We start from the raw sequence: 142254 nt of genomic DNA, 5'->3' as shown, positions 1-142254 counted from the left end.
GGTTTTTGTTCCACAGGCTGCAGGATTGTAGTTCTTCTTGCGTCTGCTGTCTGCCCTCTGGTGGATGAGGCTATCTAAGAGGCTTGTGTAAGTTTCCTGATGGGAGGGACTGGTGGTGGGTAGAGCTGGCTGTTGCTCTGGTGAGCAGAGCTAAGTAAAACTTTAATTCACTTGACTGTTGATGGGTGGGTCTCGGTTCCCTCCATGTTGGTTGTTTGGCCTGAGGCAGCCCAACACTGGAGCCCACCTGGGCTCTTTGGTAGGGCTAATGACAGACTCTGGGAGGGCTCACGCCAAGGAATACTTCCCAGAACTTCTGCTGCCAGTGTCCTTGTCCCCACAGTGAGACACAGCCACCTCCCGCCTCTGCAGGAGACCCTCCAACACTAGCAGGTAGATCTGGTTCAGTCTCCCCTGGGGTCACTGCTCCTTCCCCTGGGTCCCGATGCACACACTACTTTGTGTGTGCCCTCCAAGAGTGGAGTCTCTCTTTCCCCCAGTCCTGTCGAAGTCCCGCAATCAAATCCCATTAGGCTTCAAAGTCTGATTCTCTAGGAATTCCTCCTCCTGTTGCTGGACTCCCAGGTTGGGAAGCCTGACATGGGGCTCAGAACCAAAGCCACTCATTTTAACATTGCTGGTGACACCATAAAGAAGATGCTAAACGGCCCAAGCTGGTTCACATTTTATGTGGTAACATTTTGGGTACGTGATTGGCACCTGAGCCATCAGGCTGCTTTGGTGAGATGCCTCTGGTTTTCACCAAGAAGCTAGGCAATGCCATCCTGGAGGGCGGTGGGTGAGGGGTGAGGTCAGGGCACCTGGTCCAGGTCTTACCCACCACTGAAGAACCATAGGGTTCAGGACATTCTCTTAACCTCACCCCCAGGCCCCTGAGTCCTCCTTCATAACCAGCCTTGGCTACATGTTAGGGCTGTTAGGAAGAGAAAACAGGATCCTTGGTACAGGGGACTCTTTCTGTCATTTGTTTTTGCATAAACTTGTGTAGCATCTTGAATGGTAAAAGTGGTTTCGTCTCCATCAGGGTGAAGTTTGCATCGACGCTGGAATGCTAATAACTAAGTCTGGGAGGTGGCCTATTCCACACCCCTCTGACCAGTGCCACACCTGCTGTCAGAGCCTCTGTCTTGTGGAAGGTGCTGCACAGCAGGGACAAGAGAACCAGTTTAGGACACAACCAGTGAGATAAGACTTGGCCCAAGAATCATAATCCTTTATACATCGTACTCCAACCAATGGACGTGCAATCAGATTTGCCTGAATTCTAGGGCCCAGTCTTTGGGAACTCTATTTAGAAGAAGTAGAGGGAAGACATGAACAAAACGTATAAAATTGAAATAAAGTTTAGTCAGGCTCTTCTGAGATGATCAAATCCAGGCCCTTTGTCCAGTAAATGAAACGCTCCCTACTGGTCAATCACGACTGATCACTAAACCACAGGATAATCTGGGGCTTATGAAACAGTATTACAGAAACAGCCTCAGAGCAAAGCAGGGGCTAGTAACTGCCATCCTTGGGCAGCCCCACTTAAGGGTAGTTTACATATAATTCTTCTTATTCTTTCCTCTGCTGGAGTGGAGACGGTTCACCACCAGTCCCGGCCAGATGGAAAGTCCTCATGCCTGAAATAACAAATGTACTCACACACTTCTGTCTGGGGTAGACATGGATTGAAATTTGGTCTCATGGTCAGGAGAGGTGTAGCACCAAGGCCCGAGGGGGTAAGACTCCAGCCAGGGACAGCAGGCGGGAGGAAGTAACACAGCCAGTGTCACTGGGAGGGGGCTGGTGCAGTCCTCACCTTGGGGACTGAGGTGCAGATCAATGGGAGAATGTAAAGTGTCCGCACTTACCCCAGGCTCCTGGAACCTAGGCAAGGAATCAGCAGATGAATTCCAGGCTCACTTGCTGGGCAGAACAACCCTGGCTGGTGCCGAGCTGAGTGTAGGATGCTTAGCTGCAGCTTGGCAGAGTCAGGGAGGCTGGCGGGGATGGCTTGGGGCTGAGGAATCCGGTATCAGACTCCTTGTCTCTCACTCCTAGTTTTAAACTCCTTGGAGGCCATGGTTAGGACTTGGTGGGTGTTTGGAGCCTTGGTTAGTGGAAGGGATTGCTGGGCTTTGGCATTCCCTCTCTGAACAGAGAAGGGTGGTGAAGGCTATTGCTGGGCTCAGCGGGGAGGAAAGTGTGGAGAGGCCTGGGCGAGCCTGCACCTCACTGACACGGCCTCTGTGTGGATCGAGGACTCAGTGGACAGGAATGTGTGGCTTTGCTCAGCGGGATTGCTGAAATCTATGGGATTATGGGCAGCTCACACCAACTCCTGACCTGTGTTTAACTTTAGGGAAGGTTTAGGGAAGGTGTGAGCAAGCAGGTCTTGGGGGAAGCAGGTCAGTGGGGTGTGGCCAGTGGGGAACCCCTCCAAGGTCAAATACCTGCTCCAGGACTGACTCACTGCCTCACCCATGGAGGGGAGGTGGCAGGGGAACTCCCCTCTTTTTCTCTTTTTGGGGAGAGCAAAGCCATTACACCTCATTTTTAAAAATACAGTATTTTTCAATTATAAAAGTTTATTATGTGCCTTATAGAAACATTTCAGGGACTTCCCTGGTGGCACAGTGATTAAGAATCCACCTGCCAATGCAGGGGACGCAGGTTCGATCTCTGGTCTGGGAGGATCCCCCATGCTGCAGAGCAACTAAGCCCGTGCACCACAACTACTGAGCCTACGTGCCACAACTACTGAACCCCACTCACCTAGAACCCGTGCTCCGCACAAGAGAAGACACCGCAAAGGGAAGCCCACACACCACAATGGGAAGCGCCTGCACCGCAATGAAGAGTAACCCCCGCTTGGCACAACTACAGAAAAGCCTGCACGCAGCAACGAAGACACAATGCAGCCAAAAATAAATAAAATACATAGATAAACAAACAAACAAACAAAAAACATTTCAATGACCAGGAAAGCAGAATCCAAGAGAAGGGATGGAACTCACCATTTCACAGTGACACCCACTGGTGTATCTACTTTTTTCTCCTTTTTTCTACTGAGTTGTTTGTAAAGCTTTGTTGTCTTGTTCTTTCTGAGTTAACACTGCAGGATGAAAATTCTCCACGTGATTACAAATTCCATAGAGATACACTAGTGATGGTTGCATGTTTCACCATGTAGCTGTAACCAAGATGTGTTAGCGATTTCTCTACTACTGGTAATTTGAGTTGCTTATAATTTTTCACTATTAGTAAGATTTCCTTTGATGAACATCTTCATGCAAAATGATTTTTCTTGGGGAAAAAAGTGATTTTTCTGTGCTTGGGATTCTTTCTTTAGGACATCTCCAAAGTAGATTTACTGAGTCGGAGAGTGTGCTGTTTCTCAGATTCTTGGTACAAAATACCATGTTGATTTCCACAGAGGTGATGCCGATTTCCACTTACTATGGGTGTAGGTGTTCATTTCACCTGAGCTTCATTCAGCAGCATTGAATCTTCTCTTAAAAAAAATCAAAATCTGACAATTTGATTGGTTTGAATATTGTTATTGTTTTAAATTATTTCTTTGATTGCTAATAATTTTTCTCACTTTTCCTGTAATTTTTAATCATTTGCATATTGTTTTCTAAGAATTTTGTGTTCATGTTCTTTGTTTCTTTACTTATTGGAGTTCCAGGGTTTTAGAAATCATTTTGTGTGAGATCTTTACATCTTAAAGTTTTTAAACCTTTGTCCATTATATATACTATAAACTTTGCACAGTTAAAATTTTTTGATATCCAAAGTTCAAGATATTTTACACAGTCAAATTTGCTCTCTACCTACGTATTTATATACATTTAGATGATTTCTCTCATTTTTCCAAGGGTTAGAAATCCCTAAACCTTCCAGAAGTTTGTTAAGTATTTACTGTCATTTTCTTTAATTTACATTAAACATAGCTGCAACAGTACCTGCTTTGGTTGTTGGTCAAGAGGTCAAAGTAGGTTATCATTGCTTCCTTCCCATTTCATGTCCTGTTATCATCTGCAGTCATTCCAGCTGGATGTGGTTATCTCCCTGGTAGGGTGACCCAAATCTTGACATCTGTAGGATATGAGTTCTTAAGTAGTCTTATATTTACTGCGTTGCTTTGGTTTTTCATCGACCAGGACCCCTGAGTGAGAAAGCACTACCAGTGACCCCCTTGGGCTACAAGCATTGTCCTGCTGGTTCCCACGGTGCAGCAGTTACACAGTTTCCTTTGGGAATTAGAACCACTCCTTCTAGTTGATAATTCTCTGCCAGCTGGTTCAGGGGCCTGAAGAGGTCAAGGGTACTATCTTCACTGCCAGTTCAGTGGAACCAAGAGTGTGTTTCTAAGTGGAAGCCAGCCTCTCTTGGGCAACAGCACTCAGGCCATGGTCACGGGGATGGGAAGCAAAATTTCTTACATCCTTTAGTCATCAGAAAATCCACTCCTACTTCTCTTGCTTGGTTTCTGGACAGGCACACTTGGCTTGAGATGGTCCCATATTCTGCTGCTGTTTGAGGCATATACTGCTGGCTGCCAAGCAGATAGGTCCATCATTCTATGAAGCTAGCTGCTCCTGGGTGGTGGGCATGTGGAAAGACCAGCGAATAGCTGGGACATTGTTCTATTTCTTTGACCTAAAATGTGTTGTGATGTATTCTGTGCACTGGATTACACTTGCTGTAAATTCACAAGTGAGTGGTGGTGCTGCCAGGGGCTGCAGGCTCAGAAGGAAGGCATGTCCAGACCCAAACTATGTGCCCCTGGCCCTCTGTAATGGAAGGAATCCTATCAAATTAACTTGCTGCCAGCTTGCCGGCCACTGCTCCTGGGTAATGATGCTATATCCAGTCTCATGTGCCAGCCTTTGATGGGAATTCAGTGGTATAACTCAGATCAGCCACAGCGAGCAGAAACTCATGGGATTGATCCTATATGTCACCATCGCCACTTTTTACATGGGCCATTTGTATACGGACAGGGAAAAGAAAATTGATGTGTTTGCATTCATGAGCTCTGCATTCATCCCTGGACGACACCTACTGCAGCCAATGAGAGAGCCTGAGCCAGAGGCCCCAGGAAAGCTGTGGTGGCACAACTAAAGCTCAGGAACTAGAAGACGGTAAATGTTTGTTGCTTTAACCCACTAAATCTTGGGGTCATTTGGCACATGGCAACAGAGAACTTAGACAGATCTGTGCTGTTTCACTTATCAGGACTTCCCAAAGGTGCTGTACACTATCTGTGTCTGCCATGAATATTTCACAAGCCATAGAAACTTCTGGGCTCAGTGGCAGGGCATCTTGTAATACAGCCTGGACCAGCTGCTGCCAAGCAGTCTATGACTCTTAACTCTACTCAAAATTGCAAACTTACCTGTGGCTTGGTAAATAAGCCAGAACAATATGTCCAAATGTTGTGTATATTATCTCAAAATCACATGAGTATTTTGGGGGTGAGTAGTACAAGCTGCAGAAAATTATCTTTCTCTTTCAAGAGGATATTTCCAGTGTACTGGGTCTCCTAACACCTCACTCATAGACCAGGTTCCTGAACTTTTGCAGTTCCAATCTCTGACACATCTGTGTTTCGCTAAGGCATCTTACTTCCTGTTTTCCAAATGCAATCAAAATAGCATCCTGTCATCAGTGTCATGGGCCAGCAGGATGTTTAACATAATGTTCAAGGTCCCTCTGAATGTGTTATATCAGAGAACAGGGGACTTGATGTAACCCAATATAACTCACACAGTAGAGGTATATTGCTACCCTTGCCATGCAAAGGCAAAGTACTTCTGATGATTTTTTCTGAAGTAATGGGGAAAACCAAACATTTTCTAGGTCAGTAGCTGCATATCAGGTGCCAGGGAATTTGCTCCAGTAATGATATTTCATCTAGAACCTCAGCAACAATTGTCATCACCACTTGGTTAAATTTATGATACTCTATATCAAGGACGTGACAAATGTCGGTCTGTGGGCCAAATCCTGTGTGTGGCCTGTTTTAATACAACCTTTAAACTAAGAATGGTTTCTACATGTTTTAAGGGTTACAAAAATAAAACAAAGAAGAACATGTAATAGAGGTCAAATTTTTTCCACCAAGCCTAAAGTATTTACTACCTGGCCCTTTACAGAGAACGTGTGCTCTGTAGTCATTCTCTGTAACTCACCTGGCCTGAGCGCTGGCCAAACATGCGAGCTCAAAGGGCATGTGCAGTGAACACTCCTGAATCTTTCACATCCTTGATAGTGACATGGATTTCTGGAATTCCTTCCTGGACAGTGATAGTGGTTTTTCTTCCCTGTCTTGGTGAGAAAGACTTCCACTATAATATGCCTCTCCAAAAATCGAAGAAGCAATGTAGCTACTGAGTGTATCTGTTCTGGGCCTTAGGAGGTCCCCAAGGGATGTGTGTGTCACCTCGCTGCACCCAGAGTGAGGCCATGTCTTGGACCAAGGCTTCAACCAGCACCTGAAATCCACAGGTTCCATCTTTGGTGAACCACAGGAGATTTGGGCTCTGAGGATTAGTGTCAGTTCGGAGCTAATATTTAATGACCTTCAGAAAGCCTAGATATTTTTCTTTCTCCAGTAGTAGTCACCCCGGTTGTATTAGTTTCTAGGACTGTATCATAAAGTACCACAAGCTGAATTTACAGCAGAAATTTATTGTCTCTCATTTCTAGAACCTAGAAGTCTGAGATCAAGGTGTCACCAGGGTTGGTTCCTTCTGAGGGTAACTCTCTCATAGCTTCTAACAGCCTCAGGCATTCCCTTGGCTATAGATGGTGTTCTCCCTGGGTGTCTTTACATCATATTCCCTCTGTGTATGTCTGTGTCTAAATATCCTCTTTTTATAAGGACACAGTCATAATGGATTAGGGCCCACCCTAATGACCTCATCTCAACTTGATTATCTGCAAAGATCCTATTTCCAAATAAGGTCACATTTACGGATACTGGGGGTAAGGACTGCAACATATTTTGGGGAACTCAATTAAACCCTAGCAAACGAGTACTAGTGAATGGCTCAGATCACTCTGGGGAAGGCTTGGGGGACGGCTCATCACTTGTATCTGTGGCTTTGCTGTAAGGCTCTTCCTCAAGGCGACCTGGCCTGCATTCTTGGTGAGGGACTTGGTCCCACATCAACTCTGGGCTACAAAGACTTGAGAAGCCCAGAGGGGATTGTGAAAGATCCTGGTGGCCCCCCACCAGGGCATTTTTGAACATCTGAGTGATGGGAGAACCCAAAAGAGTTGCAGGACTGCATTGGCAGGAGCCTGGGGAGGATGGTTGAGTGTGGAGTCAAGGGATGTTGGACCCTAGGGTGGCCGAGAAGGGTGCACATCATAGGTCCATCCAACACTGAAGCCTCCCTGAGCTGGGACCCCCTCACCTGCAGCATCACTGAGCTTCCCACAGCTAACGTGCCTGTGAAGTACCTGGGAACTTTCTAGAATGCAGATTTGACTTCATGAAGCCTGGGAGGGAGCGTGTCTGCCGAGATCCCAGGGGTGGGATGCTGCTAACCCAGGGACACCTTGAGTAGTGAGGTTGCCATGTTTTGGAGGTGGAAGGTGGGTCTCCGGCATTTCCCCGGCATGAACTCTTGGCCACCTTCGAGCCCAGGGCTTGGTTACCCACTCACAGGACGGTCATAGCCTCCTGTACACTTGGCCAGCACATCCGCCCTGAATCCTGGGGAGTGTGACAATGTCAGTCCTCTGAGCTTGGCACCTCATCCTCTGTGGTCTGACACCCCCAAATCTACCCTCAGTCTTCCCCAGAATCCTGCCAATGCAGCTCTGCAACTCTCCTGGACATAGGCTGTCCACCCTGGCAGCCCAGTGCTTGTGTCTGGGCCATGAGGGGTCTCACCCTCATGCACCTGGAAGCGATGCGGGATGTGGAGATGGCCCCATCCTGTGTCCACATCCCGTGTGAGCCCTTGGGTGGTCAATGGTCAATGGAAGCATTTATGGAGGGGAGAGATGCTTGGCCTCAGATGGGGGTGGAGGGGTCATCGCTGCTGGGGGAGAAGGGTCAGGGTATTTGCTCAGGATCCCAAATTCTCGGCCTCACCTTTCTGCCCAAACTTCCCAACCCCGTGTCTCAGAGTTTAACTCTTTGCTCTCCAAGGCCAAGACCTTGGTGTAAGGAAGTGGGACGTGCTGGACGTCTAATTGGTGCTGAAAATCCAGGAGCCTGGCCCAGCCTGAGCCCAGCCCTCACGACCTCACAACAGTGGAGGCTTAGTTGGGAAAGCCACTCCCTTTTCCCTTTCCCAAAGGGACACTCTCACTCCTCCATTCCTTCTTTCCTTCTTGAATGTTGTGTAGCTCTCAGAAAAAGCCAACTGACCCCCATATTTATCACGTGGCTGTTACCATGGAAACGAGATGCCCCCAGGTACCTTAACTCACACTCATGCTCCCAGGTACCTTACCTCACACTTCACTCCACATCACCTCTGGTAGGTTTGGGACCTTTTTCCACCTCTCCAACCAGGAGACATGCCCTGGGAGCCAACCTTGGGTCTCATTTCCGGGGTCGGTTAACAGGGTCACTGCCGGTAGCAATTTCTGTGTCAGTCAGAGGCCCTGCAGGAAGCAGGCCTGTCACTCCAAATCTGGGTAATTCAAGGAAAGTTCGATGGAGAGAGTGTTGATCTCTCTTTGGAGCTAGTGAACTCCTCAGCCTGAGGAGTGAAGAGAGGGGTCAGTTTTGGTGAGCCAGAGAAGACTGCTGTGTGGAGAGGGCCGCCCACGGGGCTGTGGGTAGACGTGGAGGTACAGCCTGTCCAGGGTGACACTGCCAGGAGGGACCAGGAGGCAACCTCCGCCCACTGAGTTCACTTTCTCCCAAGTACCCATGTCCTGCTGGTGCCACCACAGTGGCCAAAAGCCAGGGGATGTGAGGGCTGGAGACACAGCTGATGCGCCTCCAGGGGCTCAGAGAGCTGATCAGGATGGGCAGAGGACCCTAGCCCACCCCACTCAGGCATGCACCCCCGAGCAGAACCAGGGTGACTGTGAGATGGAGGTTGACGGGGGGCAGGCCAAGTCAAACTACACGCAGTGGGAGTGGGTGTGGGGAGGGGGCCTGGAGATGGAAAACTTTAGCCCCAAAGCAGGAAGGCCTGCTGGGCATGCAAAACCAGGGGCGCCCACTTGGAACCCTAGCACGAGAGGACTGCAAGTTAGATCAGGCTCCAGCTGCCTCAGGGTCCGGACACATTATTTTCCATCAAGAAAAGTGAAACCCAAGAGGACTTCCAATATCTGTACAAGGCCACCCAGCTCGTTAGTGGACCAATACTCAACTCAGTGCAGTGTCTTCTTCACCAAATGGTCATTTTCTAAAAACAAGACCATCGTGTGCTCTTGTGTTAGTGTTGTCCGCCAGGAGTCTTGGAATCACCACTGCAAGTCTGAGAGGCAGTCTGGAGAGTGACGTGGGCCCCCGTCCACCCACCCCCCACTCACTCGGGAGGGCAAAGTCAGACACACACCGGGAAGGATGTTGCAAACAACCATGAATCCTGCCCATTGGGCCTCTCCTGGAGACCCCGGCTCAGGGTCGGCAGCTGGAGCCAGGGTGGCGGGCTGCGGGGGAGCCTGACTAAGAATGTGGGGGCCCCAGTTCTGACCCTGCTCCCCTCCCAGAGGGGCTGCCAGGACACACGTACCAGGTCACCCAAGAGAAGTTATTCTCTCTCCGAGGCCAGACTCATTTTCCTCCGAACCTAATCTTTCACTGAAGCAAAGAATTTCTCTTACATTCATTCATTCATTCGTTCATTCATTCATTCTTCAACAGATATTTGTTGAATAAGGCACTGTCGTAGGTGCTGGGGCCACCTGAACGCACAAAATAGACGAAGCTCCCTGCATTGTGGACCTTCTGTTCTACTGGGGGGGCAAGGGTGTCAATACATAACAAGGACAGAGTGTAAGCAAATCGTTGTGTCCCTTAGAAGGCAGTGAGAACTGCAGAGCAGGGGAGGGACCTGGGACACTGCGGTTGGAGGTGGCCCTTTGGTACAGGGTCAGGGAGGCTGCACCGCAAGCACCTGAGAGAGGGAGGTCCCCCCCCGCCAGATGCAGGGCCCCTGCTAGAGGGAGAGACCACTGCTTCATCAGTGTCACATCAGCTCTCGTACACACAACCTCACTGTGAGAAGGACTCCACTGGGAAAGGAAAAAGCAAAGCAAAAAAAAAATCTAATTAATTAATTTAGGTAAATAAGTAAAAATGCTCCCACAATTCCTTTAAGTGGGATGTTGAACATTGGTGAATTTTCAATGTCCATGCCAACAGGAAGGGCATGGCTCTCTGGACAGGGCCAGGGTGCTGAAGGACCTAAGGGTGCTTTGCTCATGTACCAGTTTGCCATGGAAAAGTCTGACAAGACAGACGAGTGGAGAAAAGAAGAAGTTTGAAGTCCAGTTCCTGGTATTTCCAGGTCATTTTGCCCAGGCACTTGGGTCCTTAAAACCATTGGAAAGAGTTGCATGCCCAGTTGGAAAGGACCAGGCTGGGCCAGGGGGCTTCACTTGCCCCTGTCTGCCTGTCCATCCCTGAATCGCCATGGGGGACAGGTGAGTCACTGTTGACACACTGTGCCTGGCATGGGCATCTCACCTATGACTCACTCCCCCGTGAGTGTACTGTTGACTTAGCAGGAGGGTCTCCAAAAAGCTCAGGCACTGGACCATGTCGTGACCAAGGAGACTGCCACAGGATAAGAGAGGGATTTTCTGAATCTCAACTCCCTCAACAAAGATGACCATGCAATATAGCATTTTCCTCTGTCAACAGACTTGTCAGTTGGGCTTGGCTGTGTTTAGGAAACACCTTTTAATCGTGGAGATTACTTGGAATGAAGGGTGTCGGGGCCCTCCTTAGGCAAACGTTATCTGACCCTCTTTAAAAAGCAAACAGAGCCTGTGGTATAAGATCGAGGGCCAGGACACACACTCATCCTTGACGGTGGTCTCCTTTGGACAGAGGAGGAAGGTCATAGCCGCCATGGAGCCCAAGGTGACCTGCGTCCTGGTCATGGTCTTTGCTCTGGTCCTCAGCAGCCTGGCTCAGGGCGAGGCCGGTAAGACACCCCCTTTCCTGCTCTGTGGTGGGCACGCGGGGCAAGGGTCCACCTCTGGGAGTCATGGTTTCACAACGTACTTTTGAGCCAAGTGCTGTTTAGTGCCAGGGGCTGTTCTAGACCCTGGGAAGATTCTGGAAAGCAGAACAGGGGAAGATAGCAGCAGGGTGGAGGGGCCCGTGGAAGCTTTGGGGACTGCGGTGAGAACGTAGCGGCCTCGGTTGGCATGTCTCTTCAGTACTGATGTTAGAATATTCTGGGGCTCTTAAGTATCACATTTCAAAGAGCTATCTTTGATGTTAATGCCCAAGCCAAACCCCTGGGGCTGGACCCACTCAAGGTCCACACAGACCTCTAAGAGCCTCTTCTGAGGACGGGCGTCCCCTGGGAACCCTGCTGGCAGGTTCTGTGGGCTCTCCTGGACCCCCTGTTCCGTGGAACCCAGACCACCTGTCCCATTGGTGCATGGTCCCATCAGTGCCTAGTCCATGGGTGTCACCAAATGAGAGAATTAAGGAAGGGGGACACTATTGCTTCCTCTGAACGTGCTTGTGTCAAATCCTCTACCTGCAGAACAGGGTCAATCTTCAGCTTCAGACGGTTGTCAACAAAATTACGTGTGATGATATTTGGGAAAAGCTACAAAGTGCTCAATGAACGTTGCTTATTATTGGTAGATACACTTTTAAAGGGAGAGGGCTGGAGAAGGATTTTCCAGAGGTTTCGAAATGAGGATTCCGATAGAGGTTTGAAGGGAGGTAAAAGGATGGGTCCCATGTATCTCTGGACACGTTCCAAGGACCTCACATGTCAGGAACAGCGGACCAGGCATGTGAGGAGGGGATGGGGAGAGGAAAGCCCCACAGCCTAAGGCAAGGAGGAGGGAGGGGGCTTGGACCTGAAAGGACGTATGACCTCCTGTGGGGATGGAGGAGGGTGGTCTGCACCTGGCCGCACCCCGGTCCGTCTGCATCTTCCCTGGCACCCCAGTCCCCAGCTCTGCCCACGGCGCTGTCCGCTTCCGGGAGGCTGGGCAGCCTAGCCCTGGTCCCCACTCTCCACACCAGCTTCTGGCCACCCACTGGCCCCTGCCCTGTGGCCCAAGGCTCAACCTTTCTCTATGGTTCTCACAGGGTCAGCGATCCTGTGAAAACAGAAAACTAGGAAACTCCATCCAATTACAAGTGTAGCCCTGGCTGGAAATCATTTCCATTTAGTCCTGTTATGCAACAGAAAACAGTGGGCAAGATGGACTCCTGGTGAGGACAGAACCCTTGGAAATCTTCAGTTCCCGTTTAGGATGGCAGCTGGGAGGGGGTCAGGTTACCCAGCAAAGCAGTCCTCTGCCCCTACCCCTGGCTGCTGCATCGCATCCTGCAGGGAGAGAAAGGACGAAAGAGCTGTGGTCCAAGCTCTGCACACACAGCCTGTCTTGACCTTCCCCACCACCCTGCCCGGTGGAGTGGGCAATGACCACCTTCTCTCTACGGCGGGGAGGCCAGACCCTGGGGGGTTTGATGTCCCCAAGAGGCTGCACCGCCAGTGGGAGATGGACGCCCGTCTTTCTGCAAAGCCACAGAAACTTTTCTTCAAGGAAAGCTGGAGGCGATCCTCAGATGTCGATACAAAAACCCACAAAGACCAGCTCGAGTGACGGGCTCCGCTTTAAGATGCTCAGGTGGACTTCACGAGGGACCAAAGGCGAGCATCCTGCCTCCCAGTCTAGGAGACGCCAGGCATCTATCTGTCTTTGGTTGGACTGCCTTCTTCTGAGAGCGAGATGCTCCAGGTCAAGGCCAGCTCGTGACCACGTCTGCCCTGAACCTCGGTCCTCCTTGCTCTGTTCCGGCTCCTTCCCTCCCAGTCTCCTTACCACCCACACTCCCAAGGCCTGGCTGCGCGTCCCCTTCACCCGGGGACAGAGTCTGGTCCGGGAGTGGATGGCGCGGCTGCACGGCCAGGCCTCTCTGGAGGCCAGCTGGTGGCGTTCATCCACAAGCACGCCGAGCCCACGTGCAGAGCGGAGCCCCTAACCTTCGAAGCATCCCCCCTCACCCACAAGACAGGGTAGGGGTTCCGGATTCTTCTTCTGCTACCTGCCTCAACCCACCCACCACCCGGTCTGAGCAGTATGCCTTCTCAGAGCCCTACACTGTGGCCCTGAGTTCAGACCCTCCCCATCTTGCATCTAGAACACGTGGGAGCCGTTAGCTGCCCGCGAGCATTCTCCACTTTGGGTCAATGTCGTCACTCCTCTGCTTAAAGCTTCCGAGTGTCTCCCTTTGCTCTTGGGCTGAAGTCGTCCACTCCAGCCCTCAGCCTGGCTTCCCCAAACTACCCTACCCCGACTCCTCATCTTACCTCGAACACACTTTGCTCTCTCTCTCCACCACCTTTGAATGCGCTACTCCCTCTGCTTGGAGCACCCATTGCCTCGTCCTCATCAGGTCAGCCTCCTCCGACAGGAAGCCCTCCTTGCTTTGTTCAGCCTGTTGTCACTCTCCCCTCTTGGGCCTGCCCACGGCTGGTTGCACTGTGCCGTTTTGTACCTTTACTCAGCTCCCACCTCCGTCAGACTGTGAGCTTCTTAACAACAACGTCTCTATTTTTAATTTCTGCGTCCCTATCACCCAGCACAAGGCCTGGCATGAAATTGACTCCTGAGGGGATAAATAGATCCCTGTCTATTTCTGCTGCGCTGGCTCCCGTTTCTAGCACCCACAAGCGGTGCTCCACAGATATTTATCAATTGAGTGAATAAAGTTTAATAATTGTTGAAATTAATGAGCAAATGAGTAGATTATCTAGGTAGGTGCCAAGTTTACAGATCCCAGGCACCTTGCATTTTCCCAGAGTCTCAGTGTTTGCGCATCAGGAAATGAGGACAGGGTCTCCTCTTGTATGGGGAGCCCTGGGTCTGCATCAACTGCTCGGCTGGCTGCTGATGTAATTGGGGAAAGGAAGTGAGCTGCAGTGCGGGTAATAACAGGAAGGGATCCAGCCTGCCACTTACCTTCACCTCTTGGCCCATGTACTTTCAGAGACGTGTCAGATGGAACCCCATCGAAGGGTAAATTGTGGTCACCCCAGTATCACGTCTACGGAGTGCAAACGTAAAGGCTGCTGCTTTGATAACAACATTTCTGGAGTCCCCTGGTGCTTCCATCCTGTGGCCGCTGATGACCCTTTAGAAGGTAAGCCCATGACAACACCGTGGGGTCTGAAGATGCAGAATTCGTGAGAAAAAAACACCACATGGGACCACGGGACCCTGCTCCGAATTGCCTGCTGCGTTTTTACCCAAAGTAATGGCCAAGGGCTGACTAGCAAGAAGTGGTTTTGCCTAAATCGGTCTGAATCCAGGGCTGGGGGATGGAAACACAGGGGTGAAAGACCCATTGGGTGAGGCACCCTATTTTTTTCCTGGCTTTTCTTCACATCTCGAACTACAGATCTGTGAAGAATTGTCCTTGGTAACGCGCTTCATCGCTTGCTTGGGGGTAGGGAGTGGAAAGAATGACAAAATATAAAGACAATCTTTGTTTTCTAAAGAACGTTCCCGGTCACGCTTTTAAGCAAATTCTCTGTAATTATTTAAAAGTGAAAGAAAATACTTATTCTTGCTAACGCACCTCTTCTTCCCCACACTTCACCTTTGCAGGGGAGTGTCAGTTTTAGACGCTTTTCCGGTGGGGATGGCATCAGCCCGGCGCCGGGGTCTTAACTCCATCTCTGGCCGGATGTTTCGGGGTCCTCTGAGCCTGAACTCACTTCCTGGATTGACTGCTCTGATTCCTCGTACCCAAAATCAGCCTAAAAATTAAAAGAGATAAATGTTACTCTGTGCTGGTACTTCTTTTAAAAAATAGAAAGGATTTTCCCTTTGAGGGAGGAATGTGATATTTGCACCTCTGGGTTCTCATCGTGGATTACACATTAACTCAGGCTATCTTGGGCCAGATGAGAGCGTGACTTGTAATTGCGTTAGGCTCTCTCGATGGGTATCAGCCATCGGCGTCCGTGCACCAGGCCATTGGGTTGCAAAGTCTCAGAAGCAACTCGGAGTCACACCCTTGTCAAATCATGAAAACAGGCACCAAACCTTACTCACATTCTTTACGTATTCATGGTGGTAATAAAAGTTGCCTGGTAATTTCTTCACTTCCCCCAGATGGAAACTGACTTAGGAGATCGAATCCATCGCAAAGCGTCTGCAAGTGTTAATAATAAAAACAATTGCAGAGGACGGCGTGGGTTGACGTCTTGAGGAAACACCCACCCGCCTGGCCCCCCACGCTTGAACTCCAAACTGGAAAATAGAACAAAATGGGGGGTGGGGTGGGAGATACGGAGGCCACGGTGCCCCCTTATCACCGACACAGGCAAGACGGAAGGGAGCCGGTCGGACCTGCCTGGACCTGGGCAGACGCCTCACCCTGGCGGGCAGTGCTGGGCTGAGCAGGTTCAAGTGCCCCCAGGGCAGTCAGCCCTGCTCCAGGGAGCTCAGCTCAGCCAGCCGTGCTCCTGGACGCCTCCTCCCAGAGCTTGTCTCTGGGGTCCCAGGAGCCCCGCCCTCCCGCCCTCCCCAGCCACCTGGTTCCCAGAAGGAGGTACTGCCCTCTGCGCGATCAGTTTTCTTCCCAATTTTCCAGCAGATCCATCACCCACCTGCAACCCTTGGCCACCAGGACGATTAAGTACAGAGGCCCCGGGGGCCAGGAGATACACTGCACATGCGGAAACATCAGGATGGGGACCCCAGCACACGAACACAGCAGCATGCGTGTGTGTGCAATAGTGTATGTGTCGTGCGTGTGCCGTGACCTTCGCGGGAGAATGTGCAGAGAAATGTTGGCTTCTCTTTTTTTTTTTTTTTTTTTGCGGTATGCGGGCCTGTCACTATTGTGGCCTCTCCCGTCGCGGAGCGCAGGCTCCGGACGCGCAGGCTCAGTGGCCATGCCTCACGGGCCCAGCCGCTCCACGGCACGTGGGATCTTCCGGGACCGGGGCATGAACCCGTGTCCCCCGCATCGGCAGGCGAACTCTCAACCACTGCGCCCCCAGGGAAGCCCGGCTTCTCTTTTTTTTAGATCTGAAGCGTATCTGATCTTTCTCGCAATCTTCACCTGTTAGTGAGAGGTAAAAATAAACTCCCTGTGTTTACTCCAGCCGCTCTGGAAATGCAGCGTGTGACGGTACTTTGCGCAGCGTCTGCAGGTAGTAGTCGCCAGTCTCTCTGGACCCTCCCTCTCCCACTTTCCTGCCCCTCCTTAGAGGTGGGTGGACAGAGGGGACCAAGCCCCCGCGGCTGTGGAGCAAGGGAGTCCTTGGGTCTGCGTCATGCCCTTTGGGTCGCCACTGACCTGTCTGGGGGTCTCGGCTGGAGTTTTTTCTGGAGTCCAGCTTGTCGCGTCCCCTGTACCTTCTCCCCACGTTCCCCAGTGCCAGAGAGGAGGGCTTTCCCCCATGACAAAACAGGCCCGTTTCCCAGTTCCCAACATCCGTTCCTTCCCTGACTTCCACCCTATAAAGAACGGAAAAAGTACTCACTTTCCCAACCTCTCTTTCAATGAGAGGTAGGACTCCACTCTGGCCCATGAGGCAGGAGCAGGCATCTACTTGGAGGCTCTGGGGAAAGGCTTTTACTGCTTGATGAGAGGAGAGCGCCCTCTAGCGGTCATGGACGGCCCTTGCAGCCTGCCTTTGCTGTGTGGCGTGAGGGTGTGATGTGGTGCTTCAGGCAGTCATTCTATGATAATGCGGAAAAGCCAGAGAACTCGAGCCTTGATCTCCCTCAGCTGCTGATTTGCTCCAGCATCACCCACCTCCACACTTCATGTCAAGTAAACCCAAATATCCTTATGGGTTAAACCTCTGCTGGTTGAGTTTTCTGTATCTTCCAAGACTTTACCAAGGCCTGTATCTTCCTTGTACCTTAGAGGGGTGAGTCTAGATCCCAGCTACCACGGGCAGGGGACCAGCTCTCAGCCAAAGTAAACGTCCTCAGGGTGAGTCCTCCAGGCTGGGCCCTTCATCTGTTAAAGGCCAGTGGGCAACCTGTCCCCTCTACCACACCTAGTGTTTCACCAACTTCTCACAGAGCCATCCACCCGCCTCAGGCTCTCGGGAGGAATTTTGGGCTCAGAATCAGGAGTGATCAGGGGCAAAGGGAGGTGCATGTGGGGAGGATTAAAAGGCATTTCTTTAGGTTTTCGAAACAAACTCCATTACAAATGTTATCTTACCCTTATCTTCATCCCCGTTTGGTAAGACAAGAAATGTTTAGTAACTCGCCCAATCGAGCAGGCACACAGATCAGACCAGACTCCCCTGGACCAGAGAGCCTCTAGGATCAAGGTTTACTAATAATTTCAAGGATGCAATCAGGAGAAAGCCAAGAATGGGATCTGGGACACGAGGGCCGTACCCACGCTGCCCCTTTGTGTCACATGTACCCCGGCTCTGAGAGGTGAACTTGGTCTCCTGGGGGTTCCTGCAGCAGCGGGCTGCACTGGGCATTCTCCCCCTTTTCCTGGGCAGAGAGCGTGAGGGCTACGCCACTTTTCAGGGAGCTGTGATGCACAGATTGGGGTTTCTTGACCCTAAGTACTCCTGTGGCTGACAGGCACCAGGCTGTGGGGCGGAGGCCAGGTGACAGGAGGCCAGGTGGGTCCCCTGCCTTCCTTCTGTTTCTCTGGATTCTTGCCCACTGAGGGAGTGAATGGATGGAGGACCAGCAGCTTCAAAACCCTTCCCCCTCCCGCCACGTTACAGGGAAAGAAATCTGCGATCCACGATGGCTCGGCCACCACCCCTGGTGTTTACCCGCGTGGATGCGAGATCCTACGGCTCCACTGTCTGGACACCAGGCCTCTGGGGCTCACCCGCATGGGTACGAGAACACGGGGGACTCCTGCAGGGGTGCCCAGTCCAGCACCCCGCACGGGTGGGGAAGGGATTTGACTTGGCCTCGGCCACGCTGTGCTTCCTGAGAATCACAAAATCCCTAGGAATTCCGACAGTGGAGGCAACTGAGGGCAGAGAGGGAGGCGCCCAGGCAGCGTGTAGGGGGACCTGTCAGAACAGATGCCAGTGGAAATGCTCTGGGAAGCCGGGTGGCCTCAGAGGGCAGTCAGGCCCGTGCCCGCCCGTGCTGTCTGGCCTCAGCCTCCCAGGACATCCCAGTGGGTCCCAGCGCTCAGTGAGGCTGTGGAGGGAGAGAGGTGAGAGCCGGGGTGTTGGGTCCTTCCCGTGTTCAGAGCCAGGATGGGGGAGACGGCAGGGGAGCCGGTGGGGGACAGAACAGGACCGTAAAGAAGTCAACACCACCCACGGGGGCAGACGTGCCCCTATGGCCGCCTCCCTGTCACGCTCTCGCATCACCTGCCCCTCCCCATCATGCGCCCCCATGAAGGCGATTGGTTGGTGACCCCTCCTGGGGAGGGAAATCTGGGCTTCCCAGGAGCCTGGACCGCCTCCCCGCCCCGCGCTTCACTACAGCCAGGAGTCCACGGCCAGGGAAGCAGAACAGATGGCAGGGCTTAGGAGCAAAGGGCACCTTCTCACGGCCAGTGCAGAGGCCTTGAAGCATCCAGAAGGTGGTGGAAAAAAGGCAGGCTGCGTGACAAAGAACAGCTCTGCTGGTAAGGCACAAGGAGCCTTGACATGGGGACCATGTCACAAGCATGCACACACACACATGCCGACACACATACACACAGCTCTTAAGGGGCCCACGCTGCTCCCTCCCCCCAACCTTGGAAACCAGGCTGAGGGAGGCTATTTGGGGGTGAGCTCTCTTGCACATCAAGACCAGTGGATTTCTGCCAGAGGAGGGGAAGCCACCCTTATACTTTCTACATCTGAATACGTAGCTTGTTAGTGGAAAGTTTTATGTTTTCTATCTTCGTTTTTAGAGACAGGCCTTCAACTTCAGAACGACGCAATGGAGTGATGTGTCAGTTTAGAGTTTTCTTGGTTTTCACACAGGTGGAGCTACAAGGCTAACTGGCCAGTCAACACGGCTGTCTGACACCCTGCGTACTACCCTTTCCCTCCAGCCTGGAAACCACCAATGCGGGAATTTTTCTAGAACTTTCCATGTCCTTGAAGAGCTTCAGACAAAAGTCCAGGAAGTTTCTCCTGGGAGAGATTCATATTTTGAGAGGAAGTCAGGGGTCTTCTGGTGGACACAACTGGTGTGGGAGGGAGTCACGTCTGTATCAGCCCTGGAGAGAATGGGTAACAAATGCATAACAGAGGAGCCCAAGTGAGCACAGCTCTCCACGCAGCCTGAGGGGCCGGGCAAGGACAGGTGGATGTGCAGAGAGGGGCCAAAGGGAGAGGGAGCGAGTCCCGACCCCGAGGCTGGCAGTGCTGTCACCCTGGTGTCCCAGTGACAACTGAAGCCATGTGACACACCCTCCCCTTTCTTCATCAGCTTGCGCTGGTATCCTCGTCAGACCGGACGACTTAAACAACTGACATTTATTCTCACAGTTCTAGAAGCTGGAAGTCCAAGATTGAGGTGTGAGCAGGGCTGATTTCTCCCGAGGCCTCTCTCCTTGGTGTGTAGATGGCCGTCTTCTCCGTGTTCTCTGTGTGTGTCCTAATCTCCTCTTCTTAGAAGGACACCAGTCATATTGGATTAAGGCCCACCCTACTGGCTTCATTTTAACTTAATTATATTTAGAGACTTCTCTCCAAATAAGGTCACATTATGAGGTCCTGGAGAATAGGACTTCCACATGTGAATTTGGAGGAGACATTTTAGCCCATAACAGCTGGTGTCTCTTACTTGCAGCCAAGGAACCCTAATAAATGCAAATTACCAAAGGGCAGGGGTCACAACTGTTTGTTGCTGAGACTAGTCACTTCTGCTCTAGGTGGTAAGAAAACAAAGGGAATACATGAGACTGAGAATGTGTCAAATGCAGACAGTGAGCAAACCCAGAGACCGTGAGACATAGGGGACATTCACACTGTGTGTTAAGGGCAGACAGGGAGTGAGTGGGTCACCTGTAGGGTGTGTTATGTGACAAAGAGGATGGAACAGGCAGAATGTTATCACAGGTGGGACAGGATGGAGGATCCGTAGGAAGCAGACTGCACATCTCCAGCCTGGCCGCTCCGTCATCCTTAATCAGGCCCCCATTGATGACCCTGGTCATGGTCCAATTCAGGCTCCACGTGTCATCCCAGACACAGACTAACAGCATGGCTGCTCTGTGGGTCACTGTGGGCTGCAGTTGGGCCAACGCTGCTTTCCCTGAGTCTCCCCAATAAAGCCTGAGTGTGTGGTGGCACTGCCCATGTCCTGGCCCCTGTTCAAGCCCCAGTTCTTGTCCTTGTCACCATGCATTGATGGAAAGGCCGAGAGAGGAACAGGACACATGAGCATCTCATGACCCAGGATCCAGGTGTGTGGTCCTTCCACCCACTTGCACCCCATGCAGAGTGCAAACCTGCCACTTCTGCCCCTCACTTTTCATCACGTGTGGGAGATAGATTTACTAAACCCCGTGGCTCAAGCACCTTAATTGGATCTGTGAGCCTTTCCACTCTGCAGCTGGCCGTGTACTTGGAGGTTATCATTGTTTCTAGAAAATTGCCAACACAACAATAGGCTTCTATTCAGAACATGTTGAACTAAGGACCAGACCAGGAACCAACTCTGGAAGCCAAGTTGTGGCTTCAGATACTATTCGTAGGGTTGTAGGGAAGGGTATTGTTAACTCAAGAAAACTCCCTTGCGTTTATTTGTGAGTGTGGGCAGAGACAGCTTGTGGAAATATTCAGTGCTTGTGAGCCCGACAGGAAACATTAGCTAAGAAGAGACACATACCTGGGAAATACCAGCACAGGAATGTACTGGCAGGTATCAAACAGTCACCCATTTAAAGGTCCGAGCTGTCACATTATAGTTAGTTCCAGAAAGGTAAATAGTATTATTTTAAAGGTATTTCTTAATTGTTCTTCTCAGCTCTTGACATTGCCCTGAGCCGGACATTTTGGGGGTAGCAAACAGATTAAATTAGGCAAAGCCATACACACTCACATATATATGTGGTACAGTGTAGTTGATTGAACCTAAAAGTAGGGAACATCTACTCTAAAGACAAACAGTGATGGGATTTTTGTATTTAATCTTATCTGGCTCATCAGTGTTGAGGACTCAGAAGGGCTGAGAGTTTACCCTACTTGCAAGCCAGTAGCTTCATGGCCGCTGGCCGAGGACAGGAGACTCCCGGTTCAGAGATAAAGGACCTTATTACTCATCACATAGCAAGCAGCGTAAGCAGCAGCACGCTTGTCTTGGTTCCCTTTGCCCCCAAGTCCTGCAGGGGTGCCACCGATGAGCTCAGATGGGTGTCAGCACACACAGTGGGCTACCTTCCAGGAGAGAAACACTGACCTCTCAAGGGGTTTAAATCTTTCAAGGGGCAGTAAGCTTGCCGGCCCTCTGCCGCCTGCTTATCTACCTTCCAAGGTTGTTTGCCGCACAAATATCCTGCCACGCAGGGCCACACGGGAGCTGCACTCAGGAACACAGCGAGCAGCCAGGGGCTGTGGAAGGAGCTGTGTAGTATCAAGAGGGCGGGGTGCTCCCTGGTTCCTGCAGGAGGATGAGATTGGCTTGATTGGATAGTTCTGCTGGCTGGCAGGGAAGTGAGGTCCACTCCTCAGGGATAAGCAGGAACTGTGCCCAGTCCCTAGATAAGGAGGTTGTTTGGCTAAGGGGCCTTATCTGTGGGAGCTGAGTAAGGAGGAGAATTCGTGGTTAGGCCACTCGCGGCCTCTCAATTGCCAGATGTCAAGGCATCTTGACATCATTAACATTCAACTGTAATTTTAGGTCCTAAGCTATCGGGACAGTTAGCATCTCATTCACAAGACCTGCGGGAACGTGACAGACTCACGGGGAATTGTCTCCTGAAAATCAGTATACTAAATATACCATTTCCAAGACCAGATTACAGAAGGGGAAAAGAGCACAGAGGCACATTTCTGTAACATTTCATTTATAAATACATATATTTACCACCTTCCTTTTAAAATTTTGTTTTTAGAGAGTTGTAGGACTAAAATACAGGGATAGGCAAATTTTTTTTTTCTTCAAAGGCCAGAGAGTAAATATTTTAGGTTTCCTGGGCCATACAGTCTCTGCCACAGGTAACCAACTCTGAAATCATAGCTAGAAAGTGGCCATAGACAGTGTGTGAATGAATGGGTATGGCTGTGTTTTTAATAAAGTTTTATTTAAACACAGGCAACAAGCTCATGGGCCATAGTTTGCCAACTCCTACTATAATATATCATTTTTCCTTGACTTGTGGTAAGTTTCAAGACTGGCCAGCTCCCACTCAGATACAAAAGGGGTACAAAAGAGACATTTTGAAGGAATGTAAATCTTGGTTAAAGTCCCTCAAAGTAGGACAAGGAGGAATTCCATTGCACAATACATTGAAAAATGCTAAGGTTTATGTCCGTCCAATTATGTCCCCCAGATATAACCCATCAAGACCTCTCTATTTGCTCCTTCCTAAAGTCTGTACCAAATTCTCATCAGCATTGGCTCATCTGCTTGTGTCTCCTCCCAGCTTTGGCCATCTTCTTTATTATGTAGCTAAATTAAGTCCTGGGTTTTAGAAGAGTCTATTATTATTATTTTTGCCTGCATTGGGTCTTTGTTGCTGTGTGCCAGCTTTCTCTAGTTGCGGCGAGCAGGGGCTACTCTTCGTTGCGGTGCGTGTCTTCTCATTGCAGTGGCTTCTCTTGTTGCAGAGCATGGGCTCTAGGCACGTGGGCTTCAGTAGTTGTGGCACATGGGCTCAGTAGTTGTGGCTTGTGGGCTCTAGAGCACAGGATCAGTAGCTGTGGCACATGGGCTTAGTTGCTCTGTAGCATGTGGGATCTTCCCAGACCAGGGCTCGAACCCGTGTCCCCTGCATTGGCAGGCAGATTCTTAATCACTTTGCCACTAGGGAAGTCCCATAGAAGAGTCTATTATTTACCCATTCTATTGATCAGCACAGCCAAACTCCAGAAACCTGGAATGCTTGGGAGGGAAATTGAATTTGCATGTTTTTCAGCCCCACCTTCTATATTTAGGAACACTGTACATGCAAAAGTTAGTAATAAAAATTTACTTTTTCCCCTGATGACAGTGTAAAAATGAAATATTATCCTAGTCAGTATCCGAGTGAGGGTTCACCAGGCATGTGAGACCTTGGAGATCATTTGATAAACTCTGATTCCAGCTCTCATTTCACAGATGAGGAAATTAATCCAGAGATGAGAAGAGGCTTGCCTTACTTATTTGCATATATCCAGGCCTAGGTATTATTTTATGAATTCCATAAGGAAATTTGGGCGAATGGGTGACATTAGGAGGCAGACTCCTCTTCCTCACCTTCTGGGTGTCACTTACCCATTTTTCCACCCCACACCACCTCACTAAGTAGGTCTAGTTTGTGCAGATGCTGGCTTTGGTTCTAGGGATTCAAAATAAAGGAGGCATAGGTCCGGCTCTGGATGCCACCCTGCACTTACTTTCTGTGTTGTTTGGGGAAACTATTTTTCCGTATACACTATAAACTGGGGGTGATAGGTTCAGCCCTTCATTTGGATTGTTGTAAGAATTAAATGACATACAGCACGTGAAATCCTTAGAATATCACCTGGGACAAAGTTGGCCTGCAGATTTAGCTGTTACCTTTGGAACAATTAATAAAGGAACCAGAAACATAAAACTCTACTTAAAATGCAGGTGTGGCTAAGTGTTGTGAATCAGGTGAACAAAGGATGCTTGGGGGAGGGGTGAAGGGCCCTGTCTTCTCTCAGGGGAAGTGAAGGAGGCCTTCCTGGAAGAAGTGGCTCCTGAGTCAAGAGCTGAAGGGTGGACAGGAGTGAGCAAGGCAAAGAGTGGAGGAAGAGCACTGCAGAGAGAGGAGGACATGCAAACAAAGTGTCAGAGGTCAGGGTGTGTCAGAGGGCAAGAGGCTTAGGTTATGAAGGAGACCCGGCAATAGAAGAGCGCGGGGCTGGGGGGGTGGGTATGTGGGGACCAGCTCATAAAAGGTCTTGCTTTTCACGCACGCTTCAGGCTGGGAGGTGTGAGGGAGTGCCAGGGGAGTGACATGTACTGATTGTCACTTTATAAAGGTAATCAAGGCACCAGACTTTTGTCTAGATGAGGACAAAACTCTGGCTGAGAGATTATTTAGGAAACAGTTGTAGCAAACCAAGGGAGAAATCATGAGACTAGACTGGGCTGTAAACACAAATGCTGACAGAGGCCCAAATGCTGCCATAACTGAATAAATCCAGCCGGGTGGGAAGTGGTGGCAGCACTGCCCTGCGTCAAGGGACAACCGCAGCTTCAGCCTGAAGAACCAATTTTAGATTCCTTGGAGGAGAGGTTGGCAAGTGACAGATTCTTACAGCCTTTGTTTGTCTAAAAAAGTGTTTTGAAATCTCTGTACCTTCTGCTCAATTCTGCTGTGAATCTAGACTTGCTCTAAAAAATAAAATAAGGACATTTTCTGTGAGTATAGAATTCTGACTTGACAGATTTTCTCCTTTAGCACTTTAATATCGTTGTTCCATTGCCTTGCAGATTGCACAGTTTCAGATGAGAGGTCCCTTGTCATTCTGTTCTTTTTCCAATACAATATTTTTAATAACTATTTTATAATACCAATTTTTCTAAAATATACTTTAAGTATGTTTCCATCCAAACCTTGAACTGACATTTAAAAATTTTTTTTAATTTAATTAATTTTTTTATACAGCAGGTTCTTATTAGTCATCCATTTTATACACATCAGTGTATACATGTCAATCCCAATCTCCCAATTCATCACACCACCCCCACCCCCACCACAGCTTTCCCCCCTTGGTGTCCATACGTTTGTTCTCTACATTTGTGTCTCAACTTCTGCCCTGCAAACTGGTTCATCTGTACCATTTTTCTAGGTTCCACATATATGCGTTAATAGACGATATTAGTTTTCCTCTTTCTGACTTACTTCACTCTGTATGACAGTCTCTAGATCCATCCATGTCTCTACAAATAACTCAATTTCGTTTCTTTTTATGGCTGAGTAATACTCCATTGTATATATGAACCACATCTTCTTTATCCATTCGTCTGTTGATGGGCATTTAGGTTGCTTCCATGACCTGGCTATTGTAAATAGTGCTGCAATGAACATTGGGGTGCATGTCTTTTTGAATTATGGTTTTCTCAGGGTATATGCCCAGTAGTGGGATTGCTGGGTCATATGGTAATTCTATTTTTAGTTGTTTAAAGAACCTCCATACTGTTCTCCACAGTGGCTGTATCAATTTACATTCCCACCAACAGTGCAAGAGGGTTCCTTTTTCTCCATGCCCTCTCCAGCATTTGTTCCTTGCAGATTTTCTGATGATGCCCATTCGAACTGCTGTGAGGTGACACCTCATTGTAGTTTTGATTTGCATTTCCCTAATAATTAGTGATGTTGAGCAGCTTTTCATGTGCTTCTTGGCCATCTGTATGTTTTCTTTGGAGAAATGTCTATTTAGGTCTTCTGCCCATTTTTGGATTGGGTTGTTTGTTTTTTTAATATTGAGCTGCATGTGCTGTTTATATATTTTGGAGATTAATCCTTTGTCTGTTGATTCATTTGCAAATATTTTCTCCCATTCTCAGGGTGGTCTTTTCATCTTTTTTATGGTTTCCTTTGCTGTGCAAAAGTTTTTAAGTTTCATTAGGTCCCATTCGTTTATTTTGTTTTTATTTCCATTACTCTAGGAGGTGGATCAAAAAAGATCTTGCTGTGATTTATGTCAAAGAGTGTTCATCCTATGTTTTCCTCTAAGAGTTTTATAGTGTTTGGCCTTACATTGAGGTCTTTAATCCATTTTGAGTTTATTTTTGTGTAGGGTGTTAGGGAGTGTTCTAATTTCATTCTTTTACATGTAGCTGTCCAGTTTTCCCAGCACCACTTACTGAAGAGACTCTCTTTTCTCCATTGTATATCCTTGCCTCCTTTGTCATAGATTAGTTGACCATAGGTTTGTGGGTTTATTTCTGGGCTTTCTATCCTGTTCCATTGATCTGTATTTCTGTTTTTGTGCCAGTACCATATTGTCTTGATTACTGTCGCTTTGTAGTATAGTCTGAAGTCAGGGAGTCTGATTCCTCCACCTCTGTGTTTTTCCTTCAAGACCACTTTGGATATTCGGGGTCTTTTGTATCTCCATACAAATTTTAAGATTTTTTGCTCTAGTTCTGTAAAAAATGCCATTGGTAATTTGATATGGATTGCATTGAATCTGTAGATTGCTTTGGGTAGTATAGTCATTTTCACAATATTCATTCTTCCAATCCAAGAACATGGTATATCTCTCCATCTGTTTCTATCATCCCTAATTTCTTTCATCAGTGTTTTATAGTTTTCTGCATACAGGTCTTTTGTCTTCCTAGGTAGGTTTATTCCTAGGTATTTTATTCTTTTTGTTGCAATGGTAAATGGGAGTGTTTCCTTAATTTCTCATTCAGATTTATCATCATTACTGTATAGGAATGCAAGTGATTTCTGTGTATTTTGTATCCTGCAACTTTACCAAATTCATTGATTAGCTCTAGTAGTTTTCTAGTGGCATCTTTAGGATTCTCTATGTATAGTATCATGTCATCTGCAAACAGCAACAGTTTTAATTCTTCTTTTCCAGTTTGTATTCCTTTTATTTCTTTTTCTTCTCTGATTGCCGTGGCTAGGACTTCCAAAACTATGTTGAATAATAGTGGCAAGAGTGGACATCCTTGTCTTGTTCCTGTTCTTGGTGGAAATGGTTTCAGTTTTTCACCATTGAGAATGATGTTTGCTGTGGGTTGGTCATATATGGCCTTTATTATGTTGAGGTAAATTCCCTATATGTCTACTTTCTGGAGAGGTTTTATCATAAATGAGTGTTGAATTTTGTCAAAAGCTTTTTCTGCATCTATTGAGATGATCATATGGTTTTTATTCTTCAATTTGTTAATATGGTGTATCACATTGATTGATTTGCGTATACTGAAGATTCCTTGCATATATGGGATAAATCCCACTTGATCATGGTGTATAATGTTTTAATGTGTTGTTGGATTCTGTTTGCTAGTATTTTGTTGAGGATTTTTACATCTATATTCATCAGTGATACTGGTCTGTAATTTTTTTTTGTAGTATATTTGGTTCTGGTATCAGGGTGATGGTGGTGTCATAGAATGAGTTTGGGAGGGTTCCTTCCTCTGCAATTTTTTGGAAGACTTTGAGAAGGATGGGTGTTAGCTCTTCTCTAAATGTTTGATAGAATTCACCTGAGAAGCCATCAGGTTCTGGACTTTTGTGTTTTGGAAGATTTTGTTTGTTTGTTTGTTTTCTGGAAGATTTTAAATCACAGTTTCAATTTCAGTGCTTGTGGTTGGCCTGTTCATGTTTTCTATTTCTTCCTCGTTCATTCTTGGAAAGCTATACCTTTCTAAAAGTTTGTCCATTTATTCCAGGTTGTCCATTTTATTGGCATAGAGTTGCTTGTAGTAATCTCTCATGATCCTTTGTATTTCTGCAGTGTCTGTTGTTACTTCTCCTTTTTCATTTCTAATTTTATTGATTTGAGTCCTCTCCCTCTTTTTCTTGATGAGTCTGGCTAATGGTTTATCAATGTTGTTTATCTTCTCAAAGAACCAGCTTTTAGTTTTATTGATCTTTGCTATTGTTTTCTTTGTTTCTATTTTATTTATTTCTGTTCTGATCTTTATGATTTCTTTCCTTCTGCTAACTCTGGGTTTTGTTTGTTCTTCTTTCTCTAGTTCCTTTAGGTGTAAGGTTAGATTGTTTATTTGAGATTTTTCTTGTTTCTTGAGGTAGGCTTGTATAGCTATAAACTTCCCTCTTAGAACTGTTTTGCCACATTGCATAGGTTTTGGATTGTCTGGTTTTCATTATCATTTGTCTCTAGGTATTTTTTGATTTCCTCTTTGGTTTCTTCAGTGATCTCTTGGTTATTTAGTAATGTATTGTTTAGCCTCCATGTGTTTGTGTTTTTTACATTTTTTCCCTGTAATTGATTTCTAATCTCAAAGCATTGTGGTCAGAAAAGATGCTAGATATGATTGCAATTTTCTTAAATTTACTGAGCTTGATTTGTGACTGAAGATGTGATCTATCCTAGAGAATGTTCCGTGCGCACTCAAGAAGAAAGTGTAATCTGCTGTTTTTGGATGGAATGTCATATAGATATCAATTAACTCTATCTGGTCTATTGTCTCATTTAAAGCTTGTATTTCCTTATTAATTTTCTGTTTGGCTGATCTGTCCATTGGTGTCAGTGAGGTGTTAAAGTCCCCCACTATTATTGTGTTACTGTTGATTTCCTCTTTTATAGCTGTTAGCAGTTGCCTTATGTATTGAGGCGCTCCTATGTTGGGTGCATATATAATTGTTATATCTTCTTCTTGGATTGATCCCTTGATCATTATTTAGTGTCCGTCCTTGTCTCTTGTAACATTCTTTATTTTAAAGTCTATTTTATCTGATATGAGAATTGCTACTCCAGCTTTCTTTTGATTTTCATTTGCATGGAATATCTTTTTCCATCCCCTCACTTTCAGTCTGTATGTGTCCCTAGGTCTGAAGTGGGTCTCTTGTAGACAGCATATATATGGGTCTTGTTTTTGTATCCATTCAGCAAGCCTGTGTCTTTTGGTTGGAGCATTTAATCCATTCACGTTTAAGGTAATTATCTATATGTATGTTCCTATGATCATTTTCTTAATTGTTTTGGGTTTGTTTTTGTAGGTCCTTTTCTTCTCTTGTGTTTCCCACTTAGACAAGTTCCTTTAGCATTTGTTATAGAGCTGGTTTGGTGGTGCTGAATTCGCTTAGCTTTTGCTTGTCTGTAAAGCTTTTGATTTCTCCATCGAATCTAAATGAGATCCTTGTCAGGTAGAGTAATCTTGGTTGTAGGTTCTTCCATTTCATCACTTTAAGTATATCATGCCACTCCCTTCTGGCTTCTAGAGTTTCTGCTGAGAAATCAGCTGTTAACCTTATGGGAGTTCCCTTGTATGTTATTTGTCATTTTTCCCTTGATGCTTTCTATAATTATTCTTTGTTTTTAATTTTTGCCAATTTGATTACTATGTGTCTTGGCGTGTTTCTCCTTGGGTTTATCCTGTATGGGACTCACTGTGCTTCTTGGACTTGGGTGGCTATTTCCTTTCCCAGGTTAGGGAAGTTTTCAGCTATAATCTCTTCAAATATTTTCTCTGTTCCTTTCTCTCTCTCTTCTCCTTCTGGGACCCCTATAATGCGAATGTTGTTGTGTTTAATGTTGCCCCAGAGGTCTCTTAGTCTTAGTCTGTCTTCATTTCTTTTCATTCTTTTTTCTTTATTCTGTTCCACAGCAGTGAATTCCACCATTCTGTCTTCCAGGTCACTTATCTGTTCTTTTGCCTCAGTTATTCTGCTATTGATTCCTTCTAGTGTAGTTTTCATTTCAGTTATTGTACTGTTCATCTCTGTTTGTTTGTTCTTTAATTCTTCTAGTTCTTTGTTGAACATTTCTTGCATCTTCTCAATCTTTGCCTCTATTCATTTTCTGAGGTCCTGGATCATCTTCACTATCATTATTCTGAATTCTGTTTCCGGAAGGTTGCCTATCTTCACTTCATTTAGTTGTTTTTCTGGGGTTTTATCTTGTTCCTTCATCTGGTATGTAGCTCTCTGCATTTTCATTTTATCTGTCTTTCTGTGAATGTGGCTTTTGTTTCACAGGATGCAGGATTGTAGTTCTTCTTGCTTCTGCTGTCTGCCCTCTGGTGGATGAGGCTATCTAAGAGGTTTGTGTAAATTTCCTGATGGGAGGGACTGGTGGTGGGTAGAGCTGGGTGTTGCTCTGGTGGGCAGAGCTCAGTAAAACTTTAATCTGCTTGTCTGCTGATGGGTGGGGCTGGGTCCCCTCCTTGTTGGTTGTTTGGCCTGAGGTGACCGAACACTGGAGTCTTCCTGGGCTCTTTGGTGGGGCTAATGACAGACTCTGGGAGGGCTTACACCAAGGAGTAACCAACTTCCCAGAACTTCTGCTGCCAGTGTCCTTGTCCTTGTCCTCATGGTGAGACAGAGCCACCCCCCACCTCTGCAGGAGACCCACCAACACTAGCAGGTAGGTCTGGTTCAATCTCCTATGGGATCACTGCTCCTTCCCCTGGGTCCCGATGCGCACACTACTTTGTGTGTGCCCTCCAAGAGTGGAGTCTCTGTTTCCCCCAGTCCTGTCGATGTCCTGCAGTCAAATCCTGCCAGCTTTCAAAGTCTGATTCTCTAGGAATTCCTCCTCCCATTGCCCGACCCCCAGGTTCGGAAGCCTGACGTGGGGCTCAGAACCTTCACTCCATTGGGTTGACTTCTGTGGTATAAGTGTTCTCCAGTTTGTGAGTCACCCACCCATCAGTTATGGGATTTGATTTTATTGTGATTGCGCCCCTCCTACCATCTCATTGTGACCCTTCATTTGTCTTTGGATGTGGGGTATATTTTTTGGTGAGTGCCAGTGTTTTCCTGTCAATGATTGTTTAGCAGTGATTAGCAGTGATTCCAGTGTTCTTGCAAAAGGGAGTGAGAGCACATCCTTCTACTCCGCCATCTTGAGCCAATCTCCTACTCACTTGTCATTCTTAATATGCTCCCCTGTAATTCAGTGTGTCTTTCTGCCAGTCGCTGTAAAAACATTTTAAAATTACTGATTTTCAACAATTTGATCATGCTGTGCCTTTATGTGGTTTTCTTTATCTTGCTTGGCATTCATTGAGCTTCTAGGATATATGAGTATATATTTGTCAGCAAATTTACAAAAAATTTGGCCATTATTTTTTCAAATCCTTTTTCTTGCCCCAATATTTCTTCCCCTCCTACTGGTACACTAATTACATATGTGTTGGTCTGCTGACACTGTCTCATGGGTCACTGAGGTTCTGTTCCTTTTTATTTCAGCCCTCTTTCTCTCTATGTCCCAGTTTGGAGAGCTTGTACTGCACTGACTTCAAATAAATCAGCGATTTCTTCTAAAGTATCTAATCTAATTAGAATTTTTCATTTCAGATATTGTAGTTTTCATGCCTAGAATTTCCACCTGGTTCATTTTTAGTTTCCATTTCTCTATGCAGATTTTAAAATGTGTTCCCTTGTTATATTTCTCTTTAAGTAGTTGAACATTTTAATGCAGTATCTGGTCTGTTTCTATTCTCTGTTATTTCCAGTGCTTAAGGTCCTGCTTCTTCACACACCTAGTAAGTTTTGAGTTTGTGTTGAACATTATGAATGCTATGTCATGTGTCTGGATTTTGTTGTCTTCCTTAACAAAATGCTGAGTTTCATTCTGTTAGGCAGTCACTTTACTTACAGATTAACTTGATCTTTTAGGACTTGTTTTAAAGTTTTGTTAGAAGGGGTATGGCTTTACTCTAGAACAAGATCAAGCCTACTCTTATGGCATGTTATGGACTGAATGTTTGCGCCCCCCCCCCACATTCATATGTGGAAGCCATACCCCCCAATGTGATGCTATTAGGAGGTAGGGACTTTGGGAGGTAATTAGGGTTGGAAGAGGTCATGAGGATGGATCCCCCATGATGGGGTTAGTGGTCTTATAGAAAGAGACAGCAGGGAACTTACCCTTTCTCCACCAGGTGAGCACACATTGAGAAGGCCACCATCTGCAAGCCAGGAAGAGAGCCCTCACCAGAACCCTACCCTGCAGCCACCCTGATAATGAATTTCCAGCCACCAGAACTGTGAGAAACCAATGTCGGTTGTTTAACCCATCTCCCTGTGGTATTTCGTTATGGCCACCCAAGCTGACTAAGACATGGCATGGTCATTCTATGTCCCTACTCAGTGCTTGGACAGCCAACAAGCCTTCCCCTGTGGCTGGCCAGAACTCATGTGAATCAGGCTGCTGACAGCCCTGTCTCCTTGGTGTGTGTTCCTTCCTGGGAGCTGTTTCTTCCTGGCCTTTTGTGTGTGGTGGCTTAGCATCTGACTAAACCCCAGGGAGTCCCCAGCCCTGTTTCAGGTGTCCCTCTCCTCCGACCCCCACCCTGGAAACCCATCCCCCCGTGGCCTCTGATTCCACCCTCTGTCCCTCAGCCCCATAAGCCTCTGATGCTCTGTGGCCAGACTGTGTTTCTAGACAGAAAACCAGGTGACCTTGGGCCTCTCCACACTGCTTCCCTTTCTGTCCCACACAGCCTGTTGCTCAGGATCTGTAAACGGTTATTCCACATAGGTTTAGAGTTACTTATAGCAGGAGGAAGTGTCTGGTACCAGTACCTCCATAATAATCAGAAGTAGACTGACATGGGTGACCTCTAAGGGACCCCCCATTTGGCTTCTGTTTCCTGTGAGAACTGATAGGTAACATCACTACAAAGAAGAATTGCAATTCCACTAGGCGCGGGATGGGTCTGAGACTGGGCGCTCCTGTGGCAGCACCAGCTAGCACAGCAGGTGGGGTGGGAGGGCCTGGAGATGGTCAACAGATGGGTACTCCTGGGGGTGATAAGACGGGGGGGAGCAGGTGGAGTGGGGACCATGGGAACCAGGCTGGAGAAGGAGGGGAGGGGGAGACGCAGACGGTACAGTGCTCAGAGGGGAAGCCAAGGGGTTAAGGGATTGGAGGGTTTAGGAGTAACGAGGAAGCAGTAGAAGCTTAGACATGCTGAAGAGAAAGGACATTTGCATGTCCTCTTTCAGAGGTGGAGTACGGGTTCTGAGTGTGGTCATGGGAGGGGTGGCAGAGTGGAGGAGGGATGGAAGTTCCCAGAGATGAGGAGGAAATAAAAACCTGAGCTCCTGTGGCTTTGGGTGAGATGTCCCTGGAGTGCTGAAGCCGCCCAGGATGTCACACATCTTGGTGTGACAAGGGACACAGCGAGCGCGGTGCCAAACCCTTAACAAGGAGCAGGTTGACAGTCAGCCGATGACGGTGGGGCAGGAGCCTTGAAGGTGGTACAGTCACAGCTGCAATTCCGAGGAGCATGGTGACACTGGGGCTCAAGGTCAATGTCCAGTCCCCAGCCTGAGCCCACGTGATGGGAGCACAGGCACCCAACGCAGCTTAGAGGTTGTGCCGTGCACAGAGCTCCACGTTCAGGTGGGTGCCACTCATACTGTAGACACTGTATCTAACGTAATGACTTCCCCACAGTGGAAGTAACTTGTCTTGAAGAAAATGTGCCTTTTTCTAAAAGCACTAAAATACCATGTGGGCGGATGGTGTCCTGGATGGGGGCCTGAGCACCTCCACCTGAGATGCATGCAAGAGGAACATCGCAGGGAAGATGCAGGCTTCCGTTAGGGCCAGAGCAGGTCAGAGACCAAGGGGCTGATAAGCCGTCTCTTTGGCATGGGTCAGGCGGTTTTGGTGGGAATCCCGGAAGGGCCAGGAGGGCGCAGTGGGAAGTCGGGCCAAGGGGGAGGAAGCAAGAGGAAAGTGGAGGTGAGAATCTGGGGGAAGAGGGAGGACTTGGGGCCCTATGTCTTGGTGGTGACTAAGAGTGACAGGGACGCAGTGGGGAAAGGTGACTTTCTCAAGGTTTGCAAAGATAGAGTCATGGTGGTTGCTCAGTGGGGGAATAGGCAGGGGTCTGGGGCGGCTGGAGCTGGAGCTGGCAGAAGCCCTGAGCCCTCCAGACCCTGAGGACCCAGGGTTTCCGATTCCACGCATCTCTGGGTTCCTGGCTGCTCAAGCCGTGCTGTACAGATTGGTGGCTCCTGGAAGTCCCCCAGAGTAGGGAGTTTACGATCCTCTCTTTCCTCCACATTCCCCTTCTGTGTTGTGTGTCTCATCTCCACTTCTCTTTTCTCTCTTTGGGTCCCATGCACAGAGTCTTCCCCGGAGCATCTTATCCTGGGCATAGGCTGGCTTACAGGTACCATCTTTTAGGCAACACAGACAGTTCCCATGGAAGAAAAACATGACACACTTCAGGCTTTGCTGAAACGAACTTGTTACTTCTACACTCATCTGGGGCCGTTCTGTTTACCTGGACAGCTTCATCTCCACGAAGAGCAGCAGCCCCCTCCCCAAAACAGAGACAAGGAGATACAGACAGGGGCTGAGAGAGGGGTCTGCAGCCCTGAAGGAGGGTCTCCTGCCTTCCTCGGAGACCCTCCCATTCCTGGAGGAGGGGTCTTCTCTCTGTCCGCGGCTGGCCCGGTCATTTCCCCCAGTAGCCTTGGACCCAATATTTTAAAACTCCTGTGGTAGCCAAGTACTTTATCAGGAGAAATACATGACTTCTCCCTTCCTGGGTGGGACCCTGTGAGTACCCAGCGCCACACGCGCACGTGGCCCGTCTTCCATGTTGGCATCCTGGCATGACCTGGCTCCCTGCCTGGGTCAGGGGGAGCCCGGCTGTGCCCGGGGAGCCCGGAGGCCTGCTCTGTCACCACTTGGCACTTCAGCCAAGCTACCTCAGCTCCTTCTCCTAACAAAGGTTCCAAAGTGTCAGTGCCACGGGGAGAGAGGGGGTTATCTTGCTTACTGAGCAAACAGAGAGAAGCTTATAAAACAACCCCCCGCAGTGGGGAGCGTGCACTCTTCTGGCGGCCCTGGGATGCAGGCGAGCGTGGGCATGGGGGTCCGCTGCACCCGGCTCCTGGCTGCGCTCCTTCTGCTAGGGCTGTGTGCCCTGGGGGGGGCCCAGAAACCTGGTAAGCGAGGGCTCAGGTCCTCGAGGGGCCGTGGGGACCATTCGGACCAGCGAGCCTGGGGAGGCCTTTAGGGCCCCGAGCGCAGGGAGGGCGTGAGAGGTCCTTGTTTTCTGCCCCTCGGGGTGTCTCTGTTCATGTTAGTTTCCCTCAGAGAGAAAACGCAGGCGATGAGTTAACTTGAGAAGGGAAGCAGGTGGGAAGGTGTCTTGAGGTTTGGGACACTAGCCACACAGCCAGCTCCTGTGTGCGTCCCCCCGCTTCCCCGCCACTCAGGAAGGGCAGCAGGGGGGCACTGGAGGGGGGTGAGACCTCCCAGGAGGACCCCCTTCAGGATCAGTAGGATGGTCTCAGGCTCAGGTGGGCGGGGGCTCCGGGAGAGGCTGGGTGGGAGGCCCACTAAGGGCTCCTAGGGGTCCGGCCTTGCCCACCTTAATCCCGACCTGGGCCTGAGTGCATCTGTCCACTCTCTTGCCAGAAGGTTTTATTTTTAAACTAAGAAAACCCTTTCAGCTAAGCCCTGTCAGTTCCTCTGAGGGACACTGGCTGGTTCAAATACGACCAAGATAAGACGGCCTTTCCCAGGGTGGGAGTGGCACTGCTGGGGGGTCCCGGACGCGCCTGGGGGCTGGGGGCAGGTGTGGGGGGCTGGCTGAGCCAGGGCCTCTCCTCAGATCCCTGCCAATGCTCACGCGTGAGCACCAAGAACAGGTTGAACTGTGGCTTCCCGGGCATCTCCAGCGACCAGTGCTTCTCCGCCAGCTGCTGCTTCGACTCCAGCATCCCCGGGGTCCCCTGGTGTTTCAAGCCCCTCCCCAAGCAAGGTAACGTCCAGGAGAGCTGGGACCTCCTCCTGTGCCCCGGGTGGCAGCCCAGGACCTGGCTTCTTAGGGCTCCAACACCACCTGGGCCAGCCCCAGGGAAGGGAAAACGTGCCCCCACCCCTATGTCCACACTGGATCCCAAGGGGAGCCTTGTTGGAATCCGTTTTACAGTATTTGAAGAAAAAACAATTCTGAGGCCCCTCTTCGCTGTGGCTCCTGAGAAGCTTCTAAGGGGCGTGAGGCATTAAGATCAGGGCATTATTAACACAGCTGCAAACAGGCCCTCAATGTTAAGAAATTCACTTAAGCCTTCTTGAGTTACCTTTTGAGAGTGAGTTTTGTGCCTGTGCGTACTATCAGTTTAGAAAGTCCCCGACTCCAAAGCGCGCACACAAAAACGTCTGTGTGCGAAGCTGACCCGTGTGTGCAGAACTGAGTACCCCGGCCTCCCGTCCACAGCCCCCAAGGCTGCCGGTCAGAGGCTCCCGGGCTCCTGGGAAACAGGCCCGATGGCTGGCTGTTGGCTGGTTGTAGCCAGGCCTCTCCCGGTAGTGGAAGCATCGCTGGGTTTCAATTCTTTGGTCTAATTTACATCCTTAAAGGGTCCCCACAGGAGGTACGGTGGGCCACCCCGCTTTACAGAGCAATGTCAAGTCCAGGGAGGTGAGACGATCTACCCTCCAGACATTCTGACTTTTGGCATCAGGAGGAAGGGGTGCCCACCTGCTGGCGCCCACTCTTAGCCCAGGGGTGACAGTCTCAGAAGCCCCTCATGCTACCCCGAGCCTGTGAGCCCAGCGGCGCTCCCCGGGGAGGATGGAATGGACATGTCTGGTTAGCTAGCTGGCCTAACTGAGTCCCCTTGTCGTCCCCAAATCCGGTGGCACGCGGCAGAGTCGGAGGAGTGTGTCATGGAGGTCTCAGCGCGCAAGAACTGCGGCTACCCAGGCATCAGCCCCGAGGAGTGCGCCTCTAGGAAGTGCTGCTTCTCCGACACCATCCCCCAAGTGCCCTGGTGCTTCTTCCCGCTCTCCGTGCAAGGTAATGTCCAGTTCCTGGACAAGGATGGTTCTCGAGGGCAGTGGGAGCTGGGGCAGAGGAGGTCCTAGGCTGGGCAGGATGCCTGATGCCATCCCGGCCAGGCCCCTGGACCCAGTGGGTGACCAGTTCAGGAAAAAGTGTCCTCATGTAGGAAGCCACCTTTATTGTGAACCAGCTCAAAAGGCAATTCCAGAATGTCTCAACAACGACAGCTTCTTTTTAATAAGTTAAGCCCTCCAGCCTTCCCACCGTGGCTTTTGGATGGTTGCAGAAAGCATCCCTTTCTCAGCGCACCCCCAGGTCCCAGCAGAGTGGGGTGGTGTCACTGTTTTGGGTGCTTTGAATGGCACGTGCTGTGCTGGGCATAGTGAGAGGGACCCAGAGTGAAGCAGATGTGGTCTCTTCTCTCGTGGACCCCGCAGTTCTCTCCCGTGACCACGAGTGACTGGTCCTGCCCCAGCGCCAGTCCCAAGAGAGCCCATCTCCCCTCCCCCGCCACCCCTCAGTTACAGTGTGTCCCTGACACTGAGTTTGATAAGATCAAGGAAAGACCGGGTATTCCAAAAGGTGGTGAGAATGCACTGATCCTTGAAGGACGCCTCTTCCCATTTTGAGAAAATCAGTGTGCTCTAAAGAGCATGGCCTTTCCTTTCAGAAATTTCCAAGTGATTTTTTTGTGTGACCTAAGTGTCTACCTGGAAAATTACCAGTTATCTGGGGAGAGTGGACTCCCAGAGGGCATCTGGCCCCAGGGGATTGTGCCCCGCAGGCAGCTCCTTCTCCAGCAGGGACGGCTGGACTAAGGGCTATAGTCCCGTGAACCCACGGGGCCTTCTAGCTCAGGCACCCTGGCTCTCTGACGTGCTCACCAACAATGTCACGTTTAAATTTCTAGACTGTCATTATTAAGAGGCAGTGGCTTCAGAGAACCCCTCAGGCTCCTTGGATGCCCTGAAACTAAAGAAGAACATGCACCATCTTATGGGTTCAGGTTTCATGTTTCCCGAATTCCTGGGTTTTCTTAATCTGCTTTTTATCCTTTTCAATGGCTTCACATGCAATTTCTTCAAATAAAGAAAACACTTAAAATCTGCTAAATTTCATTTTGGCTTCATTGACACAGAGGTGGCAATAGCAGTGTGTGTGTGTGTGTGTGTGTGTGTGTGTGTGTGTGTGTGTGTGTGAGAGAGAGAGAGAGAGAGAGAGAGAGAGAGAGAGAGAGAGAGAGAGAGAGGTTGAGAGTACGAGTGTGTGTATAATTTTAAGATTCTTTCATTTGCTAGAAGAGCAAGAATTCATCTAATACGTTCAGGCTACTCTGACCGTGAAAAAGTATTGCATGTAAGGAATTTCAGAATCCATGATCCCTTTATAACTCTCGTACTAAATCACTGTATTAAAATTCAAATAATTTTTACCCCAAAAAACATACTAAAAATTATATGCTCCTCTTGGAGCAACATATAATTTCAGATCGCAATTACAAAACGGCTTTGCTTTTACAAATGCATCGCAGACCACGTGCTTTTGAAATTCGTGCCAGGAACCCCAATACCTCTTCCAAAGGTGAGTCGGGGCTTGTGCCAGATTAGCTCCTATGAGTTCTCCCCTAGGCTTGGGAGCGCACGGCTGCAGCATCCGTCTTGTTGCGATTTGAAAGCCGTTCCAAAGAGGTAGTTGACAGCTTCCGTCAAGGCTTTTAGGAAGCGTGTGTGAAAGTCGTTGCGTGAAAGATATTTCAGGCATCCGGGTGAAGGGGTCCTGGCATTCTTCGGCTCAAGGGTGGAAGTGCAGGCGGGTGACCCCAGGCCAGACTTTCTGTGGCCTGTCCCTCCTCCCTAACCCTCCTCCAGCCCGGGGCCTATGGTCACCCTGGAAACCCAGGGCCTCTCCTTCTAGGTGACACTGGCTTTGCATTGAAAAGAGGGAATTTTAAAAAGTGTTTCTTTCAGGAAGGGACTTGGCCTCACATCCCCTCTCGGGACACCTATGTTGAGAAGGGGGCCCCATACGGTCTTAGGTCACTGAGGCATCTTCATCTTGCTAATAACACACACAGAAGCTCCATGAAACAACGGCTCTTGCTGGAACACGGGGTCTGAAACATTCAAGACAAGTGGCGGGTGGAGACAGGCGCAGCCTTAGTGAATCGATTCCTCACCGGGAGCCATGTCCTCACGTGCGCTTCGCCTGTCCCGACTCAGCCCCGCGCTTGGCCCCCGCAGAGCCAAGGCCGGCCCTGGTATTGGCACATTGGGGAAAGGGTCTTTGACACATGAATTCTTCATACCCACACCCCCGGGGTTGGGAATTGGGCTGTGCTGCTCCCAGAGCGGCCCTGGCTGTCTTGGATTTGGGGTCTGGAGGAAGCTTTTGGTCTCAGGCCTCCTGTTCCAGGGCTGCAGGTGCGGGAGCCCTGGCTCTTTCTCGGGAGTCCTCGCGCACGACCCCAACCCCACCTCCTCTCGTACGTTCTCTCTGACGCGTTGACGCCCTCATTTCCCAGCCGGCTCCCGACGGCCCTTCTGATAACTGAGCGCAGACTTTTAGATTTTGAAGCAATTTCAGTGGCGTTCCCCGGGCGGGGGATCCTTAGGCCATTTAAATCTTTTTGACGTTATTTCCACACCTCCGCTTGCTCCAGCGCCATTGATGACAGAGAACGGCGTGGCCCCCCAGAGTGGTTCAGACCGTCCCCGTCCCCCTTCTGTAGGTGGCCCATGGGGAGTGTCCTCGTTGCCCCTGGAGCAGCAGCTGGTGACATCCGACCCCCCTCCGTCAGACAACCGACCTTTCTTCCTCCCCCCTCCATCCCCTCCTCGGCTGGGCCTACGCCCTCCAGGGGCACCCCTAGCCCCGCTGGGCTCAGCTGGGACATAGCTGAGGGTGGAGAAGGGCGGGCTTGGTGCAGAGGGCCTGGCAGGGGGAGGGGACAGCAGCTCCGCCCCTCACTCCCACTGTCCTGGTCTCCGGGCTCCGGGGCTTCACCCAGGTCCTTGCCTGGCTGGTTCAGGTAATGAAGGTGCTTTGAGGCAGTCACAGGAGAGGGGATGGGCCAGGTCTTTGGGGCGGAAACAACAGGAGACATCACAGTGCTGGTGTGTGACCTCGGGGAGGTTCTCCACATCTCCTGAGATGTGGTTAGAGCAGTGTCGGGCACGTGGCGAGGGCTTCATGACAATTAATGCCAGTTATTGTTATATTCACACATACTGACCCGATAGTCCAGGCCCTATTAAGTAGGGGGACAGATGCGATCTCCTTACCCCAGTGCCCGGTCATCAGCCCCTCCCAGGTCGCCCCTGCTGATGCAGGAAGGCTAATCCCTGCCAGGTCCCCTCCCCGGGGGGCCTTCTGTGGCCCTGGCTAATGCCATGGTCTTAGGGGACAACTGTACCCACAGCAGGCTGGGCCCCAACTGCTGGACCTCCTGGGAACACCCTGGGAGTTGGCCTGGCCAGCAGCGTTCCCGTGAAATGAGGGGAAGCTTCATCGTCCCTCTCGCTACACTTGGTGGGGACCCCGGAAGGGCTGCTGAGCCTTGGCACCCCACAGCCTTGAGAAAGTGGCTGAAGCGGAGTGTCCTCTGCAGTCCCCGAGCCCACCGCTTCAGGGTCACACGCACAGAGTGCAGCGTGTTTCTGGGGTTTGCACACCTAAGCATCACCTGCGTGCTGAGCAGTGCCCCTTCCCCTGGCTGGTGGCCTGTCTTGCTACAATGAGGTGACACCGTGCCTCCCAGCCAGGCTGGCTCGGGGTGACGTCCTCATGGACCTCCGCTCTCCCCTGCCGGGTGTCCCAGAGCCCCTCCCCCCTGGTCAAGCCCTTCCCTTTTCACAGCCTCTGGCCCTTCCCCAGGGCTTGTGTGCATCTGTGTGAACAGTTGTGGGAGGTTCCAGGACATGCTGGCAGCTTCCTGGGCTTCCCTGCAGCCCAGACGGATGGGGACCAGAGGAGCAGCCTCACTGCACAGCCCCTGGGGGCCGGATCCCCGCTCCAGCCCAGCCAGGCCTCCCTGGCAGCTCAGACACACGCCCAGGTGTCAGGTACCTGGGTTGATACTGCTCCGGGGCTGAGGGGCTGGGTTTCCAGAAAGTTCCGTGCGTGGCGACTTCTGTATTTATTTCCTGGGATCCAAAGAGAGCTCAGCACTTAATGAAGACTCGACCTTAATTTAGCACAGTCAGAAACGCGGCTTCAAGGAAGGAAGGCCCGTCCTGTTCGTCTCAGGACACAGGTTTAATGAACTTCGGAAGGTGTTTCCCCACGAAGAACCTTCAGGCCCAGGATGCTCGCAGGGCTGTCTGTCCTCCAGTGCCCTCTGCTGGCCACCCTGGGGACTGACGCACCCACCTTCACCAAGGGGCAGGGATTTGTCTGACAATAGGTAGCCTCCTCATGTCCAGAGATTGGCCTCAATAACTATTGTAAAGGGGGAAAGGGGGGAGTGGGAGGAATTGGGAGATGGGGATTGACATATATACACTATTGATACTATGTATAAAATAGATAACTAATGAGAACCTACTGTACAGCACAGGGAACTACTCAGTGCTCTGTGGGGACCTAAATGGGAAGGAAATCCGAAAAAGGGGATATATGCATACGTAGAGCTGGTTCACTTTGTTGTACAGTAGAAACTAACACAACATTGTAAAGCAACTGTACCCCAATAAAAATTCTTTTAAAAAAGATTGTAAGTTGCTAAACTTATAAAGTTGGATCAGACCGAATTAATGATACGGGTTCACGAAGCAGAAATGTCACATGTAGTGTTGCAGCCTAGGAACTTGGAAAGGGCTCTCTTGCTGGTTTGAAGACAGCCACCTTCTGGCTGTCCTTACAGGGACTTTCCTAGGTGTATATACATGGAATGAGAGGCAGAGACTGAGATAGAGACAGAGCGGGACAGGGAGAGAGAAAGCTATAAGGCCTAATCCTATCAGGTCAAGGCCCTACCCTGATGACCTCATTTAAGCTTAATTACTTCCCTAAAGGCTCCATCTCCAAATACAGTCACACTGAGGCTTAGGGCTTCAACAGGTGAATTTGGGGCCACAATTTTGTCATAGCGTTGACCTTTCATTCAGCTCACTGTCTTTATACCAGTAATACTGATAATTGTTATACCTTGAGGTTTTTTTTTTAATTAGCCTTATTGAGGTATAATTCAAGGCAATAAAATTTGTCTATTTTAACTGAATCAGTTCAGTGAGTTTTGAAAAATGTTTGCAGTTGTGTAAACACTACCACAAGGAAGATATAGAAGATCTTCATTCCCCCCCTCAATTCCCTCACGCCTGTTCATAGTCAATGCCTTCCTTCCACTTCCAGCCCCTAGTAACCAATGAATCTGCTTCCTTTCACTATTGTTTTGCCTCTTCTAGAATTCCTGTAAATGTAGTCACGTTGTGCATGGTCCTTTGCATCTTTCTTTATGAGATTTATCTGGGTCGTCCACGCCTGTTGCTTGCTGAGTAGGATTCTGCAGGAGGGCATTTCCCTGTGTGTTTACCATCCCTCAGTCAATGGGCATTTGGGTTGTTTCCGGGGCTTCACTCTTAGGAACAGACCTGCTGGGGACAAGTGTGTACGAGTCTGGAGTTGGCTGTGTAAATACCTTTTCTCTTGGAAAATATCTGCTAAGTAGGATTGCTGGGTCGTATGGCAACTGTTCTGTTGGACTTGATAAGAATCTAACAAACTCTTCTTGCAAAATGGTTGTGCCATTTTGCCTTCCCACCAACAAAGCATGAGAATCCGGAGGTTTCCCCCACCCTCCCCAGCACTATGTTGTTAGCTTTTACTTTGAGTCATGCTGCTGTGTGATGGGCATCTCATTTCCACTTTAATTTACATTTCCCTAGTAACTAATGATATGGAGTATCTTTTCATGGGCTTGTCTTTTTTTTTTTTTTTTTTTTTTTTTTTTTACTTTTTCTCCGGTTAAGCATCTGTTCAAGTCTTTTTATTTTAAATTGATTTTTATTGGAGTAGAGTCGACTTACAATGTCTTGTTCGTTTCTGCTGTACAGCAAAGTGAGTCAGTTATACATATATCTACTCTTTTTTTAGATTCTTTTCCCATATAGGTCATTACAGAGTACTGAGTAGAGTTCCCTGTGCTCTACAGTAGGCTCTTATTAGTTATCTGTTTTATATACGGTAGTGTGTATATGTCAGTCCTACGGTTTTCATCAGGTGTTTTTTCTGCTTTATATTGAGTTCTAAGAGCTCTTTATCCATTCTGCATATAGATCCTTTATTAGATTTATGTTGTGCAGATATTTCCTCCAAGTCTGAGACTTGCCTTTTCATTTCCTTAAGTATTTTTCAAAGAACAGATGTTTTTAATTTTGTAGAAGTCCCATGTTTTCCATTTTTCTTTCATGATTCACACTTTATGTGCCCTAGCTGAAAAAATTATTTGCCTAATCCAAGACCACAAAGATTTTCTAGTATGTTTTCTTCTAGGAGTTTTATAGCATTAGCTCCTATATTTTGGGTTTATGACACATTTTGAGGTAATTTTTTCAGTGTGAATTTTGGCATTTTCCTTTGCTTTTTTTTAATTCTCTGGAACAATATATGTCGCACTGGGACTATTTGGTATTTGCAGCGTTGTTAGAATTTCTCTGTGAGACCATCTGGGCATGGAGACTTTTACAGAACAAATCTGTAAAACTTGATAACGTTCTCTCTTTCCTCTATGGTTGATTTGAGCTTCATGCCTCTACCAGATCACTTCAGGTAAAGGGTGATTTTCCTAGGAACTTGTCTATTTCATCTAGATTTTCAAAATGAGCTGCATAAAGTTATTCAGAGTAGCCTCTTATAATTTTTAAAGTTTCCTCTATTGTAATAGGTGTTTCCCAAAGAATTCTTACTTTGTTTATTTGGGGTTTCTCTCTCTCTCTCTCTCTTTTTTTCTGTTTTCTTTATTAGGTTCGCTAGTGGTTTGCATATTTTATTTTTCAAAAGAACCAAGATTTTGATTTATTACTTTATTCTTGTTCTCTGAGCTACTTCATTAATTTCTTCATCTTTGTGTTATTTTGGCTTGCATTCCTATTCTTTTCCTAGCTTTCTGAGTTGGGAATTTTCTTCCATTCTTACTGATATGTGTTTAAAGCTATACATTTTCTTTTTTTCCTCCCCCCCCGCTTGCATGTTTTGTTTCTGCCGTACGCGGGCCTCTCACTGCCTCTCACTGTTGTGGCCCCTCCCGTTGCAGAGCGCAGGCTCAGCGGCCATGGCTCACGGGCGTGGCTGCTCCGCGGCATGTGGGATCTTCCCGAACCGGGACAAGAACCCGTGTCCCCTGCATCGGCAGGTGGACTCTCAAGCACCGCACCAGCAGGGAAGCCCTACACATTTTCTTTTGATCACTATTTTAAATACTCTTCATAGATTCAGAAATGTCGTGTTTTTATTACCATGATTTTTAAGAAAGTCTGTAATTTTGGTTTGTAGTTAATCTTTTAGCCACAGGTGTTTAGTAGAGATATTTAAATTTCCTTATGCAAGAACCTTCAGAAATGTTGTCATTATTTTCTAGCTGTTTTTACATTTGACCGTAGAGTGATTGTCACATGTCTGCCATATGGAACACAATGCTTTCTTTGTGAACAAACATATGATTAAATTTTGTGAATATTTCACATGCACTTAGGAAGTTGTGTTATGGAACCCACGTTCGGCTGCTGGCGGCTCCTAAGCCAATAATTCGAGAGGCAATTGCCAGTAGAAAGGAAAGTTGCTTCAATCAGAAAAGCCAGCCATCTGGAGAGAAGGTGGGCTCGTGTCCAGAGACCAGCTCCAGAGACTCTGCTCAGCCATGGCAGTTTTAAATGGAAAAAAAACCGGGGTGGGGGAAGGGGCGAAATCTCAGTGAACTATGGAGTCAGGAGGTTGGGTTCTGCATCTTTCTCCATTGCGTGCAGACTGGATGACTCTTCAGATGTCATCTTTTTTTTTTTTTTGCGGTACACGGGCCTCTCACTGTTGTGGCCTCTCCCGTTGCGGCGCACAGGCTCCGGATGCACAGGCTCAGCGACCATGGCTCACGGGCCCAGCCGCTCCGCGGCAGGTGGGGTCTTCCCGGACCGGGGCACGAACCCGTGTCCCCCGCATCGGCAGGCGGACTCTCAACCACTGTGCCACCAGGGAAGCCCCAGAGGTCATCTTGCCCAAGTGGTCTGCAGGATTGCTGAGGGGCTGTTGAGGCAGAGAGCTGGTCACCCTTTAACTGCTTACTTCTTCATCCTTACTTATTTTTATCTAGGGAAAGAATCAACAGGTCAGACACGGCATGGTGGGCATTGAGGAGAGCACATGTCAGGAGTTAGTTTCAATTGCTTAGTGATCTCATTCCTATAATTAGGTTCTTTGTAAGGTTAGAGGGGAACAGAAAAGGGGACACAGGAAAGGGGCAAAAGAGCTGCTTAACAAATCCCCACTTGTCAGACATCACTCCAGCTCTAAAGGGTTATGGGCAAAAGTCCGCCTTCTGTAACTGACGGGCAAAAGTCCATCTTCTGTCACTTCTTCATGCTGAATAGGATGCCGTATTCTCAGAGTGGAAGATGTCAACATGGGTCTGTGGCATCTCTGGGCTGACAATTTTGGTTGCCCGCTTACAGACACGGGCAGAGCAAGCTACAATTAGTTTGATGCCCACAAAAATATAGATTACTATGAGCAATCATGTTAATCCCGTTCTCTTGAGACCAGTTCCTGGAATTGTGCTATAGCCACAGACTCAGTACTGCTCAAGATGGAGTAGCTTATGTCATGGCTGCAGTCTGGTCACCATGCAGTTAGCTTTTCCTCTCCAGTGGCAGTTCCAGTATCTGTAAAAGCAATTCGGGAATGTGCATCAGACAATGAGTCTGTGACTCTATTGACCTAATTATTAACTACTCGGTTTTGTACTTGGAGCAGGCAGGGGCTTCAGGGTTCTTCTTGGTTCCAGTTGTATTATCAGGCCTTAAGTTCGACATATGTATGTCCGTAAGATCTACCTTATTGATTATATTGTTTGTCTATCTTTTCTTACTTATATTTTTGTTCACATGACATACCCAGAATGGTGTCCTCATCAACACGGCATGGTGTTCCCAACTCAACATCAGCTGTGTTTTTCTCTCCTTCTGCATCACCTATGCTTTCTGGTTAGTAAAGTAGAATACCTTTGCCCAGCCCCTTATTGGTACGAAGATATTTGTAACTGGTATACCTTCATGGTGAATTGTGGCTTATGAAGTGTCCCTGTGTTACGTACAAGTGCTTTGTCCTGAATTCTATTTCGACTGAGGTCAAGACACATCCCCTGCTTAATGTCACATCAGTTAAATCACTTTTGATCCTTAGTGTTTTCAAGTTTACATTTATTAGCAATATATTGACTGATTTTTCATCATAATGACAACTAGTTAAAAGCAAGAAGCAAGAGAAGACTGGTCAAGAAATACAGGAAGCCAATGAGGAGAAAAATCGTAAAAGTAATAATACTGAAAATTCACCTTCAGATCTTCAGCAGAGAAGTTATCTGAAGAATTGATTTAAAAACCTTACAGAGAACATCAGATTTCTCCAGAAAGTAAACATGTTAAGAAATAAACACAACTGTAATAGAAATGACTGCAGTTTTAAGGAAACACCTAAAAGAAAATATTTTTATATCAATTCACTGTATCCTACACCATACAAAGTTACTGCGACTTATGTTTTCGTAATTCCTAGAAAAGCGTTTGAGGGTTTTTATGTTTTGCTGTGAAAAGGGCACAGTGAAAAGGGCTGGGAAGCCCGGCTCCAGGGCCTGCCTCCACAATTCCTTATCACTCGGAACCTCAGAATCACCCCCCCAGTTGTTTATTAGCTACAGAATCTCTGAATGTTTCTACTTTATGGCTACATCATTCTGCAGAAGGTACCTTGGAGCCGTGAGTGTATTGAATTATGGTCCAAATGACCCTCATTAAGGCAGATAAACCCAGCACAGAGATCCTGCCTGCCTGCTCTCAGTTTCCTTTATTAGAGTCTATAAAAGTGGGATGATAAGCAAGCACCCAGCTGGTGGTTCTCCAATCAGTTAACAGCCTTTGGGCACTCGCCCGGAGCTGTGCAATCTGCTGGACTGCTAACTGCTGGCCTCAGGGTATAGCCCTCGCCTACAGGGCTCCTTATCCATGAGCTCCAGGCCAGGTCACCTCCTTCCTTCTCCTCCGTTAGCCATCCCACTTCCACACTCACCTACTGGGAGGACTCCCATCCCCCGCAGCTGGGGTGCCAAGGAATGGAGCAGACAGCAGCTTCCAGCTCAGGGAGAAGAGCTGGCAGGGCAGGGGGTGCCAAGGGTCTGGTCCAGGACTGGACAGCTGCTCTGGGCACAAAACCGAGAGTGGGACCCAGTCCCTGAGGCCCAGTCAAGCTGAACTGAGCCTTGAGGGATGGAGAACGTTTACAGGGTTTGCACCTCCAGATTATCACAACTGCACTCAAGCAGTCACCTTGTATAGGACTCCTGTAGTGATGGCAACACCACCTGCGACCAGCACGGGAATGACGCGTCGCCCATTAGATTATCCTGACATCACTGCTCCAGCCTCATACCCACCTCGGAAGGCGTCCTAGTTGCCCATCAGGAAACCACAGCTCAGGCATGCGGGGACACCCACGAAAGCTTGAATCCAGTTTTCCGTCTCTAGATCCCACAGGACCATCCTCTCTCAACCTTCCTGCGCGACAGCAAAGATGACATCATGGAGGGTCCAGGTCACGACCACTGTGCTTGGTCCTGGAGCTGCTGTCACGTGGACACCAAGTGCTGGGGACCCTTCTGCCCAGGGCTATCCAGGGTCTCTCACCACGTATGCTCCAGGGTCAGGACTGTCTCACTCTGCCCTGATGCCCTGGAAAGAGGCGTGTTCTCGCTACATCTTCATCTTCCTCTTTCTCACATTTAGGACAACACATCCCCATTGTCCCCTGGCTGGCAGAGCCCGATTCAGGGTATCCTGTATCTCTCATATTGATATACCCTCTGTTAGGAAGAGCGATGTGCAGACAGCGGGGCCCCAACACTCACATCTTTTCCTCCCACACGACTGCCTTTGTGTTTTGAATTTATTTTTGAAATCAGCATATTCACCCACTCAATCCTTCCTAATATAACGAATATGAAAAAGAATGTATATATATATGTGTGTGTGTGTGTGTATGTGTGTGTGTGTGTATGTGTGTATAACTGAATCACTGTGCTGTGCAGTAGAAATGAACACAGCAGAGTAAATCAACTGTACTTCAATAAAATAAATTTTTTAAAAAATGAGTAAGTTTGGGGCATGATAACAGCTTCCTTTTATGCAAATTGATGTCGGATTAATTTAATTATTCATGAAAGGCTATGTGTTATTCACCTCTATTCAGATAGAATTAGAAGGTATATACATAATGGAAAACAAAGCCCTAAATTGACTATAGAAGTTTTTCAATTAATTTCAGGAGGAAAGAATTCTAAGGTGAAATTAAACTTTGAGACAACGTTATACCATTTCAATACACATACGACCATGTAAAAATAAAGACATATGGATTGTAGAAAAATAAATAAGTTGTTGTATTGTGTGTACTTTTAAAGACATAAGCTATTTGGAGTACAATGGAGTTTTTCATGTCATGTTAACCATTTACTTAGTAAAATACCCCCCAAACATCTAATAAAAAGTATTCCTAACGTTTGGAGCCACTGGAGGGAAGTAGCTGCAGCAGAAGGAATGCTGCGTGGATTCCGTAATGAGGCATCTGGGCTTGAGTTCATGGTGCTCCCTTCATGACAACAGCTTCCCTATCAACTGTGACCACATCACCTTCTCCCTTTGGAACCTCCCCAGGGTATCTGGGCCAAAGGCTGTGCACACAACGGATGTTTAGTAAATATTGACTGATTTTTCTTTGCTCAGTAATGTATCGGCCTGTGGGAGTTGAACAAATATTAACGCTTTGGTAAAACTTCTCAGACAGTCAAACACAAGCTATCATGTGAGTGCTGTGGGTATGAATCATCTATTAATGGCCTTGGTTTTAGCTTATTTACATTTAATATGCGAAACAGGGCTACTCTGAGTCTTGAGAACCCGTGAGCTCCTTTATAACCAAGAGCTACATATAGGGAGGCTTTGGCGGTTGAGGTAGGCTCTGGCCTGTCGATGTTGCCATTTTTGATGGTCTCACACTTTGCTTTCAATTTCCTGGTGGACTGAATTCTTAATGAGGAGAATATATTATAGCTGGGGAAATGCATTCTCTGAAATACTGAAATGCTGGTGAGTACGAAGGGTCAACCTGAGAGGTAGGCTTGCTTCAAACCCATGTGGCACCTTAGCACATACCAGCCAGAGTCCCTGTGAGCAGCAGCCCTGGAGAGGTGGCAACCGTGAGGAATTCTCCTCCATGCAGAGAAAGCTCCTTTCCCCCTGTGTAGACAGCTTCGAGGAATCCGTCGGAGATTCCAGTCTGGGTAGCGGATACATTCTCTTTGCAGTTTTGATGGTCCAGTATGGCTTTGTTTTTGGCGACACGTTTCTCACTGGACGGATCTGCTCTCCATATCTTCTGAATTCCCTACAAACTATTTTCTACGCAGCGGAGCCAACAATGGTCTGGGATGTGGTGGAAAGAGCCAGGGGTGAGATATGGCTGCAGTGTATGAGATGTAAGGTGCCTTCAGTTCTGATCATTCTTATCCTGCATTGTAGTGAAAAACTGAATAGGCCATTTGCTCACCTCTGCTGGAATCACTTGCTTTTTGAACAACTTAGTGGTCACCCCTAAGAAGTCAGAACAACAATCTCCAGTTTATTTTCTCTGACGAACTTTGAGGTGAAGGATAAGCTGCTACATGGTGTGAGGGTCACACTGAGAGCACATTTGATCCAGGGACTCTATACGATCCAGGGATCGTATAAAACATGGTCACTTGCTGGACGCTTCCCTGGTGGGATGCTAAGTCACTCTCACGAATGTTGTCCATCCTCACCCAGGGATGTAGCCGGGTCTTGGTAGAATTAGTAGAATTTGGCAAACCTACTAATATACAGAGAAAGTTGGGATTGCACTGCAGATGCCCAGGGACCTCGGAATTAAAATAAGAAGACTTGAACTGGCTTGAGACTTTTATTTACTCTTAAGCTAGATGCTGGGTAGGATTTCAGTGGTCCCCTCCTTCATCCCTGGGCAGATACATCTCTTTGGTATTGACTGGGCATCCAGGATGGGACGTTTAAATGGCTCCCAAACCGGGTCCCCAGTGTTCTGACCCCAAGTCTTAGTGCTGGCCTCTTCCAGGCCTACCTCACTCTCAGCCCTTCCTCTCCCTGCTTCCCGGACCACCTTATTTATTTGGATATTTTTAATGAAAATTTTAAGCTGCCATATTTTAAGCCCTTTCCCTCAGATTAACAGAGTGTAATGTTATGGGCATCTATATATGTGCTACCCAGATTTATCCACCTTGGACTTTGGTTCTATTTGCCTAGATACCTTTCATTTTATAAAAAGAAATAAAACAATAAATGTGCCCCCTTAACCCATCTTTTTTCCCTCCCTCCCCAGAGTCAACTGTCATTCTAAAGTCAGTGTACATTATTTCCATCATGTCCATAAACATTCTATAGTATTTGTTGCTGTTTTTAAAATAATCAGAAATGGTAGGGACTTACCAGCGGTCCAGTGGTTAAGACTCCATGCTTCCACTGCAGGAGCATGGGTTCGATCCCTGGTGAGGGAACTAAGATCTCACGTGTTGCACAGCACAGCCAAAAAAAAAAAAGAAAAAATCAGAAATGATACCATAATATGCAGGCTTTTCATCTTATATTGTACAGTTAAATTTTGAAATTTATTTCTATTGATCAATAGGTCTGATTCATTTAATTTAACATAGAATGCATTCCCCTACTGATAGGCAATTAGGTATATTATTCCCAGTTTCTTCCTTTTGGAACGATACGGACTTGTTCGATTTCCTAGGTATTGCCGAAATGCTTGCCGGGGTGGATGTGTCAATGATTCCCTACCAAATTTAAGAGTTCCTAATTCTCTGCACCCTTATCAACATTTGGTGATATGTCATTCTAATGTTAGTTTACTTGGTAATTATCAGTTATAAGTGAGGTGGAGCCTCTTCCCACATCCTTATTGACTACTTAGGTTTCCCTTACCTTACACTTCCTATTTGTGTATTCTAAAAACCATGTTTGTCCTTTGTGACCTTAGTTTGTAGGAGTTCTTTGTGTATCCTTGATAGCAATCCTCTGTCAATTATGTGGGCTCCAAATATCTTCTCCGAGTTCAAGACTTGACTTTTTACTCATCTGTCACATACTGATACATATGTAGTCTTGATTTTAATTGAGTCATATTTGTCAACTGTGCCTTCACAATTTGTGCTGTTTTAGAAAATCCTAAGAAACCTTTGAAACAAAAAAGTTATAGGATACAAAGTTAATATAAAAAATCAATTGTGGTTTTATATATTAGCCACAAGCAGTTGGAAATAAGATTATGTTCTGTGAATAAAGTCAATTTTACTTCTTCCTTTGTGATCTCTACTATTTTTTTACCTTGCCTTAACACATTTTCTGGAACCACCGTCATAATGTTAAAAGAAGTGGTGCGATTGAGAATTCTTGCTTTGGTCCCAATCTTAGAATGAGAATGTCCAATATTTCACCTCAAGGTATGATGGTACTTGTGGGCTTCTTTTTTTGCCGATACCCTTTATCAGCTTAAGAATGTTCCCTTGAATTCCTAGTTGCTGAAATTTCTATCATGCATGGGTGTGAATTTTGTTGAACGCCTTTTATGCATTTATGAAAATGATTGCATGTTTTTATTTTCATTTTCCTATTAATGTGGTAAATTGCATTAATTATCTGATGTTAAACCTACCTTGTTTTCCTTAGATAAATCCACCTAAATCCTGATGTATCATTTTTGTGTCTTGCTGGATTCAATTTACTAAGATTTTGTCAGGTATTTTTGAATCTATATTCACAATGGTCTTTCATAATTCATAATGTATTTGTCAGGTTTGAGTATTAGGCTCACACTGGCCCCATAAAATGAGTTGGGAAGTATTTCCTTCTTATCTTTTTTTTCTAAGTTTGCATTAAGATTAGAGTTCTTTGTTTGATAGAATGCAATAGTGAAACCACCTTAGTCCAAAACTTTCTTTGTAGGAAGGTGTTTGATAGTAACTTCAAACATTTTAATAGAAATAGGGATATTTAGATTTTGCTATTTATTCTTGTGCTCATCTAGGTAAATTTTGTTTTTCAAGGAATTTGTCCATTTCATCTAAGTTGTCAAATTTATTGGTATTAATATTAATTAATATTATTCTGAATATTACCTATTTTTCCTTTTAATGTCTGTAGGACCGTAGTAATAGCCCATCTTTCATTTCTGACGTTGGTAATTTGTGTTTTCTTTAATTTTTGTTTCTTCACCAGTCTAGTTAGAGGTTCATCATTTTGTTAATCTTTTCAAAGATCAAGGATTGGTAATTTTTTTATCTTGTTCATTTTTTTCTATTTTACTTCTGTTAGATGTTTTGATAGTTTCCCACAGGTACTGAGGACTTTGTGCATGTTTTAAACTTTTTTTCTTCTCTGTTCTTCAAATAGGATGATTTCCCTTGCTCTATCTTTAAGTTAACTGACCCTTTCTACTGCCATCTGTATTTTGCTAAGTCCATCCAATAAGTTTTAATTTCACATATTGGAGTTTTCAGTTTTCGAATTGTTATTTGCCTATTTTATTACCATTTTCTTTCCTTTTATTTCCTTCCTTCCTTTCTTCTATGATTTTCTATCTTTTCATACATTGTGAGCACATTTTTCTTTACTTCCTCAAACACAGTTATGGTTGCCGTTTTAAAATCTTTATCCTATTGTTGCAACATCTGGGCCATCTCCGTTTGTTTTTTCTCTTAAGAATGCATGACACTTTCCTGTTTCTTTGTCTTTTAGTAATTTTGGATTAAATACAGGATAATATATTGTTATGTTGTGGAGACTCTAGATTCTCTTACATTCCTCTGAAGACTGTTATATTTGTTTGTTTGTTTGTTTTAACAAACCATCTACTTGGTTGGATTCAAACTTCAAACTCTGCCTCTTGAGTGGCACTCAAACCTCAGTTCTTTTATTTTAGCTGGAGTCTGTCCTGCATACACATGGTTCAGAGGTCAGACCAAAATTTGGGAAGAGTTTTTACACACAATTTGGGGTTCTCCCTGTGGCTCTCTCCTTTTGGGAATTTCCCCTTCACTTCCCAGCCGCTGGGCTTGTCTTGTTCTCTGTATGCTAGTTACTTAGGCTAGAAAGACTGTAGATTTTCTGTTGGGGTTTCAGCCACCACTAGACAATATCAACCATGACCTACCCTCAGGCAAAAATCCATAAAGATAGCAAATTCACTCCATTCCCTTCCTCCAAGTGTCAATGCCCCTCTGGGATCTTACAGGGCATTTTTGTTCTGTTTTCGCTTCATTTTTCACTCCCCATTGCCCACAGGTCATTGTTTTTGTATATTTTCCAGAGTTTTCATTATTATATTCAGGAGGGTTGGGTCTGGTGTGAGGTGGCTGGTCATCTGTATTTTCTTTTTAAATTTTAAGGCTTACTTTCACTTTGGGGCCTTTAATTTATCTGGGAATATGTTAATATGAGTTGTAAGTTGTGAATCTAAATTTACCTTTTTCTCGATATGGATAATTAAGAGATGCTTAGTGTTGTGATGCAAGGATCTAAGTTTATCCTTTTCTGATATCAATAACTGATTGTCCTGATACCATGTACTTGGCTGTCCTTTCTTTCCCCACTGATATGAGTCTTTTTCTGTTATTATCCAAGTTACCTTATATAAATGGATCTATTTCTAGGTTTTCTGTTCTGTTCCAGTTGTCTGTGACTCTATCACTGCACCAATACTTCTTTGCTTTAAACACAATTTTTGAATAATCTGATTAGACAGATACCTTCTGATCCTTCTCTTCCTCTTTTTACTACTTGTTTTTTAAAAGTTTCACTGGATATCTTTGGTCCTTTACCTTTCCATATAAATACTAGTACCAATTTGTGGTGTTTCATAAAAATCTCCCTCAGGGATTTTGATTAAAAATGCATTGAATATGTAGTTTAATTTTGAAAAAATTGCTACCTATAAAATCTAGTCTCTACAACAAGTGGTGTTGGGAAGGATGGACAGCTACATATAAATCAATGAAATTAGAACACTTCCTCACACCATATACAAAAATAAACTCAAAATGGTTTAAAGACAAATATAAGACATGGCACCATAAAACTCCTAGAAGGGAACATAGGCAAAACACTTTCAAACATAAGTTGCAGCAATATTTTCTTGGGTCAGTCTCTCAAGGCAAAAGAAGTAAAAGCAAAAATAAACGAATGAGACCTAATCAAACTTAAAAGCTTTTGCACAGCAAAAGAAATCATCAACAACCAAAAAGACAACCTTCAGAATGGGAGAAAATATTTGCGAATGATGTGACTGACAAGGGGTTAATATCCAAAATATACAAACAACTCAATATCAAAAAACCAAACAACCCAATCAAAAAACGGGCAGAGGACCTAAAGAGACATTTCTCCAAAGAAGACATACACATGTCCAACAGGCACATCAAAAGATGCTCAACATTACTAATTATTAGAGAAATGCAATCAAAACCACAGTGAAGTACCACCTCACACCTGTCAGAACAGCTATCATCAAAAAGTCTACTAATAACAAATGCTGGAGAGGGTGTGGAGAAAAGGGAACCCTCCTACACTGCTAGAGGGAATGTAAATTGGAACAACCACTATGGAAAGCAGTATGGAGGTTCCTTAAAAAAATAAAAATAGAACTACCATATGATCCAACAACCCCACCCCTCGGCAGATATCCAGAAAAGAAGAAAACTCTGCTTCAAAAGATACATGCATCCCAGTGTTCATAGCAGCACTATTCACAATAGCCAAGACATGGAAACAACCCAATTGCCCATCAACGGATGAATGGGTAAAGAAGATGTGGTACATATATATAATGGAATATTACTCAGACATAAAAAAGAGTGACATATTGCCATTTGCAGCAACATGGATGGACCTAGAAATTGTCATACTAAGCGAAGTAAGTCAGACAGAGAAAGACAAATATTATATGACATCACTTATACGTGGAATCTAAAAAGTAATACAAATGAATCTAAACACAAAACAGAAACAGACTCACAGACGTAGAAAACAAGCTTATGATTACCTAAGGGGAAAGGGGGTGTGGGAGGGATAAATTAGGAGTATGAGATTAGCAGATACAAGCTACTATATATAAAATAAACAACAAGGCCCTACTGTATAGCACAGGGAACTATATTCAGTATCTTGTGTAATCTAAATCTATTTCTATTTATGTTTACATATATATATATATATATATAAATGAATCACTATGTTGAAACCAGCACAGCTGAAACTAACACGATATAGTAAATCAACTATACTTCAATCAAAAAAAGTACAAAAAAATGTGGTCTTCTTATCCATGAATAGGCACCTCCCTACTTATTTAGTTCTTTCAGGGGCTTCAGTAAAGTACACAATTTGTTTATTTATTTAGCCTTCTGTTGTGCTATGAAGTCCTTCATGAGAAGGAAATGTTCATTTACCTGATTTTGTTCTCTCTCACTAGAGTCTGTCACAGTGACCTGCCCATTAGAAGATCTCAAGAAACAAACTTAGAACTTCTGTCTTTGGATTTTATATTCAATCAAGAATAAATACAGTTATAATCTCTCTTCTAGGTCCCCTACCCCTAGGGTCATAGGATGTTAAGAGTGGAGGGTCAGCTGGGCCATCCAGAAACAACAGATGTCATGTTTCAATGTGAGATACAGACCATGACATCTTAAAAGTAATTTGGACAGTTAGATGAGTCTTAAATTTTGTACTTGTATTGAAGCTATAAAAGCTTCATGAGCAGAGAATTTTGGAGAAAATGACATGTGAGAACATTCAGAGAGAGCTGTTTAGGTGCTGCGAGTCCTTCCCACTCCCATCTTGCCCCAACAGGGAAGGAGGGTGGGTGTGCCTGCCCTTGATCTCAAGCCTGGTGGACAAGGCGTAGGGGGACCACTGAGAGAGCTTGGTCCATGCCCGCCATAGCTGGGGGTGACAGAAGGCTCGTTTCTGACTCTTGAGAACTCTAATCTCAAGCAAGGAACAAGATGAGCTGTTAGGATCTTCCTGCATCCCAGAGTTTGTTGGGCAAAGGATAAATAAATGTTTCTACTTATGAACCAGAGGCGGGCCATGGGGCCTAGGGGAACTCTGTGCATCCCCTCTAGGGCTTGTACAAGAAGTGTGAACTCTTCTTTTTTTTAAAATGATCTAACTACCAATTTTTAAAAAAATTTTTTAAATTAAAAAATTTTTATTTTGGCCATGCTGAACAGCAGGTGGGATCTTAGTTCCCTGACCAGGGATCAAACCCGGGCCCTGGTATATATCTGAATATATATATAGGTACCTGAATATATATACAGATACACAGTCATAAATCTACAATACAATTATCATGCTACCACTAATCCCTTTATAGCATCAAATGAAATCAAATTTAGAATTTTGAATTTAATTATAACATGGAGCTTAAAGCTTCAGTTCCTGACAACTAAGTTTTGTGACTTTAGGGATTATGGGATCACCTGAGTTTTCATCCCAAAACGAAAAGAATCAGTCCCCACTGAATGGGAAATGAAAACAAAGACACTTAGTGATGCAATCCCACAGGCCCTGTGTGGTTACTCCGCTCACTGACTACTGATTAGGGCCTGCAGTGGCCTGAATGCTTGTGTCCCTCCCAAACTCCTGTGTTGAAATCCTAATTCTCCATGTGATGGCCTTTGGGAGGTGATGAGGTCATGAGGGTGGAGCCCTCATGAATGGGATCAGTGGCCTTATACATGAGGCTCCAGAGATCCCCAGCCCCTCCCGCCATGTGAAGTGCAGATGTCTCTGAGCAGGCAGGCCCATCTATGAACCAGGACAATGACCCTCCACAGAAGGCCTCAGTGCCATGATCCTGGGCTTCCAACCTCCAGAGCTGTGAGAAATACGTGTTGTTTATAAGCCGCTCCATCTGTGGTGCTGTTACAGCAGCCTGAACACACTGAGACAGGGCTGGATATTCACACTCATACCCACAAGCACACTGCCCGCCAGGGCACAGGCATGCACGTCAGAGCGTGACGGACCATGACACACTCATGTTTGCACCCCTTGGCTTTGTGTCTGTTTCCAGAGCTTTAGAGAGCGCCTTGCCAGTGCCCCATCAAAGCCTCACGCTGTTCAAATCAGACTCAGAAGTGACTGCCATTGGTGAGGGGCTGGTTGAGTGCCCTCTTGGCGGGTGGCCTGGGACTCCACACCTCCTGTCCTGGCATAATCGCTAATAGCACCCCATACTCTCTGAACAGGTCCCAGTTTGGACAACTCAACTCACGACACGGTTACCTCCCTTGGGCCTCCCCTGGCATGGGCTGCTCCCTGCCCTGGCCCATGAGGCCCTGATTGGGAAGTGGGACCGCTGCACTTCCCTGCTGGTCAGTGTGGTCCAGCCTCCCCAAGACAAGGAAATTGGAATAAAGGAGCCATGGGGATTATTTGGGTGACGTGTGGAAGCATGGGAAGGGATTCAACAAGCACGTGGTCATTGATTATAGCCTGTGATTCAGAGGGGCCAACAATCGCATGCGCACAGTGAGGACAAATGCAGGGGCCCGGGGCAGGGGTGGAGTCACAGTCTGCACAGCAGGAGGGTCGGGGTCCCAGGCGGGGGGCACTGGGCAGAGTGCATCCAGTTCACCAGGGGAGGGTCAGGGTGGGGAAGACGAGGGTCTCTTTTCAAAACAACTGCCGAGATTTTTAGCTGTGCCCTCCCCTCCCTGCCCCTCACCCGAGAAAGTACAAGTTAAAATAGCCCCTCGGAGCTGGGTGTCCCTTGGGGCGACCATAACAGAGTACCACAAACTGGGTGGTTTCAACCACAGAAATCCCTTCTCCCACAGTCTGGAGGCTGGAAGTGTCAGCGGGCTGGGCTCCCTCTGAGGGCTCGCCCCCGTCTCCGGGCTCCTTGGGTCTGCCCGCGTTCCTTGTATCTTAGCTGTATCTCCCGGTCTCGGTCCCCGAAGTCAAGGGCATCTCCCTGTCTGTCCGTGTTCACATCGTCTCCTTTCTGTGTGTCTGTCTCTGCATTTCCTCCCCTCTTATAAGGACACCAGTCAGATCGGACCAGGGACCCACCCTACTCCAGCCTGACCTCGTCCTAACTGAAACACATCTGCAACAACTCTGTTCCAGATAAAGCCACACTCTGAGTTTCCGGGAAGGACGTGAATCTGGGGAGGACACGCTTGTATACCCAGCACACCTGCAAGTCATTCAGTGACAGCGGCTTGATTCACAGGGAAGAAGTGCGCGGTGGCTTTTATCCAACTTGGCTGGCGGGAGGATGGGGTCCCCGGGGTCTCCTGCAGCTGCTGGGCCTTTGTCCTGCCCTGCCTGTACCGGGGGCTCTCAGGGACCACCTCTGTCTTCCATGGCTGTCCCCCTGGGACACAGCGCAGGGCCAGGGGCTGGCGTTCGTCAGCCCCAAGTGGAGGCACACCCAGGTGCTGCCTTAGCAGCCGCCAGGCCTAGGTTCCTGCTGGAGCCCGTCCAGCTGCAGAGAAAGGCCGTCTGGGTCCAAAAGGCAGGGCTGTCCACGAGGGGCCGGGCACATCCGCTCCCGGCTCCCAGCTCTGTTTGCTTCTGACTTATCTCTGTTCCTTTGGGTGCCCTGGTCATCAGCTGACTTGTTCTTGGGAACATTTCCTTGGTGTCACGGCACCTGGGGCTGACGCATAGCTCCAAACCCAAGCGAGCCCTCGACGTAGAGGTCACTGTGGCAGCATCACCAGATATGTACCGTGAGCTGGACGCTGCTTTCCCTGAAACCCCCAATGGCTGTCACATGCCCCTGTATGTGGTATGATGGGTGCTGGCCCAGGACTGGGGGCAAGAGATCCAGGGTCCATGAGGGGCGTATTCGGGCCCATAACCTCCGTCCGGACTCAGGACCCGCTGTCCTCTACTCCTCCCCTACAGCTGGTGCGCGATACATGTGCACGACTCTAAGCCCCCCGCTTGTCCTCGGTGTAAACCAGGAGCCTCCCTGAATAGGTCCATGGTTGCGTCCCCAAAGCATACACACTCAGGTCCGGCTCCTCAGGAAGGGTCGGGCTGGAAGGAACTCTGTACGGAACACAGAGGGCAGGGCCACACCCAAGGCAGCCGCAGAGCGATGCGACAGCTGGTCAGCAGGAAGCTCCCTGGGGAGGTCTGTGGCCCCAGGGCTACCCTAGGTGTGTGGAAAAATGTGACTTTGTATCTTCCATCTCTGTGTGGCTCTCTGCCGGCTTGAGTAACCCAGAGGGACGGTATTAGAAAGCTGAGGGGTGACATGGAGTATTTGGCCCTGACTGTATTTTCTGTGAGGTGGTGAGTTCACAGTGACTGCCTGGAACGTGCTTCTGACCTTCATCCATCTGTGAACTCCTACTCATCCCTCAAGACCCAGTGCAGATTTCACCCCGGATGAGAAGCCTGCTGGGCAGCATTCTGCCAGGTCTTGTGGCGTCATACCACAGTTCACACTTCAAGGCTGGTTCGCCCTCACAGGGCTGTGGGCTCTGAGGGCAGGACTCTGCCTGGTGTCCTCAGGGCCCTACATTACAGGTCAAGTACCAGGCCTGTGATCACACTCGGTCCATGCTTGTTGTATACGTGCCAGGGGCCATGCATCCTGCAGGTGGGAGGTTGCAAACCTAGCACTTGGGGCCAGACAGCCTGCTTCTTGGCCCTCGCCTTCCCTGGGCACCAGCATACAAAGACCAGGGAGGGAGGGATGCAGGGTGGGCTCCCAGGACGGCCCAGGCAGCTCCTCACCCTGGTCTCTGGGAGCGCTGGGCAAGCCATCTGTCAAGGCTGGGCCAAGACAGGTGACCCTGGGGCCTGCCGCTCTGGCACTGGTGTTATTTCATTCCCGGAACTTGAACTCCCCCGGGGAAACGCGAATGGCTATGGGCCTGTGCGCTCTGGAGGGCAGGATGGGCTCTCTGCCCCCATCTTCTGCCCCTGGTGGACAGCCCAGGGTCCCCATAACAGAACAAAGAGCACACACACGGCTGAACTTCCCCCAGCAACGTGTGCTCACCTCTCGAGGCTCCGAGGCCGGCCTCACCCTCTTCCCTCTAAGAAGCCTGTGCTCCGTCCCCCCCGCCCCCCTTCCCACAGCTGCCACTTCTATCAAGACCTGGAGTCTGCGAGGCTGGACCCTCTGCCGCTGTAGCTGCTGCACCGCAGCTGGCAGGTGATCAGGTGTGACCCCAGCACCTGGTTCGGGCTCACCAGCTCAGGCAAACCTGCAGATGAGGCTGTGTGTGACAGGCAAGGAGCTGGGGCACCGGCGGGAAGTGAAGCGTCCAAGGTCACACAGCCCCGGACTTGGGACCAGGTCTCGCAGCTTCATCATTGTAACGGTGACCCCCGTCTCCCTGTGAGGGAGTCTTTCAGGACGGGGCTCTGCCCCCTTGTTATTCCTTCCTCAGCCCCAAGCCCCAGGCTCCTGCAGCGGGGTCTCCACCCACATCCACCGAGTGAAACTGCAGCAGACCAGCAGGCAGTGGCTCGCGCTGGCTGCCGGGAGAACTCAGTGGTCTCCCAGCCACCTGCCCGGGCAGGCAGGGCCCAGGGGTCCACGCCGGTCCGGCCCTCCAGGTGATTCCAAGGGCAGCCAGGCGGGCTCCCTGCCCCGGCAGCCTTCACATAACTGCCCCTTCTAAGCCCGTTTCTGGGGGTCTGTGTTTTCCTGAAACCTGGTCCAACCCCAGCCTGGCCTGGCCTGGGGTACTATGGGGGGTGGGAGGGCGGGGGCTGTGGCAGCAGTGTGGCCAGAAGAGGCTCCCAGGAATTTCCCCTGCGATGACATAACCATCATGCCCTCTGTTAGCTGGGGTGACTCTCTCCCTCTGGGAACAGAGCGAGGGGCATGAAAACGATGAGGAGCCTGCTGTCTCCAAGCCTTGGAGCGGGGAGCAAACCAGATGCGGGTGTCACGGCATGTGGATTCCCCCAGGGCTCACTGGGTAGGCAGCAGGGCTGGGCCAGGGGAGTGGCGAGGGGGGACAGAGTCCCCGTTCCCAGTGTAAGCACAGTCTGGCCCTGTGGGTCACTCAGGGGAGGACAGCTCTGAGGAGGAACCCCTGGGTGGTTTGGGGACCCCCTCCAACACTGTAACCCCACCTGGGGATTAAAGTGCGGCCAGCAAGTGGGTCCGCCCTGGGATGGTGTACAAAACCTACCCCACGGTCCCTGGGTCAGAGCTGAACAGGGAGAAGAATAGCCCAGCCAGGAAGGAAGCCTGAAGAACACACGATAGCTGGACCCCAGGTGCGCCCTCTCTCCCCAGTCAGCCAGCTGCAGGGTGGGGCGGGTACCCTGAATGGAGAGTGGAGACCGCAGGGTCCCACAGAGGCAGGTCGAATCCCAGCTCCGCCGGGTCCCCTAGGTAACCTTTGACAGCCATCCTGTAACAGAGAAGTACAAACCTGACTCCAGGCGGGATCTGTCCCCTCAGCTCTAACCTTGTGCTCTGTGCTTAATCATGTTGCCTCTTCACCTGGGTACCGGAACGTCCCCTATGGCCTGAAATATACATAACAGCCCTTTCCCAAGGCTCTGCCTCCCAGACTTGACCTTTAAAGGTAAAACCCTTTTCACTCACATAGGGATAAAAAGTTGCACAATAGAGAATAACCCTTGTCTTGTTGGAAGTTTACAGGCACGCGGTGACTAGACCTACGTGGAGGCTGCAAGAACAAAGGTCTGGGTCTGGCGGCGCTAAGAAGTTTCAGGCATCAGCCGCGTCCCCTCCCCTTTTAGAATAAAAGAAGCCCGAATTCTAACCCGGGTAAGATGCTTCTTTGGGACACGAGTCCACCATCTTCTCGGACTCCCAGCTTTCCCAATAAAGCCGCTCTTCCTGCCCCAACCTGCCTCTCGATTTACTGGCCTTTTGTGTGGCCAGCAGTATGAGATTGGATTCAGTAACAACGTTTTGAGCCTTGGTGTGTTCCTCCAGAAAATGGGTAAAGTTATACCCGTATCATGTAGGTATGCTGTTATAAAATAATTTCCAAGATATAGCCTTCACTTAAAAAAAAAAAAACCAGCCAGCTGGGCAAGGTGTAAATTCGCCTTTGTGTTAAAAATGTGCTTAAATGTACAGAGAACATTCTGGAAAACACCTAAGAACGTGTTAAACATGGACAGCACCACACAAAAGGGGGAGAGTCTTCTGTACTGTCTGATTTTAAAAACCTACTGCAGGGACTTCCCTGGCGGTCCAGTGGTTAGGACTTCGCCTGCCATTGCAGGGGGAGCGGGCTCGATCCCTGGTCGGAGAGCTAAGATCCCACATGCCTCCTGGCCAAAAAACAAAACATAAAACAGAGACGATATGGTAACAAATTCAATAAAGACTTAAAAAAACCAAATGGTCCACGGCAAGAAAATATTAAAGAAAATAAAAACCAGCTGCAGGTATTGTATTTTTATGAAAATGTATTGAATAAGTTTATTTAATACATTTGTTAACGTGTAGCTGATGATAAAAACAATTTTTTTGCTGGAGAAAAGCAAAAAGGAAGAAAAGGAACTTCTACCTTTCAAGAGTTGTGAAATCTGTGCGCACCACGTACCGCACTTGCGCCGTCACCTGTCTTTTCAAGTACCCGAGACTGGGCTGCGATTAAGCGGCCTGGGAGCTCTTGTCGCTGAGCAGGAACCCTGGTGGCCTGCTGCTGGGCGGGTTGCAGGATTGATGCCCAGGCCTGTTGACCCTGCCCTCCAGCCCCACGCTGAGCCTGTATCCTTTTCTTCCAGCCAGGCTAACACAGGCATCAACACGGCCCTGCTCCCTGACAGAGAGGTATTCGCAGGAAACTGGAATCTGCTACCACCACTGGCTTACTACCAGAAAGGTGGGGTCGGAAGCAGCCTCTCCCCTTTGGGATGGACGACGCTCTGGGGGCTGTACCATCCTGTGCAGGGGAGAAGCAGGTGGGGCTGGACCTAGAGGGAAGGGCTCCCCAGACAAACAGAATCCGGAGTGCCTGTGTAAACACAGGGGTATAAAAAATGAGTCTTCTTGGCAGACGTGGCATGTCCTCTGAGCCGACGGGTCCCCAGAGCCCGCCCGTGACCATGGAGGCCAGAACATTCTGGCTGCTGGTGATGGTCCTGCCCTTGGTGTCCTCCAGCTCGACTGGGCAGTACGTGGGTCTGGGTGAGTACCGCTCTGACCTCCTTAAGGAGGAGGGGCCGGGTGGCGGGGTGGGAGCACATGACAAGGGGACGGGACGTGGGAGAGCCAGGCTGGGGGCTTCCTGTGACTTGAGGAGAGTGACCAGGCCCCTTAATAAAATTGCCACTTACCAGACACACACGTTTTCTCTCAACAGCTCTACATATTGGGTCTTGCTGTCCCCATTTTACAGACAAGGAAACTGAGGCTCTGAAAGTTGATAACTGACCCTCTCGGGCAGTGTGGAAATTAGGATTGGAACCCAGGTCCACCCGGCTGGCAGCCAACACCGAAGCCACTATCCCACTGCCTGTCTTGCTGGGGATTTCCAAATTACAGTATAGGTCTTTGTGCATTATGCTAGCACATTCGCAAGACAAAAAGAAAAGACAAATGAAAACGATCACATTTTCAATACCTACAAACACAGTTTTCATTTAGCCATTGCACTGCAGTTCCAGTGGAATGAGTCTGCCCCATTAACCAGCGTGTGAAGAAATTAGGGTGTGGAGCTTCCCTGGTGGCGCAGTGGTTGAGAGTCCGCCTGCCGATGCAGGGGACACGGGTTCGTGCCCCGGTCCGGGAAGATCCCACATGCCGCGGAGCGGCTGGGTCCGTGAGCCATGGCCGCTGAGCCTGCGCGTCTGGAGCCTGTGCTCCGCGGCGGGAGAGGCCACAACAGTGAGAGGCCCGCGTATCGCAAAAAAGAAAAGAAAAGAAAAGAAAAGAAATTAGGGTGTGGCAGTTATCTGCTGAGAGGTCTCGAACTTGTCACCCATCAGAATCACCTGGAAGATTTTAAAACTCTTAAAGCCCAGGATACGCCAACTATATCAGAGAGTCTCTGGGTGGGAGGAGGTAGCAATGGTTTTTCAAGACCCCCGTCTGATCCCAATGTGAGCGAAGTTTGGGAACCAGTGGAATGAGGAATTATGAATTGGCAGCCATAGGAGAGGATTTGAGATTTCACGTGATTTCTATTTTCCTAAGGACAAATCCAGTTTAAGAAATGAGGCAAAGTGGACTTTTGCTGAACTTCAGACATAAAGGCTTACCTGGAAAATGAAGAGTAGAGGCGAAGGATGTACAGGGAAGGCTTGACAGGGGGGTAGGGAGATACAGAAAAGAAGCAGGAAATAGTAAACATTGTGATTTTCTCTTTTGAATACCCGCCTTCTATTATACTCCTTTTGTTTTAAGGGGGAGATTTTGTTGATAAGACAATAAAGAGGAACGTTGTTTCCGGGTTCGGGGGCCCTGGATTCCCATGGGTACCTGCCAGCTGGAAGGAATCCAGGCCCTATTGACTTCCTGGCAAGGTGCTAGGAGCACCCAAGTGAGAGACACCAGGCAGCCAGCCAGATCTCCTACAGAACGTTTCTCTTTCAACATTTACGGGAAGAGTGTCCTCGACAAGCAGACAAGCACAGGTTATGGGAGGGGTGAGATCACAGCCTTTGAACTCAGGAGCTGGGGGAGGGTGCAGACCAGCAAATGCAGCCGGTAGACCAACCCCAAGCCAGCAAGGGCTCTGACTGGGCTTTGTTTGGGACAGCGCCGAACCAGTGCGTGGTCCCAGCCAAGGACAGGGTGGACTGCGCCTACCCCGACGTCACCGCCGAGCAGTGCACCAACCGGGGCTGCTGCTTCGACTCCAGCATCCGCGGGGTGCCCTGGTGCTTCAAGCCCCTGCAGGAAGCAGGTGAGTCAGCCCCACGTGCACGGGGGACCTTTCTGGGCTCCCAGGAAGCCACACACACCTGAGCCCTGGGTGGGACCCCCTGTGCCACGGCCGTCAGTTGGCCGAGGAGGTCTGTGCAAACTCTAATCATTTCAGAAAGGTGTTCAAAGTCGAGGCCCTACGGAGAGGGAACTAGTTTGGAGAGAAATGGACAATACGTAGGTTTGGAAAGTTGGGCGGATTTCAAGGTCATTTTCAGCACACGACCCCTGCAGAGTCTCTGTCCTTTGTGACTGGCGACATGCTGGGCTGGAGTCCTGGCACCTCTCCCCACCCTGCCATCCCCCACCCTGCCCCCAGCACGAGGTGCTCACCCCTCCATCGCTGGAGTAGTGGGGTGCAGGGCAGCCCCTGGGGAGCCGCGTGTCAGGAGCAGACTGCGCACAGGTGATTTGCCTCCATGCCCCGCCCATCACCTGTGCGGCGTGGAGGTGGCCGTGAGCCACCTGGCAGCCCCGGTGCCAGATCACCGTCTACGATGAACGTAGTTACCTAAGGCCCCTTCCTGGAACGAGCACCCGGGGGGGCCCCTCTTGCGCTTCGTCCCCGGGTAACGACGAAGGAGGCCACGTCTCAGCCAGATGCCGGCTCCCTAATCAGCACGGGGCCCCTTCCCACTGTCCAGGGCCTCCTCCCCTTCCCGGCAAAGCCAGGCAGAGGTCCAGATAAGGCTCTGGGCCCAGGAGGGAGAGTCAGCCCTGTGCTGGCCGTCCCCGCTCTGCCGGCTCCTCGGCCTGCGACGACACTTCTTTGAACTCTGGCAGTGGCCCTACCTGGGCCCGTCTCCGGTGCCGTCTGTCCTGACAACCTGGGTCCCCGTGGGGCATGTGGCTATTCTCCCACGAGGGTCGGGGGGAGCTCAACCCTTCCCCAGGGACTTGGTGTGGAAAGCAGCAGACGGCGCTGACCTCGGAGCCTGTCTGGACCTGGAGAAGCGGGGCAGCGGGTGGGCAGGCACGGGATGGCTCAGGGTAACGCATGTCTGTGCTTTGTTTCCAGAATGCACCTTCTGAAGCCGTGCTGCTGCCCGACAGCTTGGGAGGGGACTCTGCCTGGTGCTAGCACCTCTCCTTTTCTATCACCTGCTCCCGGCAAGCACTGCCCCTAATGTGTGAGGCCTGATGTTTAAAGAATAAAGCTCCCGTGCTCAGCATGAGTTCACGTCTTCATTCCTGAGACTTTCCGCTGCTGTGTTTTATTTCTACCGAGTCACACTCGCCCTTCTCAGCATTTCACAGATGGGAGCGGAGGAGGGTGTCTTAGCATCTCCCAGCGGAGGGTCTCCCCCAGGCCTGGGGAGGAGGGAAGGCTCCCAATCTAGCTCCCTAGCTGTGACGGTGCAGCAAACCTCACATCTAGTGCTGACCGGACGGGGAGGGCAAGCCGCCTTCTAAGTGTCCCTTGAGAAACACCGTTTCAAATGTAAGTTCCAAAAAAAAAAAAAAAAAAGATTATTAATGTCTTTCCTGGCGAAGAGAAAGCTAATAAAACCATCTTACCAATTGGCACTTTTTGGTTTCTTTGTAAGTCAAGTTTACCATCTGTGACAGCTTGGGTGGCCTTCTTTTGCTTTTTTCCTCTGAAAATGGATGCAGCTTTGTGGATACATGAACAAATGTCACCACGAACACTCATGAAGTCTTAGTGACCCCGAGATGGAGAGCTGTCCCCTCCCTCCCTCTTGGGGACACGCAGCTCTCCACGGACACCGGGACGGTCTCCAGCCGTCCAAGCTGAGTGTCCTGCTCTCCTCCTGCTGACAGGACCCTGTTGAGGTTGCACAGACGATTCTACTCATTCTACCGCAGGGCTCGTTTACGCCGCATGCGCGGCGCGGAACGGAAAGCAGCGCAGCCTCCGGTCGGGGGTTTCTGGGTCTGAGCCATCCTTCCCGCTGGAAAAGAGACGCTTGCTCCTTTTCGAAACCAAAGGCTTTGTTTTTAAGCTTGCACTTTGGGCCAGGTCTCTCGAGTGAGATCCTATGAACATCCTAGCAGTGAGATGTTATTCCCTTTGTTGTAGGATAAGTAACTCATCCCAAAGCCCCCGCTGAGGGCCCACCCAGGGGAGGCCTGTTACACTGCGATTTGTCACGTGAGGTCTAGTTGGAGGAGCTAGAGCCCCTCTGAGGTGCACGTGATTCCCCAAGAGCGAGATGCCCAGCCCGCTCCCTGAGCACTCTCACGCCCTCCACCCTGCGAGAGGGACTCCATCCTGTCCTTCCTCCCTGACGGCCGAGTCCGTAGCTCTTTGCGGCGTCTGCCCTCACGCACTCGACTTGTCCGCAGAGTCCCACCAGCGCCTTCCCCCACCCGCAGGTCCCCGCTCGCCCTCCACCCCCAGGAGGACCAGGCATTCAGCGCACAATCCCGTGGGGTGAGGAGGGAGCGGAGGCTGGGGACCACCCTCCACCCCAGAGGCCCCAGCATCCCAGGCCCCTGCACCCGCCCTTCTGGATGGAGCTCGAGGCCCGGGGAGCTGCTATCTCCCCTCACAGACGCTGCTGCCACCACCCCCCGTAGCTTCCGTGGTCAGATCTGAGCCACTGCTTCTGTGTCAAGGCCACCGACACCATCAGGGGAGACGGTGCTCACCCCTCACCCCCAGGCCCCAGACGGCGGCTTCTGTTCCCTTGCCGGCTGCTCAGGGCCCCGTCTTGAGCGTGTGCTTTCCCGGGGGAGACCCCGGGCCAGACTCAGACGCTGGAGCGACCTTCATCCCTGCTCAGGAGAATCACCCACAGGTGGGGGGATGGGGAGATGGACCTTCATCTTCCCCGCCTGGGGCGCACAGGTCTCTCCCCAGCCTTCGCTCCGTCGTTCGTGCAGGGGGCAGAGGGTGTCATTGCGCAAGCCGGGCCGCGTGTGCCCTGGGGTCCCGGTGAACGTGAATGGAGCGGCGCACCCTCCTTCAGTGCCCACCGCCGCAGCCCTGCGGGGTTTTACACATTTGACTTCCGTTAATTCCCACAGCAGCCCCGGATGATAATCTCCATCTCTGCAAGTGAACGAGCAGAGGAACAGAGGTTAGGTCAGGACCCCACGGCCACACGCAGCGCAGGGAGATCTGGTTCCAGTGTCCGAAGACACTCTCCCACCCCAGCAGCTCTGAGCTCTCACAGGACAGGGGGCTCTTTCTCTGTTCCCAGCCTGGACGCCGGACGGGGCAGCCTCCGGGTGGCGGGGAGGGGAAGATGCGCGGGTGTGGCGGGCGGCTCCAGTGCCCTCAGGTCAGTGAGGACCCCGGTCTGCTGTGTGTCCTGCCAAAGAGAGCGGGAAGCAGCCCCGCTGAAGCCGCAGCTTCCAGAAGGGTCTGGGAGGGTGTCCCATCGGGACCCCACCTTGGTGCGCGCCAGCCCCGGTGTGGGGGGGCTTGCGGAGGTCCACACCACCCTGTCCAGCATGGAAGCCCGGACCCCAGCAAGCCCCAGCTTGCTCAGCAGGGAACGGGATGGAATTTGCCCCAAAGTGCCTGGGTGGGGGATTTTAAGTTCGGCAGTAGAGAAAACTCAAGTCACTGACGTGCCCATCGCAAATGAATTTTGGGGTGAGGCCGAAACACGTGTGTGCCACATTTTGTGTGTCTGCCCTAATGGTGTGGCTGCCTCTCGTTTCACCCTTTGGGCAGACACACAAAGGGTCTGCGTGAAGCCCAGCATCTCAGGGTGACATCTGGGGGGTGGAAGGAACTTGGAGAGATGCCGTTCCCGGGGTGCTCTGTGTCGGGGGCAGGGTGGTTTCTGCCTTTATCTTTCCCCCAGGTATGGACATCTCACGGTGCAGCCAGCCGGGAGTCCCTGGCGGACACCCAGAGGAATCTGTAAAGATCATCAAAGCTAACGAGACGATCAAGCACTTGGCATGCGTCAGACACCCACCAGGTGCCTGAGATTCGCTAACTCCCTGAAAGCCCACGCAGTGAGGGGTACCACCATCCCCATTCTCGTTTTCGGAAGAGGGAACTCTCCACGGAGCCCCACAGTAACTTGGTCAGGGAGTGGCGCCCAGCAGCAGCCTGCGAGGACAGGCCAACGGCAGGAGGCGGGGAGGGTTCAGAGCCCTTCTCGAAGGTTGTGGCTGAATCCTAGCCCCTCCCACGGGTCATTCCCATCTCATTCAGTCTGTAAGTCACAATAGATCGGGGATAAGGAAATTACATAGTTACTATGTTTCCAACCTTGTGTAAAGGTCCATAATAACTGGCTAGGTTTAAAAAGGAAACACTGAACTGCCGATAAACTAGAGTAATTATTCTAATTACTGGCTTGCCAGGAGCCAGCAGACGATCCCACGGAGCCCTCTGCTGTCCTTGCGTTCACTGTGACTCGATGGGGGTCCCTCAGGGGTGGGTGGTCTCTGTCGGGAATTTTAAACAACCTTCTTGGCTCCGGACACTGGCTGTCAATTAAGTACCCAGAGAGTGCGAACCGATTTTAAAATTCGGGGATAAGAAGTACTACAGTGTGGACTGGAAACGTTTTTTTCTTTTATCTAGAGTGCAGTGAGTAACTTGATATTTACCGTTGCTTCGCCAATGAGGACATTGGGACAAATTCGCTCCAGGACACAGCCTTGCTAAGACTCAAACCCGGGATGGGCTGTGGCCACTTCTGCTGGGCTGCGTCTAATACGGTCATCATCGGTGGACTTCAGCCCCCCTGAAAGCACTTAGCTGACACTGACTGCCCACGGCCCACGTGGCCTTTACACCCCCTTACACTTCCCCACCTCCTGGTCAGTGCGCCTCTAAAATTTGAATCCACAAGTGGCTCAGGGTGAATTCAAATGATCAGTTGAGTTTCACAGGATCCAGGGATCACTTTGATATCAAGTACCTTCCTCACTGACTAATGGTGCATATTTGTAGAACCTTCCAGAAACCATGGAATGAGAGCTTTGACTTGCCAAGGAGAAGCCAGAACCCCACTGCTGCTGGTGGAAAAGGAAGATAACACCAGGCTTCCCTCCCACCAGCCCCCGACACACAGCGTGGCCACTAAACCTACGGATAACTTCTCGTGGCGTTTATGTGCTTCTCCCCTCCTCTTGTGTCAGTGTGGTTGGTCCGTAAGAGCGTCGCTTCAGCGTTTACTTGGCAATTGTTCCCTATGTACTGTTCCAGAGTATGTCAAAAGTTCACTGGAATTCGTCACGCTGTTCCAAGAATTCTTGAACATTCAGTGGCACGGAGAGGAGGGATTTAGCTTCCAGCTCAGACACCTGCACAGGGTCAGATGCTCAGCAGACTCATGGTGGGGGGGACCCTGTGAGGGAGAAGACCGGGTGGTGCAGGAGGTCTCAGATCTCACTGCGGATCTGACACCACTGAATGGAGCAGGGAAGGAAGGGCTGGGTGGGCAGGGTCTCAGGCCACAGCCAACTTAGACAAGGTCTCCAAAAAGTGGATGGACGGTCCCTAAACCAAGGTGCCCCGTAGGGGAATCCTGTTTGGGGCAGGAATGGCCTGGTTGGGAGAGGCCAGGGGGAAGCGTGCTCGTGTAGGTGACATGGGACTGGAGGCAGAATGTGGGTGCTGGATGGGGCTGCCTTGAAAGCACCGTGAGAGTGGGAGGCACCCGTGGGGTCTGCAGCTCCACCTCCAGTGGGAAACCTTCTCTGCGTGCCTGTTGGGTTTCCTTCCGCTTGCGTTTCCAGAAAAGCTTCTGTGGTTTAAACGGTAGGTTGTAAGGATATAAGTATAAGGATGTTTTCCAAATTTTCAGACTTACTGAAGCACGGTTGTTATGGTAGAAACCACCACAGCAGGGATCAGGAGGGACATGGCTTTACGGATTCTGGAACATTCTGACGAGGGCATGAGTGCTGTACCTTCCGGTCCAGGGCGCTGTTGGCAATCTGGGGTGAGGAGCAGGAAGCGCGGCAATGAGGAGTGTCTTTCTGGGTGGGATGAGGGGCTGGGTGATAACCTGCCATCTGGTTACCTGGAGGGGGTGGGCTTGGGATAGGATGGTTTGGGGATGAGATTACTAACTTTTGTATTATTTGTTCAAAGAAGTGTGCAGGGTATTTGTAAATTAAAATTTCTAATAAAGAGCATTTGGGAAGGAGTGGGGAAGTAGTGGGGAAGGAGTGGGGATTTTGGTGGGGAAGGAGTGGGGAAGGAGTGGGGAAGGAGCAGGGAAGGAGCGGGGAAGGAGCAGGGAAGGTGGCAGGTGGTTCAGGAGCACAAGACAGCGTCCAGGGACAGAGAAGCCTGGGCAGGGAGAAGGAACGGAGGAGCCAGGTTTCTCTCTCTGTCCTGTCCCTGCACGCACACCTTCCTCCACACCGACAAAGGTAACCTAGTGCAACCCCATTACGGCCACACCCGGGTGATTAATCCCAGAGTGATGCCTGAACTCCAGTGCTGACCCATATGGGGCCCTAACAGCACAAAGACCCCCAAAGCTGACTCCTGGGGATGTTCGCCCATCACCCTACCCTAAGCAAAGCGTCTGGGAGAAATTTCCCCTGGGTGTGGGGGACGGACTCCCCCAGGCCACTTCCTGTGACCCGATGGATTCTTTGCTGTCAGTTTCTCAGTGTCTTCTTCCAAACGAGGGAGTGCGAAGCAGGGGCCGGAGCGCCGGTTCCCTGGCTACTGTCACCATCTGCATTCTGCCTCCACCACTTGCCTCGGGCCACTTGTCTAACCTCTCTGAGCCTCAGTTCCCTGGCCCGTGAAATGGGCTGGCAGTGACACGCTGGTCCCAAGGATGGCAGTGAAATGAGACCACATATAAAAGGCACCTGACCCTGTGCTACCACATCACCTAACAAGGGGGGCTTGCACATCACCCCCGTCACTCTTATTTTTCTTCCCAATTTCACCCAAAGCCATTATAACACCTACCGGAGGAACTTTTTCATTAAAAGAGAGGGCAATGCAAGAATGAGAAAATTCCCCACAGGCTCCGTCAGACCCCAGGCCCAATTCTCCCGCTGGTCCGCAGGCTGCTGTTGTTAAAAGCAAACCAGAGAGAGAAACAGAAATCTGAAAAGAGCGATATGCTTTATTTTGATTTATGTCACATTTTCATAAATGGCATCTAATTTCAGAAAACAGTGTTCAAATCTGCAAAAAATGCACGTACAAATTTTCTAAGGAGATTTCTGCAGAAATATACAAAGCAGGACCACGGTCTGTAGAGTCAGAAAGCTTACATGTTAGGGTCTGCTCGGGTCTATGTTCCAATAGACCCAAGGGAAACAGCCAAGGAGACAAGTACCCAAGGGGGCTGCTGTTATTATATATATATATATATATATATATATACACACACACACACATATATGTGCACGTATGTATAGATGTTCTCACCTGGGACAGTGCACACCTCTCCCAGCGTGCGAGCACAGTACTTCCTAAAGTCACGTGGCTAAATCAATGTAAGGTTATCCGCACAGCGTTATAAAAACCAGACATTACATAGTTACGCATTAGATATACAGACATATGCACATCTTTACACGATGATTCAAAGTGTTATTTGCATTGACTCTTGCTTTGGAAGGAAGAACAAAGGAAAAATGTTAACTAGCTAACCGTTAAGGAAAAGGCAGCGATTCAGACTCAGCTACGAGCAGGTATTAAGCCGCTAGGTCTGCAAAGGAAAAACAAACCTGGGTGAGGGGGTCAGCTACACACGCTCACTTTTGAAACATACTCATTCCATGGAGAAACTCATTTCTGGTCACCCCCTTCCCCAGGGAGCATTTGACTAGAGAAACAGAAAACTCCTTGTGTGGGGTGGGTGGTCCATTTTGTTAGCGGTTTGGATGGTAGGACCTTCGGCTACCAGCTTTCACTGGCCGAGGACTTGAAATGAGATATTTATGATGAAGCTTGGGCAACCTGTGTTCCAAAGGTTGTGGAAAAGAGACCCCCCAAGGTACGTGATGACAGAATTGTGAAAACATGTAAAGATATAAAAACAAAATATCTACCATGGCCACTGACATAGAAACCAACCGTGGTACCTTTCAGATCAGGTTGCACCTCGGATGTCCAGGAACCCATGAATATAGGGACCTTAACCTTGACCCAGGTACCCATGACTTTCAGCCTTTCCCTTCAAGGCCAGATCCATTCCACCCAGCACAAGAGAGCACGTGCTGGGGCCCCAAGCGTGGAGTTCGGTTTGATAACTTCTCCCCAAGAAATGCACGAGCCTGCTGCTTCCTCTGCTTCAGCAAAGCCCTGTTGGGTAAACACTGTTTTCTCGAAAGCTCCACCACGCTGATCCAGGGCTGTGATGGAAGGAAGGGGCTGAGGCTGGACAGTCACCTCACGGCAGGTGAGATGAAAGAACGCTCCCCTCCCAGTGGCTGGCAACAAGGGCTCCCCGAACCCTCCTTCCAGGAGATGCCCTGCGGGATTTGAGAACTGGCCCCCAAGCAGGTGGCAGGGAGGGTCACACGTCACCACTCCGACGCCTGCCAGCCAAGCCTCAGCGTCTCCGTCCCAGCTCACCTTGGCACCTGCTGCAGGTGAGGGATGACTCCCGTCCTGCAGAGGGACGAGCAGGTGGCTTACAAGTTCCCCAGAATCAGATGTCCGAACATCAGTGGACAGAGGAGATACCATTTAACTGTATACAGCATCACGGCCACGGTTAGATTCACGTGCAAAGTACAGGCCAAAGGCACCCACAGGTGATCAACAGGGTTCTCTTTCACGTTTATTCAGACACACCAAGCGGGGGATGGGGCCACGCCACTGAGAGAAAACGTCAGCTGAACGTAATCGCTTCCGGCTTTGCTATTTTTCGCTCGTGTGTCTTGGGCTCATGCCGTTCCCAACATCTGGGTCAAACCACGAACCCCAGGGACGAACTCACACGTTCCTGTGGCCACGTCCCTGGCTTGGCATGTCTCCCTGGGAACCGGTGGGCCGGGCCCTCCAGCTGTGTGCGCACATCCCACCACCCTCCTTCCCAAAGCGGGGCTCGGCTTCCGCCCAGCCTGTGACGACACGAGGGCACTTTTGTGCTTCTGTTCCTCTCCCTTCAGCTTTACAATGGTCATTATATTGTGGAAAAGCCCTGAAGCCATGACCCCACCGGTGACAACCCCTTGGCTGGACAGAATGCGATGGCCAGTGTGCCTGGGGTACTTTCTCCTTTCTGACACCACGGGACTCTTTTGAGAACAGGGAGGGGGTCAGGAGCTCTGCGCCTGACCTGTGCTCACTTTAGTCATTTGTAGACTTGGCTGACCTCAGGGTCCGCTCGAGCAGGCCACAGAATGTCAGTCTGAGGAATGATTCCAAGTGGACTGTTCAGAGGTAATGTAAAAAATTAAGCTGATGCTAAACCCTCGTTTCCTTAAAGATGGGGAGAAGGGAAGGATACGCGCTAGTTAACAGAAAACCTAGGCTAGGCCTGCAGAAGGATGGGCGTGAGCGCATCACCTTCACGCCCACTTCTTGCCCAGGAGGCTGGGTTTTCAGCACAGGCTGAGCGGAGCCTGCAGGTGTGAAAACTGGACTGTGCAATGGGGGTGCGGGGCTCCCCGACGTATTCCTGCTTCTGGTCCCAGGGAGGCGCGCCAACAGGGACGTCAGGAACATCTGGCTTTGGCAGACTCCGGGGAATCTCCCTGAGGCAGGAGGCCCAGTGCCCGGACCTGAAGGACCATGACCTTAATGGAGGCTGCACAGAAGAAGGGCGGGGTCCGCAGGGCAGGAGGGGTGCAGAGAGGAGGCTGAGGGAGCCTCGTGAGCTTGCCCCACCCCAGGGTGCTCTCTGAGGCTCCCCGCACCCTCTCTCCCTGTCGCTTGGCGGGACTGCAGGGGCCGTGAACTCTGGGACTTGGCCCAGCGCCGCATTCTGCCCTGTGTCCCTGAGGAGGAATGCAAGCCGGGGGTGACAGCCTGGCCCTGAGCGCGCTGCTCTCGGAAGCGCGGCTCAGTGTAGTTCACCCACCAGAGCTGAGCTAAGACAACACCCTACGCCCGGCTCCTAGGTCCTCCCACCCCGGGTCCGTGTCCCCGGGGACCACGGCAAGGGCGGCACACGTGGGGCCCGTGCATCTGGGCTCCGGGCATTTCTTAAAGCCCCGGCCGACATTAACAAGAGGGAAGAGATGGGGGACGAGGCTGGAGAGCGGAGGAAAAACACAAAACTTTAAGACAGTTCAACCTAAAACGTGCAAGTTACCGAGAGAGAAGGGTGACTGTTGACAGTGGGGTGTTGGACCAGAACACTGAGGAATGAACCAGAACCCACGCTAGACGTACAACGAAGATGTTCCAAATACAACCTAAAATTCCCCTTTGCCTGGTACAGTTCAAGCCAGTTATTTTGAATCTGAAGCATTTAACACTGAACACAGGTAAAAAGTTTTACATAAGTATTTTATTAGCAGTCTTATTTCTCCAGAGCATCTAACTTTATAGCCACACACGCTGCACCACCCTCCGCCCTGCTGGGTTGTTTTGTTTTGGTTTTTGTCACATTCTAATTGAGCTGGTATTTGCTGAAAGACTTAGTGGGTTCTGACTACACTTTACCAACTGCTCGGCAGGCATGAGGTGAGGGAATGTTCTCTTTCTTTCTTGCAGTAAAGGACGATTGACAATTTAGAAACACCACAGATAATACTATGAGATACATACCCGGATCGAGCTGGCACGTGCCCTCATGTGTGTGCACACGTGTGTGCGTGCACACACTCATAGGCACACACGCATGCGCGCACACACACACACCAGCCCCTCTCGGGCCCCAGTCAGCCCACTGGTGCGCTGAGTTAAGAAGCTAAGGCTGAGCGAAGGCAGAGGAAGGCACCTCTCCACTGAGACGGGGGGTAAGAAGCTGGGCCCCCAGGCCAGCTCGGGACACCCCTACGCCAGGCAATTGAGGAAAGGGGCACAGGCTACCCCCCCATCTCAGCTGTCCGTTTGATGACAGCAAGTCCAGAGCTAACCTAGTATTGCATTTCAGACCTCGCAAAGTGTTTTCCTGTACATTTGCACGTTATGAACAGGAGGCAATACGGCAAAACAAAAAACAGAGAATTTGGGGTCCGACGTGGGCCCTTTCCCGGCCCTGGACCCGGGGCCTCACGGACCCTCTCCAGCGTCGGCACCCTGCGTCTGCAGAACAAGATACCCTGCGGCCTGCCAGCACTGGAGGGCGAGCCCGCTCTGAGCTCCAAGCCCCTGTGCCTGGGCCACGTCAAGCATGCAGGGATGGGTCAACACACGTCTGCTGAGTAAGTGAACAGAGGCGTGGGTAAGGCATCCAGCCAGCTCCCGGGCCACCCAGCAAGGAAGGATGCTCGGGGCACTGAGGCCCAAGCTGTTCTCTCCTCAGTGAACCCACCGGCGGGCTTTCTACCCCGTGGATTCAGCCTGCCCCTGACCTCCTGGCAGTGCCTTTCTTAGGTGGGAAAATGACCTTTTTGTGGGTCTCCAGGATGAGTTTTTACCTAAAAGCTTAAGTCCTATTTCTTGGTTCTGAAGCCCCTCCCCACAAGGTGACAATCAGATTCCAGCATCTTCTATGTAAAATGTTTACCTGATTTCTTTCCTTCCCATGTCACCCACACAGGAGCTTTTGAAGCATTTAATTCTCGAGCTGATACCCAGCAAGGGTAGGAGGCACAAAATGCTATGAACGTGGACAGAGGAGCACGGCTCCCGAGACAGGGCTGGTCAGCAGACCCAGGCCCTGACGCCTCCGCGGAGCGGGCACTAGGACCCAGCGGAGGCCCTTCCTCTCCCCAGTTCCATGTAACAGTGATATTCTTTGGACTTCCACTTCCTTCTCTACTAACAACTGCAAAGGCTGCACATCGTTCATCCGACGTTTCCTCCGTCCTTCTAAACGAAGAAGCGCGATCAGACGAAAGGAAGATCTGAGTCATTACATTCAGAAATTACTTAAAAGAAGTAGATTTGGGAAGTCGGCCTGGTTTAAATTCCAGCGTATGAAAGGTAGCACGTCACCGCCCCCCGCCCCACACTTCTTAACGGCACCTACTTAGAAAAATAAAATCAACAAGTTGCTTGCATGTTTTCTTGGGCCATTGCAATAAGCAATGCAATCTTCCCTATAGCAAAAAGCAGAGGGGAAGCATCTGGAGACCCAAACTGCAGCGTCTGGGTCTATGCTGCCGAGGGTTTAGGGTGAGAGAGCTGGAGCGAGGGGCATCGCTGACACTTGAAGACTGATGAAAGCAGCTTTCCAGGTCGACATCCTCACTGGATACGGCCTCAGGTGCTCCGAATCAGATTATCCTGCGGTGGTGACCTCAGTGTACTCACCGCACTCCAGGTAGCATCCTTGAAAAAATACCCGTGTGCATGTCCTTCTTGGGCTCACAGACCCACGACTGGAAGGACTCACCTGGAGGGAAAAATCTTTCAACAGTGGCCTCAGCTGATGTAATTCTGAGGCATGGTCCAGGACTTCTCCTATTCCCAACTCTCTATTTCACCAGGCTGTTCCCACGTGTGTCTTCCTACGTGTGACATTCATACAGGCAAGTCTACCTTGAAACTGAATAAAGACTTTTTATAAAGGCTAAGTTTGACCCTGGTTAAGTAACTTAATCTGGAAGGCAACGCCACATTGGTGTAAAACAGGCAAACGTAAAATTACATTTGAAATACCTCAATTGTGTTTACTAAAAGGGATCTGAGGGTGAAAAAGAGGCCTCTAAGAACTTGCAAATCAAATGCATGTGACTGAAATTTGCACCTTCCTCATTCTCTTAAATAGGAAAAAGAAGTTCTGGAACACAACCTAGGAATCTCAGAACCTTTCAGAGCTGAACGTGACCTTGAGGACGATCTCGTGCTGCTCTTTACAGGTGGGGAAACTGGGGCTCAGGGACATGAATGAATCTGTCCACAAAAAATACAGTCTTTCATTAGGAGACCTGGATTCCGGGTTCACGGCATTCTAGAAGGGGAAAGCGATTCCGTTTTCCTTCCGAGGACCTTCTTTGGCCAGAGTCCCCTTCCACACTGGGGTCATACTGCCGCCAACAAGCACACGGGCGCCCGCCATGAATTCAAAGGCCGTTTACCCTGCAGACGTGCCCACTGCTCCTGTGCTAGAGGGATTTTACTTATGCGACTGTATCACTGGAAAGGAGTTTCTGGTCTGGAAAGACTATGCTAGCCCGGCGCTGAGAAGGTGAAGGTGCCGCTGAGACGCCATGGAAACCAGATGTGGGAGACGGACTCTCCCACGGCTCTCAGTGCATGATGTGATGGAGTTCCAGATGCCTCGGCCACACTAAGTCTTCGCCAGTGTCTGGCAAAGGCCTTGGATTCTCAGGAAATCTCAGCATCTTCCCTCCTGTGCAGTTAGCGCAACTTTTGCGGGCTACACCTGCACAACGTTCACACCTGGAGTTTCTCTAAGCCCAGCTTCCCCAGGTTCAGTGGAGGTAGTTGATGTGATATGTCAGGGAAGAGAAATGTTTGTAAAAAATCAACAGGATTGATTTTCTAGAATTTTTTTTTAGGCAAAATTAAGGTGCTTGGAAAGTTAGGAAGAAAAAAAAACCCAATATATTTTGCTTAAAATAAAGAAGCACGGGGAAAATAAAAGACTTTGAAAGAGATGGCCAATTTCACCTTACAACTTTCTGTGTGACTTTAAAAGATTTCCACACGGCTTAGTGCGTACGGTTCCAAGGTCACCCTTCAACCTGGAGCCGGCTTCTGTGTCTTTCCCAAGTTCTGTCTGTAAATGAGACCAGCTCAGCGATCAAATCAAACCCCTCTCATCTCTAAACAAAGTATATTTACCCTGAATAATTTTCTTCACCAAGTACTAAAAAGGTACAGTTTCTGGAAATGAATGAAATTTATCGACTTTTGGCTTGGAAAATGACCTCGTTGGAAAAAGAGACAAACCGTAGAAAGGTGAAACTACGAAAACACTAGTCACAGAATGGAATCGCTCCTGGCTTTGCCTTTCTGCCCCTGGACGTCTGACTGCACAGGGATTCCCAGGAAGCTGCCTGAATCCCCAGTCCAGGACCAGAGCTCCCTGGTCAGAAGGAAGAATTTTGCCGAGGAACCCTCTCGTCACCAGCTTTGTTGCAGTTTTAAATTCTGCCTCAGGGGTGGTATTTTAAAATCCTGCACGTGGAAAAAAAAACCTTTCTACTTCTTCTTCTTAGTTACAGCTAGAAAGGGTAATGGAGAGAAGGCCCAACCCAGCAGGGCGGCGATGTCCATCCAGCACTGGACGCCCAACAACCAAATGTGGTCCCAGGGGTTGGGTCACAGGAGTGTCTGTGTCCTCGGGCCCGGGCTTGCCGCAGGTTCTGCAAGTGGCCCTTGGCCACTGTGTCCGATTTTCCTCTCTCTGGCTTTCCAGTGCTTTACCTCTCTGCCCGGATTTTGTATCTCAGCACAAGGTAGGCAGTGAGACGCAGGGAGATGAAGAAAATCCCCAGGACAATGAAGTCCAGGTAGAGCTTGGCGTTCTCCACGTCCAGCTCTCTGAGAATGGCCGCCGACTTCTGGAAGTGGCACGTATCATCGATGTCACAGTGCAGGTCCTCGCGGTCGAGGCCATAGATGGAGAGGATGACCCCTTCGAACCCATATCTGAGGAAGGAGGTGCCAGTGTGAGGAGGGCTCAGGAACCCTCCCCCCTGCCTCTGCCCACATCTGCGGAGGGTAAGGTACCACCACCATCCCCCCATCCTCAGCCTGGCTCCCCTCCCTCCCCGGAGATCTTTCTCCCTGGAACACTTCCTAACGACTCCACAGCTTCCTCAGATAAATCCATTCAATGGCTTGACGATGTGTTTTCCAATTTTGTTTCCTCCAAAGTCTCAACGAAAAAAACCAAAAACCCACCCAAAAAAACCAAGAGTAGGTATTGTTCAAGGATGATACCAATGGAAAAACACTTTGATTACTTCTGAAATCATACTTTTTTTTAACAGTTAAATATAATAAAGGGTCCGATAGCTTTCCAAGGACTGGGGAGCATTTAAATAAAACATTTCTGCATCACCTTTCATTCTGTTCCAGCCCTGCATCATCAGAACAAAAACGCTAATTCTGAGAAGAAAGACACGGGTTTCTGATTTCTTGGTCTTGGAAGGTGCACCTATGGCTGAAACTCTGTACAAGTGCTTTGTTTTGATTTTGTTCTCCGGAACAATAGACCTGGGTCTGAACTGACATTCTAGAAAAGACAAGCTTGTCCACAACCGGGGACCCTGGCTGTCACGTGGAATGGCTGTGTCTGGGGAGAAAAGCTCTAACGACCAGCCTCTCCTGCCGAGGGCCGACGTGCCGAAGCACCTCTGCGTCGAGAGCGTGAAATCTGATCGCCTAAGGGCTGAGGCACCAGAACTGCCTTGTTCAAGAACATTAAGGTGCTTGAAACATGACCTGTTTGCCACTGGATTTCTTATTAAGGTTTTACGGGTTCAGAACCTTGTTCATCCCAGAGAGGAATGAAGTTGCTAAGAGATGGAAATATGCAAGGCAGCGCTCCGAGGCACGCTGGACACGGAGCCACGAGCATGCGTGTGTGTGTGGCATGCACAACTAGGAAGAAACAAAAGGCACCGATACTCTTCGGGTTCAGGATCCAGGAAACACGCCGTCGTCTAGCTGACAGCGAACGGGGGCTTTTGTGAGCCTCTGCACGTCCCCAAGTCCCTTCCCTCTGTCGTCCTAAAGTCCCTGAGGCGTAAGGTGCCCCCGCATGTACCTGACGTAGGAAATGTAGGACATCCACTGCAGGTAGGTGGGGATTGTGTGGAAGCTGACGAAGAATCCTGAGAAGAGGAGGACGGGGACGGCCGTGACGGGGCCCACGAAGGTTGCCACCTGAGAGGGGACACAAAGGGGACTTACTCCCATCTACCTCCTCCTCCCCGGGTGGCCCGGAGGCCACAGCCCGTGTTTCTGGACGGTCGCCAGCAGCTGGCAAAGGGCCAGAGACTTCAGGACGGGTCACACCAGGGCCAGGACGGTGCAGAGAAGCACCCCGTTTGGGGAGCGAGCTGGCTGGTCTCTGGCACAGGGAGGGGCTGGGGCTTGTGCCCAGAGGCCCAGCAGAGGGGACAGAAGGTGAGAAAGAGTAGAAACCCCACAGAGCAGGGGCGGCACGATGCTGGACATGTGGTTGAGGGTGCTTGGCTGGGAGAGAGGCACAGCGTCCCAGGACCTGATGTCAGCGTGTTCCAGGGAGGAAGGCTCGGGAGCGCGATTCCCTGGGTGCTGACTGCAGCTGGTGTGGGCCGAGCACTTTCTACGGCTCGGCTGTGGGGTGGATGCCATCGCTATTCCCAGCCACAGATGAGGGTACCGCCCAGAGGCTCTGAACACAGAAAGGAGTCCATCACACGCCGGGGAGGGGGCGTCAGAAGGCCACGGTGGTGCTGACTGCCCAGGCTTCTGGATTCGTCTTCTAAGGGTCGGACTGGCCTGAGCACCAGGAAGCCCCAGAGGCGCAGAAACTGCAAACGCAGCGGGTTTGGCAGGTTGGGGGTGGGTGGTGCCAGGCATCCAGAAGGGACACCTGGAGGGGCTCAGGAGGGTGGGAGCATGGGGTGCAAAGGGGGGTGTCTAGGGGACAGCTGAGTGGATCCCGCAGGGGCAACAGAACGTAGGCATTGAGAGCTTGGCCTCTGAGCCGGCTGTGTGACTCTGACAAAAACATGTTGCCCCTCTGGGCCTCAGTCTCCCCATCTGTGAAATGGGGAGCATTGCACGTAACTCATGGGTGTGCTTGGACTCGATGAGCTGATGTTCAGAAAGCACTGAGACCAGCAGCTGGTGTGCCCCGAGCTCCACACAAGGGCACCTGCTGCTGTCAGTTTGCCCATCCTGAGAAACCAGTACCACTCGATCCCTTCCCTGGGGGTCAGTCGACCTACTGAAGCCAGACTAGGAACCTGGGGCAGAATCAGGAGGAGGGTCACAAGGTGGGGGTGCTGAGCCCCACCGGAGCCACAGCCCCGGTCGCACGGGCCAGGGTGGAGAAGCGAGGCCTGTCTTGTGGTGCGTCCTCAGCTGATACCTGCAGGGAGGTGGAGGCGGCTCCGATCAGCAGGCCCAGAGACTGCGCTACCAGGGAGGTCATGGTACCCAGCGCCGCAAAGAGGACGAAGCGCACGGCGTCGGACGGCTGGGACGTCATCCAGTACACGATGCTGCAGTAGGCCACGGGGAACATGATCTGGAAGCACAGGGCCTGTCACCCTCTCCCGGAAGCCGTACTCTCCTCTCCCCCACGGGGGTACTGGAGAACCCCTGCCCCTCTTCACATCATGCCACTGCCACTCACATACCTGAAAGGGCACGTCAGCCATGGTCTTGGCCAGGTAGTAGGCCTTCAGGCTGTACCAGTAATTCAAGTGTTCTCGAAGAAACACTCCCATCTCCAGGGGAACTAGGGGACGGGAAAATGGAAAGGGTCAGGCTGACATCACAGCGGGATCACCACCTCAAACAGGTGGTCTCGGGCTTCCCTGGTGGCGCAGTGGTTGGGAGTCCGCCTGCCGATGCAGGGGTCACGGGTTCGTGCCCCGGTCCGGGAAGATCCCACATGCCGCGGAGCGGCTGGGCCCGTGAGCCATGGCCGCTGAGCCTGCGCGTCCGGAGCCTGTGCTCCGCAACGGGAGAGGCCACAACAGTGAGAGGCCCGCGTACCGCAAAAAAAAAACAACAACAAAAGAAACAGGTGGTCTCCTGCCAAGCCCTCTGTAGCCCCAACCTGTCCTGCACCTCCCTGTGGACCATGCAGTACTTACAAAGTACATTAAGGTTGAATGGAAAGCTGTGAAATGATTGACCCGTCTGGAAAAACTGCCCATCATTTTTACAACGGAAGCGTCACGAAGGGGAGAGTCCAAGTGCAGAGCATCACTGTAGTGATGGGTACAAATGTCTACGGTCGCCCTTATTTTCACTGAGTAACTGTAACAATGTGATTCCCTTCCTGGACAAGACCTCGCAAGCTGCTCTTGGAAATTCAGGGCAATTTAAGGAGGAGGCATTGCCGGGAGGGGGTTAAAAACGTCTCTTCAGCCTTCCACCAGGCTTACAGGACTTCCTAGCGGTTCATTCCTTTGGCTTAAATATAGTATGTATTTTCTTGTCTAACAGAAAATACAATAATACCTACATCTGTCAACGAAGAAAACGGTATTTAAAAACACAAGACGCTATGTGTTCGTGGCCAAGCCAGCCATGGCCTCAGCGGCAGATAAGGAGGGAGAGGTGGGCACGGGGTCCGCCAGACACTCACACGTGAGGACGGTGGGCATGAGGGCTGCAAACATGAGGAAGAGCATGGAGAAGAAAAGGAAGCCGGAGTTGCTCAGGACCTTCTTGGCTTCGTTCCCGATCCCCAAGTAGAGCAGCCCGATGAGGAGGCCGATGCCAATGTGGGAAGTGATCCGCAGGTGTGTCAGGACCTGGGGACAGACGTGGTTCACACTCAGGTGTGCAGAAGTCCGAAGGCGGACAGTGAAAGAACAAGGCGGCCAAGGCCCCCAGAGGCAGTGGCCAAGGCGGGTCACAAGCTCTGTCCTGCCCCTTCCCTGCACGAAACAAGCCCCCGACCCTAAACCAGCACACGTGCGTGTGTGCGTGCCCACACACACACACAAACACACACACACACACACACACACACACACACACACACACACACACACGGCAGCCTTTTACTGCCGTTAAAACAGAAAGAATTGCTCTCCTTTGTGAAATCCCCTTCAAACCAGGGAGGGCAGTGTACCTTCAGCGGGGAGGACAAGGGACAACGATGGGGTGAAGGGGGCAAAGAATGGATACGTGACAGGCCCACCCTTGCAGAGCTCCGCCTGGTGGCTACCAGCCCCTACATCTTTCAAACTGGGTCCCAGAGGCCCCTGGGCACTCAGCCCCCTACACAGGTTGTCGGATCATCCACTCGAAAGGGTGGATATTGTCACGGTTCCCAATCCTTCACCAACTCCTTCCTGTAAGTGTCTGCACCACCCACCATGCCCTGTGTCGGACGGAGCTTTCCGGAGGGAGGAACACACTCCCCGACGTCAGCCTTGGCCAGCGGAATGTGAACACCAGTGACCGTTTCCCTCCGGGAGCCAGAGCCGTAAGGGCTGCCATGTGGTTTCTCCTGCACTTTCCCTCTGCCATGTTCCAGAAAGGAGCCGGTCCTCCATTCTGGGTCCCAGGACGAGAAGACTCGTGGGGCAAGGCCATGGCCCACAACCCGTTACACGAACCAGACATAAGTATTTACTGTCCCAGCCACTGGCATCTGGGGAGTGTTTGTTACTACTGCTTCACAGGGAGCTGACGGATGCAGATGGAAGAATAGTCTGAAAGTGCAAGCAGGATGAAAACCCGGAAATGACCCGACAGCTTCCTTTGCCACGGAGGCCGCCTTACCGAATCCCTCATGATGCTGAGGAAAGTCCTTTTGAAGAGGATGCAGAACTGGGTGAGGCAGCTGGCAGAGAAGCTGTGACAGCCTTCCATGGAAGTGGAGTCCTGAGGACACACCAAGGAGGGAGGAGGGGTGAGACCCCAGCCCTGGGACGCCTCCCCTCTCGGCTAAGAAAAGTTTTCATGCAGCGGGCGCACGAGGGGGTGTGCAGCGCTGCTGGGGGCTGGGGCTTTGCGTTACCTTTCTCCACCCCTTCAATCGTTTTGCCTGCTTTACCTCTTCAGAGGGCCGGTGCCAAAGAAAAGGGTTCACCTCGCCATCACCTCCGGGCTCTCTCCTGTAGTCAGAGTCACACATGCCCTCCCGGACGGCTCTCACCAGGCGGCCGTTCTGATCGCCATATTCACCGGACGCGACTTCCATGACTGCACCATGAGACACAGACAGGGTTACCCTAGGCATCGCTCATGTGAACGGTGGGCCTCTTTGCTTTGCAACAAAATCATTAATCTAGCAGGAATAATTTTAACTGATTATGTAGAAGCTGTGTGATGATGCGAATGATATGATAAAAATCATTTAGTGACCAATGTTCTTTTGGCTCTAAACGCCCAGGCAAGGCCATTTATCACATCAGGAGCCTGAAAACGCAAATACGGATTTGATGTCGGGGAGCCCAGGAAGTCATGAGCTCATGCATCTGTTAACTTATTCATCTGTCCAATATTTACTGAGTGCCGGCCATGGGCATTCAAGCACCAGAGCTGGAGCTGGCAGGAGGGCAGAAGGAAGCAAGATTCCTGCTGGGAAGGCAGTTCCCCGGGCGGGGGTGAGTGACGGGCGCTGTGGCAGCTCTCTGGGACCAAGGAGAAGTGCTGGGGGTCCTGAGGGAGTGCGCTCGGCGTCCTGGGGACGTCGAGATCATGGACCACCAGCCCCACCTCTCAGATCCCCAGGGACCATCTCCTCCACCTTCCTTCCTTGGCCCCGGTGTCATGCCTCTGCACCTCAAAGTGTCCAAGGTCCCCCGCTGCCCCTTCTCTCCTGGGTCCACACTCCCCCTGACGACTGCTGTTCCTTCCTGCCCTCCCACCTGCCCTCTCCTCTCCCCCATCCTGTCCCTCCTGGTGTGGGTCCCAGCCCCTCACCCGCATAAGATTCTTGCTAATGCAAAGCCCGCAGGGACCCCCCCCTCTGGCAAAACCAGCCGTCTGTTTCCTGAGCCGGGGTGGCTAAGCCGTCCTCCGTCTGGTCACACACCAGGAGAGGTTGTCCTCACCAGAATGTCACGATCAATGACACCAAACGAGCCAGCACTGACCACTCTGCTTGTCACTCACACTCACCACCCTCCAAACAGCCATCCTCATCTCTCACCCTCTCAGGTGTGATACTGAGGGTCTAGAAGCCACCGGACAGGCACACCGTCCCCTTCTTGGGCCCTCCTTGCAGTCCCACGTGCTCTGTTCCTTTTCCTGTCATCTTTCTCTCTAGGTTCTCACCTCTTCACAGGCCACGGACCTCACTGCCCTTTCCTGTGCAGCAGCGCCTGTCCCCGACTGTCCTCTCTCCTGAACGACCTGGCAGCTATCAACCTGACCCATCCCTGCCTTTACAGACGCTCAAGCCTCCTCTTCCTCCCCCTCGGCCCCCACGTCCTTCCAGCTCACGGCACTCTGGTCCTGCTTCGTCAGAGCCCCTTCTTTTAAGAGAGAAGCAGTTCCCAGCAACAGCATCTTGTGGAACACTATCTGGGAGGTGACATGTAGAGAATGCGGGGTCTGGATGCTTGAGAGTAAAACAACTGAGTGAGAAAGCCCGGTGACCAGGAGACCAAGGAGGAGAATTATGGTGGATTGAAGGGTGTTCCCCCACAATTCACGTCCACCTGGAACCTCAGAATGTGGCCTTATTTGGAGAAGGTTCTTTGCAGGTGTAATTTTCTGGTTATAGATCTTGAGATGACATTATCCTGGATTTAGGATGGGCCCTGAATCTGAAGACTGCCCTTATAGTAAGAGGAGAGGACACACAGAGACACACAGAAGAAGAGCCGTGTGAAGACAAGGGGCAGAGACTGGAGGGATGCGGCCACAAGCCAAGGAATGCTGGAGCCTCCAGAAGCCGGAAGAGGCAAGGAAGGCCCCTCCCCCGGAGCCTTAGGAGGGAGACTGGCCCTGGAGACACCTTCACTTCTGGCCTCCAGAGCCGTGATCAAATGCAGTTTCTCTTGCTCTAGGCCACCCAGTTCGTGGTGCTTTGTTATAGCAGTGCCAGGACAGCAGGATGCGATGGCCAGGAAGGGACCCCAGATACAGTGGCGGAGGGAGAGACTAGGACTGGGTCGAGCTGTTTGAGCACGTGGTGGTCTAGTGAATATGAGCTCGAGAGAAAGAGAAGGCGAGGGGGGTGCAAGGTCTCCCCCCTTGTTGTAGTTCCCAGGTATTTTATCTGGAGGAAACGAAACCTCTTTTGACGCGGCCTTAAAAGTTCTACCTCAGGGTGGCACTTGAGCTATCTGTGGAACGTTCAAGTAATTCTTGATGTGGAGGCTTCAGGTAAAAGCGGAAACCCACCAAGAATAAAAAGACCCCCTTTCTTTTCCTTCCGGCTGGTCATGGCTCTACTTACCAAAATCGGCCGGGTTGTGGTAGGTTGGGCAATTCAGACCTAAATCCCTCAAATACGGTACAAGATTTGAGACTTTTCCCCGGTACACACACTGTCCTTGACTGAGGACGTAAAGCTGGAAGAAAGTACGGAGAAGGGAAACATCAACTCCTCCTTCCTCTGTAAAGCAAGAGACACTCTCAATCCATCCATCCATCCATCCAACCATCTGTACATTCATCCAGCCATTCACCCACCCATCCATCAATCCATCAATTTCTCTCTCAGGAGAGCTTTATGTTACCTCCCAAGGACTCAAAGTTCAAAGGGAAATCCATGATAAGTCAGGGAAAACAGAGGATATCATGCGACCAGGAATTATTATGACGTTGCTTTCTCCCCTTCATGCTAACCACCTGCTTAGGAAAGATTTTGGAGCTATATACACGTTTCATGCCTTGGGACATTTTTTTTGCTCATGATAGTATCAAAACCTAAGATTTGTAAAAGAGATGATATTGTCCAGATATCACAACCTGCTATCTAATTCTGTATGGCAAGTACTCCCCCACTGTCACCAGGGGGTGGGGAATGAAGCCTCAGTAACGTCAGTGACCCGCCCAAGACCCCGTAGCCGGACACCAGCCCCAGAGACAGGATACTGGTCAACTCTTCTACCCCCTCCGGTCCTGCCCCTGAGCTGCTTATAGAGCCAAAATCTTAAGAAACATAACACTTAAAGCCACTCAGAAATGAAGACACCCCAATGAACTAAGGGGAAGCCGTGAGCACCGGGATTTGGGTTTCCCCAGGCTGATCAAGCAAGGCGTACGCACCTGGTCGAACAGCTCGAAGAGCTTGGCGCTGGGCTGGTGGATGGTGCAGATGATGGACCGCCCCCCCTGGGCCAGCCCCTTCATCAGGGAGACCACCTGGAAGCAGGAGGCGCTGTCCAGGCCGCTGCAAGGCAAGGGGCACCGTGAGACGCCTGTGGTCCCCAACCAGACCCCGCGTTCAGAGTGTCCCGGCTGGGTCTGCGCAGGGAGGCGAGGGGATTCAGGAGGTATCCCCTCCTGCCGGCAGGGAGGGCAGGGGTCCTGCCTCCATGGCTCCTGCTTACCTGGTGGGCTCATCGAAGAACATGACCGGAGGGTTGTTCACCAGCTCCAGCGCGATGGCCAGGCGCTTCCTCTGGCCGCCCGAGAGGCAGCCGGTCCGCGTGTTGGTGCAAGAGAGCAGGCCCAGGGCCGTCAGGATCTCCTTGACCTGGGGGACAGTGGAGCCAGAGTGGCATCAGGGACCACCTGCCCCCTAGCCGCCTACAGGGCCCACGTGGAACCCCCAGCTGCCTCCCCAAGCCCACTCGCATGCCTGCCCTTTGCCAAGGCGGCAGACACTCGGCAAGTGTGAGCCCAGGAGGCTGAGAGGCAGGGCTGGGGCCAGGCCGTCCCGGGTTGGGGTCCTGGTCCTGCCCCCTGCCGGTCACCTGTCAAGTCCCTTCACTTGTAAGCCTCGCTCAGGGCCCGGGTCAGGGAAGATGTTGGATAAACACTGCAGAAAGTATGGATCAGTGAACACATAGGTGGACGAGTGACCAGGTGTCTGACCAGCACAAAGGGGAGGGCCACCCTGATGGTCTGATGCAATATAGTAAGTCCCCTACATATGAACCTTCAAGTTGCGAACTCTCAAAGATGCGAACGTGCCCGTGTGTGCCAGCTGTTATACTGTACTACGGTACTTTTCAAGGTACTGTACTGCAATATCTAAAATGTTTTATTTTGTGTGTGTTTGTTTTTTATGTATTATTTCTGTGAAAAGTATTATAAACCTATTACGGTACAGTACCATATAGACGATCGTGTTAGTTGGGTACCTAGGCTAACTTTGTCGGACTTATGACAGATTGGACTTACGAACGTGCTCTCGGAACGGAACTCATTCGTAAGTAGGGGACTCAGCGCAGCGGATAAGATGCTTGGCGCCCGGTAAGCATTTACTCGAAGGCAGCCATTAGTGACACTGTTACTAGTGTACACAGCTCCTGTAGACACAATCTAGCAGGCCGGGCCTCTCGGAAAGAAGGGGTGAAGCCCCTTTCACACTTGTAAACAGGCAAAGAAGGTCTCTGATTCGGCAGCAAGGTGAGGAAACTGCTTAAAGCTGCCCCCACCTCCCTCAGCGGCCCTGCCAATGCCACGCTGGAAGCAGCCTGGGCACCAAGATATAAACGGCCCACTGTGCACTGAGCCCTCCCTGGCTGTTCCCCCTGATCATTGATGCGGTATTGACGCGGGGGGCAGGAAAGGTCAGCGGACTTCGGTGCAGGCTGTGGTGTGGCGTTCAGTGTTCAGCGTTCAGGGTCCATCCCAGCGTCTTGCCGGGTGCAGCGGCCCTCGCTGCCTCCAACTCCAGGTTCACCTCTCGGGGGACAGCCTGCCACGGAGGCCCTGCCAGCATCCACTGGGCCATCGTCCCAGCTCCTGGCGGCAGCAGGGGGACCCCGGTCCGGCGGCTTCTCTGGGGAGATGTGGTCATCCAAAAGGAGGAGAAGCTCACAAGGAAGAAAACTTCCACCCCAGCTCTTGAATTACTTGCACGGTCAGGACAAAATGTGGCTTTGGTGACGGGAAGAGTCAGGGGATAGCGGTTCCACGGGCCGGGAAGCAGGCGGGTCAGACGGATATGGGTTTGAATCCTGCTTGGTCTCTCCCTTGCTGAGCCCTAACCCAGCTCCGCTGCCTCTTCCCCGGAAGGCAGATCAGCGTGGTCGCCCAGAAAAGGCCATCTTTCAGGCACACTTTCTCTCACATGGACCGTCTGCTGGCGTTCCCAGGACAACACGGCTCCAGCGGTCCCCGGGAACCCAGGAGGAAGGTGCAGAACAAAGACCACATCCCCACCTGCCCTCAGCTCCACCGGAAGGATGCTGGAGGTGGAGGTCAAGGTAAATCCCTCCCGTTTCCACCCTGTGCTGGCCTCTGGTCCCCGGTTCTCAAGAGTGACGCCCTGAAGGCTGGTTTTGTTTTAAAATTAATCAGAAAGAACAATGTTCCGGCCTTGGGAGAACTGGCTCCTGAGGAAGGCTCCTCGCTGGGGGTTCTCGAGGGTTGAGGCTGCTTTTCTGGGAAATGAGGGAGGTAGGCAACATTCTACCACCTGCTGGAACATTCCATTCTATTGTGTTTCCTCGAGAAGTAAACAAGCAGGACCTAGGTACACACAGGGGCTGGAGGGAAATGAGTCAGGGCAGGCCCTCAGCAGCAGTCCTCCGCTTAGACGGTCACACAGTCCCGTCAGGGTTAGGGTTGGCTAAGTTGAGTTTCCCTTAGACAATAAACATAAAGGGATGTGTAAATATAAACCAGGCCTCCCCACTAAGTGGGGCTTTCTGGCGCTCCCTGCGGGGTCTGCTTACCCAACACCTCGTGCTCCCTGGGGTTTTAGGGAAGCAGAAAAAAGAATTTAAAGAATTAGGAGATCTCCATCATCCCAGAAACTTGTTTGTGCTATTCTTAAAAGGCTGATGAGTAACACGTAAGAACCCAATTTCTCCTTGCAAATGTGTCAGGGTGGACTCTGGTTACTTTTAAATGAATGATTAACTATCTTCATTGTTGGTGTTTTATAAACAAATGAACAACAACAAAAAAACAATGGAGCATAACGTGTATTAAACACTGAAAGGGCAGAGCACTGGGTCTAACCCCGAGGCTGGGGCCTCAGGCCGGCGTCCTGCACATCCTCGCTGCGTCTGTGTGTCTGCGTCTGAGAGTCCCTGGCGGCGCGGTCACTCCGGGTGTGTGCCAGCCCAGGCACACACCGCGATGCCACTGCCACCCACACGAGGACAGCCGGGGCCAAGCCACAGACTCAACCTGCCCCCAAAGGCCCCTCCACGCACGTGTGCTGAGTGGATTTCGGGCAATTCTGGAGCACCTGTGGCCCGAGCAGACACACTCACCATCTCCCGTCTCCCTTCGTCCTTGTCCTGGAGTTTCAGATGCGCAGACACCTGCAGGGGATGAAGACCACAGTGTGGAATCAGAAGAGGTGGACGGCAACAGGACAGACTCACTCAGCGACTGCAGGCCCAGTGCCCCGGGGGCTGAGCCGCCAGACGACGGAGGAAATCCTCAGAGGTCTGGGCTTCCAAGCTTCCTTGGTTAACTAAGGTAGGTCCAGGAGAGCAGCGATGCCTGGGTTGCATCCTGTTACCTCAGGGGATTCTCTGCTGTGCCCCGAGGGAAGTTAGAGAGATGAGGAATCCCCAGGCATCGTCAGGGCTTGAAGCCGACTGGCGCCTATTCAGGAATTTCACAAGTCACCTGCTCAACCACTGATAGCTTATAATTATCCACAGCGGAGGATTTATGCCACAGAAACTGGTAAGTGGGACATATAAGAGCTCCAGTTTTGTTGTTGCTGTTGTGTTGTTTTGTCTTGTTCGAAATCCTGCCTGTTAGCACACCGTGGGGCCCCTGACCCTGCTTGGTGAAACCCTGAGGAAGCATCACCGTGCCAGCATCAGCCTTGGTTCTTCTCTGCCAACGCCTGTGACCTTGGGAAGCAAGGATTTCGGCTTCCCCATCAGCACAGTGGTGAGGTTAGAACCTGCCCACCCGGTGAGCTAGTGAGGTTGTCCCGAGGCTCCGTGAGAGACTAAGATGCAGGGGCAAGGGGCCAAAGGGCCACGGTCCCAGAGTCAGACAGGGCCAGCCGCCTGCCCCGTGACACCAAGTGTGGTGGTGGAGGGCCAGAGCAGCACATGGAAATGTACCACCAATGGCTGGTGGCCAATATCACCCCTGCACGTGGGACAGGACCCTGCAGAGCGAAAGGTACCCTTTCTCCTTAACTCAGGGGAACTGTTTTTATCAAAGGAATCGTGAAATTCTCAAAATCAAAATCGAATTGATTTTAACTCTGAAAAATAAATGGATTTCACAGCAGAGCCTGGTGACAGGTTGGGGGAGGACGGAGGTGACAGCAGGAGTCACCCATCTTGTTTGCAAGAGAAAGCAGTGATTGAGCTGGAAATCAAAGTGAAGTTCCTCAAACAAGTAACCAAGGACTTCACGCAGTAACTCTGACAAGCGCAACGCTGGTCACCCCAGATGAAGGTGAAGTGGCGATTAAGGAATCCACAGGGTCGGTAGAAATCTTGGATCTCCTAACTTTACCGCCCTATTTTCAAACACCTCCTGAGCTCCCGGTGCCCCCATCAGTGTGCCCACTTGGAGGCCAGAGAAGCTACATGGTCAGGGTGCCCGGCGCTCATGGCTGCTGGGGGAGCTCGTCAGAGGGCAGATCACGTACCCGACACCTTCCCTGCTTCTCTTTGCTCAGCTAAGGATCTCCTGGAATTGCCCTTCGGACAAGATGCGACACCACAGACAGGAAGCCTTGCGCCATCCGAGTCAAGAGTGCAGGGCATGGGCTTCCCTGGTGGCGCAGTGGTTGAGAGTCCGCCTGCCGATGCAGGGGACACGGGTTCGTGCCCCGGTCAGGGAAGATCCCACATGCCGCGGAGCGGCTGGGCCCGTGAGCCATGGCCGCTGAGCCTGCGCGTCCGGAGCCTGTGCTCCGCGACGGGAGAGGCCACAGCGGTGAGAGGCCCGCGTACCACAAAAAAAAAAAAAAAAAAGAGTGCAGGGCAACACTTCACCCGTAGCAGCCCAAGAGGAATGGCCATCCACTGCCCAAGTACAAGGCAGACCAGCTGGGAAGGTCCCAGACGTGCCAGGAGAGGCCCGGAGGTCGGGCACCGCCTTGTGCCATGGACGAGGGGACGCAGGACATCAGGCAGCCCCGGGCACACACGCTCCATGACGGACAAGGGCAGCCCACTGACCTTCCAACCTCCTCTGGCCGGGAGGCTCTCTAGTGGCTCCCGTGGCCCACGGTTGGTCACTGTGGTCCCTGTCCACCTGGTACTTGGCTGGGTCATGGTCTGTCCAAAGAGCACAGCTGGGCCAGGCCATCCTGGACCACACTGCACAGGACGCCCAGGCTAACTGCTAAACTCTCGGAGGTGCCTTTCCTCGTGTGTTTTGCAGGATTACATGTCTGAGGACTGTGCCGGGCTATGAAGGTGAAGGCCTGGGACCCAACCGGTGTGCAGCAAACTCTGGTTTCACCCCCACCTGGCGGGCACGTGAGTCAGAGGACGAGACCCTCGGGGCCCTAACCCAGGCACCAGACTGCCTGGAACTTGTGCCCAAAGCCACAGAACACTGATGAGAAGGGAAGAGCCTCAGCTGGGGCACAGGACTGTGGCCACCCTGGAAGCGGTCCCTCACATCAGCCAGGCTAATAACCTTCTCAGAAACCTGACGTCGATTTCGTCATCCAGGGTCTACAGAACCCAGGGCCTTGAGGGGTTGCCTTGGGCAAAGCTGTCCAAGGTGTCAGGACTCCGTGTGAGGGAGGGGTGCTGGGCACTGCGCTGTCTCACGCGAGGAGAGAGGGGGGCGGCCAGGTGAGGGGCTGCAGGCCGCAGGACGCTCACCATCATGGCCTCCTGCACGGTCAGGTGAGGCAGCAGCATGTCGTCCTGCATGATGTAACAGGACACCTTCCGGAAGCAGCGTAGGTCCCGCGGGAGGCCGTTGATGAGGACCTCGCCCTTCATGCCCGTCTCCCTGCAAGGCCAGCGAGAGGACGTGTCAGCCCGATCCCTCCTGCACCCCTTCCTCTTCCAGGGCCTGGGGACGGGAGAGAGGACGGCCCCTCCCAGCATCTTCTCACTGGACCAGTAGGGACACCAAGCCAGGCAGGGATGGGAGGCCCAGACAGCACCAGAACTCAGAGGAGGGAACTGCACAAAGAAAACACTCAGCGTGGAAAGGGAGAGGCAAGCGTGGGGCCTCTCTGGGACAGCACATTCGTAACAGGCGCCTGTGGACCAAACCAACGGAGATACACACGGATGCCCCTACACGCAGCCACGAGGCCCCACGCACACCCCTGGCTTTGCAGGGGTTTATGAGATGGGCGTATGAACAGTGCTGTGTGCAGCTGAGGCTACACCAACCGCCCCAGAGGCCCCAGAGGCCAAGAATCTTCGGTCTGGGGTGTGGCCACTACATCAGAAGCAGTTCCTGGGGGCTGCACGACGATGATGCTGACTGGCAGGACCACTGCAGGCTCTCTGGGCTCAGGTCTCAAAGAGGAGGAGGTCTGTGCCCTGACCCTCCTCGGCCAAGCGATGGGAAGCTGTTCTCTCTGACCACAGTGGAGGTGGGGCATCCTACGTGTACTGTGGAGATGGAAGGGCATGGCCCCGCCAGCCACGCTCACTCCCTCATCCACAGACCCGCTGGACATCGCTATGGCCCGACGCTCTCCTGGGCGCATCATCTCAGCCCAGGGTCACAGTGGGAGCCATGGGCATCCTACCAAGGATCCCCGTTCTCCAGCCCTGCCTCCCCGATGCCATGAAGAACAGAAACACAGAGGGTCTATGGAGACCAGTGCAGTTATATCTGGCGTCCAACTTCATCCAGCCCATTGCTGTGACTGTGGGCCCTGTGGTGGGTCCCTTCTTTCCTTCAGGGAATGGGTGGGATCAACTGGCGTCCCAGGGACCCAGGCTGGGAGCTCAGTTGTCTCCAGGTTGCCCTCTGTGGCTCCAGGACGGCCACGTGCCGCACAGGCTGGATAGCAGCTGAGGGTGTGGGATGAGCTGAAAAACGGCTGCTCTCCCCTCCCGTGTCCCCAGCATGACGCTGGGTGTTGGAAGTTTGGCTCTCACCTTTAGAAGTGAATACAACAGACAGGAATCTGCCGTAAGCGAGACTTTTAAAAATCCTCATTTTCATCTTTAAAGAGTAATTCAGAAGTCCTAAGGAGGGGGGGGGGGGCGGAATTTCTCTTTCTTTGCCAGTAAATGAAGTTATTTTTTAAATGTATTTGCTGAAGTAGCAAATGGAAGCCATGAGATCTGAAGAGAACTGGCTTTAAGAGCATTTTGTTAACACTTCTGAAGGTTCGGTTTTCAAATCATCCTCACGTGAACGTCACCGGACAGGACGTCGAGAGCCGTGGTTTCCGAACGTCGGAGCAGCTAACGTGGCCACAGGCAAGGGTCGCGTGAGCTCTGGGCCCCAGCCTGACGCTGCTGCTTTTCTTCTGAAAACGGCTCATCTTACCTTTGACCTTCATTCACACTTGTCTCAGCGTTCTCCTGCCGGCCCCCTCCCCAACCTGGACCTCTCCATTACTTCCTGCCCCATAAGGCCTGGCCCTTCTTCCCCCGGACCTCCCTCTCCTGAGCACAGCATCCACTCACCACCACCAGGTGACAACCAGCATGTGCTGCCTTCTGATGCCCCCAATGCCGGAGCTCTGCTCCCTTCACAGGTTCCAAAGCCCCTTACTGTGAGACACCCCTCCGGCTTCCCGGGAGGCTGTCCAGAGCCTTGAGAAGTGACGGGATGGACCATTCATACTGGTGGCCCCTGGCTGACCACTGGGCGAGGGTCTGCTCACCTGTATCCGGCCAGGATGTTCATGAACGTGGACTTCCCAGCCCCGGAAGGACCCATGATGGCCACCAGCTCTCCACTGTTGAATTTCCCAGAAATTCCTTTCAGAAGGGTCTTGTATCCTGTGAAAAGCGGATCACATTCATTTTCAAACCAGGACTCACTGGTTTTGCCCCCAGTACTGCAGAGGCAAACACACAGTACACTTGGCTGCAGAACCAAGGCCAAAGGCAAGGTGTTTCACACCCTAGTACAGCATTCCCCAACCTTTTTGGCACCAGGAACTGGTTCCGTGGAAGACAATTTTTCCACAGATGGCGGGGGGGGGGGGGCGGATGGTTTCGGGATGATTCAAGTGCATTACATTTATCGTGCACTTTATTTCTATTATTATTACACTGTACTATAACGAAATAATTATACAACTCACCAGAGTGCAGAATCGGTGGGAGCCCTGAGCTTGTTTTCCTGCAACTAGAGGGTCCCATCTGGGGGTGATGGGAGACAGTGACCCTCGAACGGTGTTGCTTATGTCCAGTCTACTCCATAAGACGCAGCTTAACTGTCACTTGCCACTCACTGATACGGTTTTGATATGAGTGTGCAAGCAACTGATTTATCATGGTCTCTGGGCGGTCAAACCTCTCTGCTCATGAGAACCTGTATTTGCAGCTGCTCCCCAGCGCTAGCATCAACACATCAGCTCCACCTCGGATCATCAGGCATGAAATTCTTATAAGGAGCGCGCCACCTAGATCCCTCGCGTGTGCAGTTCACAGTAAGGTTCGCACTCCTATGAGAATCTAATGCCGCAGCTGATCTGACGGGAGGCGGAGCTCAGGCGGTAACGCGAGCCCTGGGGAGTGGCTGTAGGTAGAGATGAAGCTTCGCCTGCTCCCCCGCTGCTCACTTCCTGCTGTGCGGCCTGGTTGGAGGGGCGGGGCTTGGGGACCCCTGCCCTAGTATTTATGAAAATGCTGAGTTCTGGGCAAGAAAATGGGGTTTTTTTGGATGCCTCTGCCTACTTCCTCGATTGTACGTCATGGGTGTATCAGTGATAAGTACCAGTGTACGTACAGCACTCTAGAGTTTACAAAGCCCTTTCGCGGACATCGTCTAGGGTACGAGGACTCCACCATTCTCATTTCGGATTGAGGAACTGGACGTCCAGTGGGCCTGGGCGACTTGTCCAGGACCCCAGAGCCGGTGTGAACAGATCCTAACCCAGGGCTGCACCACTCACCACAATGGTCAACTCATGCCTTTATCAATTAAGTGATTAATTTATTATTTCATGTATGAATGTTCTGTTTCTCATCTCTACCGGTATAAATTATTTGTATAGAATTTATTCACAAATCATTACTTTATAACTAAATGATTCGTGTATTAATAATTCATTAAGAATTAAAAGCTTATCATTTTGCACTTGCATCACATTGCTTTGGACTTTCTGCCCAATCTCCATCCGAGAGCTTCGTAAAAGGAAAAAAAAACTACGTATGCCAAATGGAGTCACGTTACTTTTTCTCGAGCAGACTGTTCAAATGAGCTACAAAGAATAAAATAGAAGCAACTGGATTCACCTACAAACTCCTAATTCAGAAACATTTTTCAGGGACTTCCCTGGCAGTCCAGTGGTTAAGACTCTGCGCTTCCACTGCAGGGGGCACAGGTTCGATGCCTGGTCGGGGGACTAAGATCCCACGTGCTGTGCGACTCAGTCAATAAAATAAAATAAAAATTAAATTTAAAAAAGAAGAAACACTTCTCAGTCCCTGAGAAACATTCCAAGGACATACCCTTAAATGATCAGAATCGGACAAAAACAGTACTTTGGCTTCCCACGCAGAGCTGAAAGCGGCCTGATGAGGAAAGGGCCTGTGGAGCCCTCGACTGAGCCCTGGTCTCGGACTCTGCCCCTAGTCGCTCCCTGAACCCCCAAACCTGTGTGTCTACTCGAGCCCCAGCCTGGGTCTGGGGAGTCTTCTCCCAGCCGCCTCTCGTCTTCCCCCAGCCGCCTCTCGTCTTCCAAGATGGGACACCCTAAATGCCCAACCTGTCACCAGCTGCCTCCTTGAGCTGGATGGCAAGTCCCTGAGGACCTTTGAATCAGGCAGAGAGAAGCGGAAGCGAAAGGCAGGAAGCACGCGGCCCTGCGACCTGACTCGTTACGGGGAGCGGCAGTCACCTGGGGAGACCTGAGACGGTCACCCCTAGTTGGGGGGGAAGGGCTGAGGAGCAGACGGACGGGGGCAGGGGGGCCTGGGGCAGCAGCTCAGGACCGCAAGTGAGTTAGACTCCTACCCCCGGGACGTGGGTGATGGCAGGTTGGCAAACACACAGCAGGGGAGCCCAAGGAGACCAGGGTTGGGGGTCGGGGACCCTGAAAGATCATGTCTGCCACATGGGGGACAGATGGAGGGAAGAGCTGGGGGACAGCAGGGCCCCCTCCCTGCAGGGTCAAGCCCCAGCATGGGCTCCCCATGGGATGGAGCTCTGCAGAGGGGGGCCAGGTGCTCCGGGTCCCGGGCACAGGGGACCTGTGTGACATCACTGAGGGAGCACTAATGTGGGGCGTCTGCTCCTTGCTGTCTTCCTGGGGGTTCAGGCGGCATTGGGGTTACTCCAGAGCAAACCTTCCTTTAGGCTGTTCTGCCACGAGTTCAGAGCCGATCCCCAGCTGGTCCCCTGGCAACCAGGAGCCGCCCAGTTAGGGAAACGGATGGCTGAGGTGACCACTGGCCACGTAGAGGCCACGTGCAGCCTGCCCCTGGGTCATGACGCCTGAGGACAGCCTCACCTTGGGGATCTGAGGGGTCCGTTCCCTCCAGCAGGGCCCATGGGTGCTGCTTTCACTGTGACCCGTGGTGTTGGGGTCCACACGGGGGCACCGGATAATAACACTGCCAGGGAGCTCCCACAGGCTGTGACACCCACGGCCAGGACGCCAGGAACAGACACGGGTCTGGGAGTTGGGGGAGCATCAGGCCTTTCAGGGGAAACGGCGGGCGGACCGGGGTTATAGACCGTGGTTTTGTCATTTACAGCCAGCAAACTGGAGTTGGGGGTCTGGCTGTGGACCCCAGAGCTAAAGTGACACACGTGGAGCCAGGTGAGTCAGTGGCCCCAGCTCTCGCTCTGGAGGGGCGTGGGCTCCCAGGGGGACGTGGAGCGAGGGGCAGGGCCTATGTGTGACACGATGCAAGGCCGGCCAGCTGAGAAGCGTCCTCATGTGCAGTCCACCCTCTCGGGCGGTGCTTCTCTAATATCAGAAACCTGTTTTTCTTTTATTTCTTTCTTTCTTTTATTATTATTATTTTTTTGCGGTGCGCGGGCCTCTCACTGCTGCGGCCTCTCCCGTTGCGGAGCACAGGCTCCGGACGCGCAGGCTCAGCGGCCATGGCTCACGGGCCCAGCCCTTGCTAGGCACGGTGTGTTTTGTAAGGGAGGGACAAACATGCCACAGCATTTCTAACTCTCCCACGGATCCACTAAACTCGGAGCTGGTGGACGGACCAGCCCTGTGCCTTGCCCAGTGGGCATCAGGAAGGAAAACCACGATGGAAAAACCGGTAAAGGCTTTCTCCATAAACCCCGCTAGTGACACGAAAATGAAGCCAACTGGAAGTGACTTGTCCATGATCTAATCCTTTCCAAGGGGAGTTGTGACGTGGACAGAAAATCCGCACGTCCGTCCAGCACCCACCTGGTGGGGCTGTAACTGTCTATAAGGACATGGAGATAAAGATGCTTATTAGCAGTTAGCAGTAAGTGAACCTGAAGGGCTTTCTTAGTTATGTCTGCAGTTACTTTTAGTTGTGTTACTTTTAGAAGGTTACCAGTTCGGAAGAAGCCGGTCCAGACATCCTGAGTTTCAAGAATGAGGGAGACATCTGAGCAGGCTACTTCTAAAGGCTAGGCCCGCCTGCCAGCCTCAAACCGAGTGCCCGCCAGGAGCCCAGCGCCTGACACCTGCCCCCAACGCACACCTCCTTTTGCCTCCCGGCCCTAGCATGGCCCCTAGAGGCCGTGAACATCAGCTCCCCGAAGACATGACCAGAACAGCCTTCTGAAGCACCGTGTCCTGTGCGTGGAGCGGTGCTTGGCACGTCGCGGTCACTGAAAAAGCGTCTATGACGTTGATAATAAGAAGGTGAACTCTTGGCACAAGTGAATGCAGAGTGACAGCCACCACCTTGGGCATTGCCCTTTGGTTGTCACTTCTGTCCAAGCCACCCCCAACAGGACCAGACCCCTCTGGCGAATGCTGGGCCAGCAGGAAACGGCCAGGAGCTCCCGGAGGACCAGCTGTCTGGATGGTCTCTGAGGTCAACTCACAGGGCGGGCACTGCCTTATGGAGGGGCCGTGGTGTCCCTGTGCCTCACATCCTGTAAGTATAAGCCCATGCCCCGTCGCCAGTAAACTTTTACGTAGCAGCAATCAAAATGGGCACATTCCATCATTTCTGGGCAATCACTTTTGCTTGTTTGTTTGTTTGTTGCGGTACGCGGGCCTGCTCACTGTTGTGGCCTCTCCCGTTGCGGAGCACAGGCTCCAGACGAGCAGTAGTGGGATCTTCCCGGGCCGGGGCACGAACCCATGTCCCCTGCATCAACAGGCGGACTCTCAACCACTGCGCTACCAGGGAAGCCCACTTGTGTGTGATTTTAAGCCACCCAGTTTGCAGCAATTTGTTATAGCAGCTACACGAAACGAACACGCCCAGTCTCCCACTGCCCACACCAGCCACGCCCACGCCAGGCCTCCTGGGTCCTCCCCGGGGGACCACATCCCTCAGAAGATAACTTCCTGCTTCTTCCATGAACATTATGTAACAGTTGCACTTTTCAGCTAGCAAGCCTTCCCAAGGGGCAGTGTCCTGAGAAGGAATGTTCTAGAAGCAATGAGAGCTGCCACCTTGCAGCTCTTCCAGGGGCCCTTCTGCAATCCAGGGTCATTCTCAGACTTTCCTGTGCAGCCCACATGGGCACGAAGCCTGGTTAAAGCATCCCCAGTGCAGGCTTTTCATAATGAGGTTAAAGGAGCCGATTAAGCTCTGTCCAATTAAATGTGAAAAGAAAGATGATCGACCTTGGAGTTTCCAGTGGGGACCTCGGGAGAGGGGGGAGCACGGGGGTGGGTGGCAGCCCGGGCCTCATTCCCAGCCGTGCTCATGGCTGGACAGTGGCCATGCACAGGCCGTCCGTCCACCATCCTGGCCTCAGTTTCCCCTGATGAAAGAAGAGGTCTACCCTCCAAAGACCCAGAATTCACCAGGTGTGCGCGTCACGTGGGGCTTTCTTCCCTGGACAACCAAATGTCAGCTGAGGTTCAGGTGTGGGCTTTCATTGAAATGGCCAAGGGTCCCAACCTAAGGGCCGGAGACACGGAATTCCATCTGCAGACTCAACGCTCACGGCAAACGTTGTTATCGAGGCTGAACCCAAGTTTACCAACATGCAGAGCCTGGCCCAGAATCCTTCCTCAGTCTGAAGCAGGTCTTTCCTTTCACAGAGATGTTTTTCAGTTGGTTCTAAACAATGACAACTAAAAAGAAACGAGGGAGCCCAAGCAAATTAGAAAGAGCCAGGCACTAAGCCCAGATCACTGACTATTTTCAAATGGATGTGTGTCTTTAATTTTGTTTTTTTAATGGTAAATTTTTGCACAGTGGACTCACAGGATTCTAGAATGAGGCATTTCCTAGCTCTGCCAAAGAAGACTTGCCCAGCCCCAATGCACTGCCCTCATACCACACGCATCACTGGCTCTCCCCTACCTGGAACTGTGCTCACTGACTGTGTATTTTCTCTGCTGAGAGGGAGAAACGAGGCAGACATTCCTACCCGGCTGATGATAATTATCGTCGATGTCACGGGATGCGAAAATTACGGCATCAAAGGATTGTCTGATGTGGTGAGCACGAATCACTCTGGATCCTTCTCAACGTTTGGAAACCAGGAAGGGAACATCGGCTGAATGATGGGAGAGGGAAGTGGGGCTGCGGGACACAGAAGAGGTTGCCTTGGCGGCTCAAGAGAGGACAAGTCGTGTTCTGGTTGCCCAGTCGCCTCTGGAAGGAAGTGTAAATGTCTCCTGTGCTCGCCAGTGTTGTCCCTCGTACCCAGCTGGCATGGAGCAATTCAGCCCATATGCACATTCTCCGTCCTCATGAAGCATCGTTTTCGAGAACTCCTTTGCTGGCATGATAGCTGGGCTCACTCTAGCCATGCAGGGAAGCACCTCTGGACTGCAGGCGTTTCGGTGGCCAGTTCCATCACATTCTAACGTGTGTGAAATTCATCTTGACCACGAATTTAAACATATTCCAATTTCTGGAGTGTCGTATCCACTGTGGGGGGATGAGCACAGTGGGTGGGTGGCCTGAGGGAGGGGTCGGCTCTCTAGAGTCTGGATGTCCCAGCGTCGTGCCTTCCCGTGGTCGGTGTCTATGCCCTCACACTGGCCCAGCAACAGTGTGGGCCTCCCAACAGCCTTGGGACGAGGCTGCTTAGAGGAGGGGGGACGGACAGCGGGTCTCAGCTCATCTATCCCAGCACCAAGCAAACTCCAGCACGTGTCCTGCCTGAAGCTGTGTCTCTTCACCAGCCCTGTGCCTCCTTAATAATAACTCTGTAAACAACGAGGGATAATTCAGACCAGACACTGAATGGGAAATAATTCTGCAGAGCCGCCAGCCCCGTGGTCCCAATATCGCCTGCATGTGGAGTCTTCCTGGAGCTTTGGAAACAATTCTGATGGAGTCGGTCTGGCCCCAGGGGCCCCTCCATCGCCCTACAGCTGTGCCTCTGGTTTGCTGTGTGACTGGGGCCAGTTCCTTCTGCTTCCTCGACTCACCATCCTCACCTGGTGAGGGGCAGGGAAGAGTACTTGACCTTAAGGGTGTTTGTGAAGATACAACAAGATCACGTGTTTGAAGGATGTCACAAGGAGCTGCAGGTAGATGGTGTACTAAGCCGTGGTCGCTAGAGATGCAACTGGGACAAAACACATCCCGGGAACCGCAAGCCACGTGACAGCAGCGTCTCTTCACCCGAGGAGGAACAGCTGGACCACCGTCCTCTTTCAGGTGGACTGAGGATGCCACACGTGTCCTGGCGCATCTGCGGGGAAGGGGCGCCCACCAAGAGCGCCCGCCTCAGGGTTAACATTCTGGACGTGGGTGCTCAGGCTCATGATCATTTTCAAGGAGCCAGAGCCCATTTCTGGAAGGTTCCAGAAAGCCTCCAAGTGCTGCTGGGTGAAGAGACGCTGGTCAGCCTCTGTGAGGAGGGACAGGGCTGCCTGGGAACCCTGACCCCAGCCTCCCCAGGAGAGGACCTGCATCTGTTTACACCATGAGAACTTCTGTCTCTCAGTGGCTCAGGGTCCCAGAGAACACTGATGGGACATTGCTGGGAAATCATTTCCGGCCACCCAGGCTACCCAGGTCACCTGGAATCACAGCCCCCTCAAGCCAGAACTCCTGGGTTGGGTGCTCAGAGCAGCTCTGATGCTGATGCCAAGACAACGTGCTGTGCACCCCTACATGCACACACCCCATGTACATACACTGCGTACACAGACACACACCAAGTACACACACACCGTGTACACACACACACCATGTACACACACACCCCATGTACACACACTGTGCACACGCACACCATGTACATACACTGTGTACACACACACACACCAAGTACACACACACCGTGTACACACACACACCATGTACACACACACCGTGTACACACACATATCGTGTACATACACACACTGTGTACACACACACACCAAGTACACACACACCGTGTACACACACACACCATGTACACACACTGTGCACACGCACACCATGTCCACACACACACCACGTACACACACACCCACGCCCCACAGGCAGCTAGCTCATCAGCGCACTGGCAGTGGAGCCCCTACCCTAGTAAAGATACTAAAAAATAGGTGGGAGTTATTCACATCTGCCTGTCAGGCATGAAGCAGTTTTCTATCACTGCAGTATTTTTATCCTTCTAAAAGAAGAACTGGTCTTTTTCACAAGCTTCTTCATTGCTAGAACAATGAAGAAAAAACATCCTTCTGATTACTTAAATTATGCCAAAAGCACCAATAAGGTTGCCAAATAACCTGCTAGTATCACGTCAACTTCAGTCTGAAATCAACACAGCAGGTCCATTTCTGCACCCAAAGTCGTGTTTTCCTCTAGATGCCAACATTGACCAGATAAGCCCAGCTGCGCTCCCTACTCCTCCCCCTTCCCCTCCCCCATCAGTCTCCCCTTGGAGCTGAAAGGGGCTCTTGGTGAGAACAGACAGCCTTATTCTCCAGACCCCTCTTCCCCCCTCTCCAAGAGAGAGCTCAAGGCAAAAAGGACAAAGGTCCATATTCCCAGACACCAGTGACATTTCCTTCTCCCCCACCTGCTTCATCCCCCAATGCCCAAGGGCCAGCTCATCAATGCCTCACTTTTCCTTATTAAGGGGCAAAGCCACACCCACAGCTCAGACCTCTTCTTGTTTTTCTCACCTTCTGAAATCGAAAGGCGGCTTTTTCGCCGACAATAACAACAAGAACCAGGTCTGGGAAGCTGGGCTTAAAAATATCAACATGGACGCGACCATAACACGTGAAGGCTTCTGAGTCACGGGGAGGGAGAACCACTCGTGAAATGAGGACATTGTCATTTGTCCCCAAACCGCGCAGATAGCACGTCACCCCCTGCCAACCCCCGCTGGATGTTGCAGCAGGAAGTCCACTCTGCCTTCAGAACAGCTGCTCGCTTTGTCAGGCTGTGAACACGGATCCCTGGATTTTAGCAGGCGCGCACGCTCTGGAAGTCGACAGGGCAACAGACAAGGCGGCAAGTTTTCCGGAAGGTTCCCCCGAGGCGCGACTTTAATGGACGTAAAATGGTCCCCTGGGGACTTCCCTGGCGGTCCAGCGGTTAAGACCCCGTGCCCCCAATGCAGGGGGCCTGGGTTCAATCCCTGGTCAGGGAACTAGATCCCGAATGCCGCAACTAAGAGCCGGCACAGCCTAAATAAATAAATATTTTAAAAAAACCAAAACCTCCAGGGACACCCAATCACAGTGGGTCCCCACGCTTTTAAAATAAAGATGATCCCCTGACCACAGCTCAGGGATGCTTTCCATCCTTTTGTCCTGAGAGCCTCTCCCCGCTTCACCACCCCGATCTCCTCATGTTTCGAGGTCCCTGTCAGTCTGCCTGCCCTCCCCCGCCCTCCACAAACCCAGTGCCCCCCTCGGTTCCACTTCTGCCCCGACCCCGAGTGGAAGCAGCCTCTCATCCTTCTGCCTGAATGGGTCTAAGTATTCTGAATTTCGGCGGGCCATGATCACGTCAGTAGGCATCGTGTACAGTGATGCTCTGTGTCCGCAACACCGCCAAGGAGGCGCACACAACTTCCTCTCACCTCTGATCCCACAACACTGTTGGGAAATCCACCACCTCAAAGTGCGCCCCTGCAACACAGAGCTCCTTGCCTGTCCTTCAAAGCCCATTACTCTGCAGACTTGGAGGACAGTGGCACATCAGGGGCCACTCAGCAGAGTCGCTGAAATGCAATTTCCCTTTCGTGTTCCCCAGAAAAAAGTCATAGCACCGAGGGTGGCGCCCAGCTCCTCCCAGGCGGGCTCCTGGCCTGGGGACAGTGGGACGCTGGCTGCAAATGCCCGCGGGTCCCATCAGATGGGGGCCTCCCTCCCTACCAGGACCCAAGGGGCTCTGTGAGAAAACGATACAGTGGGTTGCATCCCAGGCCTTGCCGAGCTGAGCCCGGCACGGTTCTGGCTCACTCCCCACCCGCCGGGGGGGCACCCGCGCATCCCTGGTCTGATCCTGGGACCTGCTCTGGGCACCTGCCCTGACAGGTGCTGTGGTCTCTGCCCCTCGCCCGTGTTCCCGGCTGACATGCCCACGCCGACCCTGGTATCTCCTGCCGGAGCAGTGACCAGACCTTGATTCAGGGCACAGCAGGCATACTCCCTGGGGACCAGCTGCCCCCAGGCTGGGATCTGGATTTAAATACCTTGTCTGCTGCTTCTTGAAGCTCCGGCTACGTATGTCCCCACGTGTCGCTGTCACATGCAGGCGTGTGGGGACTCTGGAAGGCAGAGCACACAGGTGGCAGCCCCAGCACAAAAGTCCCTTCCACTGCTGTGCCCAGGCAGCAGCCCCTGAACCTCGCTCACTGCCGCCACCACCTGGCCTGGGACGACATCTAGAGGTGGCCTTCCCTCCAATGACTTCCCAAACTCCGTCCCCAAAGCGGGTTAAAATCCAAGGTTGCCGGGAGGAGGGAGGAAAGGTCGCCTCCAGCCTGCAGTCACCCAGCCGGGAAGATGCTGAGGTCCCCAAGCAACTCATCTGTGAATAAAGCTTCTCTTGGGACACATTTCAAAGCTGAATGACATTGGAGCCACCTTCTATTAAAGAAAGATCACAGTGCAACACCAACCAGAGGCCACAGACTCTCAAGAAAGGCACAGGTAAGACTCTCGAACGGGACAGCCCAGGAGGTGAGCCAGAATGCCCCGCACCCAACAGCCGCCCCAGCTCTGTGCCTCTGAGCTCGGCTTCCCAGCCCCGCGGGCCGATTCGCTGTCGGGGGTCTCTATTCCACGAGAGCCGGGATCACTGCTCTGACACAGCAAATGGCTGTACTCCTGGCCCCAAATTCATACTGTGAAAGAGAAAGAGAAAACAAAGCAAAAACCAGCCCGCACACAAAGGCAGGTGCAGAGCACATTGGAAGCGGGGCTTGGCTGGGAACCACCGGGCTTTGGCGCTTCCCCAAATGTTTACGTGAATGACATTTCTCAGAGCCCGGCAGCCCGCAGCTGCCGCGCCTCCAAGTAGCCGGGCACAGCTGGAGATGCTCGGCTCAGCCACTGGCTGCTGTGCGGGAGCATTTGGGGGGCAGTTTTAGAAGCAGCAGCTCGGAGAGCTGCTGTGTGTCTACACTGGGGATGTTCAAGAGCTCGGTGACCTGGCTGAAGCTGCCGCCACCTGCTTCGTGAACTTGCCCTGTGTCCCGCGGAGAGAGCACTGCACACGGGGCTGGCTGTGTGCCCGTATGTGTCCTCGACGGGCTCCGGGGACACATCCTGGACCAGTGGGGCTCCTGGGTGGGATGCTGAGCCTCTCAAGGCTCCCTCTGGATGGGGCCCCCCCATCTCCCTCCAGGACCAACTCTACGTGCCCCAGCCTGGGGTTCACGGCCTTCCTTCCACAGTACACATGAGCCCTTCTAGGCCCATCTCCCTTTACCCCCCTTTACCCACTGCCTCAATTTCCCTGCACGCCGGGCTGGTCTGCTTGGGCTCTCCCCAACCCGCCCGTGCTGGTGCACTTCCTCCACTGAGAACATGCCCACCGTCCTCTCTCAACCTTGTCCTACCTGTTCTTCAAACCAGCTCCCTGGCCCCTGAGGAAGACAATGACCTTTATAGGGTGACAACAGCTCAAACCTTAAACCCACCCCTCGAGTACCGTGGGACTTGGGGCAACTTGATGTAGCTCTGTGAGCCTCTGTTTTCTCATCCGTAAATTGGGGATACACATACCTCCTACCACTGGGTGCTGCTGGAAGATGAAATGACACAAGGACTGGGAAGCATTCCATACGTGGTTGGGTCTCAAAGACTGCCCCCCACAAACCTAGAGCAATGGCTTCCTCCTCCAAGCACCTGGGCCATTTTCATCCATTTGCCCAATTTGCCAATTCATCATTTCACCACCCTGAGGGTCAAAATGGGAGGCCTGGAGGCAAACCAGCTGATCCCCTGCCCGCCTCCCTCCTGGGCCAATGACAGAGTCCCCTGGGCCCCAGATTCCTCACCTTCAAGGGAAGGGCGACGTAGCTCTGCCTGGGCTGTAGGTGGGTAAATAAGGCAGCGTGTGCCAGGCGGGGACGGAGCCTGGCCCCGAGTGGGGGCTCATCGCGCTAGTTACTATGATCGACGCTGTGCTGCGATCACGTCTATTGTTGGCAGCAGTGTACTTATTAGCTCTGCCGTGGTTCCCCTTCCCGGCTGTCTGGCAGGTCTCCCCTGGAAGCCCCATCCTCCCAGGTACCTGGAGCAGGCCTTCCACACACCGCTGTCTGTTCCTTGATCTGACTCCTGAACAAATTCCCAAGCCAGCAGTCAGGCATGATAGGAGGAAAGGTACAATTGCAAGAGAGACAAAAAAGCTTGTGCTATCCTCAGTTCTGTGAACACGAGGCATAGAACCGGCCTGGGTTCACGGTACCGTGTGAGAGACCCTGATGCAGACAAGCATGCCTTCTGCTGACACCATGAGTGACCCCAGAGGACCAAGAACAGCCACGGGGGGACCCACGAGCAGGCCAGGAGGAGGCGCTTCTCCTGGACGGCCTTGACTCATTCCCGCGGACGCCCAGTGCCCATCTTCAGGCGCCACGTCCGAGGAGCGAGCTTGAGTGTAGCTTCTCAATGTCTGAGCGCCACCGCATGCAGCTGCCTGCCCCTGGGGAGCCCGGAGCCACCCTCCCGGTGCAGGACATCCACAGGAACCCCGAGGAGACCAGAGGACGATGCAGCGCCCAGCAGCACGGGGAGGGCGAACTGGGTTTCAAGCTGCCTTCTGTCCATTTAAATGCTTTCAAAATGTGACCAGAAGGGCCAACGCCCCCCCCCCCCAAGTCCCAGCTCAGCTCCAGCCCCTGCTTTCCCCTGGGAACACGCCTTCAACGGGGCCCCTACAGCACCGGCCAGCAGAGGGACAGGATTCGCCCCAGGAGAACGCCAACCACCCAAACAGAATCATCAGCTCCGGCCAGGCCTCACCCCTCTGTCCTCACTTTGTGTCACTGCCTCCTGCGGCTCCCGGTCACCCAGGCTGACAGTTAGGGTCCCCGCCACCCCCGTGTGCACTCGCCTCATTTCTGCACGACCCCATCCCTTCCTTTTCCTAATTTCAGTGCACTTCACTTTGAAAGATGGTGATGGCGACGGGGTGACAACTACAGCAGCCGACGCGCATCCAGACGCACTCTATGCCCTGCACTGTTCTGAGCTCTCACGCGTATTGACTTTGATTCTCACCACAGCCCTATGTGGTACAGACTTTAATATCCCCATTTTATAGGTGAGCACATGGAGGCACAGAGAGCTAAAATAACTTTCTTAAGGTACCATGGCTAACAGGTGGAGGGCCAGAACGTAACACCAAGCAGTCGGGCTCTAAGCCCATACTTGACACTATACTAATTCTCTAACGCAGACTGCATGTTTGTGAGGTTTAAAGAAGAAAAATAAATGAAGACACACGCTGTGCCTCTTCTGATCTCAGTCCCCTGCCTCACTCCAGATGTCACCATTGTCTTGAATTGTATTATTCCCTTATTTTTGTCTCTATTGTATCACATTTGTATTTATCCTTAAATAATTTTGGTAAGTTTTGCATGTTTGGGGGACTTATATAAATGGTGTCATAACGTGTGTCTTCCAAGAATTGCTTTTTTCTCCTCTCCACCTTATTTTGTCTGTAAGATTCATTCTTGTTGATGCTATGACCGTGCTCATTTTCTTTCACGCTTCCACACTGTTCCACCGTGGAGTTAACCACCGTTTGTTACCCACGCTTCCTTCGATGAGCATTTGGGTTGTTGTCTCCAGTCTTTCTGCTATTAACGAAAAACACACGACTGCACTGCACACACCTAGGAGGGAAAGTGCTGGGTCACCAAGCGTATGCGTCTTTGACCTGGCTTCATAAAGCCAGATATGTTTTCCGGGGCTGCACCCCTCCACACCCCCGGAAGAGAGGAGTGGTCTGGAAGAGGACGCTCCCTCTACGTCCCCACCGACGCTCTGCAGTGAGGTTCTTTGTCAAAATGTTGATCCCTTCTTTTCTTCTGTAGTCGTCTCCTGGAGCTGCCTCAATAAGTTACCCCAAAGTTTGCAGCTTAAAGCAACAGAAATGTATTCTCTCACAGCCTGGAGGCCAGAAGTTTGAAATCAAGCTGTGAGCAGGGCCGCGCTACCTCCAAAGGCTCGAGGGCAGGGTCCTTCCTGCCTCTTCCAGCTCCGGTGGCTCCGTGCCCCCCTGGCTGGTGGCCGCATCTTCAATTTCTGCCCATCTTCACCTGCCTTCTGCCCTGTGTCCTTGTGTCTTTTAGCTCAGAGTGTCCCTTTCTCTCCTAAGACCTTGTCCTTGGATTTCAAGTCCACCCTAATCCAGGATGATCTCACCTGCAGATCCTTAACTTATTATCTGCCAACACCCTTATTCCCAGTAAGGTCCCATTTACAGGGTCCAGGGTTAGAACAGAGACTCATCATTTTTCAAGGTCACCATTCAACCCACTACCCCGTTGTCACTGTGGGTGAAGAATGTCACCTGCCACGTGAGTAAACAAAGGATGCTGTGGCCACGAAGCCAACAGCCACTGCAGGCGACCCCAACCTTGCATCCTGAGGGGACTCAGGATGGGAAAGCACAGGATGCTGGCCCCAGATAGCTACGGTGCCTATGCAAGGAATGATTTCCATGAGCCCAGACTCTAGCATCTTCCCGTACACAGAAAAGCACTAAATGCATTCACTTGAGATGTCTGCTTTTCTTTGATTATCAGTAATCTTTTGGTGGTCCAACTACCTGTTGCAAAAACTGCTCTATATCCTGGCTCCCCCCAGCCTCTCTGGAGCCATCTGGGAGGCTGCCTCCTAGGCAAACATGAGTCCTCAGAAAGTTCACCAAATAATCAACTCTCAGCCTTTCGGTTGTGCATTTTTGTTCAGTCAGCATCACACTCGAGTCCAAGATCTTCACCCGAATTGTGGTGAAACACCCTTTATGGGCCTCCAGCCTCTCTCCTCCCAGGCACCCTGCACCCTGATCAGGCAGCCTCCGGAAAGCCCATTTCCATCACCAGGTACCACTGACCTCTCCCAGCACCAAATCTCAACTCCACAGCCAAGCCCTCAGCAGGGTCCTTCCTTGTGGCTCCCACCCGCCTTCTGTTCTAAAGAGGTTTCCTGCCAGCCGTGCTGGGCTGCCTCTGCTCCCCCTGGACATTCTGTCCCCAGCCCCCTCTTCCCCGCCAACTGCATCTGTGTCCTGTCTTCCCAGGTCATCCAAGTCCCCCCTCCCAACGCCCAGAGACCTTCTCCATGCCAAAGAGAAACTCATCGAGGGCCATGGTTCGTCCACTTTTTCCTCCCCAACACTTAGCAAAAGTACTTTGCTTATAACAGATAATTAAAATCAAAACGTGTTGAATGACAAACAGATGCTTAATCTCGCAGAATGAAATGGAAAAAAAATTCAAATATTTTCTACCTTGAAATTACTCAGATTGAAAAAGAAGCAAACGCAACCAGAAGTAGGAAGAGGCTCAGCTAGAAACTGCTTCTTGAGAGTTTATAATCCCTCGCACTCTTACCTTAGACGTTACTGACTAATTTGTAGTACAAGGTTCCCCCAGTGCCATTGTAACACCAGAGTCAAGGCTACAGCTTGGTGGCTCTGTTGTAATTGTAGGTGTTTGATTTTTTTTGATTTATCCTAATCTGGTTACATGAGGCTTTAGTATTGACAGGAGAATCATCAATATTTCACTTTCTCACTCTGAACAAAATAAATCCATGTATATAAGACACAAATTTAGACGTGGCAGTGATAGGACTTGATCTCAAAAGCTGGTTTATCTTAAACCCCAAATCTCTCAACCTGCGACTTGGTTTTCTAATCTCTAAAATGAGAAGACTGAACTACAGGAATCTTTCACGGCTTTTCCTAACTTAAAAAAATACTCATATATAAATATAATCACCCATGAATGTATTTATATATACAAGCACAAATATACGCACATGCTCTTGTATCGTGAAGTTACATTTGTTCCTTTCTGCAAAGGCAAATTATGAAAAAGAAACTAAAAGGCTCATGGAGTTGTACTTCATCCCTTTACGTCAGTGAGGAAGAGCCGTGCTGACTTCTCCTTTAGCCAAAGCAGCTCTGTTTACTCTTTTTGCACTGGACCGAGCTTCGTCTATGAACATATTCATTCACAGGCAAATTATTAGAACAGCTTCATTGTCTTTGCCAGTATCTTAGGTGAAAAATGTCTCGATAGTAATAATTCCTTTTAAAAGCTATCTTATATCCATTGATGACTATGTTTCCCCTCGAGCAACAGCCTCTAAAACTCCCCATATTAATTCCTCTGAAGTGCTTGGATGGCAAATTCAGTTCCTGCCACCTCCCAAGTCTGGAGGCTGACAGCTGAGCCAGTGAGCTGCCCAGAGGTGGGAGCTACTTGGTGGGACGGTGACCTCCTGCCCCCTGGGCATTTGCTCCTGTTCCCCCTCCCAGAGCTGTTACCTCCTCCGGTGACAGGTGTCCCACTGCCCTGGGCTCTCTGGGATATTCCTGCCCAGGGTTGCTGTCCCTGATTTTATTCCGGGACATTTTGTGGAAGAGACGCAGGCAAGGTGTCTCCTGCTGCCCCACCAGCACTTTCCCCACCTTGAGCCCCGTCTGCCAGTCGTCAGAGCTCCAAGACACTCAGATGTGGAGGTGCCTTTGAGAAAGGGGGTGCTCAGAAACAGACGGGAACTGCTGGATCGCCTGGCTTCCCCCAGAGTTTGGTCAGTGAGCTTAGTTCCCACCCAACGGGCCTCCCCTCCCCTGAGCCACTCTTGTCCTTGCCCTGACGGGACATCCGCCCGCCTGGCCAGCCACTCCCTCTCCCCGGATCTCTCCGTGCCTCCCTCCCACGAGGGGACCCGGCTTGTCTTTGCTTCTGCTTTGCCATCTGTCCTGTCCCCTGGCTGCCCATCTCATCTGTGCCGGACTGCAGGATGTGTGGCCCAGCTTACAAGTGAGAGGACCCCACTGTCCACGAGAGCGCCTCGTCCGGGCAATGTCACTGTCGTGAAGCAAATCAGGACGAAGGTGTCCTGCTTCCCTCACTGGGTAATCCCTTTATCTGGCCCGAATGCCTAAAAGTCAACTGGAGAAAAAAGCAATTTCCGGTGTCTTTATAATTTTTATGACTACAAAAACCCCAGACCAACGTCTCCCTTATGAATCAGGCTTATACACAAACCAACAGAATGGCTCAAGCTTTTACATAAACCCCTTTTTCTTTGGTTCTTCCATCTATGGACTTTCAAAAGTCTTCTGATTCTGGGGCTTCCCTGGTGGTGCAGTGGTTAAGAATCCGCCTGCCAATTCAGGGGACACAGGTTCGAGCTCTGACATGGGAAGATCCCACATGCCGCAGAGCAACTAAGCCCGTGCGCCACAATTACTAGGCCTGCGCTCTAGAGCCCTCAAGCCACAACTACTGAGCCCATGTGCCACAACTACTGAAGCCCGCACGCCTAGAGCCTGTGCTATGCAACAAGAGAAGCCGCCGCAATGAGAAGCACGTGCACAGCAACTGAGAGTAGCCCCCGCTCGCCGCAACTAGAGAAAGCCCGCGCGCAGCAACGAAGACCCAGTGCAGCCAGAAAAAAAAAAAAAAGTCTTCTGACCCTGAGGTCGGCTTCAGCCTACACCCTCCGGTACAAAGCACAGGGTGTCTGGAATTCACTGGAGGAGGCCCAGGGGCAGCCCCGGAGGACACACTCCAGAAAGTCAGCTGCTAGGATGGGGCTGAATTTCAGGAGGCACCTGAAGGGCAGAGCTGGGCCAGTGACTGGGCGATTCGGGACCTGCTAGGCATGGGGTAGTCTTCCTTGGAGGTCACCCTCCACAAGCGAGTCGGGAAACGATGGCGCCCACATTTCTGGTTTCTCCTCCCCCTCCCGGAATGACTCTCTCTGAACCTGAAATTCCTCCAGCAGGTTTGGGGTTTTCTCTGCCTAAGGTCACCACCCCCAAAAGGGAAGGTGCTTCCCCAGGGGTGCAGGTCACAGTCATCTCTCAGCGGGTGTTTTCCAAGCTTTCCGTAGAGTCGGTTGTTTTTGTGTCGGGGGAACGGACTTCCTGGAAACAGGCCCTCGCTTCAGCACAGAGGCAAGAAGGCTTCCGATCACCGAGCTCACGCTCCGACCACTAGGACACCTCCGTGCTCCAAGCAGAATTTTTAAAATTCATGAATTACTATCCCTGCATTTCAGAATCTGCCATCTGGGAGACGAGGAAGAGGCTCCAGTTCTTTGCCAGAAGGAGAGTGGGGATCACAAGGTACGGCAATGCCATCCATTAGACGGTGGGTACCCGGTGCGTGAGAGGACAGACTTCGGAGGCCTTTCGGATGTGCCGAGTGATTGGCAAATCAGTGACAACATCAGGTGCCCGTGCTTCCTATCTGGTCCCTGTAGCTGCTGCAGAGGACTGTGGACATGCCGACCTTATTCTGCAGTGACCGGTATCACTACTTACAAAATACCGAGAGAAGGGCTCAGACAGGCTCACGTCAGAACACAGCGCCGGGAGGGGACGGAGAGGCTCAGGTCCAAGGCCCCACCCTAAACACCCAGCAGCCCCGCAGCTGCCCCTGCCATGCTCTCCCCACCCCAGACTGACCACAGGCTCCAGCCTCTGCAAATGATTTTGCTATTTGCTGTGTGGTTTTAGCCAGAAGAGGACAATTCTTCTTTTAGTCAGAAATAAGGAGGTTTACAGACAAGAACAGAGAACAGCCAGGGTAGCCAGGTGAGGAGTTGTGCGCACCTGGCTCCCGCCGACGACTCTCCCACCGTCCGTCTGGGCAGTGCTGCGAAGCCCTTCCCACCAGCCCTCTCCCCAGATTTCACAGAGGAACTGGCCAGGGGATAAGTCGGACAGTGACAGAGATCAAAACAGCTTTACTTGGAGGCTTGACCAGGTTTTGCAAATAAGCAGAAGGAAACTTTTTCTTTATCCTGCACAGAAGATGCTGCAAACCAGGAAGCATGAATACACACACACACACACACACACACACACACACAGAGGGATGGGTACCTAGAACACGGTTCTCTGGATCAGATGAAGATAAAAATACAATCTGTGCTCTCTTAAATAATGGCATAAATTGCTAAATCCTCGGAATTCCCTGGTGGTCCAGTGGTTAGGACCCTGCGCTTTCACTGCCGAGGTCCCGGGTTCAATCCCTGGTCAGGGAACTAAGACCCCCCAAGCCGCGAGGCACGGCCAAAAATGAATAAATAAATAAATTGCTGAATCCAGGCATTCCTGCCCTGTTATCCAGCGTCTGGAAGCACAGAGACGCCTTGAGGGACAGTGAACTTCTACAGGTCGCTGTGGAGGGGAGGGGCCTGCAGGCTCCCTTAGTCCACAGACTGGGGGGCTCAGAAGCTATGCCTGGCCCTGCATCTCCCACGAAGTAAGGTCTGCATCCTTGTCCCACCACCCTCATCCCCAGGGAAGCTGACTGTGTGAGCAGGGCCGTTTCCGGCTCCGGCTTTTAAAAAGGTCAAGTGTGGTTCTCAAGTGGCCGCCAGCTTCTCTGCTCTACCCCAGCGGCTCTCAGAGCAGGGTCCCCGGGCCAGCATCAGTGTCACTCAGCACTTGCTGGACACACCGAGGCTTGCCAGCCTCAGATCCCCAAAGAGGAGCCTCGGGGCAGGGCAGGGGGCCGGTCACCCTCCGGGGCCAATTTGGTGCTCACTCGGTTTGGGACTGCTGCTCACTGTGATGGACTCCTGCCACGTCAGCTTCTGGCCAAAGGGCCACCTCCCGGGCCATCGCACCCTCACCAGCTCTGAGAGCAGCTGTGGACGTGTGACGTGTGAAACAGCCCCCAGAGAGGTTGGCCTTCTCCCAGCAGCAAACTCACCCCTTACCTCTCGACACTTCTCTCCATCCCCAGATTGACCATCCGGGTCTGGGTACCAGGCATCGCTGCCCTTAATTGCTCCAGCACCCTCCTCCCCTCTCATAGCACAGTTTTTGAAAAGCCACTAATCCCTAATGGGAACGCAGAAAGTCCAAATACAGTAGTAAGAATAGCATGTGCTTTGATAATTTTGCACAAAATAAAAGAAAACCTCACTGCCCTACGTTCCTTAGGGAGGTATCTGGCTCCACTGTAGGGTCCATGGCAGGCACGTTTGTAAAAAAAGTGACCAGGGCTTCCCTGGTAGCGCAGTGGTTGAGAGTCCGCCTGCCGATGCAGGGGACACGGGTTCGTGCCCCGGTCCGGGAAGATCCCACGTGCCGCGGAGCGGGTGGGCCCGTGAGCCATGGCCGCTGAGCCTGCGCGTCCGGAGCCTGTGCTCCGCAACGGGAGAGGCCACAACAGTGAGAGGCCCGCATACTGCAAAAAAAAAAAAAAAAAAGTGACCAAAGCACCCTGGGGCCTTCTCCATACGACGGAATCATTTACCAAACAGTAACCAATAACATTACCAAACCCTATGGATTTTCAAACTCCCCCCAGAAACACAGCTCTGATGTGTCCCCCTTCAGTCTACAGCAAGCTCACGGATGTCATGTGAACCAAGAAGGCCCACTTTGCACAGGTTTTCATGAAACCTGGTGGCCCAGCCAGGTCGTCCGGCTCTCACATTCCAAGTCCAGTCACGTCTGGACGTGGGCAGGGCTCTCAGAGCAAGTCCTTGAGCGTCAGAGTTACGAAACTCCCAGAGATCCACGTGCTCCTTCCTGGCCATTACAGGCCTCCGGGGCCCCGATTCCCGCTGGAAAGTCTGCCCACGTGACCACCCCACCCCCGCGAGGCTGACAAAGTCCCAGAGCAGCGGATTCACCCCGCACTGCCCTGCGTGCGCGAGTGTGGTGTCCACTTGTCACAGCCGTCTGCTGTCCCCAAAGACGCAGAGCAGGCTTAATCTGGGCCGGATGTGAGCCCTGGCTGCAGGATCCCCACACCACAGCCTCCAAGCTCATCAGATTTCTCTCTGATGACACTACCTCGTTCTCGAAGAAGACAACGCTGCAGGGCACAGCGTTGAAAGAAGGAAATATTTTAACGTTTCAAGTTCATTAAAAATGCCTGTGGACCTGGGAGGTCAAAGGATCTTTTGACAGGAAGCAGGACAGAGAGGGGGAGCCTGGGGTCCTAGTGGCCCTCGTAGGAAGGCTGAACGTGTCGCTCACGCTTCTCCAGCAGCGGTTCCCTCGTCAATGACAAGGCGGTGGGGCCGCCGGCAAGGCTGGTCACACCACTGCCATCCTCCTCTGCCTACTGGGGGGCCTCGCAGCCCAAGGCAGGTACACAGGGCTGGACCCTCCCTCTAACACAAGACTTACAGCCCTGTGACCTCGGGAGGTCTTTCCCCTCCTCCCTCGCACCTAGGAAATGCTCAGCTAAGTCAACGTTCACCATAACTGTGCAGTAGCTTCACTCCTTTTATTTCTAAAGCCCCAACTTACTTTTAGAATGATAACATCCTGTTGACTCTAGGCTATTATTATTTTATTATATCCCATATAATACCATTCATAAGGACTGTAGCTACTGTTTATTAAATGCTGCATGTTGGGCACAGAGCTTCACCTGCATCAAGATATTTGGTCCAATAAGATGGGTATTATTATTATTAATTATTATTATTAAGTATTATTATTATTATTATTGAGTATTATTATTATTAAGTATTATTATTATTAATAACTCCTATTATTATTAATAACTCCTAACAGGGAGGTTACGTGACTCAGCCAGTTGCCCAGCTGGTAAGTGGTAGAGCCGGGTTTTGAACCCTGACTCTTTTAGTCTGGAGGCCACGTTTCCAGCCCCACCCCCTTCTCTGCTGAGTGCATGTTGCTAAAAGGCGCTAGACGGGGAATCATTTTATTAAAATAAACAGCAAGAGAAAGAAGGAAAATTTTAACTAAACCCCACATACAATTCAATTCATCTTAACCTCCTTCTTGGTACACATTAATTCAGAATGACTGTAAAGGAAGGAAAATACATTTTCTACAAAACTGCAGCCAGTGGGATTTCACATAAAATATCTGCAAATCCAAGAACAACCTTCTGTGCTGGCCATGCCGCTGCCACGCTGGGACCTCGCTCACCACCGACACCCCCGCGGCTGCCAGTTGGAGCAGTGGGTACAACACACTTAATGTTCAATCGTCAAAGTCTAGCCACCAGACTAAAATGTGCGGCACCTGATGAAACCTCACATCCTCCTAAGGTAACCTACACAAACCTCAACTCCTGAGGCCAAGCCCTAAAGTGTAAGGTTGAGGGTAGCTTCGTTGCAACGGTGGAAATTTCCATCCAGTAACGACAAGTGTAGATGCTTCCTTGTAAATGTCTGGACCATGCAACCCTCCTCGGGTGGTAACCTAAAGCTCTTGGAAGACCTCCCGGATAGAATAAACTCTACCTAGCTGGTCCACGAAAGCACACGCGTCTTGACAAGAGGCATTTGTTCACATCTCTGAAACGCTCGGTTGATTTAGTCCTAATTGTTGCCGTGAGCAGGAAACCCAGGGGCACGGTAGAGAAGGAACGGTATAGAAATTCTCTCGCAGAGCAACCCTCGGGAAGCTTGTCAGCTGTCTCCCCCTGGGAGGGCAGGAAGCTCCAGGCATTTGGATGAGAGATCCCGGATGCCGTGCAAGAGACGGCACTACTGTGCTGCTGGACAAGTGCGCAAGGGACTTAACTGCTCTGAACCACAGGGCAAGGGTAAGCAAACCTTCCCACAGGGTTGCTGGGAAGACGGGGTAAGTTACTGCACATGAGCTGTATTATTATTATTTTATTATTATTATTATGCCAAATCTTTAATGAAGCCAAGAACCCAACCCTTCAGAGACCTTCGACCCACACACTAAAAAGCATTGAGCCCCACTGTGTGCACGTGGGTCACAGTCACTCCCCCCACTCCGACCCTCTGAGACCGGCACTCTTATCAGGCCCATTCTGCAGATGAGAAACCGAGGCCCCCAAACCACGTGGAGCCAGGCTTCAAGAGCAGGCTGCCTGACCCAGAATCCAGGCTCTCCCCACTGCCCGGCACCCCGTCTGCCCATCCACGATGCTGTAGCTGAGGCCAGCGGTTGAGCTGCCCCAAGGAAGCAGCACCTAGAAACCACTTCCTACATGGCTAGTCAGAGATGGCGCACGGGCTTGACACAGCAAGGGGAGATCGAAACAGTCCATCTCCTCAGGCTCTTGCTTTTCCTCCCCGCTTCTCCTAAGACCTCTCCTGGGGTGAAAGCATATGCTCTTCTACTGTGATGCAGAGTTTTGTTATTTCATACATCCATTCGGCAGACACCTAGAGGGTGCCGACTCTGAGTGAAGCCTGGGGTAGGTGGCAGAGATGAGGGGTGACGGACACAGCCCCTGCTTGGAAGCTCAGAAGAAGAAACACATAAAATCATGCACTGAGTTCTATGATCGTAGGGCAGAGGGGTGGGGAGGTGCCCAGGAAGGACCCTGGCCCCGGAGGTAAGGATGGATGAGGGCAGGCTTTCCCCCAGCTTGGGGAGGCAGGGAGGGTTCCTGGCAGAGGGTGTGGCCCAGGCAGAGAACACACAGGTACTGGGTAAGCAGCCCCTTCTGCAGCAGGCGGTCCACCTGGCTGGCACATGCAGAGTGGCTGCAGAGAAAGGAGACAAGGAGGAAAGGGCCCACAGAGAGACTTCCGGCCAGGCTAGGCACCTGCTAGAGACTTATCCAATCCTGAAACTAAGAACACTCTTAAGAAGAGACGAAGGGACAAGAGGACAGTCGTCATCCTCCTCTCTAAGCCAGACAAAAATCAGAGACGAGAAAAGGGTGTGGGGTTTGGACCAAGGCATAAAGCACATTTCTGACAACTTACAGGGTAGACCAGAAGCCCGTGATTAGACCGCGCCCTCTCATACCATTTAGGACATAACCATGTTCTGGACAGGCTGACATGCAGGTCTTAGAAACAGGAAACCCACAAGCTTCCTCTCCAGGTCTCAATGGGGACTCTCATGAAATGTGAAACTAAATGTAAGCGGTCCCCACTTTTCAACCAGCTTTCGGGTATAGTCTGTGCTTGGGTTGGCAATGAGCACTGTTATTGTTTATAGCAATGGAACGTCTCGGCTATCATAAATGTGCACTTCCTTCTTTTTTCCGAAGGTTTTTCACCCACCTCACCAGCCGCACCTCGGGAAAACACAAGAGGGAATTTATGTGTAGAAGTTACCCACCACCATCTCTGATTCCTGTATCCAACCTTCAGGTCAGTGAGTCTCAGAGATTTGAGAACCATACTTTCTAGGTAGGTTTATGTCAACTGTACAATCACAAAATCAAATAAGGAACCAAGTAAAACCCAAGACGGTTCTCATAAGAACAATCATTAGCTCCCGGTCTCCTTGTGTTTGATCAGGAGCCATATGAATGGCGGCATTGAACGTTTCATAACTCACCTAAATTCAGCCCATAGGAACCAGACCGGCGGGTGTCTAGGGAAGACCCTGGTTCCCAGGGACAGGCAAAGCATGGTACCCCCAGTTCCATCAAGGCATCCCAGGCCTTTGAGGCGCTGGAACGGAGCCCAACTTGTAGAAATCATGTTTATATTTATGATCGCATGTATGGATTCACACACACACACACACACGCGCGCGCGCGCGTGCGCACACACGATGTGTACTGGATGCTACGGGAAGCACACCTGAAGTTCAGCTGCTATTTCTCTAAGCCTCGCCAACACACCCAGGACGGAAGTGAGTCAGCGGGGATCAGGGAAGCGGCAGCCTTGCAGCGTGACACTGGATTCCAGCCCACTTACTGAACCTGCCACTCAGATTCCTAAGGGAATTCCAGGATTCCAAAATCCACCCTGGTCATTTGTAAACGCTGACTGCTTCATCTGCTTGGCCCAAACTGGGAGGCCCTGCCTCTCGTTACTTCACCCACAGGGAGAACCTAAAACAAAGCAAAACAACATTTCCTGAGGATTCAGGTTTCGGTTGTCTCACAGGAAACGCATGCACCTGACCTAATAATGGCCCCGCTTGCCACTTTAAATAGAAGTCTGGAAAATTCATGAAGCCTCCCCATTCTGATGAACGCGATAAGGACTGAGACACTGCCCAGGACGCCAGCCGTTTTCCTGAGGACAGCCTTTCTAAATATCTATGTGCCACTCCTATTCCAGTGAAGTTTCCCAAGTATGCTTAGAGACATCAAAATAATAATCACTGGGTAAGAAATGTCTCCATTCCTCAGATACATTTTAGTGATGCCTCCAGAGCAAAATTAGGCTACTGGAAAGGTGCTCCCACTTTCTGGGTCCAGGCGTTCGACGGATCTGGGCTGGAGCAGTGGGGAGCGCATGCCCGGGGGTCCGCTGTGCACAGGGCGCCCCAGTCGGGGGTAGGCGCTCGGAGGGGCCGCAGCATCCGGACCTAGGAGCTCGGCGTCCTCTGCTCGCGCTTAGCAACAGCGCCCGGCGCGCAGCCAATCGCGCGGCGCCGCCGAGGTTACCCGCGAGCGTTGACCGGTAGTAACCCCGGCGCGGGCGGCGGCGGCGGTGGCGGCGGCCGGCGGCCACTGCGCACGCGCAGCGGGGCGCACCTGCCCGGCCCGCAGCTAGGCTGGCCGTGCTCTTATCTTTCAACTATTGAAAATTTAGGATTCCCGAGGAGCACGAAAACCTCCGGGGAGCCTCTGCCGGACCCTCAGCCAGATCTATATCTGAAAGCAGGTATGTCCCTGCCGATTGGCTGGGACAGCGCAGACGTCGCCCTGGGCCCCATGCCTGCAGAGTCAGCGTCCGCCCCGGCCAAGAAAAGAGATGGGTTTTTACTCCATTTTTAAAGCCGGCGGAAGAGCCGTCTCGGCGGGCGGGAGGTGGGCCTGGCCAGAATGAATTCGCTCCTTCGAGACAAGCCGGTCCGGTCGCCCTTGGAAGGAACGTAGGGGTGGACGACAGGGGGGCTGATAACCCCGTCCTGGAGAGGCAGGGCGAGCAGAGGCTCCCTGCACAGACCCCAGCCAGCTGGACGGAGTTCTGATTCACGATGGAAGCCAGAACTCGCCCCAGCCCAGCTCATGAAGGAAATCTGGGGGTCCCCTGCCCCAGCAGATGAGAAGGGCTTTTGTGGCACCCCTGCTGCCGCCAGGGTCTGGGGTTGTGTTTGTCATCCGCAAAGAAAAGGTGAGAAAAACAGCTTATCTTACGTGGACCTGCGAAATGACAAAGGGGAGAAGTGTTCTCAGTGGAGCTTGTTGAGAGGCAGGTCGTTAGGACTTGCGGTCTAAGCCTGAACCTGAGATCTGCCTCCTTCTGAGCCTCCTTTTCTCCTGGGTGATGTCCACACTGATAATGGCTTTCCGGGGAACACATAATGAGACAGTGTGCTAAAGCAAACAGCATTTGCTTAGTAAACAGTTATTTTTAATTAAAAAACCCAGACACTTCTCCCGCCAAAAAAGTGGGAGGGAAGAAATAAAAACTGAGAAATCCCATAATATTCCTGCTAAAAGTTTCGCTTTCAAGATAGGCAGTGGAGCCATCAAGGCGAAGGACTTTTTTGTCTGAGTGCATCAGCTCACCTTATGACAGTAAAAGAAACAGAAACAGTCACTCAGGTTCTGTTTTTCCGTTGATCTCCACCCTTACCAGTTCACAACCAAAACCAAGAACATTCCAGCAGGGGCCCCTGCTCACTGCCCTGCCCCCAAGGATGCCACTGTGGTACCTGCTCCCAAAGCAGGACTCCAGCCTCATCTCCTCCACAAACCACAGGCTTCTTATTCCCTCCTTTCCAGGTAGCCCTGGATCTTGATGTACCTGTTTTGTACATGGTTAGGCTTTTCTCCTCCCAATTGGTGAGCTCATTTCAAGACCAAGATTGTACATGTTCTGCAGAATTCCAAAAAGCAGAACTTGGATCAACAAACGAACATGACTCGAATTGAGATTTCAGCTCAACAGACAGAATTCTAAGAATGAGAGTTGTGCAAACATGGACCTGGCCACGCAGAGGGATGTCAGGGTCTGGCTGCTGCCCAGACAGGCTGGCCGCCCGTTGTCACGGGGCGAGAGGGACTGCTCCACGGGTGAGAGGTCAGATGAGGGAGCTCCCAGGACCCTTTGGGCTCCAGGATTCAGGCTCTAAATATAGGTCTCAGCTGGACATCATCACAGTCTTGAAATCACTCTGGCATGTCTCAGTTTTGACACCGAATGCCGTTTACCCCACAAGCACAAAGGTGACTAACGACAACACAGCTGACAAAGTGAGAAGTGAAACTAAGGGCTGTGGGTCAGGCCAGGTCCCTGCAGGTGCATCAGCCTCCATCCTTCATTCTGAAAACTCCTCTTGACGCCTTTTCTCAAATTAGGGGCAAAACCACTCAGTATCAGAGATATTTCACTTGAATGTAAGCGTTCCTATAGAGGTTTTGGAACTCCATCAGCAAGGGTTTTATAGCGCATGTACCTCCATTCTACAAACCCCTGGTTTGTACGGTTCAGTCTTTCCAAATGTTTTTTAATCTGACCCACGTGGTTACCTTTGTTCCTTAAATAAGCAAATCTGTTGATTCTACAACGGAACTCAAAAAGAGCAGGTGTATGGTTACTAAACGTTTTCTCCTGCCAATTTATAGACAAAAGAAATGGTTTCGTGCTCAGCAGAATGTCACCCTGTGTTATTTCTTGGCCTTGATGGATTCGGTTCCAGTTTACAAGAGGGGATGTTAGTTCCTGCATGTGAAGTTTTCAAGGTGTCAGCATATTTGGGGGTGTTAAAGGAAGGCAGGAGGGCACCCCCCCCCAGCAAGTGAAAATGAGTGTCGCAAGAATGTCCTCGAAAGTGATAGTGACACCAACCCCCCACCGAGCAGATCACAGTCCTGCAAAGTCACACTGAAGAGACCAGATGGCTCCAGACCAGGCACTCTCTCTGGAAAAACAGCAACGTGTTACCGTGCGTTGCCGATTGGAAGGCGACGGGGGTGGCCTGACAGTGACGCAAAGGAGAAGAGCCGGTGTCGACGGGGCCACTTGTGCCGTGTCTACGGGGGCTGTTGAACCTGATCGAGCCACACTTGAATCACGCACCCCTGATTCCAGGTCCCAACTGGTGACGGTTTGGCTTCCGTGCAGTGTGCTCCAAGGGAGAGAAGGGGCTGGCTGGAGAAGGGGCGCCTAGACCCCTTGGATGTTCAAGTTCTGCTGTAAACTAGCAAACCCTTTTGGTTTTGTACATGGTCACGCTACATCCGTCTGTCCTGAGAGTCAGCTCATCCTCCACAGTTTTTCAAAGCCTCTTTTGGAGCATGTAAGACGGAGGTACAGAACTATTCCAGAAGACCTCATCACCAAATGGGCCTGAGAGGAAGCCACTGAGAGCCTAAGAACTGGCCCGGGAGGGGACGGGAGGAGGTCTCCAGCCATCTGCATTCACCAAGGTGACCTGGGGTCATTGGGCTCCTGGTGTAAAGCCCCAGCCTCAGGCAGGGAGCTCTGGCAAGCAAGGTTTAGGTTTGCCACACTGCACTATAAGACCGTCACAGCCTCAAATAAAAACAAAGGAAGAGCAGCAAAAGCCATTTCTTTTGCACCCCAGAGAAAGCCCACCTTAGCACGATAGTTTCCAAGAAGTACAAAAGTAATTCATTCATGCTTGGGGAAGAGAAACCCGCCTTTGCACTTGAGCAGCTCCCCCTCTGGAGCCCCCTCTCTACTCTGGGATTTCTAGATTCTCCCTTTCTCTGGCCTTCCCTCCCCACCACTGTCCCAGTCGGTTGGATCAAGTCTCCCAGCGCTGGGTTGGAATCCAGTCTTCCCTTAATGGAATCGCTGAAAGGGAATTTTTTTTTTTTTTTTTTTTTTTTTTTTTTTTTTTTGCGGTACGCGGGCCTCTCACTGCTGTGGCCTCTCCCGTTGCGGAGCACAGGCTCCGGACGCGCAGGCTCAGAGGCCATGGCTCACGGGCACAGCCGCTCCGCGGCATGCGGGATCTTCCCGGAACAGGGCGCGAACCCGCGTCCCCTGCATCGGCAGGCGGACTCCCAACCACTGCGCCACCAGGGAAGCCCGCTGAAAGGGATTTTAATGGCACATTGTACTCGTTTTAGCCAGCCTGTCAGCGCAGGCCTTGTGCAATGGCCATGGAAATTAAGAGGAAGCAAACTTCAATTTGAGAAGGGTGTTCAAATGCATTTTTATAGCTCAGAAGCAAACCAATACAGATAATCTGATGTGGGGCTGCCTAGAATATTTAACTCCATCCTGGCATTTGGCAAGGATGAGGCTGGAGGGTCCGGCTTCAAAGTAGGAGGTGCTGTCCCATTCCATCGGAGTGTTACTGTGGTGAGGCCCCAGCTGGGCTGGGGAAGAGTAAAGAAAACTCTCCAAACCCTCAGATGTGACTTTTGTTCTCAACCCACGAGGTAATCTTGGGAGGCGTTATTTCATTTCTAAGAATCATGTCACCTGTTTGCGCAAAGCATGCCGTACATGCCAGCCTCACCTTCCTGGGGAGGAGACAGGACAGCCAAGCCTCCCCATGGGATTAGGAAACCTCTTTGTGGGTCCTTGTGAAAGGCAGAGGTGACTGACATCCAAGCAGGCCGATTAAAGGGGAAATGAGTCAGAGGTAACAGTCAAGGCCACCCCCAGTGGTTTTGTAAAATGGGGTGAGACACATCCGTGCCATAATGGTCCCGTTGTGTGCTCACATCAGGGCCGGATGTTTGCTAGGTGTCTTGTCAGGTCCTGTAGCCTCAAGCCCCCCAGACCTGCCTTCACGTCCCCTCTCCCCTGCTCCTGTGACCTGGGATCTATCTCTGAACCTCGTGTACTCCACACATTGAAAGGACAGAATTGGCCCCTGCGCCAACTGGACCAAAGCGCTGCTTGAATTGTATAAATGCAAATGGCTCCAGTCTCCTTGGGGGACAGACGACCCAGAGTACCCCCTTAACTCCACCGTGTGGACGAGCTCTGAAAGCCAGAGAGTGCTGTCTGAGTGCAGAATTTTCTCCGCTCCACCTCAGCATTTCACAATGTGGGTTCTCTTCTTAACAAGGGGTCCTAAATGTTACCAACGCCAACGCAGTGTCTGCCATCCAGGAAGCAAAAGCCGCTTTCAAAAATAAGTCACACTGGGGTGAGTGAGGACAATCAAACCGGATTGTTCCCCTACGTCCCTCGACACAATAGTTTGTGTAACGGCACCAGAGTCCACATTGTTCCAAATCATCTGTCCCATCAACTTAGGCTATGTGAGTGAATTCCTTGAGGGAAAGTAATCACTGTATCAGAAGCCAGGGAAATCATCCTTGGGGTGTACTTTTTTTCTCCTGAGAACAGTTCCTTTCACAATTATGTTGTCTACTAGGAATCTATTATACGATCCAGATTTTCCTCTCAAGCCATCATTAATCATATGGTGAAAATGGAGCTAGAATTGAAAATACAAGTTGTTTTCTTAGACGCTGAAGTCAATGTCTGGCAATTGTCAAGCTCAAGAATTAGAAAGCATCAGTGCCTGACATTTGCCTTCTTCAAAATGCTGCTATGGAGTCACTTACGACCCTTCTACTAAGGGTTATGAAGCGCTCTTTCTCCGTCTTCTTTCTTTAAAATAACTGTGTAGGAGTTTTTAGTATTATTCTAATCCCAGTGCCAGGCTTGGCTACAGCATTCTGTGTTGAGTGTGTGTGGTAGCACCACGTTCTGGGAGAAAACGGCTTTCCTAGAGTTTACTGGAGTGGCCCAGTGTCTTCGAGATGGAAAGAAGCCTGAACCAGGAATCCGATGGCTGGGTGGCGGACCTTGCTGGCTCCGACCTTGAGCGAATCACTCCAGCCCTCAGGCTCCTTTGTCCTTCACTGCACACTTCACTGTGGGCATTACGATGAGCTCAGCACATAAAGTTGAATTTTTAAAAAAACAAAAGACTATTGACTTGATACAGACAGAAAAACAGAATATGGTCAGAGAAGTAAGAGCATAAGCTCCTGCCCCAAAGTTTGGTCACACTTGGCATCACGCTGGGCATCACACAGAGGCGACGTGAAACCTAAAACTACCACCAAGAGAAAAGGGGAACGCTTGCCAGCTCGGCAGCGTCTGTGGGCGCCAAGCCTGGAGAAGGAGCACAGCTTCCCTATGGCCGTGGGGACCCTGGCACCCTGAGGCCCTGCGCCAGGCGCTGCCCGGTGCCCAAGCGTCGGAAACCACCACCCAGCCCCCGGCCTAGCTCCCAGCTCAGGCTCGGGCAAGCCCTTCACACGTGGCTTCCTTTCTATTCAGTGAGAAAGTGGACGAGTATCCCACACCCTCGAGTTATGCGGGAGTGATAAACAATCTAAATTCTGAACTGCGAGGGTACCAAGAACAAAAGAAACGATGGGGCTGCACGGGAGAAGGGGCACAGAGAGGGAAGTGGACACAGGCACTGGGGTGGAGAAAGAGGCCAGGAGGAAGCCAGACAGAGAAGTCAGGCCTCGTTGGCTGAGAAACCAAACACCTGGACACACCAGGCTGACGGTGCCGACTTCCTCTCCAGCCCTAGCCATCTCTGACTCACAGGCAGGTCCCGGGGGCCCACTTTCTACTCCTCCCCGCTTGAGCCCACACAGGTTACTGCAGGGCAAGTGTTTATCCGGCAGCCATCTGGGCGGGGCTTCCTAGGAGGCCACCGGCCATGGACGGTAGCGGCTCCTCCCTCATTAATTAAGAGGCCATCACTGTTGACAATCAGTGTGACCAGTTCTAATACGTAGAGAACAGAGGGTGGGCAAGCCGCACACCTGACCAGGAAATGATATTCTTCACCTGCCAGCCCCAAGTGAACACCTGCAGGGTTGGATTTCAAACCAAGATTCTGCCATGGTTTTCAAACATGTGCATTTCTGCATCTCAAGCCTTCACCTGCGAGGATACCCACCCAAGCGTTTTCAGCATCATGACCACGTTTCTAAGGCCACACGTAACACGTGGACAGAAACCTGCCCATGTGGCCCACAGGTCTGCCACAGTTTGTCTATAGAGACACAGCAGGTCAAAACCTCACGACACCCTCTTGGTCGCCCAGTGCATTGTTTCGGTAAAATCTTTGTTCAAGTGGAGAAGGAAAAGGCTGGAATCTTATGTCGAAATTTCAAGAGACTCAACCAAATGGGCCCGACCCTGAGCCTCTCACAGAATTTCTTTGTTAACAGAACAGGCTGGCACACTCTGAAGATGTTGAGTCTCAGATAACAATGCGACGGTATCAGCCGCTGGGGAGGTTTGGGATCTGTTCCCATTGGTGCAAACAGACACAAAATCATCCCACAACCAGCTCGGCTCAAAGGTCCCAGGCACCAGTCAATCAAGGTTCTAAAATCATGGCTCTAAGGAATTCCAGGGTGCCCACGCCAACCGTCTCAACTGCTTCACGTCAAGAGAGTAGGAAGCAAAATGAAGGCAATAAGGGGCAGAAAGATGCAAAGTAAACAAGTGAGTCTTGGTGGGTCTCCTTCAAAAACGAAGAAGGATTGAATCTAGATTTAAGTTGAGAGCTCTAAACAACCCCACTATTCCAGGATATTCCGGGGGTACCTGAGTCACTTTGTTGCAAATTCCTCATAGATTTTCAGGTTGTTTTCAATGATTCATTAGAAACTGAGGACCACTGTTTCTGGGTGATGTGTAGCACGTCCTCTCCCAGTCACCCCCCCGCCAAAGATGGATACATGGAGGGTGCACGGGGCAGCGGGGGACACGGAGTGAGTTCCACGGGAAGAAGTCGGTCGGGCTCGAGAAAGAAATACCAACCCAGGGAGGCATTAACTCCACACACTTTGAAAACCTAGAGCTGGCAAGGGAGCATCCACGTTGCTAAGAAAACTCAGAACACCGTCAGTCATCAATTCCCATTAACATGCAACAGGCTGGCGGCAAACTCCTGTGGGCGTGGCTCTCCCGAGACCTCCGAGTCCCACCTGCTCCGACCTCTCTTCTGTTTTTATGGATAGCCCACCAACGACCCCCATGAGACAGTCCTTTCAAGATCTGTAAACATACACGTCTGGTTTCCAGAGAGGTTACTGTAGGTCACTTGTTACTTTTCAACACGTCAAGCTTGGGAGGAAACACCTGGCTTCCACTTTGCTCTGAAACATTAAAAAAAAAACAGTCCTATCTCGAAAGACTAACATTAACGGCATCCGGTAAAGAGGACCCTCCGAGTGCAGACAGGAAACTGGCACACATGGACCGTGGTCAAACTGTGTGATCAGATCAGAGCTTAAGAACCAGCGTGTGACTCACAGACGTAGAAAACTTATGGTTACCAAAGGGGAAAGGAGGGGCGGATAAATTAGGAGTTTGGGATTAACAGATACACACGACTATATATAAAATGGATAAACAACAAGGACCTACTGTATAGCACAGGGAACTATATTCAATATCTTGTAATAACCTATAATGGAAAAGAATCTGGAAAAGTGCATATATATATATATATATATATACGTATATATATATATACGTATATATATATATATGTATCACTGAATCACTTTGCTGTACACCTGAAACTAACACAATGTTGTAAATCAACTATACTTCAGTCAAAAAAAACCCAACAAATGCTGTGAATCTTGAGTCATCTAATCTGATCTGTTCATATCGTAAGTGAGGAAAAATCAGGCATAAAGCAATTACATGCATTGGCCACAGCAGAGCCAGAGTCTGGAAAGAGAATCAGCCTCCCAGCTTCCAGACCCAGATCCTCCCAAACAACCTGTTCCTTCCTCCGAGGTGCCGCGCCTCTGGATGCCCCCGCCCTACCTTTCCTCCTCCACCAGGGACCTTCTGGGACCGAGTAGGAAAGGTCCTTGAATTCGATGTTCACAGCCGCCCTCCGCGGCAGGGAGGAGAGGCGCTGGGCCTCTGTAAGACTGTTATCCTCTTTCTTCAAAAGTCCGTTCAGCAGCTCCATCTCTATCACCTCCCTGCTGCTGGAGACCACCTCGTCCACAGAGACGCACACTGACTTGGGCTCTGTCATTGCTGCAGAGTGACTGCTGCCATTCTAGAAAGATGGGGAGGAAAAGCACCAAGAGGAGGTATAAGTTACACCACGGGAAGGACCACAGGGACTCACCATCAGGCTCAGGGCCATCGATCAGTCAGAGTCATCGATCAGTGCTTCTCACCCTCCATGGTGCCCTCAGCGTCACAGGAAGGATGCTCACCTACAGGAATTCCTCCTCCCCGGCCCTCACTTACTCTTCTACTAAAAACATGCTAAAGATAAACTATGATCTACCGTCTTATCTAGGAATCCTAACATCTAATCACAAAACTGATAAATACATCACCTGTCTCAAAGAATGAGACACCAGCCACCCTAAAAATTATCTGCCTGCAGTCCACTCACTAAAAAATCCCATAAAAATGCATGAGGCTGCTAAGAAACGCACAACTGAAAAAGCTTTACAATGAGCTCTTTTAGCCCCTTCCTGGCGTAACCTCATAAACGTTTCTCGAGAGCAGCGATGCCACTTGGACCGACGGGGTTGGTAGGAGATGGCCTTTGCGTTTCCCTTGTAAGTCTTCCCAATCCCTTACAGCTCTCCTCTCTCACTGTACCTTCATAATGGCACTGAAGTGTTCGAAAGGTTGATTTGTTTTTCTCTGGGATACAGACAAGGAAACTGAGGCACAGGCTATGTTAAGGAACTTGCTCTGAGCTCTACGATCAAGTGAGGGGCAGAAGTGATCCCAGTGTGAGTCATCTTGAAAGACGGTTGCCTCTTCCACTGCATCACCTGGGTACCTAGTACACAGCTACACTGGCTTGGCAACGGCTGGACAAGTCAATATGCTTTAGGCACCTCCAACACACAGAAGAACCCTGGGGTGGATGAACCATGCGCTGTGCTTTTTCTAGCTGCCTCTTGAATCAAGACAGAACATTCCACAGTGCCCAAAGCGTGGCCTCTGGCGACACTCCTCCGTACTGTTGCAGGCAGTCAGCCTGATCTCGAGAGCCCGTGGACAGCCACCTTTGATAATTCAGGCCCTTCTGATGGCCGTAGGACTGGGGAGACGCCGCCATACTGCTGTTTGTTCTAAATAACATCATACTGTTATTTTGCCACAGCTTGTGAGGTATTTCTTTAAAGTTGATGGCTTTTTGATCGTTATTGTTCCTAACAAAAGGCTAAAACAAAACCAGAGAGTGCGTCATCCATAAACACCCTTATAAACTCCAGCAACTCTAGTGACCGAAACAAGCCCTCCCCCGCCTTAGAGTGGCCTCTTGAGGGTATGTGACCGCATCCTTGAAGAGGATTTCCATTATTATTATTCCACATGATTTCCATCGTGGAAATCTTGGACGATTTGGAGGTTCTGAATCTTTAAAACACAAATAGGGGGATGGGGAGATGTGGGCACAGGGGCTTCCGGTTCTTGTGCTGTTTGAAAATGTTGCTTTGCTGTTTAAGAAAAAGACACACAACACACACACCTCCCAGGCATCTCCTACCTCTGGAAAGCTTAACCGTATCAAAACTTAGCTCACTGACTATAACATTCTGTGGCTAAAAATTAAAGTGCGGAGTAAAACTCTGACAAAATTAATCTTGGTTTGCCGCTGGCGCCGAGCATGAGAAATGCTTCAAACACAAGCAGGAGTACGTTCGTGCATCCTCCGCATAATTGGGGAGGTTTGTCTTAGCCTGACAACGGGCCTCCTCAGAGCCTGGGCTGAGCACGAGCCTCTCCCGCTCCCGGGAGGGCGCTGCAGGGCGTGGCCTCTGCATCCGGGCTTGTCAGGTGCCTTCTGCGTCGGCGCCCCTTGCAGGATCAACGGGAGGCCCTGCCCCAGCTCAGCAGGCTCTTGGCTTCGTGCACCTGCAGCTCTAGCACCCAGAGCAGCACCAAATGCCATCCCTGGGCCCACCTGTCTTGCTCTTGGGGAACACGAGCTGCTGTCCCAGGGTTATAACCCCGTTTGACTCCACAGGGGCCCTGGAAACACCAAATCCTGGCTTTGCTGGGGGCTGGGGGGTGGGTAGTGGACAGAACAATGGGTGAGACAGCTCCAGGCCTGGTCCCAAAAGTCCATCCTCACCTCCACCTGGAAAGGTGAGACGTCTACTTCCAGACCCGCGTCCTGCCGGGGCACTGGCCCTAACGCCGGGAGAGCCAATTGCTCTGTCTTCAGTTGGGGGCGGGAGCTTCCAGAAGCCCCTCCCCAGGGCGTGGCCCCCTCCACCTCCAGCCACCTTGGACCATCCACACCCTCCCCCAGCACCCACCACTTGCGTCAACCCCTGAGGAAGCCCAGGGACAGGTCGGGTCTTCCCTTTTTAATGAAACCTACACGAATACAGGGACGAACGGCCATGACTCCACCCACCTGCCAGCTGGAGCAGATGCCAGACCTGGATTATGATGAGGGTCTGACTTGCCTGTCTAGATTCCAAGCCTATCTATCCTCTCACTCACTCACTCACTCACAGCCCAGATAAAGCCCTGGGCATCAGCAGTCAGCCAGACAGACGTAGCCTGTGGCCTCAGCTCGCTCAGGTCCAAGACTGGGCCGCAAACGATTTCAATGCCAAGGGGCAAGAGCTAGAACAAGATGATGCAGGGACCCACGAGGGTCACGCAATGCAGTGGGGGCCCTGGGTGGGGATACACGGTGTTTCTGAGGAAATAAACTGTGAGGTGAGCTTAGCGAGGTGGGGTGGGGAAGGGGTGCTCGTTCACGACCGACATTCCCTGCGAGGGAACAGCACGTGCAAAGGCTCGGCAGCAAGACAGAGGAACAGCTGGAGATCTGTAATTCAGGGTCTGGAGCTCTGATCTGGGGAAGGCGGGAGGGGCTTTTGGAACAAGGTGGGACTAGCGAGGCCCACGGGGTCCGCACGGTGGAGGGCTTGCAAAGCTTGTTAAGGGATGTGCACTTTATCCCGAGGTCTCTGCGGGCCGCGGAGGCATCTCAAGGCGGAAGTAGCAGACCAGCGAGCCGGAGAGAACGTCTCCTGCAGCTGCCTGCAGTGGGGAGGGTGCGTGGCCTTCACCAGCGGGGGGCAGTGGGGAGGGAGACAAGTGGACGGGCCAGTGGGACAAAGCTGGGGGAGTAAACTGATTTGGGAGCGAGAGAGGCCCGTACTTACTATTTACAGTTTTGCATTAATACCTCCCGCGGAGTAGGTAAGCAATTATGAACAGTAGCGGCTATTCGTGCAGCAATGCACAATTACTGCGCTCATTAAACTCCAGACTGCACAGGTTACTCCTCCTCCGTCTCCACAGCTCTCCGGGGGCCGGGGCCGGGTGGGGTATGACCCTCTGCCGCTCCGTTTCACGAGGAGACCACCTCACCTGCCTGAGACCCCACCGTTAAGGAGTAGCCAAACTGGGGTCCAGCTCTCTGCAGCTTCCCTGCCTGCACAGGTCCTCCCAAACAGTCCCCAGCAGCGCCGGGACGTTGCTTGGCTTTCTGTAGGCAAAGCTGTAGTGGACCCTGGGCCATCCCAGCCCCCGTCCCTTGCAGGGAAATCCACAAGAGAATGGGGGGCCACACAACCCTACCCCCAAAGCAACCGACACCAAAGCGGTGCATGCCATCACCCACTTTTCCGCCATGGGTGTCCAATTAATAAAATTCTATCTGAAATCCTATCTGATGGGTGGCAGTGGCTCTCACTCCAAAATAGACCAGCTCTCTGGAAACACATCCTCAGATGAGAGCCGCCGGTGATGTAGGTTACAGCTAGCTTGTCCTCAGCCTCCTGAGTTCATTAAAGATGAAATACATCCTCCCTCCCCATTCTTTCCCTTTCTTTGTTCGCTTCCCTATCTCGCTGAAGCATTGTCTTTGACCTCCTCTTCCACACACAATTTGTGCTGCATAATAAATGGTAAGTACTAGTGAGTCCATTCACAGGTGTGGAATGCAGAGGAGACCCTGTTTGGACTGTTCCTGCCTGCTGTTGTTAGGAATATTTTCTTGGGCACTGATTTCAGTTTGAATGCTAATATATTGAGATGCTTGTTTAGCTGGGGAGGGTCTCTAATGGTCAGAGAGCCCCTGAGCCATTGTGAGGCTGCTTCACTCTCTTTACCCAGGGAAGTCCAGTTGGAGATAGAAACTTGCCCCACAGCATCTTGGGGAAGGGAGGAAAGCCAAGAGGAACTCACAGGCTCCAGGCGTGCACTCTCACTGCTGCCAGCTATGGTGCCCACCTAGACCAGCAGACCCTGCAGTTGAAGGGCAGATCCCTCCCTGGGACCCTGGGCACATTAGAGGAGAACGTACTGGTCCAGAATCCTCAAGACCACCGCCTAAGGGAAAAGAACCCAAACGTCACGCCCTTAACTAAGCAAAGGGTAGGTGTCACTGGCCTGGTCACTCAGAATGCCAACCTCATTGTCTCCAAAATCTGGCTTCCAACAGCCCCAAATACCAGTCCCCATTGGGAGCCCTTGCCTGCCCCGCCCAGCCCAGCTCAGGGACTCTGAAACACCATGTGGGTGCTTCTTCCATCCTCCAAGGCACCTTCTCCAGACTCACACCTGGCAGCCAGCCCCGGGCTGGACCGCAGAGCAAAGTTTAGGATGCTGGGTACCTCCCCACGGCTCTGTTTATGACTTGGGTAGAATTTTTAAAATTAAAAACAAAAAAGCACAAGGTTTTCAGGGAGAATGGTTTTCACACAGAACAACATTCTCTGAAAAAATGAGCTCAGCCATTAGCACCTCCACACGAACGAAACACCTGAGTTCTGGGGCTGTCTCCAACCATAACGTAACATCCAAAATATCTTGACATAAAAACACCTGTACCTTAAAACATTCTGATTCATTATTGTCCCACGTGTATGAGCTACTTCTGCAGTCTTGAAAGGGCTTCAAGAGTTAGTTACCCAGTGTCTCCACGACCTGAAACTTTCTTTACCCACAACTAACAATACTAACCTCCTTCATTTTCCATTACCACCATCATTTAGGAATCCCAAAGAAATGAACACGGGTAAAATGAAGAATGGCCAAGTGTTACCCAAACATGCAACCAGATAAAAGCAAATGTCATGAGGAGGGGACTGCCTCTTTCAGTTTTTGATCCCTCTTATATGTAAGAAGCTAAGTCATAGAGGCAGAACATGCCCAGAGATGGGACCCGGCCTGTGGGTCCCCCTGCCCCTGGCTCTTTCCTGCTCTACCAACCTCCTTAATGTGTCCGAGGCCCCACTGTATCGGTTTACACAAAATCATTATATAATGAGCTGCCGAGGCTCGGTATGTTCTACAGTAACCTGTTTGGAATCATAGGATGCAGTTGTCAGAGCAGAGCATGCGCAGAAACCCGGCTACTTCTTTTTTTTTTTTCTTTTCTTGAGCTCAAGGCAAGAGGTAACTGTCGGTCAAATCCTGCTGAGCCCTGCTGACTTCAAATACGGGATGCTAAAAATGAAATAAAGGCGAGGGGTGGAGGTGAAAACCGATGTGCACGGTGGGGTTACAGCTCAAGGGAAGTGACTAGCAGGATAGTAAATACATAGACAAAGGATAGAAGGGGGATGGATAGGGAGGGCGAGAGGGCTTGGAATACGGAATGCTTTCTACTTGTACTTTAGATGACCTGAAATCGGTCCAGAGGTACCTAACTGCACTGTTGGCGTGCTAGGCATAGAAATGAAGGGCCCTAGGATGGGTGAGACGATGGTTAGTTTGTTTTTTTTTCCTAATGTGACTTTATGGAGATATGTTAAAGGGGCAAGAGGAGACTCTTGACCACTCAGAGGAATAGCACTTACTGTAATAGTGTCTAGCAAAGAATGCGCCTGCAGCCGGTGGTACCCCTACGGAGCTGGCACCCTTGGGAAAAGTGAGATGCGTGCCTCTGTCCCCACCCTATTCTCTCTACAGGGTGCAGAAATGTGGCCAGAGGTACCCAGGCTCGGCCCTCATCTGCCTCCCCATGACTCCGCCGCCCCCTCCTGAGCAGGTCCGGGAGAGGCTGTCCCCGAGGGCGAAGGGGCAGCACGGGCCCCGGCTCTCCACCGCCTCTCTCTTTTGTTCCCCCAGACAGTGCCGGTGCTCCGGAGAGTAGCGCGAGAGGCGCCCGCTCCCCAGGCTCTGGCCGCACGCGCCGGCAGAGGGATGGGGCCCCCTTTCCCTCTGGCCCGGGCTGCCGCCCCGCCCCAGTACACTCCGGGTCCCCAGGCCCCAGGCCCCTCACTCGGAGGCAGACGAGGTCAAGGCCATCAGTACACTTGTGGGGCTGCTGGCCTCCTTCCTCCCTGCCTCTCCTGGCCCCTCCGCCTTCCCCGCATCCTCGGCTGCAAGGGGCATCCCGAGGAGCCAGGTAGCTAGGGCGGGGGGCGATGGGAGGCGGGCGCCTCTCCCGGGGCTCGGGGGACAGGTGTCAGGGTGCGGGTGCGGGTCTTTGTGCGTTTCTTATTCTCCTAGAGAACAGAACAAAGCCCCGGGGCCAAAGGATGCGCTCACTCACCATGGCGGTGCCGACCGAGAAAGCGGCCGTCAGACAGGCCATGCCCCGGGGGCGGCGGCGGTGGGGACGAGGCTGCGGGCAGCGGGGACGGGCGGCGGGCAAGAGGCGCGCTCGCCCTAGGCTCGGCGGCTGCGCCGGGCGCGGACTGTGGCTCTGGCTCCGGCTCCGGCCGCAGCTGTGGCCCCGGCCCCGCCCACGACCCGCCCGCGCCGGCCCCGCCCGCGACCCGCGATTGGCCGGCGCGCAGGGGCGGGGCGGAGCCGGCAGGTGCGCGTGCTCTTGTTTTGCTCCTGTGCGGCGCGGCTGCCCCAGTTCTAGGCAGTCCGGTTCCTCGCGCTGCCCGCGCCCCTGGCCTGGCTGGTGCCGAGGGTCCGCCCCGGCCCCGGAGGCGCCGAGTTCGGAAACTCGCGGGGCCTGGGCCAGCGACCCCGGGCCCCCTGCGGTCAGTCAGCGGGGGTCCCCCTCCAGAACTGCCACCTCAAAGCCTGCAGTGCCGGGCCAAGGAGGGCCAGGGGAGGCGTCTGGGGGGGGGGGGGAGGGGGGAGGGGCACTTTTTTCCTTGTTGGGCATCACTCTGCCACGTAGGAGCGTGAGAACTAAAGGAGAGATGGCCGCTCCAACGACCCCTCCCCCGCCACTGCAGCTTCCATATCTGGGGTGGTACCCCCATACTGAGGCAGCACACTCACTCATTAATGCAGCATTGCTGTGTGCCAGACGCAGAGCCAAGTGCTGGGTAACAAAGGGGTGACTAGGTGAAGATGCCCAGGCCTCTGTCCTCCCCTGGCTCCCACCCCCCGATCCCAACAAATAAAGAAAAGACCCGGTGTTCCCAGTACGTGGCCCAGCACCTGGCCCAGAGCTGTGTTCAGGTAACTTCATAAGGAGTAACACTTCAGGCATCCTGTCTTTTGGCCCCAGATGGGAGCATCAGATGGCCTGGCCTCTGCTAAAGCCCTTATTATATATAAGTGGGACCATTTCCCGGTAACCATGGTGATAAGACATTCCTTACTCCCAGTCTCAGAGGCTAATGCTTTTATTCAGTGGTTTGCATGTGGGGACCACAGGTCGGAATGCATCTCTTCTCCCATCCAGCACACCTGGATCGCCCCTTCCCACTACCCCTCAGATGAGCTAAGCCCCTGTCCTTCTCCTCACCTAGAAAGAGAGCATGGCTTTTCGTGCCAGGCAGGAGGGCTTCACACCACAGCCTGATGACCATAGGCAGATTCTCCCCTCAGATCAAAGGAGGGCAAGGCAGTAAATTGTATGATTTCAAGGGGAGAGGGCCCTGCTTTTGTCTGCATAGTTCACTTGAAGAGTCCACACATTACCTCTATTCTATTGTTAGGAAATCTGACTGCTGCATTTCCAGGTGCCACCCTCTACATGCCGGGCCCACGGGGCTGTGTGGTGCCTTAAACGTGCTGAACAGGGAGGCCAACAAACTCTGAATGTTCTGGAAAGAGGATTCAAATCTACAAACCTCCCTGGGAGAGTTTAGGCCAAAAGGCAGAGACAGAGGTGCCTCATCTCTGGGATCCAGGATTGGTGGACGGCACTGAAGCCCACCACTTGCTCCAGGGGCAGATGGGACATAAAGCAGGGGAGAAAGACACAGAACGCGGCCGGGGAGAGATTCTCTATGAGAACCTGGCTGGTCGCTGCCCAGCTGTGTGGCTGGGACAAGTGACAGCGTGGTCCTGTTGCACTGGCATCTATTCTCTGCCCAATATCCATTCTCCATGCTGCTAGGAATGTGTTCAGAATTTCCTTCTGGAACTCCCCTTGCCCCCAGTTCTACACCATGCGATCCGGTCAGTGGTTGGTCAGGAACCAGAAGTGTAAGGCGATGCTCGCCGGGCTCCTGGGAATGGCCAGGGGGACAATACGTAGAGCCTAGGATGAAGCCAGAGAGGGCAGACAGCGATAAAGTGGGTCCTTATTGCCGTGGCTTGAGCTGCTGGCTTTGCACTTACAGGCATGGAAAGAGTCCCACTTATACACATCTATACGTTGGGGTAATGATCATCTCAGCCGCATGGGAAATAGTGCCTGTCAAGTGCTGTCCACTGTGCACGGCACATAGCTAGCACTCCAGTTCTAATCCTTACTAATGTCATCCCCCTTGCGCCAAATCTGAGAATAAGCAAATGGTAAAGTAGGTCGGATCTGTGACATTGCTATTGGGACTTTTGGTTGTAAGTGACCAAAACTCTTCTCCAAATGGCTAACGGGAAGGCTCAGGGTGCACTTGTTTCAGGCCTGCCAGGACCAAGCACCCATTCTGGGTTTTCAGCCCTTGATCTCTAGCTCTCTCCATGGCTCTGCCTTCTATCTACTGGCTTTCTGCTCCACGAGGCTGTCACCACGGCCCTCCTGGCAGCTCCAAGCCTGCATCCCATCAGTGTTACCAAACCAAATTCGGGTCCACTCGCCTGCCACACAGCAAAGCCAATCTACTGACACTGGGTTGTGGTGAAGGAAAGTACAGCATTAATTGCAGGGCATCAAGTGAGGGAAGGGGAGACAAGCCTCAGAGCCACTCCCACCTGGTCTTTGGGTTGGGGGATGCGTTTAAGGGGAAGAACAAAGAAGCTGGGGTGAATCTTTTTCTTGTGACATTTCTGAATCATGGTTTCAGGAGTCAGGGTGTCCCAGGTGGTCCCCGGCTAAGGGGTCTGTGAGCTCACCTTGCCCTGGAGAAATGACCCGAGTTTGTACGTTAATGATGAATCTATAATAGCAATTTTAGTACGTTAACGATGGACAACAGCAACCTTAAGCATCCGACTCTGGTAATTAGTGTTGTTAGCACAGGCTTGAGGCCAGAGGGGACAGAAACGGGATGAAGTTTGGGATAGAGATGAATCCTAAACTTGGTAAAGGAACTTGGTTTTAGGGGACTGGGTTTCATCAGCTGGCAACCAGCCACGATGCCCAGTGAGGAGGAACCAAACTCTGACTGGCCTGGCTTGAATCCCAGGGAACCAAACAGGCCAAAGGGAATGCCGGCCCTAATGGGAACATGCAGAAAGATTGGGACATGCGTGCTTCCTCAAGGCCATTTTGGGGAACTCGGAGCCCAGTGTGCGTGCCGGGGAAGCAAACATAAGAGGAGCTTATCACAGGACTGTCCAGTCCACACCCCAACCCCAACAGGAATTTCCACAGGACATCACAGGCAGGTCGACCAGGCTGGGCTTGAGAATGTCCAGTGGGAAAACACTTTCTGCCTCAAAGGGCAGCCCGTACCAGTTGAGGTAGCTGTCATTGCAGGGAACGGTCCCTGTGCCTAATGGGACTCCCTGTCGCCCCGCGGGCTCTGTGTTCCACCGTGTCAGTGAGCCCCGCCCCCACACAACAGGACTTGAGCTCTTCAATCATGGCGCCATATTTCTCTCCAGGCCTTGGCTTCCCTGGACAAATCGTGCCTGGTCCCTCCGACATTGTTCTGGAGAAGATGCCCCTTCTTCCTGCTCACCTTTCTCAGTGTCCCCTCTGAAACTTGGGGTCCACAACCGAACACCTACTCCAGGTAACTCCTCTGCTCTCTAATGAGCATTTGCTCCCTCAAATTGTTGGTAAGGACCCGCTACCAAGCTGCAGAGCCAACTGCCCGATGTCCTGGGAGCGAGCAGGTCAGTGGACTCAACCAGCAGCCGACTCAATTCACTTTCCTTGTAATTGTGTAGTTTCAGTTGCCTGGTTTGCACTTTATCCCCCAAATCCCATAGATTGGGGGGCCAGACATACAGCCCCCGAGGCTGGGGAATGGAGAGGACACCCTGAGGACTTCGTCTCTGGTGCAAGGATTCCGCTCTTGGTGCCTGGGGAGGGGGGGCGGGTACAGGTAAATCAGATATCCAGGTGGCCTTGCGGCAGGCCTGTGGATTGACCCAGGTGTACTTCTGCAGGGAGCTGGCCACAGGGGGTGAGCATCTTGGATGGCCCCAGCGCTGGAGGTCCAGAACAAAAGGTCTCTGATCCCTCCAGAGGAACCTTTGGGCACATCCCCTGGCTTCCCAGCCTCCCCGCTCTCAGCTGGCTAGGAAGAAATCTAATGAACACAGTCTTCTTCACATCTGGGTGATCTGCCTTTCGATAATTTGACCTTGAGCGCCGAATTAACCCAAGTGATCCACCTAAGTGGACTCTGCTCGGCCGACTTTCTCCTGTTTGACTGCAGAACTCCACCAACCTGAGCTCTGTTTTCTTTCCAAGACCTACGATTTCAGCCATGCCCTTCAGCAGACAGAAATATCTGCGTCACTGGGACCCGGCCTCAACGCTGGGAACCCAGTGTGGACAAAGGGGAAACCTGGCCTCGGGTGTGGACCAAGGGGAAACCAGGCCTCGGGTGTGGTCAGTGACGGAGAGAGATTGGAAAGCTGACATTCTTGTCTAAGCTGGGTATGTTTTCAACTTGTTCCATGAGCTCAACATATTTTGTAAATAGTTAGAGGAACTCTCACCGTGTAGATTAAGGGAGATCCTGCCAGAGGCAAACTGGTACCACAGGGGCCTCGGTCTATCGCAGTCCAGCCCTTTCGGAGTCAGCCTTTCAGGTGTCCCACCCTAGAGACCTGATATCTGCAGTTGCATCCCACCAAACTGCCTCATTCCCAATGCTATGCCCCCTTGTAATCTGGGCATCACATGTCACATAATTAATTTACTATTGGTTGTGCTTACACACTCCTTGAGAATGGAAGCTCCACGCCGGAAGGAATGTCCATCCACTGATGGATCTCCAGCCCCAGGAACGGTGCCTCGTAAGGGATTTTGTCCCGACTCATCAGCTATTTGGTCGATACCTCCTACCCCCATCCCTCTGGGTCCCCCAGCCCGGCTGTTGCCAGTGTGTATGAAGGCCCCAGTGTGGAAAGCGCCTGCCCTGCAGTGTTCCACCAGGGGAACACCTCTGGCACCCCACCATTTCCCAGAGGAAAATAAAAGCCCACAGAAGCCTGATCCCCCGCCCCGTCCCCAGCTCCTCTCACCACGTCGACCCCTGTACTGCGGCAATATGAGGGTTTATGGGATTTCTTTCCCCAAAGCCTCACCAAACTTGATTCTGGAGGCGTGGTGTAGGGGAGTGTTTGCTTAGTGCTTGCTTTCTACAACCCAAAGCTCTGACTCTGAAAGTAAATGTTTTCAGTCAAATGAAAGCAAAATCTTGTGCCGCCACAGCCAGTAATAAAGAGGGGCTAGTCCCTTCCCCAGGCTGGCGGTGGTGGGAGACACGGTGGGGACTCCTGGGAGGCGGGGGTGGGGGTGGGGAGGAACCCTGCCCTATTATATCCCCAGGCTCACGACAACACAACAGGTACCGGAGGCGGCGTCGCTGGGGGACACTTGCCCTTGTCTGGGCTGGAGACCTGCATTCGGGTCATGGCCCCTGCCTTCTCGGCTTCTCTGATACTTCCACTTGTGTTAGCAGAGAATTAGTGGCCATCAGGCCCTTTCTAGCTCTGTTCACAAAGAAGCCATTGCCTCCACTTTTAAAGAGGAAGAGAGAGAGAGAATGAGAAAGACAGAGAGAGGAGGTGGGAGGGAGGGAGGGAGGGAGGGACACAGGAAAGAAGGAAGAGGGGTGAGGGAGAGGAAGAAAGACCCTTAAGTGGTAAGAATAGGTGCCTTAGCCCTTGACGGGGAAATGGTAAAAAGGGGAGCAGATGAGCAGACAGACACAGAGACAGTCCATCAGGGAGGGTGACAGCCTGAGGTAAAGTCACACACTAAATGGGGACTCTGTAAATTGGTGTATTTTAAAGCAACTTTATTTCCCTCTCTGTGGTTTGCTTGATCCCTAGTTTGCTGGCCCTCCTGACTCCTCCAGCTTCTGTCTCCACCCAGTTGCTTCCATCACGTGTGGGCACCAGCCCAGCTCCAGAGAGGGGCCCCTCCCTCCCCAGCCTGCCCAGAGGTGGGAGCAGAGGAGGGGCCATCTGCTGAGAGTGCAGCACAGATTGGAAGGAGAGAGAGGGAAGGTTGAGATGAAGGAGGGAGAGGACAAGGCAAGTAAGTATTTCATAAGCTAGGTTAGCAAGAGGCAAGTTCACCATTGCAAACAGATTATTTCTGCCTTCTTCTGTTAACCTGGAACACAGAGTGGTGGGAAAGGTGCAGGAGACAAATGAAGAGGGAATAGCATCTGGCAATGAGATGACCTTCAAAGCTGAAGGTTAGGAGAGAAGTCTCAGAGGCGGACACTGGAAAATTACCAGAGGCCTCCTTCCCCCACAAAAGGTCCCAGCTGGGACATAGCTGGAACTCCCAGGCCACTGGGCACCCACTTGTCCTCTGGGAAGCTGCCCTCCCAGACTCCATGTGCTCAATCCTACAAAGCAACCCCTACCCAGA

General features: G+C 51.3%; 3 protein-coding genes across 5 annotated transcripts; 2 read left to right on the top strand and 1 right to left on the bottom strand.

Moving 5' to 3' along the window:
* Positions 1-34809: 34809 nt before the first annotated feature.
* Positions 34810-39630, top strand: TFF2 (trefoil factor 2; the record flags this gene model as incomplete). Its single annotated transcript, XM_082655361.1, has 4 exons — positions 34810-34888; positions 35560-35709; positions 36604-36750; positions 39464-39630. The coding sequence occupies 4 exons, from the start codon at positions 34810-34812 to the stop codon at positions 39628-39630; spliced, it is 543 nt and encodes a 180-aa protein (XP_082511487.1).
* A 23239-nt stretch (positions 39631-62869) lies between these two features.
* On the top strand, positions 62870-66334 carry LOC309823266 (trefoil factor 3-like). Of its 2 annotated transcripts, XM_082655437.1 has the most exons (4): positions 62870-62905; positions 63080-63210; positions 64784-64930; positions 65969-66334. In XM_082655437.1, exons 2-4 carry the CDS (start codon positions 63087-63089, stop codon positions 65980-65982), a joined length of 285 nt encoding a protein of 94 aa, XP_082511563.1. In that variant the 5' UTR covers positions 62870-62905; positions 63080-63086; the 3' UTR covers positions 65983-66334. The 2 variants fall into 2 exon arrangements, with proteins under 2 accessions (XP_082511563.1, XP_082511562.1); XM_082655436.1 differs by lacking the exon at positions 62870-62905 and having other exon boundaries at positions 63035-63210.
* A 9007-nt stretch (positions 66335-75341) lies between these two features.
* On the bottom strand, positions 75342-136018 carry ABCG1 (ATP binding cassette subfamily G member 1). 2 transcript variants are annotated; one of them, XM_082654934.1, is made up of 15 exons: positions 135886-136018; positions 129201-129444; positions 95463-95580; positions 93481-93613; positions 90934-90984; positions 88090-88235; positions 87806-87929; positions 86991-87105; positions 84600-84784; positions 84362-84463; positions 83214-83382; positions 82255-82355; positions 81984-82142; positions 80670-80788; positions 75342-79546 (listed from the first exon to the last, which is right to left on the bottom strand). In XM_082654934.1, exons 1-15 carry the CDS (start codon positions 135925-135927, stop codon positions 79318-79320), a joined length of 2037 nt encoding a protein of 678 aa, XP_082511060.1. In that variant the 5' UTR covers positions 135928-136018; the 3' UTR covers positions 75342-79317. The 2 variants fall into 2 exon arrangements, with proteins under 2 accessions (XP_082511060.1, XP_082511061.1); XM_082654935.1 differs by having other exon boundaries at positions 84636-84784.
* Positions 136019-142254: the final 6236 nt, after the last annotated feature.

Source organism: Grampus griseus, assembly GCF_964374135.1.
Source record: "Grampus griseus genome assembly, chromosome: 5".
In the NCBI taxonomy this organism is placed as follows: Eukaryota; Metazoa; Chordata; class Mammalia; order Artiodactyla; family Delphinidae; genus Grampus; species Grampus griseus.
Note: the sequence above shows the minus strand (reverse complement) of the source record. Positions and strands in the feature narration are given on the sequence as shown.

Excerpts from the sequence above, each read along its gene's own strand:
- ABCG1 (XM_082654934.1), bottom strand. The coding sequence starts at position 135,927 with ATGGCCTGTCTGACGGCCGCTTTCTCGGTCGGCACCGCCATG. Across the intron at positions 129,445-135,885 it reads TCTCGGTCGGCACCGCCATG|AATGGCAGCAGTCACTCTGC; the intron begins GTGAGTGAGCGC and ends CCATCTTTCTAG. Across the intron at positions 84,785-86,990 it reads CCACAACCCGGCCGATTTTG|TCATGGAAGTCGCGTCCGGT; the intron begins GTAAGTAGAGCC and ends CTCATGGTGCAG.
- LOC309823266 (XM_082655436.1), top strand. The coding sequence starts at position 63,063 with ATGAGTCTTCTTGGCAGACGTGGCATGTCCTCTGAGCCGACGGGTCCC. Across the intron at positions 63,211-64,783 it reads TGGGCAGTACGTGGGTCTGG|CGCCGAACCAGTGCGTGGTC; the intron begins GTGAGTACCGCT and ends TGTTTGGGACAG.